At 37.4% G+C, this 144,179-nt stretch overlaps 3 protein-coding genes across 24 annotated transcripts; 2 read left to right on the top strand and 1 right to left on the bottom strand.

Moving 5' to 3' along the window:
* The first annotated feature begins 11,073 nt into the window (after positions 1–11,073).
* Positions 11,074–25,193, top strand: arfgap1 (ADP-ribosylation factor GTPase activating protein 1). 9 transcript variants are annotated; one of them, XM_027001985.2, is made up of 15 exons: positions 11,074–11,307; positions 11,783–11,875; positions 12,449–12,513; positions 12,603–12,712; positions 12,942–13,113; positions 13,257–13,357; positions 15,115–15,201; positions 16,695–16,797; positions 16,923–16,979; positions 17,952–17,984; positions 18,754–18,783; positions 21,082–21,138; positions 22,345–22,404; positions 22,897–22,973; positions 23,381–25,193. In XM_027001985.2, exons 3-15 carry the CDS (start codon positions 12,454–12,456, stop codon positions 23,706–23,708), a joined length of 1,275 nt encoding a protein of 424 aa, XP_026857786.2. In that variant the 5' UTR covers positions 11,074–11,307; positions 11,783–11,875; positions 12,449–12,453; the 3' UTR covers positions 23,709–25,193. The 9 variants fall into 9 exon arrangements, with proteins under 9 accessions (XP_026857786.2, XP_026857789.2, XP_026857787.2 ...); XM_027001988.2 differs by having other exon boundaries at positions 22,903–22,973; XM_027001986.2 differs by having other exon boundaries at positions 11,842–11,875.
* A 946-nt stretch (positions 25,194–26,139) lies between these two features.
* elmo2 (engulfment and cell motility 2) lies at positions 26,140–85,837 on the top strand. Of its 8 annotated transcripts, none has more exons than XM_027002006.2 (23): positions 26,140–26,258; positions 27,988–28,055; positions 38,382–38,484; positions 39,980–40,020; positions 50,364–50,436; positions 50,596–50,646; positions 51,085–51,254; positions 51,507–51,606; positions 58,132–58,283; positions 58,517–58,595; positions 63,134–63,169; positions 64,407–64,457; positions 64,750–64,872; positions 65,150–65,269; positions 70,379–70,483; positions 71,291–71,399; positions 71,481–71,617; positions 73,216–73,379; positions 77,995–78,107; positions 82,148–82,255; positions 82,389–82,471; positions 82,926–83,003; positions 83,695–85,837. In XM_027002006.2, the coding sequence occupies exons 3-23, from the start codon at positions 38,386–38,388 to the stop codon at positions 83,893–83,895; spliced, it is 2,193 nt and encodes a 730-aa protein (XP_026857807.1). In that variant the 5' UTR covers positions 26,140–26,258; positions 27,988–28,055; positions 38,382–38,385; the 3' UTR covers positions 83,896–85,837. The 8 variants fall into 8 exon arrangements, with proteins under 8 accessions (XP_026857807.1, XP_026857811.1, XP_026857812.1 ...); XM_027002010.2 differs by having other exon boundaries at positions 58,132–58,277; XM_027002007.2 differs by lacking the exon at positions 26,140–26,258 and adding an exon at positions 26,302–26,423.
* An 8,946-nt stretch (positions 85,838–94,783) lies between these two features.
* On the bottom strand, positions 94,784–135,513 carry itga7 (integrin, alpha 7). Of its 7 annotated transcripts, none has more exons than XM_027002052.2 (26): positions 135,055–135,513; positions 124,284–124,411; positions 123,674–123,753; positions 122,892–123,147; positions 121,043–121,174; positions 120,445–120,549; positions 117,904–118,111; positions 117,473–117,666; positions 117,301–117,338; positions 114,241–114,368; positions 112,691–112,786; positions 112,075–112,136; positions 111,792–111,961; positions 111,427–111,576; positions 110,845–110,960; positions 110,459–110,642; positions 109,707–109,781; positions 109,428–109,507; positions 108,667–108,744; positions 108,397–108,499; positions 108,088–108,291; positions 106,437–106,559; positions 103,543–103,656; positions 103,323–103,421; positions 99,716–99,841; positions 94,784–95,957 (listed from the first exon to the last, which is right to left on the bottom strand). In XM_027002052.2, exons 1-26 carry the CDS (start codon positions 135,300–135,302, stop codon positions 95,802–95,804), a joined length of 3,453 nt encoding a protein of 1,150 aa, XP_026857853.2. In that variant the 5' UTR covers positions 135,303–135,513; the 3' UTR covers positions 94,784–95,801. The 7 variants fall into 7 exon arrangements, with proteins under 7 accessions (XP_026857853.2, XP_026857851.2, XP_026857850.2 ...); XM_027002050.2 differs by having other exon boundaries at positions 106,437–106,556; positions 117,250–117,338; XM_027002049.2 differs by having other exon boundaries at positions 117,250–117,338.
* Positions 135,514–144,179: the final 8,666 nt, after the last annotated feature.

Consider the following 144,179-nt stretch of genomic DNA (forward strand, 5'->3'; position numbering starts at 1 on the left):
CTACATATACACACAACAAGCCACTGACCATGTCAAGGCATTTGAAATTCATTAAAAAAAACTATTGTGTAGACTTGCAATTCTCAATTTAATCAACATATATCATTTCCCTGAATACAGCAGAATAAAGTTCTCCATTGCTGGATGGTATCTATCTGCAGCACCAATAATCATCTCTGCCACACATAACTCTGTCCAGAGCTTTCCGACCAGAGCAATTCAAATTCCCATAACAAACTAATATAGAATACATTCATTTATTAACATACACCTTTCCAAGATCTTAAGGGTCAGTCCCAATTTCTTTAAAATCCTCAAAAAATACTAACTCCTTTGAGCTTTCATAATTGATTAATTAAAATCCATGTGAAAAGCAGCGACACACACAAGGGGGCATGTTACATTTTAATTTGCCATGAGAGGGAAATGAATGAAACCTCAATTCCTAAAAACCTAAAATAGTCCACTGCAAGCTGCTCTTCATTTAAACAAGGCATTATATTCTCTCATTGTGATTACTACACACAACACTAAAACTCCCCTTGTAATAGAGTGAATGGGCCTTTCCCTCAACAGTAGACAATGGCTTTGATGTTATAAACACCTAATGCATGGACCTATCCGTATTAAAATAGCTATAGCAAATAAAGCCAACACCAACAAATCAATCCTTCCCAAAATGGAGGACCGGTCACTGCTAAATGAGATGTTTGATATAGAAGCACTGAAGCACATTTCACTAAAAAGCACACTGATTCGACACAGTGCTTGCATCACAGTTACTTGTGACTAATCATGTGACTAACGACATTCAAAGCATCAAATGTCACTGATACACATATATCTTGCAAGCTGTAAGATGATGGAAAAGATGGTTGTCTTTTTTACTTAAAAATTGGGAATATAGAACAAAGAAAGCAACAAAGACGAAGAAACATTCAAATGTTTCAGAACATTTCATCTCATTACCATAAATGTAATTTATGCTGGGGAAATGTCCCCACCACCTCCTGAAACGCCTGGTTTTGTACCTACCAATTTTTTTAAACTCTGAAAATAATTTATATATGTTATATTGTAATAATATTAAAATATTTTATAGGTGTGTGCACTTGGTTTAAAAATGAGCTTGGAGAGGGGTAGGGCTGGAACACCAGACCTCACTTTTGAGCCTTTTGGGGGTGTTGTGGGCTTAATTCAGCGAAACACAGACAAAGGGAGGTGGCTACCTGATGATCTCTGTGAAGAGCTCAGAATGTTCTGGTTTTTGGTATGAATTTAGTGGGCTGGGCGCTATGTGAGGCTCTAATGGTTTGGCACATGATATTTGACATCTTATCCTGTGTATAATTGCAATAATATATTTAATACAGCTTGCTTTAGGTAATAAAATGAAGCATATTATCTTCCTAATGACAGAATTAGAAAATATTTGTGCTTATATTTTGTCCCATGATGACAAAATAATAAATGTGGCACAATTTACATTTCGTGAAACAAATCAAAATAAATACAACATAATTGTATTATAAAAATATTTTAAAGCATAGAGCTGATACTTATTGTATTGTTATAGGTTTGATGAACGTGGCTGAATTCAGTGAAAGTGTGTACCCTAGAACTTAAATGATTCGCAAATTTGATGGCAGCTGAATTGAATGCAACACCTTGTCCGCATTCTCGCCCATGCTCTTTACCTCCCAATAATATTTTATACTTTTGCAGTAGTATAAATATTTTTACACTGCTGCACACAATTATTTAGAAAATGCATTTATTGGAGCACTTTACAGTGATTACTAAACATCACTGATGATCATCATTAGATCTTTTATTTTATGAAATATCAAATCAATGGAGCTAGTGAATCTTAGTTTGCTTGGAGTTCAACTTATGACTGCAATAATTTCTGCTAACCACGAGGTGGCCCTCTATCTTGGTGTTGACTTGTTGTCTTAACTTGCCCAGTCTAACTCTCTGGACTGCACACCTACAGACTTTATGCAATTTATCTTAATACAGATTATAGAACAAACTCCACTGTCTTTGCCAGTGGACCAATTGTTATCAGTCTCTGGGAGTTTGCAGAAAGTGTGAATTATCCTCCTTATGGTCTAGATGAATGGCAGAATTAGACAGCCCTTTGGCCATATGGACTTTCTCTGGAATTTGCATATTAATGAATCTGCGAGTCCACCAAATATCAGGGATTTGACCCATCCTTATTTCCTTATCAATAGGAAAAGGGAAGAAACTATTTACAGAAACTGCAAAAGTAAAAGGGGAACCTATGCATACACATTAAGACCAGACAGAAAGATTAAAACATGTGTCATTATTTAAATAACATCCACAAGGAACCTACACCACCACTATTATACATGCTCTCAGTAAAGTCTGTTAAACTGCTAGAGGGATCACTTTACTGAAGCACCTGTTCCAGTACACAGACTGAAATGCATTTGTTTTCTCAGGCAACCCTCAAATCCCAAACAGACAATGAAATTTACACCAACTCTTGTTTTTGGCTTCATCAATAGATGCATACCGTCAGTCACCACTCATGCGAAGATTTAAAATTTTCCTCAAAAGCCATGGATGAACAAATCCTCCTCTTACTGAGAGCATGGAACCCTGCTTTTAGATTGGGTAACTAAGTAATGTACAGCTCATCTAGGACCAAACTGACAAGGGGATTCATGAAAGCCCCATACATATTGTGGACTGGGAACAGTTTCAATAATTCTGCATGCACACACCCATCCTCAAGTGCTTTTTCAGAAGTACCACTGACAACCTCCTGCATCACAACATCGTTGCCTGGTACAGATAGTGCTCCATCTCAAACAGGAAATCACTGCAGGGGGTGGTGAAGACCAGCTCATTATTGGGTGGTGAAGACCAGCATGTTACTGGGTTTCCCATCTGGACGTAGGCTGCAGAGCATCCGGGCCAAGTCCTTTAGACTTACAAATGGTTTCTTCCCACAGGCAGTCAAACTGCTGAGAATATTTTCAGAACAGAACTTCAACATGTCAATTGTAGCAATTGTAGCACTGACTGCTGGAGATATTATATCATGTTCCTCATTCAGCATGTCATGGTGAGAAGGAATGACAAAGCTTTCTTTGACTTTGACTAAAGACCCTCTTGGGCTACATTTTACTGGATAAATATTCAATAGCACCTGATGTTGTGATATATGTTTGGGTGTTTTAAATGTCCAGATTCCAGATCAGACTTCACACTTAATGGTATCCTGAGAATCCAAACTAATATATAATGTTATATAATAAGGATTACTTCCACAAGAACAACAAAATACTTTGTGTCAGAGTTAATATGCATACTTTTTTTGTATTAGAGTTAATATGCATACTTCTAGTATTCTAGTATATAGATTAAAGGTAGTCATAGCCATTTCCTTGATAGCTAGTATTTTTAATAATCCCATGCCTGTGCAATGAACAACCCAAATTCAACTTCCTGTGATTCTGGACATGATAATTATGTACACATGTGATCTAATGTGTTCAAAAGTTTGATTTTAACATAAATCTGTTTGTGAATGTGCCATGTATGTGTGTTAAAACATTCATGATGAAATAGTATAGCAGGACCACTCAACAAAATTCTAAAGTAATTTCTAGAAAATCAGCATAAACATTACAGAAATAATATTTGCAAAGCCAAATTGCTGCTACAGTGCAGTGCAATCAGAGAAGTGTGAATAAGAAAAGAAAAAGAACAGAATGGTATAGAATGCATGGAAGTAATTCCTTTTGATCCATCAGATCAACTAAAATAAGCAAATGTATATCAGAGGAACATGAGTTCTTACAGCTAGAGAAGGGCAAACAAAATACTGTACTCTTAGCTGTGTCTATTTTCTATATTTCAATACATTTTCTGGTGTATATCACTGATCACACAGGAAACGTTTGAGAAATTATTTTGTCCGACTGCCAGTATATATATTTTTTTCTAATCATGTGCATAATCTTGCTTTACATAAATTTGAGCCTGCATGCAGCAAATTTCCTTTCAGGTGTAAACGTATCACTGGAGGGGATGTGGTTTTCTGCAAAACTGCTTTGCTGATTTGTGCTTATTTAAAAACATGGTGCTTACTTCCTGCAACAAAACCTCTACACCCAACCTTAGCTACTTGCTTTCTTTTAAGGTTTAATCTTGGATTTCAAATATTTTTATTGTTAATACATAACCTTAAGTGTAGGTTGTATAGGTGCATTTTACAAATCATTCATTTCAAGATGGCTAATAATTGTAGTGTGAGCCAGACTAATGGTAAGTAATTCGCTGGTGTCTTTCTGCATAACTGTATTGCTTAGCACAAGAGTCACACAAAATTTATTTTAAGAAGATTTTTTGTATTTTAAAGATTGTAACCTAATGGATGATCCAGCTCAACTGTAATGTAGATAAAATGTGATTATCTAGGTTTTAGTGTTTTCTGTGGTTCCAAAGAACTCTGGGCCGTCCTTGGACTGGTCAGTGGAGTGCTCGTCTTTTCTCTGTGCTGGAATATTCTCTGCTGTGTCCAAAAACACTGGACAGGTAAGACATAATAATGTTGAGGAAAATATTAATTTTCACAAAATGTAGGCTAATTCTGACTTTTCTCATGATTAATTTAATTCTTCTTACTTTATCACCAGATTCACGATAAAAGTAGGCTAATCACCTACTTTTGTTTTCTTTTCAACCCTCCTTTATCCTCATAGATTTCCTTTCATTTATAAGTTTTTCAACTTTAAAAAATGAATATATGAAAATCCATTTTGTAATTATAGCCTTCATTTGGTATTTACACACTATTCAAAATGGCACTTGATTACTAACAGTCTGGTGTTGTGTGATATTCTTCCTGTTTCGACTTTACATACTTGTACCCAATGCTTCATTGCCTGACAAAGTAGAAACAGGAGGATTATCCTGCAAATGCAGCAATAACAATCTCTCTAACAACTATATTAGGTGCAGCTGCTTTATGTTATGAACTATACCAATCTGGGCAGGGTTTACAAAAAGCATTGTGACACAGTGGTAGAAAGTATTTCCTTAATTTAAGATGATCTTACCACTTCAGTGCTTTTGGGAAACCTGGCACTGATGCCATACAAAATTCATCAGCAGTCAGTTTTTTACCCCAGGGTAACTGATTATACAAAGGGCACATGGCATGATGCAGATACAATGACAATTATATGATAATGACATGGTTGTTGGTGTTGTGGAGTAGTCCACAACCCTATACATTTTCAGTCAGCAGCAGCTGTGGTCAAAAAAATGACCAAAGATGGATAATATAACTTGTAGTCTTTAACTGAACACCTACAAGAGCTACATAGAGGATATTTTAATAAGGTTGGTATAAATATATAAATACATCCATTCACTGGTATGAAATAATGACTGCCACTTTTGTTTTGTGCTCTTAGTTATAAACAGTATCACAACATAAATTCTAAAAGTAACAAGGCATAAATATCACTTTTTAAATTACAATGCTAACCAGGATCACTGTTATCCTTGTTTTTTTTGTTTTGTTTTGTTTTTTTAAACATTTTTGTGAGATTGCTGTAATGATGGTCAAGAAGGGTCTGTAGCTTCTGTTAGTTTTTATTTCATATCAGCCAATTTTCATTCATTTCATAAGTCAACTTTATGTCTAAAATTTTAAATTATTAATGCTTTTTTTAAAATGAAATTCTCTTAATTCTTTTATTTCTCCTTAGCCAAAGGGAAGGCTTTTCTTCCTCGTTTCAGGAGGAGGTATGTGCTAATGTAAAAATGAATAATATAAAACAGCTATAGACTACTACATGCACTATTCATTCAGTTCTTTGGTTTGTTTTTATTAATCAGTCTAGCAGTAAGTCATTCACTGTTTCCTCACACAAAAAAATTAAAACACCATCATAGATGCAAACAAGAAAAACATAATAAGGTGACTTTTTTTAACAAATGTAATTCTTTGTAAAATGAGCTAGTGTGATCATCTGGGATAATTCCACCAATTAATGGGCAATTCAACAGATAAAATACATTTGCAATGTTAAGTTTATTTTCTCTCACTCAAAAATATATTAGGCTATAAGCAGAATTTTAGCTCATTAAGTAATATTACTGAACTGAAATGGAAGAGATCACACCCTGGCAGTCATTTGACTATATTAGAACATTTATATTTTTTACATTAAATGCAAGAGTTATAGTTCTAGTGCCTCTATAGATACAGTAATTATTTAAATTTATGTTATCTATTATCTATACTTCCAAAATAATTTTATTTATTAATACAAAGATAACCAGAAATACATATGGAATCTACTGGCACAGACCAGTCACTATTCTAGACTCTGGAAAATAAAATATATTTAGTATGCAGCACATCCAATACAATTTGAACAGAACATTTGTGTAAAAATAGTACAGGTCAATTATGTCTTCACAAGTTAGAATTCAATATCTTGCATTAAGCCATTCAAGACCTGCTATAGATAGTGTTTTTTTTTTTTATTTCAATGTTGAAATGCCTCTTTTGTTTCAAAAGAAAATAATGGCAATACCACAAAACTTACATATTTGAAACCTTGACTCAGCTCGCTGTCATCATTGCTGGATGCACTGCAGCAGTTTCTAAACAAACACAGGAACATATTCAGAAATGTTTGTTCAATGTGCCATAGTGTTCAAGTCTAAAATATGCATCCATGTGTTTGTTTGCTCACAATGGTAGAAAAAAGCTTTCCTTTTGTAAGAAAAAAAGCTTTACTGCTGTAGTATAAAATTAGGCGCAATGATAACTTATCTGTGAAAAACAGATAGAATATTTGAGCTACACTACTACAGCATATAGTTTTGTAATTCTACATATTTGTTTTAAATACTCATCAGTAGTGACATCATTATGCTGGGAAAGGAATGTTAACACATTTTACATAAATACAAAACTTCTTTAAACTTCTTTGCTATTCATTTTGTTCTTATTTTTATCACTTGGTACGGTACAAGTCTGAAACGGGATTTGGAGGACAACCCTATCTATGGCAACATCACTTACACACAAGCCAGTAAGTCCATTAGATAGAATGTATGTGGGGGGGAGTGGATAAGTGGTTGTGTTTATGTATATAATAAGAAACTGAATATAAAATCTATTTTGAAATATAAAAGCTTTTTTGTGATTTACTCAACTTCAGAACATCATAAGGATGAAGAATGTCCTTCACAGGTATGATTGACAAAAATACTGTAATATGTCCAACTATAAACTTAGCTAAAAATAATTATAACTATTAATATAAATAATATTCCCTGTTTTTGTGGGTGAGTCCTGTCTAAAGATTTAGAGCAAACCAAGAATTGCGAATGCATGATGCATCATAGATTAAAAAAAAAAAAGAGAGAGATAATCAGATGAAGACAAGTAGATTCCATAGGTCTCTGTCAGCATTAAGCATTATGGTTGCCTGTCTTTGTTTAGACGACCACCAATGGAAGAGAATGTTATGCCAATTTGACCCTGAAAGTTCCTGAATCAGCTTCAAATCGGAATTCTCCAGTTTCACAAATACAGTACTCAGATGTGAAGGCAGTTTCTGATGCCACCGCAGAGCAAGAAGATAACACAATGGACAAGGACACATGCTCACTTTTGTCAGACCTCTATGCATCAGTGGACACAGAACATATTAAAAGGAAGAAAGAGGACAACAATGAGGCCTATGCCAACCACGTCTGAAGGATTTCCCTTTAATTTCAGAACAAATGTGGTCATACTCTGTCTGAAAGAACATGACTGCAACGTCAAATAATAAATATTATGACAAACAACAAAACATACAGTTTTGAGCTGTTAAGCCTGGTTTTTTTTTTTTTTTTTTTTGAGTACTACACTTTCAATTTAAGAAATGATGATCAACTGCAACTTAAACTGAGACCATACTTCAGTACAAGAACTGAACTTGAATTACAGTAGATTAAATTCATTGTACATTTAATTTTTTTTACTTTTTTAATTTTAATCAAATTATTGTTATTGTCAAGAAGACAAAGTTCTGGTTTGGGAGGGTAAATATTCTTTGTATACTCTGCTAAAAGTAGAACCAAAAGGAAATCAATGGCTGAAATTAATTTTTACCATGGATCTCTCCACTGTTCCAAATATTTTACTGTGTGCACAGCACTTCATGGAAGACTGCTTCAAAAACTGTACAGTTCAATGCTGGATATTCTCTTACTCCTGAGGGAAGTTCCATCTTTGTGTGGCCCAATAGGATTTTCAGGCTTACAACTTGTAAGTGTGCACTATTGTTTGTGGATATGTGACATTTAAAGCTACTGTGAGTGCTTAAGTGTGGAGCTACTGGCTGTAGATAAGCCATAGTGCTTAGCTGTAGGCTACTCAGCTAATGAGGTTAAACTGACAACTAACCTTACTGTGTTATAATGGATTTGCTAATTAGTTGCAATGGATTTGTGATTATAGACTGTAATGTTACGTAGCTAGCCAGTTAGTTATTCAGTTAAATAGCTAAGATCCTAATGCCCCTGATATTTTGTATTATGACACATGTATTATGCCTGCAGAGAACTGACTGTGTGGTCATGGAACAGAAAACAGCTTAGAAACCACTGGACTTCTAATGATTTCTAACATTTCAAACACAACAGTGTTTACAGCTGCTCAGAAAGGCCTGTCTGCAGACAGCAGTAAAACATGTAGGGACAGAACCCTCTCTGGCAGATGACCAATCAGAACAGCAGAACAGCTTACTAATCATCAAAGCAGAATCAGGAGAGGTTGCTTAAAGACACAGGGGCTCTAACAGAGTGTTTAAGACAGAGGGTGAAAAGAGGGGTACATTATGAGAAAAAAATGTGTTTCTGGAACATTGAAGCATATAAATCTATTCTCCAAAAATACAATTATGAACTTTGAAAATGAGCATAATAGGTCCCCTTTAACTCAACCACAGGTGGTTTTCATCCCAGTTTAAGGTCAGGGGACTGGGATGGCCATGCAAAAGTTTTATTATATTATCAGAGAAACACTTTTGTATGGATTTGGAAATACATTTTTGGACCATCGTTCTGATCAACATCCAGCCACAACCTAGTTGTAGCTTCTAGGTAGATGCAGCCAGATTTTATTTTGGTACTTGAATGATGGTATGTATTCTGATGAGATTTCCAGGGTCTTTCAAACCAAAACAGCCCCACAACAAACCCACCTTGGACTTTTTGTTGCCAAAAGGTTCTATTTCTGTCTCATCTGAATATGGAACCTGATTTCAGTCAAAATACAGGATACACTTCTTTCAGGCAAGTTCATAAAAGTTTTAAACTTCTTAATTATTGTCCTAAAAGTGGAGATGGCCATTGTCAGGCAAGTAGCCTTACTTAATCATTGATCAATAACAAAGGGGGTTTGGCCTGGGTGTCCACTCATTTTTATACCTCAGTAAAACAGGAAGTCAAATGAGAAACTCTAAGGGTCTGAATCTCTACTCTTCAGATGATGCAATCCACATCTCAATACACAGTTTATGATAAGAAACAAAAATGGTACAGTTAAACAGGTAATAATCTGATACACTTTGTTGCATGATTGAGGCCTATTATTCATTTTAGCATTGATGCATTATGTTTCAGTTTAGCATGCACTGATGTGTTTTCTGTAAGGAAAAACTATTTCAAAACATTTCTTCACTGAGTTTATTTTGTCTGAAAAAATGGCACCTTAATTCTCTCACAAAATCTTATCCCACATATATATTGTCCCCCTCTCTGTATTGCATTATTTTTGGCATGTACTGGTTTGATGTGTAGAGAGTGAATATGGAAAGGTGATAGGATAGTTGCGGGAGGTGATCTGTTGCTAAACATGACAGTGTCTGAAAGGTAGTTTGTAAGGTGAACATAGTGAAGTGGCATGTTGAGGCAGTCCATCAGCCAGTTCACAAGGCCATCACTTACCTGCATCAGTTTGATTTTCTTCTCCATCAGATTGAGCTGAATAGTATAAAACATGCTGTCAACTGCTGTGGGGTCTGATTGGTGATTGTTAGCAGAGGGGGCTGATGAGAAAACTGGTAGTCAAACCTGTTGAAGAACTGCAGTCTCATTTCTCGCTTCCACTCCTACCCCTGCAGATTAATTGTATCCTGTTATTTACCTCATTCCTCTCCAAACAGTTGTTAACTCACTTTCTCTTAGCTCTACTACTTTGCTTTTGTATTTTAGTCTCCCCTCTTTTATTTTTTATCTATCATACTGGTGGCTAGATCATCAATGCCAAGCCTGCAGTTGTAATAGAACACATCCCAGTCTGTGGTCTCAAAACATGCCTGGAGGTTCTTGCAGACTCTTGTGTCCATCCTCGTCACATTAGTGGTTGCAGACTGATATGTTATGCAGGTATAAGTTATCATATGCAAAATGGTATTCGATTACTTATGTGAAAATGTTTCAAGCAACCTTCTGACTACAAGTCAAGTACCTTAACAACTGAGCTACCACTGCCCCTAATATGTTTACCCTCAGCACGTCAATGTCTGGCTTCTATGAGTACAGTCAAAGCCCTCAGATGAATACAATCTCCTGAAAGGCATCAACAGGGAAAAAACCCGTGGTCTTTGGTTTACAAGACAAACACCTTGCCACTTGCCCATCATGCCTATGAGCAAATATTTCATATTTTTGTGCAAGCATTTTATATTTATGCGCAAGTGTTTCATAGGTATGCAAAAATGTCCTGTTTTCTCTGGAAACCTTTTAATCATTCCCCGTGATTTAAAGATGTGACAGCTAGTTCATTCTAAAATGTCGATGCGCTACATTAAGACAACAAATCAATAAACATTTCCACGTTTTGTCTGCAAAAACTACACAAATCATCCTCTAAGGAATAATACTGAAGAAAAAAAGTATTTCTTTCGCTTCGAAGCGAGCTATTTATACGAACGCACCACCCTCTTAGTAATGACGTTGAAGGGTTCTCCCAAAATGCCTTGCATTGCCAACGTAGCAAACCAAACCATCCTTACGTCTGGGAAGTCATGGATCATGGCTTCTTAGGGCCAAAAAGTACTCTATGCTAAGGTTGGAGTGAATGAAAAGCAGTTTAGCACATAAGCAGTAAACCACAGCTGCTGGTCTAGCGAGATTGTGATCAGAACATTTGTTTCACTTCACGATTATCAAATACAAGCTAGTAATATCACAGAGAACGGTCACAGAGAGCTAACTAGCTAGCTTAACGTTGGCATTCCTGGTCAGGTACGTGTATTTTAATATAGCTAGCTAACTAGTCGAGGTCGGGTAGCGAACCTGTTTTCTTTGTATTTTAACATGGCATAATTTATCTGACAGAGCTAGGTTAGGTAACTAACTAGTTACGTGATTATTTTGGTTTGAAATGCTAATGCTTAGTATCTCTAGACTTAAACCTTTCCTTGCCACTGTCAGCTAGCTGGCTTGCTTGCAAAGGTTAGCATATGTTTTGTTTTGTTTTTTCTCTTGCATAGGCCAGTTTGATCAGTGGATGCTATTCTGTTTTTTTTTTTATTTATTTATTTTTTTTTTAATCTCCTGTCTGATGTGAATTGTTAGCTATTTTGAAGTAAGTTAGCTGATGTTTCCTCATGTTTAGATCTCTGGATCAGCTAACCGGAATTGATGTTTCTAGCTTAGTTGGATAATTAGACAGGTTAGATAGCAATGAATTGCATACATTTTTGACATTTTGTTTCAGTCCATAGACAAAACCGGCAACAATAGGATACATTTCTTTGGCTTCGAATTCTTCCACAGGTGGATCGTAGGTACCGAATCTTTTATTGAAGACGTAAGTTAAACCCACGCTCTTTATTCACTATGTCGTACTGCGTAAATCCCTTTATCAATTAATACATATAACACATTAGTTTTTCCATTATACCGAATGACGACGACAGCTTCTTAGCTAACAGTTAGCTAATTGTATTTGCGAGTTTGATACAGATATTAAATGGCATCAAGGAAACCAAGATGTCGTAGCTATGATGCCAGTGGCTAGATAATAATATTGTCAGACATTGAAATCGTGAAGGAAGTACGTAAACTGAAACCCAGGGCTTTGCTGGCTATCTACATTTTTGCTCATGGAAGTCCTTCATGCTTTCTAGCTAGAATTTTCATTAGAAAGTGTTGCATAAGTTTGGAAAAGTACATTCTTTATTGAAGGAGTTAATCATTGTGGGACTTAGCTAATGTGTGTTTGTTGAATCCCTTTTATAATTTTTATCCACTGTTTTTATAAGTAAAATGTTTACCATTTTTAGTAAGAGCGGATACAAAGAGGAGAAAAAAGATTTTACAGAGAGATGTGTTAACCTGCTTCATTTTAGAGAGACATCTGTTCACTCGCTTCACTTTACAGACAAAATGGCCAGTCCTCGGACAAGACGCGTTCTGAAGGAAGTTAGAACCCATAATGGAAATAATGTGTGTTAATTCATTTTATCTGTTACTATTATTACATGCACCTATCATGGAAGCACCTTTGTCAAATGATGATTTCTGCTCTGTTTTAGGTTTGTTTTGAGTGTGGTGCGTTCAATCCCCAATGGGTGAGTGTCACCTACGGGATATGGATTTGCCTGGAATGCTCTGGAAAACACAGGGGTCTTGGGGTCCACCTAAGGCAAGTTTATTTACTCACAAAAACTACTTTGCATTTTAGCCAGTGTAATACGCAAGGTTTCCAAAAAAAACCCCAATGTTTTCAAAGATTCTTCATCAGCTGTGAAAGTACTTCAAAGTGCTTTATATACATGTGTATGTATTTGTGCACCGTCTGTATTGCTTTATTTATTTATTTTTATTTTCATAGTCTGTGAACTTTTATTGATTATCCCCCCATTTATTTATAGCTTTGTGCGATCTGTTTCAATGGACAAATGGAAGGATATAGAACTAGAAAAGATGAAGGTTGGGGGAAATGAAAAATTTCAGTTATTTTTGGAACTCCAGGATGACTATGATTCCAACTGGACCTTACAAGAAAAATACAACAGCAAGGCTGCTGCTCTTTTTAGAGACAAGGTATGTTCTTGTGTAGATGTACTCATTCAGGCAAGGTAGGTACTTGTGTAGCTGTACTCATACAGACAGACCTTCTCATTAAAAAAATATTTCTTATATGTAAAAGCATTGTACAACATTTAGGTCTGAATTTTATGCTTTAGGTGGCTACTCTAGCAGAGGGAAAAGAATGGTCAATTGAAAACTCACCTGCTAAGGACTGGACTCCTTCTGAGCCAAGGACTGGGCTGTCTACTGCTCATCGGCAAGTCAATCATTATATTTACTGGGTAGTGTTTCAGAACTGTTTTTATGCTACAGTACATTTAAAAGAAAACAGTCTAACATTAGCTACTAAAAGCATCAAGAAACTATTTAAATTTACTGGGAACCATAGTTTGGTTTACTCACAGACAAGATTTAAGTAAGCTCATGCAAAGAGATCTCAAGTGAAACTGAACCCATATTTCACACAGACATTGTACTGTCTTCTTGCATAGTTTAATTCTTTCTTTTGTTGACTACAAGAGAGTGCTGGGTCTGGATCAGGTTCAGCAATAAAGCTCGTCTGATTTTTTGTTTTTAAAATGTATCCATGTTCTAGCTGTTTGTGTTATCTTATAAGTTAAGAGGCATAAAGACTGCTGGGTGCCAGCAGTGACATTTGAAAATGGCCGAGTGAAATCACGGTCACTCCACTTTAGTGTTGTTGTTTAGATGTGTCAGTAGTTATGTCACAGGTATGCTAGTATATGTGCTTTCTAGTGGTTAATACCCAGTATCTTAGGAAGGGCACATTCTGTCTCTTGCCCTTCAGTTTTTCAAACTGGTAATCTAGTTATATCTGTACTTGATCTTTTTGAGCCCCATACAGAAAATGAAATCCTAGGTTTAATTAATCAATCAGTTAGTGTGGTGGAAATTATCCTGGACAGGTCAGAGAAACAATGTAATGATTGCAGGGACTGCTGTGCTATGAACTGACTCGGAGGCAAGGGTAAAAAAGAAAAATAAAGTTTATTCAAAGATTCATCCTAAGGGTGTCTCAGTTACACACACAAGGATGTGTAAGGGACAGGCACTTGGCATGTGTAAGGGAGAGGGTCACTTCCACCCTTTCTCAGCTCACCTTTATACTGTTCATGCAAATCAGGAGAGAAAAAGGAATAACTCCCTACTAGGAGTTTTGTCCTTCTGCACCTATTTTTCCAGTACCAGCATCAAGAAAGTGGATGGGTCAGAGAGAGAAGATGAAGTGCCTGTAACATTTTAATTTACCTCACAAACTGTTCAAAAGATTGGAAAATGTATAGTTAAATCATTATCCAAAGTAACCAAAAGTGCACACCAAGAATTTTAAGGTCCTTCACTGACATTGTTTTCTCATGAGAGGAATTGTGAATGGGGGGGAAAAAGATCATAAACTGGTGATTGGCTAGACTTTTATAGTTTGGTAGTTCAGAATTTAAAAGGGTAGTTCCATACAACTAGAACTCTAGTTTGTCCAACTGTGTTAACCATACAACAGTAAGGAAAAACTAAACCCTTGATCAGTTCACTCTGGTATTCAGTATTGCTTGTTATATTGGCAGTTAACTTGGTCTGTTAACTGTAATACCGTTTTGAGTTATATTAGAATTGATTTATTACTAAGATCCATTTTATTACAGCTTATCATTCACTGGTTTTTCATCTAATTATATCCTGTTTTACTAGAACAAAAGCTCTGCCAAAGGTTGGACCATCAACACTGTAAACTAGGCTAATGGGTAATTATTTTTTAAAAATCAGGTTCATCAAGTGCATCTGCCACTGAATGTAGATACCAGTGAATATTTCAGAAGTTTCAAAAACAATTACAGACCATTACATGAGGTGCTGAAAAATGGCTAAAAATGTTGGTCAAATGCTTTAGTTTTGTGTGTACTTTATTTATTTAATTGCTTTGATTACTGCAAAATGTTGAAATATTAAAGTGCATCATAACTGCAAAATTTACCATCATGTGGAAAAATGTTGCAGAAGCACAGCTGGTCTAGGGCAGCATTCTTCAAACACTGACCTGGCATTTGAGGACTGGATCAGTGATGATGTCAACTCTTACCAAAGGTGTGTTTGATGATTTTGTACATAGAATCTATAGGATCCTCCAAGCATGCACTTTAACAGATGAAGTTATGTTCTTTATTACAGTCTACTGCTCTGGAAAAAATTAAGAGACTGCACTCTTTTGTTTTATGAACTGCTGATGATGTTTGTCAAATTCCAAATAAAATTGTTTAGGTGTTGCTTTGCCCCAGGACTCCTATTGGTATAGGATAGAGAACTTGCCCAGACATGAATTGAAATATGTTCCCCCAAAAGAGAAGCAATGTTGTTACATCATAGCTTTGCCCTGCTTTGCCCTGCTCCTATATTTACCTGACACACAGCATTTAGCATACAATTGAGGGTTAAGGGCCTGTGGTGAGACTTGAACTGGCAGCCTTCTGATTACTAGTCAAGTACCGTAACCACTGAGCTAACGCTGCCCATTATCTTTTCCCATTATTTCGCATTATTTTTTGTAGGACATTTCATGCCACAGTTGTTGAGTGATGTTTGAATGAGCTGGCAGTTATCCCAGTGAGTGGAGAGTCATTTTTGCCCTCTGCCAGTCTGTAGCTTTGTTGTCTCTGATGTCTATTGTTTGACCTTGTCCTTATGAGCTGCCAACTTTGAAATTAAGAATGGAAGCTACCTGATGCTCACTATATCCATCTGCTAATAAAGCCAGGATTAAAACCTTCTTTTCCTCATTCAAGACTTTTCTTTTATACACTTTTGGCATAGTCAATAGTTATTTTTATATTCTGATTACTTTTTAGGTACTGCTAGCACTGTTGTTGCCATCCAGCTAGTCCTAATGCAAGGGGATAGTGATGGCCACAGCAGTGATTTTTACACTTTTCCTTGCTAAATAAGATTTGATTTAATTTATTGATTATTCATATTGAGGTTTACCTGAGTTGGAAATCAAGAGATTGGAGTGGAATGGCTGCTCTTAATTTGGAGTGGTCTGTTAATTTTTTCCATCGTAGTATACAAGATTACACATATTCTATAGGTGTACCTATAGGCTGCCAGTCTCTCTCAGTTGTACTAAGAAGGTAGATGATAGTAACTTTTTTTTTTCTTTCCAATGGCCTTTTTCATGAATGAATAATTCGTTTTTGAAACAAATAATTATGGCTGCTTGTTTTCTGTTTTGGGTAAACGGATATATATATATATATATATATATATATATATATATATATATATATATATATACACACACACACACACACACACACGTACACACGTACAAATACTTGCCCTTTGGGTTACAAGGTCCATCATGAAAGAGGCCAATAAAGGTACACACACAGGGTACAATAATCATGCCAGCAGTGGTAAATTAAAACATATAATTGACTGTCTGGCAGCCTATACAATTAACTGTGGCAGCTATAGAGTAAGTGCACCTAATGAAGTGATGACTCAGGCAAAGGATGTGCTAGAGTTTATGATGAAATTGTGAGTTCCTATTTCATAGTAATTGAGTTGATCTACTTCTGCAGTGGAAGTAGCCAAGGAAATCGATATGTGGGCTTTGGTAACACGCCTAATGTTCCAAAGAAGGAAGAAGATTTCATTAACAATGCAATGTCCTCCATCTACTCGGTATGATATCATCCTCTACTTTAGAAAAGGGCTTCTTCTTTAAAATGCTAACTTAAGCACAAAGCTTATTCATCAATAATCAATAGATCATCAATATATTTCTGTTTTGTTTTTTTTTCTATTAGGGCTGGAATAGTTTCACAGTTGGAGCAAGCAAGTTTGCAGCTGTCGCAAAAGACAACGTAAGTGTGACTTTTATTAGTATGTAAACTGATTCATATATACCTGTATTTGACTTACTTTTAGTGGTTGGCCATTATGGGTTTTCCAGAACTGATAGTAATTTTTAGAGAGTGGTATAGCTGATGACCAATATTAGACTGATTACCATGACATAAGCAGAAGTATTAAGCCTGAACATGCCATCGGTTGGGAACTAACAGTAGACCAATTGTTCAGCACACATTAAAAATATATGCTGCACTAATTTGCATTCCTGATTCATAGCTACAAGAAATTGCATTGCCTGTCTTCTCATTGGTTGCTGTCGATATCCCAAAAAAGTAAAATATTGGCTCAGTAAATATACTGGCTGATATATTAGCTGACCATTATTTGCCTATAAAAGCACTACTTAACTATTGAATTTTTTATCTGCCTGGAATTAAAGCTGGAAGGGTATCTTCACAACTAAGCTACCCCTTTAAATAGGCATATTGAAAACAGGTCCTGCATTTAATATTAATATTTTAAAAGAAGAGCGTAAGATTAGGGATGTCATACATTACAAAATTATGAGCACAGATAAAACGAAATTTTAAGTAGCATGTAGGAAAATATTGTGTAATGTTTGCCAGTCATTTTCATGTGTGTACCCACTGGGGTTTATATAATTTATACTGTTATTTTAAAAAAATAAGTAAAGGTTGGGGTAGTGGTAGCTCAGTGGTTAAGGTGCTTGAGTAGTAAGGTTCCCAGTTCAAACCCCACTCCTGCCAAATTGCCACTGTTGGGCCCCTATGCAATGCCCTTACTCCTCAATTTCTTGATGTGTATTCAATCATAATTGGAAGTTGCTTTGGACAAAAGCATCATGTAAATTTAAAATCTTCCATCAAATGTTAATTTATCTTTTGCATATATGAAGCATGAGCATTTCAGTTAAAATGAAAACATTTTTTTGTTCTGTTTGTTTATCTTCTTTCCTGAAACAGACAGCAAAACTTGCCAGCCAAGCATCTTTGAAGGTGAGTTTTACACTAACATAAAAGCATTGAATGCAGTGCATTTCCTCACCTTTCGCAACAATGCAGTTGTTTAGTGATTGTATTATTTAAATGTATAATTGATTTACTTGTCATCTGTATTTTAGTCATGAATAGTAAGCACTTATTATTGATTGTTGTGGCATTTGTCTCTAAACTCTTAGGTAATTGAAGCCATTTCTTGTTCAGATTCATTATAAGAAATCTCAGTAAATGGGTACTGAGATTTATCTCAACATACAATTGTTTGAATACAGTTTGATCATATCAGTCAAAGTGTTTTGTCTTGTTACAGAACACCACTTTAAGGATTGTTTAAATTGATAGTTTTTTGTTTTTTTTTTATATATCCTTGCTAAAAGGGAATGACTCAAATAAGGATCCACAACGTACAGCTTTAGTAACTCTGAAAATCTAATATTGGAGTGTTTGCTAAAATGTACTACAGTCACTCATATAATTTGTACGTTGAAATTATAAGACTTCTGAAGATTAAAGATTGTTCAATGGCTTAAACAGACCTAGAACAAGTATAACAGTTTTATTTTTCCTCAAAACCTATTTAAAATGATGCAGTGTTTTATATAATCTATGGTCTTGAGTATATTGAGGCTTGAAAGGCAAACCTATAACTCTGATTAGTTTATCTTATAAACTAATTGACTAATATTGTAAGACAATATTTCAGTATTTGATGAAGTGTGAATTTTTGTTGCATACTTTACATCCAACTGCTTACTCTGGATAAAAGTTAAGAGGCTATAAGCCACCCCCTGAGCCGGTAAAACTATAAAACTTGCCTGACTCATTTGCTTTGTAATATTGTCTTTGTTTGTTGTAGCTGCTCCATTTGCGTTTACTTGTATCATTAATTGTGCAGTATTTATTTGCGCTTCATTCACAGAGCATTTTGATTCATTATGTTTATTTTGGTGTATCCCTGAATGTGCATGATGTTCCAGGTAATATATCGGTGAATTCTATGGCTGCAAACTGAACATCTGAACGTTGAGTTTTGACCATCATGACTGGTCATGTGATAATGTTTGATGTGTGGGTGTTTCTGAAAATTTGAACTTCTCAAGTTTGAAACCATCCTCTCACTTTTTTTAAAAAATAAGCTGCATCCAATAAGATTTAATGTAAAATGGCTAGTGGAAACTGGTAGGAAACAGCCCTATGCAGACTTATACAATTTTAGTTATAATATAGTGCTAATTAAGACCATATTAAACATTTAACATTTGAGATGCTTATTGTGGAAGGAAACCTTCACAGTCAAGGCACATACATCTACCAAGTTAGTACCAGTTCCAAATACCACATAATGGTGGATGATTTTCTTGATTAATTTGGTTAGTCAGAATTAATGTTTAAATATGATTTTTAAAATGTGATGATCAAGATTATTAAAACAAAAACAAACACACATAATGAAGAAAATGGGCAGCAGTTTGCAGAGCAAAGAGCTCGTAGAAAGCAAAGATATAAATCAAAAATGGATATAGCTACAACTAAATGTTAAAAAAAAATACATTGTATTACACATTTTCTTGTACTTACACAATTTTAAATCTGTTAGGGATATTTAAAATAAGCAATTTCTTTTCAGTACTGACTGCTATATATTGTGCTGGATATTATTTTTGCGCATCCAATGTTCATTCTAATGAAAAACAAAACCTTACTTCAAACTATCCTTTTCAAGCCACATAATGTAAGGACTAAACTAAATGTAATCCTAATTGAGAATTATCCATTGTAGTGAACAAATTTGAGGTGTGGTTTTTTATTTATTTATTTTTGTTATTTTTTTTTTTTTTCCTCCAGTATTACCCAACTATAATCCCAAGTACTGGTACTAGTTCTGCTATTCGGTTTCAGTCAGCACCCAACCTTAGTGAATGCTCTGTTTGTGAGGGTTTTTTCTCCCTCACTTGACCCCATTTAAGACACTACCAGTGTTTTTCAACCTTATCTCTACCATGCAGCAAATGGACAGTTACTTCAGACAATAATTTAGATTCATTTCTCAAAATATTTATAATGGAAGTATAAGGGGAGCTGTTGGCAAATCCCTACAACTGCCCTCCTTTGATTGTGTTGTCACAGGCATTTTCTGTTTTTTTCAGGGAAGTATAATTCCAGGGAAGTCCTACATTTTATTTATTTATTGATTGATTGATTGATTGATTGATTGATTGATTGTATTTATTGTATTTGGTTATCGACTATACCCTAAAGATGCAGTAGATCATGACAAGGGGCAGTAATCATCCAAAAGCAAATGTCAAGAAAATATGCTAAAGCTTATCTTGTGCTGGGGTTCACATTAAATATGGTATGAGATGAGGAGAGAGAGAGAGAGCATTGTTTACTTTATGCCTGAAAACTCAGTATGGCAGTATGAGACCCAACAGATTAAGAAGACACTTGGACATTACACCCCAGCCATGTTAATAAACCACTTGAGCCATGTTATTGTTTTAGCAAAGTGATTGCATATTTTATTATATTTCTCTCTCTCTCTCTCTTTTAGTTAGTTATATTTTGTCTAATTTCTTCTTATTTTTCTCTCCCAATTTAATCATTATGCCTATTTCCTTTTCAAACTCCTTTCGCTGCAGTTTTCCTTATCCAAAGGGGAGCATGATGGAAAACGTTTGAGAACCACTGCAGTAGATAAAGATTAGGTTGAAAAATGCTGGAATATTTAAGCACTCTCATTAGCATGGCTTTGTACCTTATTAATACAGTGGCTGTGATTGGTGGCATTGAGCCCCACATGTATGATGGAAGGATTTGCTTGTCTTTCTGAATGGCTGTTAAGAGTATTGGGTATACATCTTTATACCCATAAAGTTTATATTCTGTTGGATAGAGCACAGGTAAAGATTGTTTAGTAAAGTGATTTTGGTGCAACCATTCACGCCACAATTGCTAAATCACTCATTGTCTCCTGTCTTTGTTCTCTACAAGGAAATGGACCACATCTTGACAAATCCCCTTAAACAATTTCTCATTTTATGTGTGTTCATATCATCTTGAAACATATTCTTCCTTTTCTACTCTTAACTAGGCTGCTGAATTAGGCCAAACATTAAATGAAAATGTAGTCAAACCAACTCAAGAAAAGGTAACTAATGTTTACAGTTGGCACTTCTTTGGTGGTGGGTTGTATGTCAACCTAGTCACAATGCTTGTAGGCCAGAAGGATGTTCTGTTTAGATTTTTTTTAATGCTGTCTTATATTTACATTAGATCAGAAAAGGAAATGTAGAGATAATGTAAATATCTATTGAAACAAACTTTACCATTAAAAATGTTGTATGAAATAATGCATTATACCAGGAGTTCCACGAACATTATTCATTAGAAGTAATTACTAATCTTATTATTTGACTAAAGGTATGTGGAAATGCAATCAAATGATATTGAGCAAATTTTCACACTGCAAAATTGCTTTTCATTCTGTTGCACTCTCTGAATAGTATGGGTGTAATGGTTTGTTCTTGCTTTGGTTTTGGGCCATGGTTTGGTTTCAGAACTCCTTTTTCTTCAAATCAATAGGTACACTAGTCTCTATAATGTGGCCAGTGTTGAGTGTTTTAAAAGGGGTCATTATCTTGGAAATGTTCCAATGGTGATTGAATATGGGCCAAGCTTTAGTTACTAATGTACTGTTTATTTTGTTCTTTTTTTAAAAAATAGCAGTTTCTTTTCTTCCATGGGTAAAAGGTTATGACTTTAAAAGGGAAATGCTTGCATGATAATGATAACTGCAGTAAGTCCAGCTAGTGGAGCTGTCTCTACTATTTGCCTGAAATAATTGCCTTATAATAAACACAGGATTTTGTAATAAGCTGAGTTAAGTAACAACTTTCATAAATGCAGTCCATATCTTGAAATATTTTAGAATCTATTTTCAGCCAGGTATAACAGCTATTCTGAAGGAACATATAGTCTTCAGAGTACTGGCCATAGTTATTTTTGAAATGGCTTTTAAAAAAAACTTTTTTTTTTTTTTTTAAACTCTAAGCTTTTCAATTAAAATATAATTTCTATAGATCTCTAGAATTGTAGACTTAGACTCTCTTTAGGTTTTCAGACTCAACAATTTGATTGACCATTAGATTTTCACTACCTGTTTTACACCAATATGTACTTTCTTACTAGTAAAATAAAAACACTCATCACACGTGTATAGTATAGAAATTGTGTCCAAAACCATTGCTGCAATTCTAAACCGTTACATGCCTTCTGAACATGTATAACTGTTTGCATATGCTGTTGTCCAGACAACTGCTCAAATTCACTATTAACATTGATCTGACTTATTTAGGTAAAAGATGGAAAGTTATTTGATGAAATGGCAGTGAGCATCACAGGTTTTGCCTCTAAGGTATGACATAAGCTGTTGCTGCACTAATCCACTGCTGACTTCCTCTGAGCAAGACACGAGGTGTCCAGGTGTAGTAGCAAATCAGAAGTTACAGACCCAAGTCAATGACTGATGCAAATTAAACAATCGCCTATGTGTTCTCTCAGAGGAGGAGGTTTTGGGCAAACAGTCGCTCTTTTGAAAGTTAATGTGCATTTTTTGTCCATTTCTTTGTGCTGCTATTGTAATTATAATGGTGAGTATATCAAAAATATATAGTTTATAGTGATTTAGTTTGAATGACAATGTTATGAGAAGCTTTTCTCAGATTGATTTAAGCAGCTCTGAAGATTTTGCATTTTTCATTATACACTGTGATGTGTAGTTTTCATTTACATACAAGACAATTATAATCACTAACATCCATCTGAGGAACTACTGTAGTGTGCTGCATTTTTGTGTTTACTTATAAAACACATTTAAAAATACTTAAAATTACTGTGCTATGTCCAGCTGCAGGATACTGGAACAAAAGGCTGGAAGGACATGAGCTCTTTCTTTACTGGGAAACCAGGGGACCCTGCAGATGGGTAATGATGATGGGAGATAATCTTTTGGAAAGTGATGTGTTTTGCAGTAAAAAAAATGAATAACTGGCAGAACCTGTGGTCCTTATTTTGAATAAATAGTTAAATTAATGACCTGTTAAAAACCTTGGTAAAGCACATGTCCCATTGCATAATTAGCCCCATAGTACATATAGAATCAATGCCCTATACACCTCTTACAAGGTCTGCATTAGACATGATTATGGATATTAAAGACCTGCAAATTATTCGTTAATTTCATGGTGCTTCAGTCTCTCCATGAATGTTTTCATTGTATTCAATTTCTGTATATTACAATCATGAAAATTAGACATGAATAAAAAAAAAAAAAAAAAGGATTTTAACAAAAAACTAAAATGAAAAAAGTTAACATTTGTGTCTGCCACTAGGTCTACAGGTGGTGAAGGCTATCAGAACATGGATTCGTCAAGTGGTTATCAAGAGAGTGAGGGTGCCAGTCAGAAGTTCTGGGACACCTTTGGAAGTAAGCCCAAGTCCCCCAGCAGTGACAGCTGGACCATTGCTGACAACTCGGCTGAAAAGAAGAGCTCAGACAGCTGGGATAACTGGGGATCTGAGGCCCAATCTAACAACAAACATAGCACTGGAGATAGCTGGGAAGCCTGGGACAACAACTGGGAAAGTGCTGGAGAGAAGAAAACCAAGAAAAGCCCTACTAAACCTGAGGAGGATTTGTGGGACAATGCTGACTGGTAGAAGGCCCCAGTTTCCAAATGACTTGCAATGGACTAATTGTGGCAATTGCCCCATTACCCTGGAGGTTGGGTATAGTCTGTGTTGTCAGATGTGTTTTTGAGTAACTTTTAGTTTGAAATATATTGCAGAAATTCTAATGTGAATGCTTTCTCCACATATATTATTCAACATTGTTTTTGCTGAGTTCAGGGTGAGATTGTAATTGATGTTGAATTTCCGAACTTATTCTGAGTCAGTTTCTGCACGATACTAATTTAGACTCTGTGTATTTGCTGTGCAACACACTGTATTGATTGAGATCTCTAGGTTTATATTTTGACATATCATGTTGATGCATCCAGACCTTTGATAAGGACCTATGTGTTTTTCAGTAGCATTCCATTATTTTAGCCCTGCACTTATGTTTTAGTTCTGCTTGTTTGCCTTGGAGGGGGACACTTTTGTCAAGTTTCTGCATGAAAAAGCATAAGCCCTTTTCACTGTCACTTTTTTGTTCTTAGTTTATAATGTGAGAGGAGTCATTAAGCAGTAGTTTGTTGCATGTTAAATAGAGAGAATTAGGCTATAATTTTTGCTCAATTTTCCTAAATTCAAGTAATTTACATTTAATAAATGAATAGCATCACATGAGTTCAAAAGAGTGAAAGGCATTTTGATTTTTTTTTTTTCTAATGTTCTTTGATGATCTAGCACATATAGCTAAATTTTCTTAGTTTGAGCATTTCACTGAAAAGGTTCTTATTGCTGTCCATTATATACCTACCACATTCTGGAATCCATGTCTATCTTCTAGGTAGGAGATTTTAATCTTAGTAAATCTTTATTTAATAAACCTTAAAAGATTTACTTCCTCAAGAAGGCTTATTGTAGCATTCTACACATTTTAATTTGTTTCAGATCACAACCCATCATACTTGAGTTCATTGACACTAAACTTCCCCTGCCTTTTTGGGGTGTGGACACTTATATTCCAACAGTCCTGAATGGTCACACAAGCATAAACCTTTTTAAAAATCCACTGCAGAATATATAAATTGATATAATCAAATAAACAGCACAGCATATCCACAGTGTTTTTAATGGGACATGCCCAGATCATTTCCCCTCATAGGGTAGTTTTTTAGTGATGCTTGAATCCAGTGCAGCTTGGCTCTGAATGGCTCCATGCACTCCATTTTTGAATAAGCACTCGGCTTTTGGGTAGTCTTGCCGAATGTCCAAGGCAGTACTCTCTACTAATCCAAGTTATCTTTTCCTGTTTGCAAATAATTATAGGACTGAATCAGTGTTGAGAGATTTCTATTGTGCTTTTCTTTTTTTGAGTCTCAGAAGCACTGTGCTTCTGATGTGTGGTACATCTTCTGTATATACTATATTCTTTTGTTTGAAACCTGTTCCATGCCTTAACACATTTTAATGCTCACACAAAAACAATGTGACCAATGTTGAAAATAAATGAATAAATAGTGTGTGTATATATATGTATATGTGTGTGTTTTTATATATATATATATATATATAAAAAATGTGTGTATATATATACAATGTGTGTGTTAAACATTCATTAAATGATTGGTAGCTGACATTTGTTTACCTTTTCAGTGTTATTTACGAAAAAAAGGTATAATTTTCCATAGTGTTTTATCACGTGATGGTTTATAAAAATGTTTCAGATAACTTCACAATGTTCAGGCATAATATTGAAGAAAAGTATAAATGGTTCTTATACTTCTGAATTGTTGCAGTTAGACTCTTGGAGGTTACTAAACTATTGTGACATCTAGTATGATTGATCGATTGCTCTCTGTGTAAAAGTGCTGACATATATCCTGTTCTCTTTTGACTGATTCAGAACAAACAAGAGATTACTTTCATGTAATACTTAATTTTTTTTAAACGTTTAATGACATTTTCTATTAAGTGACATGTCTCTCTATCCCAATGTGGATAAATATTTTTCCTTTACTCTCAAATCTATATTTGCTTTGACTTTGCATTCTATATGCCATCTATGTCAAGCAAATACAGAGTTGAGGGTAAAGGGGATAATATTTTTCCACGTGTGCCATATCCCTTTTTCCTTACTTGTGAAAAACTGCTGCTTGTTGTGCAGTCAGGTTTTCTGAGGGGGTTTGAATTACATTAATAAATAAATACATATCTAAAACCTTTAAAGTCGTTTTAAAGATATTCTAAAATTAATTTACACTGAATGAATAACACGAGATAATCATTACCTTGGATTCTACAAGAATAATCTCAAAATTAAGAAATGCTTCTTCTTTGCTAATGCGTTATTCCCGGTGCATAAGTGCGTAAAAAACCCTCTTAGCATACTGAAGTGACATTAAAAGCAACCTATAGCAAAGAGCAAATGATAGGCTCCCGCCTATGAGGCGCGTTTTTCCCATAACGCCGCGAAGGAAAATCATCCATCCTTAAAGAACGAGGAGAGGATCATAACGGCGGAAAAGGAATTTCGTAGATTATGCAATAAGACCGCTTTTTTTGGACACCTTATGTCGATAGTCAACTGATAGAACTAGAAAGGTAATTATACATTTTTTTATTTGCAGAAATGAAATCAAAAAGGCCTATATTGTTCTTGAATAGATGGCAGGTCAGCCGAAGCTATTAGAATCCGTTGTTGTCATTTGAGACATATTTTGTATTTCAAGATCGAGATAAATCTAAGACTTGCTGAGCTTCTGAAAGGTACCAATTAGTATACTATAATGCGTTTTAAACGCTCATTTGATAAATTTGTTTCTGCATGTGAAGTCCTAAGCTAACGATAGCTTAAACTGAATCAACGCCAGTGATCTCACGAGTCTCACTAGCTTGAGTCGTCCATTCCAGCAAGACTGTGAGGCTTACCGAATAATGGAATGCATGCGAATACTAGGTTAATATTCTTGCTCAGGTAGCTATGCAGATAAGAACTGTTGTAACTGTCATAATGACTTATTTAATTAGTTTATGAGTATCATTGGATTTTAAAATAAATATTCATACCGCCTAACTGCAGTTTAGTTTAATTGTTAATAATTGGGTATGTTGGCAATAACCTGTAACCTAACATTTCAACGTAAATTAAGCCTGCTTTTCAGATCTTGTACAGAAACTCTTAACCAAACCTTTCAAAGCCTGTATCCTATCTTATCTAAGATATCTGCAATGGATGACTCAACGTGTTGTGCACGTTAACCCATTATTTAAAAGTCAAGGTCAGTTTTTTTCCAAATCTACATAGTCGTTGTCACAAAACAGATTGACAGATGACCGAGCCAAAACCATTGTTTGATTACTGTCATATTCTAACTGAGACAGTAAACCTATGTTATGCATCCTCACTTTTGGACTGATATGAATGAAAAACAAATGAAGTTAGAAATCTGACGAGACATGTTAAAAGTCCTGAAAATTTTAATTTGTAGTGAAAATTATGGTATCCTACCTTAATTTGTCTGTTTCCTGGTGGGGAACTATACCATAATTCAAGAAAATATATTACATTTTTAACATAGATATGTGAAGATATTATTTGATGTTTGCATTTCATCTGTAACGTCGACATAAATGTCAGTTATATTATATACTCATTTTTTTTAATAAAGACCATCTCTTTAATTTGGTTTTCCTTTTTTCCCTTTTTTGTGTAACCTTATTCATTAATTTTGTCCACCATTACTGATCCCAAAAGCCATCAAATTATGTCTGTCATTTAGTATAACAATCAGGCATCACGAACAGTAACAGATTATGCATGGTGAACACAACAATCTTGAATTCCGCAATGATGTATGGATTTACTACAGTTTTACTGTGGAACTCACTGGAGTTATACTGATTGTTTGCAGGCCTGACAGGAAAAGCTATCAAACCCTTATTTCTCTCATTTCTGAGTCATATTGTAACAAATTTATTCTTCCCCAAATGTTACTGGAGTGCCTTTGGAAGCTATGAGATAAGGGCACCTAAGAATTGGTGTACTGCCTAACTGCTTTTTTGTGTGTATGCTGTGATCTCACTGTGCAGTTTCACATACGCTAACTGACTGTTCTGTTAAGTACTTGGGAGTATGAGTAGATGACTATGAGTGGGTGCACACTACAATCTTCATAAAATTCTTTAAGATGTTGTCTGAATTATGTACTCAATACTATGACTATGAAAATCCATCCGTCCATCCATAGCTTTATGGATATTCTGTTCTAGCAAATAAAATGTGTGAGTGAATCTATGACTTCATTAATGCTTCTGTATAATTTTCCTTTAGGGGTGTCAACAATAGATTTAAAGGCTAGGAAAAACTGGAATCGGTCTCATTCAGCAATTTCAATTCAGGTAACTTTAAAACATATCAGGGGGCTTTTGTTGCTAAAATAATGGGGTTGTTTTTAAATTATGTCAGTAGATTTAATTAAGGATTATAATACGAGTATGAGGGAAACGTACCTAATTGTTTTGTTTTTTTTGGGTTTTTTTGAGGGGCGGTGGGGAGGTTGGTGACAGGGATCTGTAGATTTGTGTGCGCAGAAATATTAACTACCCTTCCAGGACCTTTGAGGGGAACTTTATATGTTAATATCAAAAAGGTTCATAGAGGTCATACATTGCATGTGTGTCTTCACCATACTGTGTAGTCATTGCCATCACATGACAGTTACCTGGAAAGGTATTCCATTCCAGCTGTACTTTATGATTTTTAAATAACACACATGGATTCTATAAGTTCATAAAACAATGCAGGAGTTGTAGGCTGATGGGCCATAATTTATATATCATAAATTATCCATATTTGTGTACCGCTAGGATCTTAGATGTGTTGTGTTGTGCCCTGGAGTCTTTTGTTGGAGGGAAGAGTGTAGCATCCCCTCATTCCTAGATCAAATGCAGTGTTATTTGCCCATTTTCTTTTAATGTTGCACACCTTTTAATTTGTTCAATGTGATGCTTATACTGATAGTATTTGTAAGATGCCGTGATCTGCGATAACTTGATATTTGATAGGCATATATATTTTATCAGTATGTTTTCTTGGAATCAAGCCCACAACCCCACCACCTTGCAGGTGAACTTTATCCATAACAGTTGTGCTGTGAGAGGTCAGTAATAAATTGCTGACTGTACTTTTGCTCATGGTTTATTATTTATACTTCTTGTAAAAGAAGCACAAGACATTTTGTTTTCTGTGTATTTAGGTTCAATGATTTCAGTAAACCAAAGCATGACCTGGAAGTGTAACAGTGCATTTACACTGTTCCAGCACATTAATGCTATTCCAGTGTATCTGCATTTGTAAATTGTCTAATTTACTTTCTAATGCCTGATGGTAGCTGTGTGGAAAATCAGAGGTTGCAGCATGTTGAAAAGTTGATGAACTAGAGGAACTTTAAATGAATCTGTCAAACATGACGTAGTTGCGCAGTCAGAGAACAGCAATTGTGTGAACATTATCTCATGTACGAAACATTAGTTTGGCTTATCAAAGTGTCCATGTAGATTTTGAAGAGGAGCTAAGTAGTTCCCAGTTTTCCTTTGCTTTATGATGCTATAGCATTTTAGAAGGAACGAGACAAGAGGCAGAATGCAAATGCAGGAGGTACTTTAATGATCGAGAGAACAAAACACGGGACAAACTGACACTGAGGCAAATATACACATGAACTAAGCAAACGGCAAAACATGGATGATGACGGTGATAGCGACAAGAACTCTAAACATGACCGAACATACTAAAATAACCTACAAACCGGAAGACAAAACCCAGACCCAAGAACCAAGAGCAGAGGCAGGAACAGAGAAACCGAGGGAACAGGACAAGGACCAGGAACAAAACCCACAATGGCAAAAAAGCCAAGAGGGAGAATGAGGAAATGCAACAAGACAACGAATGACGAGGGAAGACTGGAGGCACAAAAGGACGAGGAAAACAAAACGCAAAGCAGACCAGGCCAGGGGCAAAGGGACAGGAACAAAAACAGACAAGGGCACTGGAACGGACACACGGATGAGTACAGGGGCAGAAACAAGGGAGAAACAGGAACGGGCACAGACAATACAACAGGGGCAACATGATGGGCAAAAGCATGTCACTGGATGACAGGCGAAGCAAGTTCTGGGGCAAGGTGAGGAGCAGGAGTCAGGTTAGGACCGTAGAGCCAGTACAGAGACAAGGTAAGGCAGGGACCGGCCACAGGACCAGGGGTGATGCAAGCAGCTGGGACTGGAGACGACATACGACAAGGAAGTTCAGGCAAGACAGAGCAGGAACAGGAGTACTACATGAAGCATAGACAGGGACAGTACGAAAAGGAGGAGCTAGGGATGACTAGGCAGGACAGGAAACAGAACCAGAGGATGTCAAGGAAGCCGATCTGGACACAGAAACCTGAGGGACACAGGCGGGCACAGAAACAGAACCTGGTTAAAGAGTAGAAACGGATGAGGGGACACAAGAAGTAAACAAAGAAGAAGGGACAGGTCCAGGGGCAGGACTACAGACAGACATAGGAGTCGGGGCAGAACTACAGTCATGGATTGTGACAAAACTAGAAGCATGTATGGGACTTGGGGCTAAACAATGGACAGGCACAGGAGTTGGGGCAGATCAAGGGACAGAAGCAAGATGGGGAAAGTAGGACCAGTAGCATGGCTGTAACAGTAGGCAGGCACAGAGACAAGAGAGGAGAGGAGAGGAGAAACATTGGTCTTAGGCATAGCTGTGGAAATGGGAACAGGAACAGAAGCAAAGTCAGAGGTAAGTATTTTCAGCACAACTGAGACAGACACTGGAACAAAATACATAACAGGCATGGCTACGGGTACTAGAACAGGTAATGGGATATTGATACCATTTGGCGCACAGGAGAGCCATGAGGAACAACCAGGAAGAGGAACAGGACGGGCGGCATCTCTCACGCTGGTAACAGGAACTGGATCAGGACAGGTGGCATCCACTATGATGGGAACAGTTACAAGACACGCAGCATCTCTCACGTCGGGAACAGGAACTGGATCAGGACGGGTGGGATCCACTTTGCTGGGAACAGGAACAGGAGCAGGAGCAAGCTGGGTGGAGTCTTCCACGGTAGGAACAGGAACATGAGCAGATTGCGTGGCATCTTCCACGCTGGGAACAGGAACATGAGCAGGTTGGGTGGTGTTTCCCCACCGGAGACAGGAACAGGCAGGGTGTCTAAGAGGGCAGTAGCTACAGAAGGCTGGTTAGGTGAGGTTGCAGCAAATGGTGCTGTTAACAGCTGAAAGAAGCCTTCAGCAGTCCTTGCCTCTTGAGCTCTGAGTATAATGTCAGCCCACTCTTGTGCTCTTCCTCTGAGAAATGTTCTCATGAACAGTACTTTAACTAGCTATGGCAGATTAGGGCAGGTCAGGTTCTGAAGGTATATAAGGCATTGCATAATACATTTCCCAACAGAACTGTCCTCCCCATCATATTCACTATGAGTTGCCATCAGTGAAGGAAGAACCAAAAGCTTTGAGATAATCAAACTCCTCTCTTGGGAGTAAAACAGTGTCTCTTGTAGCGTCACGTGAAGGTGGCTGAGCTGAAGCGGATGGAACATGTCGCAATTCAGTGAGGCCCCCCTGCTGCATTCTTGTTTTAGCGGTCAGTTATTCTATAGCATTTTAGAAGGAACGAGGCGAGAGGCAGAATGCAAATGCAGGAGGCTCTTTAATGATCGAGGGAACAAAACACGGTACAAACAGACACAGGGAAAACACTGAGGCAAATATACACATGAACTAAGCAAACGGCAAAACAAGGATGATGACGGTGATAGTGACCAGAACTCTAAACATGACCGAACATACTAAAATAACCTACAAACTGGAAGACAAAACCCAGGGCTTATATAATCAAGACTGATGAAAGCTAACCATACATGGGTGAACATAATTACAGGTGGGGATACAGACTGGGGATGGAACAGAACGAAAACAAAACAAGGACCGAAAAAGAGGAACAGGTAAAAGCAATCACAGGCATGGAGAAAACAAAACTAAAGACTGGAGCAACAAGGAAGTAAAGGAAAACAGAGACAAAACAGGGAAACCATGGAAACAGGGATGCCAGGAGGGTGACCAGTCGTGACAGATGCCTCTTTGTTGACCTACAGAGCCAGCAGACAGAAAGTTTGGGCAGAGGAAGGTATCAGAAATTGTTCAGAGCTTAGTTGAATTAAAAAGGTAGCTGAAGGATGCTCTAAGGATGACAATGCAGTACTCTTATAGACAACTGTTGCTCTTCCAAAAATGTAAAAAGCACCTGGGAAGAAACGTGGCAAATCACTGATTTTTTGGCAAGACACTGTTTGTCCACGCTCATTTAGTAGCTTGACAGCATTTTCATTGACCAAAAAATCACTAGCCCATTTGTAAATGTATGTGTCAATTAATTTACTAATTATTAATTAATTACTGTGTCTGTGTGCATTTTTCAATCTTGCTAAATTGGACTTTAAACAGCAACTGTGCTAAATTCATAAAATGTTATATCTTGTAGTTTTACCCTGTCCTATAAGAGTGAGTGGAGTACTCCATAATGTAAAAAAATATAACTTTCTTTGACATCAGTATGAGAAACCATCACTTCATATTCCTTGCCTTTAAAGCTGACATGGGAAAGTTCTTATGTGACTGACAGAAGCACCATGGCTCACATATCTAGTATTGTTAAGTTATTTTGTTAAATATAATTATTTAATATTTAATAACAATATTTAATATTGTTATTGAATATTATTAACTGAGCTGCACATTACTCTGCTCCTCTATGTTAAAAGCTATCCTACAGAGATACATCTAGCTAAAGCTAATGGTCATATTTTGAGTGTGTGACGCATTATCTTTGCCATTATTAGAATTTTGCTCTTCAGTTCTGAGATTAATGTCATTCTTGGGATCTTTAGAAGCCACTATTCCATCTTAGGTGTTGCAGTCCCAACTGCCCCTACTGGGTTAACTTGTGTGTTAGCTTTCCACTCTCCACTTCCTCTTTCAGTCCATGGTATTTCTCCAACTTTTTATATTTCTTCCTTATGATGTTTCTATTACTTGGGACTGCCACATATATTAGCACTGCCGGGCTTGTTTGCCACTTCTTTGTTTTTCTGTGTGGACCTGGTCTGAGCATGATTCCATTTGGACTTGGGGGTGTTCAGCCCATATGCTTTGCAAATTTTCCTGTATATGATCCCCATCACTTGGTTGTCTCTCAGTGGATGATTTTCCCACCAGCATCTTGTATCCTGCTACTAAGTGCTGGATTGTCTTCTTTGCATAGTCTGCATTCTCACATGTTATACACCTCATGCTTTAACTGACCTTGCACTTAGAACTTGACTTTGTGCTGCCATTATCAGTGCCTCTCTGTTGTCTTTCAGTGCTGCCTTTTTCATCTATTGGTAGGATTCATTTATGAAAGCCACCTTTGCTATCTGTTAGTTGTACATTCCATGGAGGGTGTTATCCTGCCAAGAAACCATCTCTGCATCTATGGTGACCATGTCGCCGATCTGTTTGAGGCACTCTCACATCAGCTCAACCTTGGATTTATTCATGGATGTATTCATTGCTTGGATTTATTCATGGATGTTTCATGTTTCATCCTGGACTGTGAATTTTAAACTTTATAGGCCCCCTACCCTTCTCTTCTGTTTGGTGGACATGTTGGAATTGAATGCGCATGCAAGCAAACACTCTCTCTCTCTCACACACACACACACAAAACAAACAAACAATAAAAAAAAAACATGAAACATTTTTGAACAATATACTGGTTCTCTACCCTTAAAATATCTGAAATACGCTGATAACATATTTTTTTTTTTTTGGTATGGCTACATGCACATTTCAAGAACTCCCACTGTTTATTTCTTCCTTCTCCAAGTTTCAACAAGCTCTGGAGTATACATGAAATATAGTATGAGGATAACTTTTTAGATGTTTCAGCTAAGTCTGAAAATTCTGGTTTAAATACCATCTATCATAAACATATAGATTCTCATTCTTATTTCAGTACAACTTTTCAAGGCCTGCAAAACTCCATCCCCATAGCTATTAAGATTTAAATGCATTTGTGAGAGCGCAATGAGTGAGAATGAAGATTTCCTACAAAATAGTATGGAAATATGTGAATATTTTCATAACTGTAGATTTCCTAAGGAAGTCAGTTGATGCCTGTGCTCATGTTTTACTTGTTCAATGGATGCACTCACCTATAAACAATCTGCTGTTAAGCCAACAAAAATTCCTTTGGTGCTAAATTGCCATCCTACTAATGAAATAGGCTAATAATGTACTTAAACACTTAAACACAGAATTCTCCAGGATGATTCCAAGCTTTATTGGGGAAGCTTACTTTCCTCAGCTTTCACTGGAGCTTTCACTTTGACAAGGATCCAAATAAAAATGTAAGAAGTACTGTTCACATAAAAGCTAAGACCTTTTAGTCACAGGATCTAATGTTCCTTCTACCTACTGGTTGCTGCTCTTGTAAAACTGCTCAAATTTGTTCTCAGATTCCTTTAAAATGTTTTAAGTCATTTCTCATTTTGCCCTAAATGCTGGTTCTAAAGACTAATCTGGTTTTAATTCCTAGATATGGGGAAATGGAATGAAAGTTTCAGCAGTAATATCAAGAGTTACCAATTGAGGACCAATGGTAAAAGAACTAAGGAAGTGGTAGCTCAGTAGTTATGCTACTTGACTTGTAATCAGAAGGTTGCCAGTTCAAGCGCTGCCACTGTTGGCCCCTGAGCAAGGTCCTTAACCCTCAAGGTGTATTTAGTCATAATTGTAAGTTGCTTTGGATAAAAGTGTCATGTAAATATACCACTAGCCTATGCTTTCCCCAACAGCTATACCTCTTCTCAAATAAAATTAGTATGAATTTGTCATTTATACCTCACTCCTGCATCACTATGTCACCAAATGCTACATGCAGATGGTGACAATGAATATGACTGGCTGTCACTGTTTGAAGAACTTGGCCCTAGTGATTGGCCCACCTAGAGCCAATGGTGTGGAACACACTGTAATGAGGAGTGTAACAGTTGTTCACCAACGCACTCCAACAGCCAGCCCCATCTGGTGGCTGATAGGTGGGCTAGTTTTCCCTTACCTAAGGGGGATATAAATCAAATCAAAATGTATTTATATAGTGCTTTTTACAACAGATGTTGTCACAAAGCAGCTTTACAAATGTCCAAGTCCAAGCCACCAGTGAGCAAACCAAGGGTGATAGTGGCAAGGAAAAACTCCATAGAGCATGAGGAAGAAACCTTGAGTGGAACCAAGACTCAAAGGGGGCCCCATCTTCCTCTGGCTGACAATGGTCACCACAATAATAACAATAAAAACAAAACAAGCAATTAATATCTAGTCCAACTTTCTAGAGGTCCTAGTCTTGTCCCAGAGTGTGCATGTGTCCGAGACCCATCCCGCAGGAGAGCGTCCATTAAGGGCAACAGAGAAGTAGTTGTATAGATTGGTGGGCTACAGGAAAGGACATCAGTCAGCTGAGACAGACAGAGGCTCAGTAACATGATTATACAGACTCATCTCATCCCTGCTGAAAATTCCACTGCAGTATCAAAAAGGGTGTCCAACTGTGCATTTTCTTAAGGTTGGGCTAGATATCACTCCAAATGTCTGCTGGTAGTGTAAATGGATATGTTTTCCTTCTCTGATATGTGACTTCAAATGACTAATGAAACTGGGTAAGCTTTTATATCTGACTTGAAAAAATGCCATGTCACATTTTATAAGGTAATGTGAATGCTCTTTTTCTAGGATATCTCTCTATGTGGGCTGTAAATGTAGTAAAATTAATGTCTGAAATTCAATAGAGTTCTCATATCTTGCTCCTGCCTCACTATGTCACAAAAGTTTTAAAGATACATTTAAACAGAATTCAAAACAGTCCCGTGTATCCTTCTGTGCAGAAAAATAAAAATCCTTATTGGAGGTACTCAAAAAATTGCAAAAATAGAAGTAAAACATTGTCGCATGGACACAGCATATGTGCTTGAATAAATGTAGAGTTGAAAGTGCATCTTCTCTAGCTATGTCATAGCAGTTGTAACGCGCGGTGGCCCGAGTGCCGCAGGGCGCGCCCTGGCAGGACGCACAGACTCCTCCAACTGGGACGAACATTTATTAACATTTAAAGATATAAAGGCACTCACACTTATCACAAACAAGAAACATGAAACGGTTAACGCTAAACAAACACGATACACAGGAATATATCTAAAAAAAACGCGTTACATCTAGACATTATGCCGACAATAACGAACACCCTGCACACTTTAACAGGGTTTTATATACATACTGACGAACAAGGTGCAGGTGTGGTTACAAACAAGACCGTCCTCCCACTACACGTGGCGGGCCGAACCACTCGCAGGAGGCAAGCGTTCCGTGACAGCAGTTATCTTGCTTACTCACAAACTGTTAAAGCCTAGCATTTGGTCAGTGAAATTCCACAAGTGCAAATGTCTGTTAAATATATTAAAATAAAACCAATAGTATTTCAATTGGATGTGCTTAAAAAAATGCTGAACATTGTTCCTACAGTTAAATATCTCATAACTCTTATTAGCTACACAGTTACAGCACAGGCAAGACAGCTAATAGTTAAACACTAAATTAATACTAATTAAAAAAATGAGCTTTAACCTTAAATGTGAAATTATTTACTGTCATATATAAATAAATGTCCACTGTTTTTAGATAATCCACTATCTTGAGCCGATTCAGCCACTGTTGACACATTTGAGTGAACTAATGGTCATTACTTTAAAGTCTAAGCACCAGCTAATATGAAAGTGTCAAACTCATAAATACAGTGAAAGCTGAGTTTCTAACTTGTGATTATTGATAGTTAGATTTTATTATTATTATTATTTTACAAACTCGAGGAATACGGCTTAAGCATTGTTGGTTAGCCCCACCTGCTGTCTTTGGAGTCTCATAAACATCATCCATGTGACGCAGATGGTGGATAACAACACAAAAAGTTGAATTGTAGTTGAATTGTAGGTGATGGAAATTAAGAAAAGGGTGCATCTTTGGCTGTAATAATAAAGTGTACAGTGAGATCCATGCACAAATAGCCTAAAGATCCCAAAATATCCAATAAATGGACAAAATATGTAAACTTTAAAAAGGCACATTGGAAAAGACCATCCACATAGTTCGTTATCTGTAGTGCTCATTTCACTGTGTGATGTGGAAAGCTGGGCTCACATGACTTGATCATAAGAGTGCTGCTTTTCCAAAAAATATGGGCATGTAAAGACACTAAAGAGATGTGTTGAAGAGCTTCTGTGTGCATGGAAGTAAACAGGGTAAGTGCAATTATTTTGCCTATTTTAGTTGACATTAGCTAACATTGGCTAGCCTTCCTAGGTAGCTAGGTTAGTAGCTAACTGAGTGATTTGCTCATCTTGGTGGCCAAGCCATACTAGGCTAAAAACTACTCCATGTAGTTGCATTACGGAGATTTATAAAGTATCTTATGAATGTGAATTCGACGTAGATCGCTTTTACAGCAATACCGGTAACTGAACATTTGCGATTAGCTAGATAGCTATTGTCATTAATAGCTCAGTATGACGTTTGTAATGTTCGTTATTTAGCTAGCTAGCTACATTTGTTATAATAATCCAGCATCTTTCCGAACACAAGTTGACACATTGTAATTTATTTCATTTTTTCCTCCTAACGAAATTAGCACTAGAAATTCACTGGTCAGCCACACAGGATCGAAGGTAATGGTAATGCAAACAAGGCTAGACACATATGATTAACCTACCAAAAAACAGATTACTAAAACAAATGCAGTAGTTAGCTATCTTAGCTAAGACATTGATTATTAGCAAAAGGGAGTACTGCTAACTATTTAGTTACGCTAGGTTAGCTACATGACAAGTTATTAAAATGAGAAATATCAGTAGCTAGCTAGCTAATCAAATGGCCCTGTTATAAATAATTGTTAATAGACAAGATTACTTTTAGTAGTACCTTTTACTTTTAGGATCAATTTTCATTATAATGGCTAACATGACTGGGTCATGTTCGTTACTCTGGTGCAGCTTCTTTTAACTCTGGCTCAAATCGAAAGGGTCGAATTTCACTTTTATGACATACAGTCACACCCACTGTCACTGCAGATTCATGATCTTCATCAAATTCTAAAATATCTGAAGAACGAGTACTGGAAAATTCACAGTCCAAGTCAGTCATAATGGTCTACGGAGTTGTTCACTGTTGTCCACCAGTGACGTCACTCGGTAACGTTCTGGAATGTCCAGAGGCATCGGGTTTTTCCCTTGAATTTGCTTGAATTCGTCATTTTCAAAGAAACAAACATGTTATTTTCATTTTAATTCACATAACCATTTTATTTTATTTTTATTTTTATTTTTGTAGTAACTATGATGATGTGAAATCTTCTGGGAGGTCCATTAGCTAGGTTTTATTATACAGCTGCTAGTCAGTCAACATTCTTTATTATTCTGAACTTTCACATTTAACTGTTTCTGTGTATAGCACTTTTGTGAGATTTTGAAGCTAAAATGTATATACATTTAGTGCTATAGTTGAAGTCCTTGTCTGTTTTCTTTCCTCCCTCTTTTCTAGTGGCATGCCCGAAAGGAGAGCAACTATGCCACCACCTTCGGATATTGTAAAAGTGGCCATTGAATGGCCTGGTGCTAATGCTCAACTCATTGAAATAGACCAGGTTTGAAGAATTTATTTATTGTTTCTAAATGGGTGTCTGGGTGTGGGTGTGTGCGCGCGCTCTTGTGTGTTTCACTAATTCTGTTCTTGTCATATGATTTTAGTGTTTTTAGATTGTTCAGGTAATATAAGGATATTTTTCAAGATCTTCTGAACTTATGCCACATTTACATATGGTATTAACATGCATCTCGAGTGATTGGATCAAAAGTTGTCAAGCAAGATGCTGTTTACACCTGGACTTTTCATGTGTCTCACATGTGTCTGGGTTGACCACATTTTGGATTTTTTGCTACTTGTATAACTTCCACAGGTGGGTCAAAGAGCAACATGTACATTTTTGTTTTACATTAGTAAAGACAGTCCTTGGTTTTCCATTTTGAGCCCTCATCCCAAATTGAAATGAGGTATCTACACGCAGAAGGGCTTCAGCCACAAATGTTGCACATTTGACATTGGTAATTTTTGTTTTTCAACATGGCTAATTAGTAGGTTTAAATTTTCAAGTAGCTGCCTTTCTCAACCATGCTTACATTTTTACACTGGGATGCATTAATATGGATTTGCATTTACAGTACAAATGCAATGTGCCCATGTGTGTCCATGACCACATGGCTTAAGTGATCATAATTTTTCTGAGATGCATATGACTCTTTTCACACTTCTGCTTAGGGCTGACCAATTGAGATGCAAGTTGGCTGGGATGCATCAAGGTTGATTTGCATTTATAGTACAAATGCAGTGTGCCCGTGTGTGTCCATGACCATGTGGCTTAAGTGATCAGAATATACATATAGATATAATTTCTCTGAGATGTATATGACCCTTTTACTTAGGGCTGACTATTTGAGATGCACGTTAATACCTGGTGTAAACAGGGTCAAAGACATGAGCATGTGGCATGACAGGGTTTTAGGGACATTCCAAAAACATTTTAAATAACATTTAAAATGATATTATGAGAAGAAGGTTGTAGTTTTACTAAAACCTAATTACAACAGCATTTTAAGGTTTTAAATAAAGAAATTATCTGATTAAACAGTTGAGATGCTACAGAAACAAAAATCAACTTGAAATGTCTAACTTCTTGAGAAATAAAGAACACTACACACTATACCTATTTTAGAGAATTTGTATAATTTTCTTTTTTTGGTCATACAGAGTGAGGTCTTCTGTGGAGCATTAGCTTTTGCACTAGTGTAATTTACCTAATTTCAACACCTCTTCTGCCTATTCTGCTGTACCTTAAGGTTTAATAAGCATGATCAGTCTAGTTTTACCTTTCTATATTATTCCTGTAATTATAACAAGCCATGGCTGTCCATCTTGTTCTAAATCTAAATTTTTAGTGGCTGCTGACAGTAACTATTGTAGGTTATTAAAATTTTGAACAGGTGCTGAAATTTTCCAGAAACATTTTTGTTTTCATGTTATTTGTTCCTAAAATGGTCTATTACACAGACTCTGTCTGTATGTATTTTTGCTCTGTCTTGCAGAAAAAGCCTCTCTCCTCCATTATAAGAGAAGTTTGTGAGGGGTAAGTCCACATTCTTCCACATATCTCTACATACATCCGATTTTGCATTTTTTAATCTGTTTTCTGTAGATGTACGAAACATTGTTTGTGTGTGTTTGAGACCTACTATCTTAAAAGTGCTGGTAAGGAAGAAGTCAGAAATTAATGCTCACCCATCAAATGTCTATGGGTACTATGGTGGCTTGGTAGTTAGCACATTTGCTTGTCAGGGTCTTGAGTACGGGTCCCTATCTGAGTGGAGTTTCCATGTTCTCCTCGTGTCTGTGTGGATTTCCTCTGGGGTCACTGGTTTCCTCCCACAGTCCAAAAACATTAGGTTAGGTAAAAATTGGCTTCCTTAAATTTGTCCTTGTGTGTGTGTGAGAGAGAGAGAGAGAGAGTGAGTGAGTGAGTGAATGCTTACATGCCCACTGTTAGATGATGCTCTGTCCTCTGTGTTATCCTCTCTCCACTTTGTTTCCTATGTTGACTAATTTATTGGTTTTTTTACCTTTCTGTGCTCTTCTATGTTGTTTCCTCCTACCTCTGGTTCTTGAAATACTGTTTCTCCTAGACTCATAAAGGAGAGCTAACTGCCCATAGATCGTATCCAGACTACACCCTGGAAATCTTTAGTACTTATGTAATAAGTCTAATTTAATTCCACCCATTCTCTCGCTCTCTCTCTCTCTTTCTTTCTTTCTTTCTTTCTTTCTTTCTTTCTTTCTTTCTTCCTGTGTGTGTGGGTCTGTGTAAAACTGGATTACTGCACCTCACTCTTGGCAGGCCTCCCTGCAAGCACAACTAGACACTTGCAGCTGATCCAGAATTCTGCTGCACGACTCATATACAATCTTTCCAAGTTCACACACATCACTGCTGCATTCCCCCCACTGGCTTCCTGTAGTTGCCCACATCAGATTTAAAACCCTGATGCTAGCATTCAAAGCCAAAAATGGTTGTGCTCCTTCCTACCTGTAAGCAGTTGTCTCCCGCCCACATCATATCTTGCAAGGGTGCAAGAAATGAGTCTTGAGGCCTGTCTTCCCAGTCTCCTAATGAAGGGTCATTAAGAGACTGGGAAGACAGGCCTCAAGACTAATTTCAGTACTACTCATTTTGAAGATGGTGGAATGAACTCCCACTACCTGTCTGTACAGAAGAGTCTCTTGCTGTCCTTAAACTAAAGACACACCTCTTGAAGAAGCACTTGAATGATCCATAGACATTTGAATAATCGCCATTCCTTTACTTCTGTACATTAAACATAATAAATGTTTTGTGCCTTCTTTGTTTTCCCTCTGGCAAGGTTCTGGCTCAATGGTATCCTTAGATTCAGGACTATTATACTAGCATAAGTATTTCTTCCAACTAAGTACTATTTTAAGATGAGCATGTGTGAAATCCTGTAAATGAAAATGATACTGTCCAAATACAGCAACTGCTGATGCACCGTCCATGGAAATACCAGATCTCAGGAATTTCAGAGTGTATAATGAACACGTTGTGTAGTCCATCTGTTGACAGTTGATCATGACTAAGCTAACTAGCAACAGCTGTAGGCTCTCCTGACTTAGTGGCAAACTACCTTGAGACAGTATGCTAGCAGATATGAATGCAGTAATAAAGGCAATTCCAACAATCAGTATAATGGAAACTGAAACCTACAACCTGGTATATGTCATTGCAACAGTTCTGCTTGATCTACTGCGATACAAAATACAAGCAAACCGGTCATACTTAGTGATACCAGATATAATATAGTAAACAGCAAACCTCAGTTGGGAAGAACACACTACTAGGAATGGTGAAAACACTGCTCCACTCCCAGGCCTCTAGTAGAAGGCCCAAGTGTGAGGGAAGTTATGACCTCCCACTGGAAGGGTGACAATTTTTTAATTGTCTCATGGACGTGCAGAAAGAGAAGTGTTTAAATTATATACACTCACCAACCACTTGATTAGGCTCACCATTGTGTTTTCAGTGGAGAATAGGAAATGGTATGTGCATTTAAAAAATATGGCACAAACTTTTCCATCCATTATGGGTTATGCCAAAAACAACCAGAGGGCATAATATGACATGAGGTAAAATGTACAAAGTACATGACAAGTCTTGTGTCTGTAAAAAGTATGAGGCCTGGTGGATGAAAAAGCATGTAATGAAGATATTTAATCCTGTATTCACTTCTAGTAGAACGCCATTTACAGTAGTTTGGCATTTGCAGTATTAGTTGTCTATTCTCGTAATGGGGCTTGAACCCAAGTCAGATAGTTGATGACACCAACATTCCACTGGGTGAGTTACCATGCTTTAATGAGAGTGGGCCTATGTGCAAAACAGTTAGATCTTAGAACAGGTAAAACAAGATAAGTAAATACCCAAAGGTGGGGAGTCAAACCCCAGCTGCTTTGTTGCAAGGCAAAGGAGCTCCTGCTAGACTGTGGCAGCCATTAAACAACCTGCGTGTATATCGCACGTCAAAGGAATGGAGGACGAAAAATGGGTGGGAAAAAAAGTTTTTCACGCCAACCATGAAAAAAGGGGAAAACAAAAGGATGCCATGGGAAGAATGGCAGCCCCGATGCACTGGGGAAAACAAAACTCTAAAACTTCCCAAACAAAACCAGAAAACAGGGAGGTGCTTTAATGACTAAGGGAAACCGAGAGAGAGAGAGAGACTTGAGAGGGAAAACTGGAGAAGAGAGGAGCTTGGCTCCTTTAGCATAGACCCAGCACCAAGTGACTGGGTCACTGGGCATATATAGACCTAACACAGCTGTTGGGCATCAAGCCTGATTGGTAATGTGCCTGACTCGAGGCCTCCCCATGGTGGCCGGAGGGGGCGTCAACCTGGCACCAGCCCTTGCAGGACCCCCCCCGGATGGGGCTGCTCCTGATGTCCCAAGGCCAGCCACACGATCCCACTGAAAAGCCCGAATGAGTTCATGGTCCAGGATATAACTGGAGGGAACCCAGGACCGCTCCTCGGGCCCATATCTCTCCCAGTCTACCAAATACTGGACTCCACTTTGGCCCTGCCGGACATCAAAGAGATGTTTGACTGTGTATGCTGGTCCACTATGTGCGGACCAGGCAGGTTGGAGGGGCACACTAAACACAGTACGGACTTAAGACGAGACACGTGGAAAGTTGGGTTGACTCGTAACGACGGGGGAAGGGCAAGGTGATAAGAAACAGGGTTTATGTGGCAAAGAACCTTGAGTGGCCCGATGTAGCGAGGAGCGAATTTGCGATGATAACCACGCAAAGGCAGGTCCTTGGTCGATAGCCAAACCCGCTGTCCTGGCCGATAAGTAGGCGCTGGTTGCCGTCAGCAGCAGATAAAAGAGCCCTGCGTGCCCTTCGCCAGGCTAAGCGCCAGTGCCTGACTGTCAGCATCTTGGTCGGGGAACATGGGCGGAGCATACCTGAATTGGCATTCGAATGGTGAAATGCCTAAGGAGTGCCACAGGGCGTTGTGGGCAAACTCCACCCATAATAGGTGCTCAGACAAAGAGGATGGACAGGAAGAGGCCAGACAGCGGAGGGTGCGCTCCAAGTCCTGGTTAACCCATTCGATCTGACCGTGGGTTGGGGACAGAAGCCAGAGGACAAGCTGGCTTCTGCCCCCAACAACCGACAAAAGGCCCCCCAGAACCGGCTAGCGAATTGAGGCCCATGGTCTGACACAATGTCACTAGATGAAAATGGACAACTTGTGTAAGTAATAGCTGTCTCCTTCTCAGTAATTAGCTGTCTCCTTCTCAGATGGCAGTTTTGGCAGTGCAAAGAAGCGGCCAGCCTTGGAGAACGACTACCAAAATCACCATGTTGCCCCTTGTTGGGGGCAGAGCTGTGATAAAATCAAGCAACAGGTGAGACCAAGGGCACGAAGGGACAGCCCGTGGGTGAAACAGACTAGCGGGCCTTGTCCTGGGGTCCTTGCACTGAGTGCAGGTGTGACAGGAGTTCACAAACACTCGGACGTCTGGTTCCATGCAGGTATGGCCTGCTGTATGTAAGCCAAGTTCTTGTGGTCTGCCTAGACCAGGAAGGGGTGTTTTACTCCCTCCAGCCAGTGCCTCCATTCCTTGAGTGCGAGCTTGACCGTCAGTAATTCGCAGGCGCCTACGTCGTAGTTCCTTTCTGCAGGGGACAGACACAGAGAGAAGTAGGCACAGGGATGCGGTTTTTTTGTCCTCTCCTGATCGCTGGGACAGAACTGCACCAACACCCACCTCAGATGCATCCACCTCAACAATATATGGAAGCTCCGCATCAGGGAGCTGAAAAATAGGAGCCGTGATCAGATGGCGCTTTAGTTCTTCAAATGCCTGCTGGGCTTCGGTGGACCAGCAGAACCAACCAGATGCCTTCCTGGTCAATGCGGTCAGTGAGGCTGCAACTGTGCTAAAGTTCTTAACAAACCTGTGGAAATAACTTGTGAACCCCAGGAAGTGTTGGACCAGACGCATTGAGGTGGGTCTAGGCCAGTTCTCTACAGCCCGTACCTTGGCGGGGTCCATGCATACCTTGTTGTGGGAGACGACATCCCAAAAAGGAGATGGTTTGTGCACGGAATACGGACTTCTCCAGCTAGGCGAAGAGGTGGTTCTCGAGTAGAAGCTGGAAGATGCGCCTAACATGGATAATATGTTCGTCTACTGTTTGGCTGCATATTAAAATGTTGTCCAAGTAGACGAACACATACCTGTCAGGGGCTTCCCTTAGGACCTCGTTGATGTACCATTGGAAGACGGCAGGTGTGTTCATCAACCCAAATGGCATGATGAGACATTCGTAGTGCCCAGAGGGGGTGATGAACACTGTCTTCCACTTGTCTCCCTCTCGGATACTAACCAAATTGTAGGCGCTGCGCAGGTCCAGTTTTGTAAAAATGGAGCCCTGCTGCAGCACCTGAAATGCTGAGGTCATGAGGGGCAATGGGTAGTGGTCCTTGACAGTTATTTTGTTAAGGCCCCGGTAGCCTATACAGGGGCGTAGGTCGTCATCTTTTTTCCGGACAAAGAAAAACCCCACACCAGCTGGGGGAAGTAGATGGCCGGGTGAACCCTAGGGCTAAGGCTTCCTGTATATCTTCATACATTGCCTGACGTTCAGGCCCCAAAAGAGAGAATAAGCGGCCTCTAGGTGGACTGGTGCCCGGGTGGAGGTTTATGGCCATGTCATATGGCCGGTGGGGAGGCAATAGTTTGGCCTTCTGTTTGTTAAATGCTTCCCTCAGGTCCCAGTATTCCTGGGGGACTTGAGACAAGTCCAGACCATAGGGATTATGACCAGCCCCAGACCGAGGCTTGGGTAGTTGTAGACAGGAGGTCTGACATGTCAAACTCCAAGACAGCACTGACTGACTCAGCCAGTCTACATGAGGATTGTGTCACTAAAGCCAGGGGTACCCCAAAATCAGTTGGAAGTCGGGAGCATGGATAACAAACAGTACAATCTATTCGGTGCGTGGGCCGACTTGCAACGTGACTGGACGAGTCTGAAGGCTAATAACCCCTGGCTCAAGGGACCAACCATCAGTGGTGGCAATGTAGGGGTTCATCCAGTGGGACCAGCGGCAGGGCTAACTTGTTGGCTAACGTAGCGTCAAGAAAGTTGCTCACTGCTCCCGAGTCCACAAATGCCTGGAGACGTGTTTCAGACATTCCTCAAGGAATCGTGGTACTGAGGGACAACCCTTGAGCTCGGGGAGGACTGGTTGAGTCTGTCAGAGGTCCTCCCTCGCCTGACGGATGTAGTCTTTTCTCCTGGAGCTCAGGACAAGCTGGGCGAAGATGACCCAAGCTTCTCCAGTACAGACACCTCCCTTCCCACATCCGAGTATCATGCTCACTTTGAGAAAGGCGGGTGTGTCTGAGCTGCATTGGCTGGGCTCTGGACTCTCCCTGCTTGTCAGGCACATGAACAGGACTAAGGGTGTGCAGAGCTCTGCGAGAGCCTCGACTGACCTCTGGTCCCCGTGCTCTGCGCCTTACCCGTATGCGATTGTCAATTCGCAACACCAGATCGATCAGGTCGTCGAGAGAGGTAAACTCCTTGCTGAGGCCCTGGTGCAAAGCAGCCATCAGCGCTGTGGGGTTCCATCCACCTTCGGCCGCCATAGTGAGAAAATCAATGGCGTAATCAGCCACCGCTCTTTTTCCCTGACGTATATTGAGGAGACGGGAGGCCGTCTCCCCTCCAGCGACTGGATGGTCAAAAGTCCACTTTAGGGTATCAGTGAACTCTGCCGCAGTGGAACATACATCAGTTTGGTGCTCCCAGACCAGGGTGGCCCATGCCAGAGCCCAACCAGTCAGAAGGGAGATGATGTACGCCACCTTCGCATGCTCTGTGGGGAACTGAGAGGGCTGTTGCTCAAAAGCCAGTGAGTATTGGAGGAGTATATTTCACTTCAAAGGAATGGAGGATGAAAAACAGGTGGGAAAAAAAAACAACACCACCATGCTGAGCATGGAAAAAAGGGAAAAAAACAAAGGATGCCACGGGAAGAATGGCAGCCCCGATGCACTGGGGAAAACAAAACTCTAAAACTTCCCAAACAAAACCAGAAAACAGGGAGCTGCTTTAGTGACTAAGGGAAGCTGAGAGAGAGAGACAGACTTGAGAGGGAAAACTGGAGAAGAGAGGGGGAGTGTAAAAACACCAGCACCCTCGAAGAGCAGAAGGGAGGTGTAGCACAAGTGCTCACAGACATCAATACGCAGAGTTACTGGCTAGGCGCTAGGCGCTTGGCTCCACACTTTAGCAATGACCCAGCACTGAGCAACTGGGTCACTGGGCTTATATAGACCTAGCACAGCTGATGGGCATAAAGCCTGATTGGTAGAGTGCCTGACTTGAGGCGTCCCCCTGGTGGCCGGAGGGGATCTCGACCTGGCACCAACCAGTTATTGTAGAAGTCTCATGTGAATTGTACCCTTTGTCTAAATTTATTTAAGGAAACCTTTTACCGTTATTATTTTTAATAGTTGTATTTGACATTACAACCTTTTCACATGATCCAAGGGTTAAAAAAACTATTTTATGATTCATGGGTGTTATTTTGAATTTCTGGTTTCTCCATTCATATTTTAGTAGTTATACCTCTAGGTGAATTATATACTTGTGTGCAATTGCAGTATGATGGTTTTTTCCATGTATGCGTCTTCAATTTACCATCCTCACAGTTATTGGCTCCACCGCATTCATTATCATTCTTCATTTTTCAACTGTTTCCTATTGTGTTTCTAATGTGCCTGTGTAATTAAATGCCAGCATTTCCCCATGTATTTCCAGAACTGTGGGTGTGTTCCTACATGTCTGGTTTTGCCTTTTATTTTCATTTCAAGAATGTGGAGGTCTTTGACTTGGAGGACCTCCTCTATGAGTTGGAACCTGAGGCCATGTACCAGCCATGGGCATTGTGTGCATTTAATAAAGCCTCTTTGCCATTCTGTTTCCTGCCCTCTCCTGTTTTTATGTCTGGCTACCTCTAGCTAGTGATGCTGACCATGGCACACAGACTGTATTTGATTATCCATATTATTTCAGCAACTCTCCATCCCTTTTTTACTCATTTATAAAACCTCCAACTACACTGCAATTTCTAATACACTTATATCAGTGAAAAAAACTCACTACCTCCACTCTACCATGCCACAACTATTGCAGATGAACTTTACATTTATGGAATTTGGCAGACACTCTTATCCAGAGTGATTTACATATTTATCAGTATGGCAGTACTTACACTTTCAGTACTTCCATCCATTCATCATATGGAGCGACCTGTGGCATATGGGGGAGGAGGAAAGCTGATACATTGTGTGTAATAACTGATCAAATACAGTTTGGAATTTTATATATATATATATATATATATATATATATATAGAAAGCACCTATAATATAAACGTGCCTATTTAATAAAACAGCAACTATAGGTTGGGGTTCCTGTAACGTATATGAAGGGACGAGGCGAGAGGTAGAATGCAGATGGAGGTTTTTTTCATAAATGAGGGAAACTAAACAAGGGAGGTAAATAAAACGGAGACATGGGGAAAACACTATGGTAAAGTAATACACGAACTAAGCAAACAAAACAAGGAAGATAACAACAACTCCACACATGACCAAACTTACGAAAATAACTGACAACATGGGGATCCAAACACAGGGCTTAAATAAGTAAGACAATTAAGCACTAACCAGACACAGGTGAACATATGAACAGGGAAAACCAAAACAAAGACTGGAATTAAGGAACAGACAAGGGGTAGAGAAAACGAAATCAAGAAACAGAACAAGGAAGTAAAGGAAAACAGACATGACAGGGAAACTATGAAAACATGGACACTAGGAGGGTGGCCAATCATGATAGTTCACAAATTGCTTTTTTAGCTTCAGCCTCATATTATTTAATATTATTCAGTAATTCAACAAGAGAAGTGACAGTTGTGGGCTGAAAACGAGACCTGAATTTTGGGTTGTGCACTATTGTAGCAATGCAAAAACACTGATCAAGATGTACACTGGAAAGTCTGTTCCTGTTCTGGCTTTTGTTAATGTTCATTGTTAAAAACGCTGGTTCACAGATACAAATGGAGGGAGATATTGTAAGAAGCAGCATTGCAGTCACTTTTGCATGTCTGAACTGGGTAACCATGTTTATCCAGAAGGCATTCACACTAACACTCTTGTTTTGCTCTTTGACAAAATCTGATTTGGATGTTTCCAAGATTTCCAGTTGAAGAGATGATTCCTCCAGAGATAGAAGTAGCCTTTTGGCCTCAGCAGTCCACTGTCCATCTGCATAAATGGAAAATGGCTGTTGTGGAATCAAGAGGATTTCACTTGAGAGTCTGAGACTCTTGAATTGCCGCTTGAAATTCTCTATCACTCTCGTCATGAATACTCACATCAGGGAATCTTCCCACATTTTCTTTCTCTTGCAGTGTTGCTGCAGCTTTGGAAAGTGCAAATCTTTTGGAAAGATTTCTTGCCTGCACATCTTGTTCAAACATGGCTAGGTTTAAGATAAAAACTTCAGTTATGTCAGCAATGGTATGGTTCTTGCCTTGTAGTGAAGCTGATTTTGATGACACATGATGTCACATAAAAAAGGCACATATGCCATTTCTTTGTTGCTGTTCTCAAAAAATTCTGAAAATCTCTGGCCTTTTGGCTTTTCATGTTGCCAAGAAAATAAGAAAGCTACTCTTGTAATTCATACACTCTCTCTAACATTTAGCCCTTGCTAATCTGCTGCACATCATTATGCAACAACAGATCATGATGTTATTCTGCCATTTCCTCCACTAGAGCTCTGAAGAGGCAATGCAGCAAACTAGAACTGTTGTGAATGACGTTCACAAGCTTCACAGTATCCATGATGCCTTTTATTTTCCCACACAGTATGGAGCATAACAATTTTATTTCCATAGATCTGGGTCAGTTCATTAAAAGTGGTTTCACCTGTAATGCACCTGTGTAAGGGAATAAAACCAAGCAGCTCTTCCCTAAAAGCTCTGCTGTCAAAAATCTCATAAAAACATGTAGCTGTTCCATGTCCATCCTATTACAAGATGTGTCAGTGGTGAGTGACTTTCTTTAAATCAGAGAGCAGCATAGACAGGCAGTCCTCCCCCAAAACGTCTAGTATTTTCACTGCAATATTGTTGGATAACAGTACTTGTCTCAGCAACTCTATGGCTGTTTACTGTTTTTTTGTTGTGACTTAAAACCTTTTCATCCATATCAGTTGCACGTCTTTCTCAACTCAGAAAGGATTTTTAGTCTTTGCTAATTTCTAAGACACATGCAGAGAAGCGGCTGTTGCATTATCTTGGGCAGATGTAGTTTTATGGATGCAGTAACAAAATGACTATAGACATATATCAGATTTGCAGTCTTTAGTTTTTCACTCTCATTTTTTGGGAAGTTGTCATTAAAGTTACTGTTGCATGTTTCAAAGTCCCATTGAGCATTTAATACTATTTGAGAACATAGCAAACAAGTCGACTTAGCACTTCAGAGTTGAATTGTCTGGACACGATTTTGTTGTGCAAGAATGATTAACATTTGCTATGTTCCACAGAATTAGGTTAATTGTCTCCTACCTTCTCAGTTAGCTATGTTGCTATCTTTTTAAAAAGATTTGTTAATTTAATGCTTTACATTCATGCAGCCTACTGCCTTTCCTGCATTACAAAGATCTTCCAGGTCTATGACTTTGGTGTCAGCTGGCTACAAAAAAAATGTTTAGGATTTAAAACACTCACTATCTGACTACCTGTCTAATGAACTATTTATTTGTTTAATAATTTCATTATTTTTGTATTTTTCTTTTTCAGTTGGTCGCTATCTGGTTCCGAGCAATTTGCCCTCCGTTATGCTGATGGACCACAGCTTTATATTACTGAACAGGTAAAATCCACATGCGTTCTTATGTGTACACCCACTGCTCACAGTGTTTGCTCTGAGTATAGATTTGTATCTAGTTTCTAGTTTTGTATCTAATATTTAGTTAAGAAATGTCCATATAGTATGTTATCACAAGTCAACATACTTACCTTCTGTTTTCAGAGTCGTGGAGAAATCAAGAATGGGACCATACTACGATTAGCCATCTCTCCAGTATATCTTCATCTTGCCTATCCCTAGATTAGATATCAAGCTGAAAACAGCCATTAAGAATGAATGATGATACTTATCATATATTACAGTATAGAATTTGCAGTTCCATAAATAGAGAATATCATATTATTGTGATGTGGTGTCTGTCATTTCTTGGCCTTTGGTGCCTCACTGCATCATATTCACTCAAATTGCATAACTGAACTGTATATTAGTCAGGACTTAGCATTACATACAACCTTTACTTTGAATAAATAACCAGGGCAGATACATAAATCAAGGTGATGTATTTTTATATGAAATGTTTTATCATACTTATTGTAATATTAGGTTGGTGGTTGGTGGTTTAAAAACTACTTAACTACAAAAACACTGATACAAATATCTTATGAACAGTGAAGTAGATCATCATATTGATCTCTTTGTTGCGTGGTCCAGACAAGAGCAGCTAGGCAGCTCCTGGACCGGATCCAGTCCCATGGTATTGATGCTCGCCTTGAAGCTTTGAAGGAGCTGGCTAAGCTCTCAGCTGACCCAACTTTTGCCACAGAATTCATTAACATGGAGGGCATTGGGACCCTGGCACGGCTGGTTGAAAGTGGCACACAGTGAGTAAAACACAGCTAAGGTTCCTGAGCATAAAGAATTTAGGAGTAAATTGAATAGAATTTATTTTGGGTTTTTGTTTTGTTTGTTTACTTTTATTTATTATATATGCAAAGCTTTGCTCATGTGTATATAAATAGTGATTTTTATACTGTTCATGTTTGATTTTATGGGTAGTGCCCTTTGGTAATATTTCTTTTTGAGATTCCATTTGTTTTATATCTTTGTGATAACCAATCTGTTTTCATTCTTAGTTTTGGAGAGATGTTAGCCTTCACCCTCACAGCATTTCTTGAGCTGATGGACCATGGCATTGTTTCCTGGGACCTAATCTCCTTGTCCTTTATCAAACAGGCATGTAGAAAATATCTTTCACTATCATTGAAAAGGTTACAGAAATACAGTTTTCACACATTGATTCTTTTGCTAATGATGAACTGAGAGTGTTTTTATAGATAGATAGATAGATAGATAGATAGATAGATAGATAGATAGATAGATAGATAGATAGATAGATAGATAGATAAGATATAAGCACTTCTTTATATGTCAGACTAGACTAAGGAAGAACTAGATCATCGCAGGAAAAAATATACACTGCTTGGCCAAAAAAAAGGTCACACACACTAATATTTCATTGGACTGCCTTTAGCTTTGGTTACGGCACGCATTCGCTGTGGCATCATTTCCACATGCTTCTGAAATGTCACAACATTTATTTCTGTCCAGAGTTGCATTAATGTTTGGACCACTGGGCAAAGTCTTCTCCAGCACATCCCAAAGATTCTCAATGGGGTTCAGGTCTGGACTCTGTGGTGGCCAATCCAAAAATGTGAAAAAGATGTCTCATGCTCCCTGAACCACTCTTGCACAATTTGAGCCCGATGAATCCTGGCATTGTCATTTTGGAATATGCCCGTGCCATCAGGGAAGAAAAAATCCATTGATGGAATAACCTGTTCTTCAGTATATTCAGGTAGTCAGCTGACCTCATTCTTTGGGCACATAACATTGCTGAACCTAGACCTGACCAACTGCAGCAACCCCAGATCATAACACTGGCCCCACAGGCTTGTACGGTAGGCACTAGGCATGATGGGTGCATCACTTCAACCGCCTCTCTTCTTACCCTGATGCGCCCATCACTCTGGAACAGGGTAAATCTGGACTCCTCAGACCATATGACCTTCTCCCATTGCTCCAGAGTCCAATCTTTATGCTCCCTTTAAAATTGAAGCCATTTTTGTCGGTTAGCTTCACTGACAAGTGGTTTTCTTAAGGCTACACAGCTGTTTAGTTCCAATCCTTTGAGTTCCCTTCGCATTGTGCCTGTGAAAATGCTCTTACTTTCACTATTAAACATATCCCTGAGTTCTACTGTTGTTTTTCTGTGATTTGATTTCACCACACCTTTAAGTGATCGCCGATCACGATCATTCAAGTTTTTTTTTCTGGCCACATTCCTTCCACGAAGATGATGTTTTCCTACTGTCCTTCCACTTTTTAATAATGTGTTGGACAGTTCTTAACCCGATTTTAGTAGTTTCAGTGTAATGTGGGAGGCTGAGCAAGATGCGAAGAGGAGCTGTGATACACACGATGACATTTATTTACATCACTGAAGACAGGGTAGCACTACAGCTATCGTGAGATCAAACACTGACAATCCCAACAATTACACCCAGGACATATATACGCTCACATTAACACAACGAGGAACAGGTGCGAAACACATGGGGGCGTGGCCACATGGACGAACACACACACACACAGGTAGACGTTTGGGGAGAGGGGTCGTACCGTGACATTCAGCAATGTCCTTAGATGTTTTTTCTGCTTGATGCAAGCCAATAATTTGACCTTTCTGAAACAGATTAACATCTTTTCCACAACCACAGGATGTGTCTTTCGACATGGTTGTTTAACAAATGGGAAGCTACTCACTGCATCAGTTAGGGTTAAATAACTTGTTGCCAGCTAAAACATAATCACCCATGCAGTAATTATCCAATGGGAGGCTCTTACCTATTTGCTTAGTTAAATCCAGTTGGTGACCTTTTTTTTGGCCAGTGTCACGAATGGCCACCCTCCTCATGTCCCTGATGTCACAGTTTCCCTGTCTTCCTGCAGTCCCTTGTTCCATGCCTTAGTTTTGTTTTCTCCGCCCCCGTCTGTTCCTCTATTCCACTCCTTGTTTTAGCTTCCGCTGTTCCCGTGTTCACCTGTATCTGTTTAGTGTCTGATTGTCTTGCTTATTTAAGCCCTGTGTCTTTGTCTTCTGGTTGTGGGTTATTATGGTAGTTGGTTATTATCAGGTTTGCCTTATGCCTTATGCCTTATGCCTTATGCCTTATGCCTTATGCCTTATGCCTTATGCCTTATGCCTTATGCCTTATGCCTTATGCCTTATGCCTGTCGTCCTTGTTGCTTTTCTGTGTACTCCAGCCGTGTGTTATATTACCCTCAGCACCCCTTAGCCTCTGTTTGTTTTACCATTCGTGTTTCCTCATTTAATAAACTGCCTCCTGTATTTTGCCTTCTACCTCTCTCCTTGTTCCTGTTGGAAGTGTAACAGCCAGGCAGTGTATAAAGGTTGTCTGTTTAGCTCCAGGTTTTGTAGCATGCTGTCTCTTTAGAAACTAGCAGGTTGCTCATTCATTTTACAACATTCAAATGTTTTTTTGAGATTTAAGAATATCTAACAGTAAAAAAAAAATGTAATAGTAAATTAAACATAATAGGAATATCTAACTTTTTGCCCCCTCTGTAAAATGTGTACAATGTTTCTTGCACATGCTGTCCACTGGTCACATTCATAATTCACATTGTGCTGTAGTGGGTAGTGCATAAATGCATAATTAATATAATCTGTTTGGAAATGTAAGATTAATGCAATAAGTAATAATAATGGGTAAAAAAAAGTAAGTTATAATTATAATAAGTATTAAAATAATACATTCTAATTAACTAATAAGCAATTGGGTTTAATTAGTAATTAATTATAAGTAATTGGAAAATTTACAAATCCTGTTATAGGATATATAGGTTTGCCTCAAATGTTCACTAGATTGCAATGAGATCACAATAAGATAACTGATTTGCAAAGAGGCAGCATAGTGAATGCAGCAGGCAGCAACCATACCTGATTTCGCTGCCCACTCCTTCAATTAATGACAATCTCTTTCACACTGCACCTCCATCATCTCTTCTTTGGCATTCCTTGTGTCCATTGATCTTTCCCCTGAAATTCAAGGTTAAACCCATGCCCCTAAACAGGGGTTCACATTGAACTTTACACCATTCCACCACAGAAGGGGGGTGGTAGCTCAGTGGTTAAGATGCCTGACTTGTAATTGGAAGGTTGCCATTTCAAGCCCCACCACTGCCAATTTGCCACTATTGGGCCCCTGAGCAAGACCCATAACCCTCAATTGCTCAAGTTGTACTCAGACATAATTGTAAGTTGCTTTGGATAAAAATGTCAGATAAATGCTCTTTTGACCATGGTTAAAATACCCTATGGCTTCATGATAACTTCCCACTCCTGACACCATCTATAGATAGGGCAACAACAACACCTGATTCAAACAAGGGTCTTTAAACATGTTCTCTGACCAACAGACCAAAGAGCCAGCTCACTGACAAGACAGCTAGAACATAGTTTTTGCAAGCCACAGGACCCAAGATTGAGGTCAGCGTGGTCCATGCCCTCTGCCTTCAGTGCACGTAAAGGGTGCAAATTGTCTTTTGGCACTTTATTTTTTTCTGCATCTAAAAATAAATTCCTTTCTTACCCTTCCACCGGGCAGTCATACTCTGCACGGAATTTTAATAATTTCTAGCCTTGTGATATTCTGAGTAAAATAATTGTTGTCATTCCTAGGACCTGTTCAAGCCTAGGGAACACTGTAGAGAAGGTGGTTCATTTGAGCCTTTACAGCTGTAACTCTTAGTCCCTGCTGAGATGGGAACTATTGGACGAGAGACTGACTGAGGAGCACGGGTGACCCTTTTCCTGGAAGACATACATTTTCTTTACCGTTTCCCTCATCCTTGATGATCCCTGTATGTGGACTCATTAGAGATGAGACCAACAGAATACTATCATTAGCAAACTTAATCAGTTTAACAGAGTCACCATTAGAAGTAGTCAATAGTGCATAGAAAGTAGAGAAAAGAAAAGAGTACAAAGCCCTGCTGAGCACTTGTACTCAGGCAGATAGGGTCTGAAACTTGAGCACCCATCCTGACATACTGTTTCCAGTTGGACAGGAAGTCCCATCAGGGATCTAGTAGCAAACATTAGGAGGGAAACTGACTTTGTCTAGGAGAACGTAGGGGAAGAATGTATTGAAGGCAAAGACAAAATCATCAAACAGCACACAGGCTATCCAGCGCTAGATGTAGTGTAAAGCCAAATTGATGTCATTATCAGCTCTAAAAGAATCAAAGCACTTAATTAGTACTTAATTAGATCTTAAGGAAACTGGTCTGTAGTCATTCAGGCAGGAGATTTTCTGATTTTTAGGAAGTGCTATGTTGGTATCCCAGGTCTCCAAACAAGCAAGTACATCACACTGAGTTAGAGACTTTATTGAAGAGATTAATGAGAATGAGGGAAAGATGTTCAGCACAGAAACTGTCTTAAATTGGGTGATGGTGATAGGCGGTGGAGAGAGGGATGTATGTGCTGAGGAGGTGAGACTGAGAATGGGTGATGTGTGATGAGTCTGAATACCAGGGGTTACAAGCTGACTGTAGTTAGACTGGAGAGATGGAGAGAGCTAGATGTCATTTTGTTTTTCAGACCTTGAGTAAAAGGTATTTGCTGCTTTTGGTGCAAGGTGTCTGCAGTTACATTTGGTGTTTTTGGCTTGTAGTTTATAATTGTGTGCATTGTATTTACTGTGTTAAGGTTAGCTAGCTAGCTAATAGTACCTGGATTCTTTTAAAATATGTGGTGGATATAAATGTAAGATGCCAACCTTTTAATTGAATTGATACCATGAAAACTATAATGTGAATGCCTAAATACTAACTTATACAAACGAATGATTTTCTAAGAACCATCTTGTAAATTATTCAATTCAATCTTTGCTATGCACATTAAGTTAAACCCTAAATTAGGCTACCTAAATATGTGTCAATATATGGTCAATTTAGCTATCTACAGAGAATTCAGTAATTAACAATGACTACTATATTAATTCTTGTCAACTTTAGCATGGTTAAATCTTTAGGTGAAGTTGTGTGCATTAACTTAGCAGCATGTAATATCTATTAAATGCAGTCATAAAATCACAAAATTGCCAGATGTCCAAACCAAAAACCTTTTTATTTGCTTTATCAGAAGCCCTTGTTACCTGTAAGTTATGGTAGCTAGCTGCCACAAACTGTCCTTTGTGCTGAAGTATATTTTAAATATTTTTAAGATCCCTAGTAACATTAGCTCGCTAGCTAACCTCTTTCCTGAATCACAGTAAATAAAACTGTGACTATCACCTCATATTTTTTCAGCTGTAGTCTGAATGGAAAGAGGACAGTGTTTCTGATTGTGTCTAACGTAGACTGAAAGTCAATTATCAATATATGATATCGCTAAAATAGACCCACTCCCACTATGCATTTCCATTGAAGGTTGGTAGGTCTGCTTCACTTAAAACATGTATGTTGCTCAGTAGTTTCTGAAGCATCTGTGAGAGAGGAACTTGGAACATATGCAACATATGTTTTGTTGCCTTTCTCCAGTACATACTCAGTAGTCATTAGTGGAAAAGACCTATCTTTTTCTTTTAAAGATTGTGAGACATCTTTTCTGTAACATGCAGTGACTATGCTACTTTAGTTAGTGTCAGCTATCTTACAACTGACTCTACCTCTCTAAAATACCTCTGTAAAACATTTTTAAAAATGTAAAAAGATTATACTTTGGCATGGTTTGAGGAACAGCTGACAAAGTGTAATAGATTGCTGAGACTGAGTTGTTAAATGAAACTGGGATATGTGAGTCTTTGAGTTGAGGGAACTGAATGTGCATACATTCTCCTGATGTGGACAAGAAAATTGCACATATAGTTATGTACATGGCATGTAATGTTTCAATATGTACCCTATTTTGTCACCATACTTTGTACTAATCATCTTTGTTAGATTGCCTTAATCTATTGTTCCAGTTTAACTATGACAAAAGACCTGCATTAAGATTTTATATCCTAAGACTTTTTTTAAAATGAAATGGACAGTTAGTAGTACTGTTGACACACACTGTTTAAGACCTTTGTTCTCAGTCTGTCACAAACCAGATAGCTAAATGTTGCACTACAAACAAATGAGTGAAGATTCATAACTTAAGGGACATAACTTAAGATCATGCATTGTCATTCATGACATAAATATCAAGCCACATGCTGTCTACTAATTATATTTATTGTGAGGTTCTATGTGAAATTTGATGGAAGTTATAACAAGATGAGTAGCAATGATGGAAGAACCAGCAAAACATCCTAAAACCATGACCACTCCTCTGCCTGTTTAACAGTTTATTCATTAGTTTGAAGTGATTTATTATACTGCTATGTAGCCTTATTGTAATATGATTCTGGAACACAAGTCTATGTCTCTGAAGTAGCAAACTTTGTTTAGTGCTATTTGTAAATATTAAAAAAACAGTGAAGAGGATATTTGATCCCAGGATCATCCGGAAAATTTAAATCTAAGTCCCTTTGTGCCATTTATGAAGATTAATACTCAAGGATATGGTACCTTGGAGTGTTCCCACAAAGACCTATATATTTGTATTCAAAGACATAACATTTGCATCAATGAATGACTGATGAACACTGATATTTTTGATACTAAGTGATAGTGCCTGTGTGACAGATTGCAGGCTATGTGAACCAGCCCATGGTGGATGTGTCCATTCTGCAGCGCTCGCTGGCTATTTTAGAGAGCATGGTTCTGAACAGTCACAGCTTGTACCACCGGGTGGCCCAGGAGATCACCGTGGGACAGCTCATCGGACACCTGCAAGTGTGAGAACATACACTCAAACACACACGCAAGCACAAGTAGATCAACAAATGTCCATATTCTTTCTTTCTCTCACACATGCATTTCCACAGCTTTCAGTATGACTACTTCAGGCATTATTTCAAGATCTCCTAAAAAGATACTCAAGTGAAATACACATTCATCTCTGAAGCATTTGAGCAGCCAAAGAGCAAGATACCTCTAACTGTGTCTGTCTGTGCCATTGTGATTTCAGGTCTAATCAGGAAATCCAAACCTATGCCATTGCCCTTATAAATGCTCTGTTCCTTAAAGCACCAGAAGACAGGCGGCAGGTACACAAACACACACACACACACACACACACACACACACACACACACACACACACACACACACACACACAAATATGCATATGTAAACAGAAAGTTGTGGGAGAATCATCTGAGCCATTTTTTTCCCATATTTTTTATATAACTCATTATTCACTCCTTATTTATCTACAAAACTTTAAATACATGTTCAGTGTCCTAAGAATAGTGTCTTTGTAAGTGGGTATTAATAATAGGCTACAAAAAAAACAACAAACCAAAAGACAGCTTCCTTATAAATGTAAATGTGTTATGAGGAAATAATTTAGGCTGCAGCATCAACAAGTTATTTTTGGTGAGGGGTACAGCACAGTAACTAGTACATTTGATCAGTATATATATATATTTTTTGTATTTTTGCATTATTGACATGTAACCAAGGGCAGTCTCCGGATACCAAACTTTCATATTTGCTTAGTTATTTTATTTTGATATGTTATGGCACATATAGTTGAGTAAATAGTGATACATACAGCAGGCATTTGAGTACATTTGAATAAGTGAATAAGCTTTATAAATATTACAGTCTCACAGTGCAAAAAAATCTATGTGAATAAGCTTTGTGATTTATAGTATCACAGACTCACAGTTTAAATTAACCTTAATAATCAGAGATTAAGGGCTAATTGTAGCCAAAACCAAGGGCAAATACAAAGAGATTTGCTGATTAGACAAACAAGAAGGGTCTGGAGCACACTGATACATTTTCTACGTTTAATTATTTAATTGTAAAAGAGACTAACATTTCAACACTACTGTATCTTCATACTTTGGCATTTATTTTAGGTCTGAGTATGTTTTGATGATTTTCATTTAAAAAAATATTGAAACATTAATGGAACAATTTTTGTTCTTTTAATGTGAATCTAAAAAAGCAATAGCTTTGGTATATTGTTTCACTAGTCATAAAATCGAACAATGAGCAGTCAAAAATTTAACTAGTGGTAAGTATTTAATTTAATCCATATTAAACTTCTTACCACTTCAACTGGAAACCATGTGCATGTTGGCAGTTCTATTGATTGCACACATGGTCATATAAGCAAAGACAATCACAGTGAAGCACAATATCAGTGTGTTTGTAAATTCAGCTGACACTGCTCTAAAATGGGAAATAGTGTTCTATTTCTTAATGGAACAAACAGGTCAGCATTTGGTTTTGATTAATTAAAATGGAAGAATGAAATTAAAATGTAAGTCCTGTGAATGTGTATTATGCACTACAAAATCAGAGTAGAAGAGTTTGTCTGTGTGTGTGTGTGTGTGTGTGTATATATATATATATATATATATATATATATATATATATATATATATATATATATATGTTCAAAATTGTAGTGAAGTATGCAAGGTTTCCAGAGAAACAGGACGTTTCAAGAGTGTAGGATCAGTTCTTTTTCTTTGAGCTTCCTAATCTCATTGCTGCCATAGCAACAACTGTTACAGAAAGGCAATATAAAAAGATATGTCATTAATGCAATATCCTTTAGTATTAAAATGCCTTGCCACTGGAAACAACATATCCTTAATTCTGATGGTCCGAATGTGTTCAACAAACTGATCAACAAATCTTGGTTTCTCTGATATGAAGCTTATTACATCTCTTGTAAGTACTACAGTAAACAACTCTCACAGTAGCATGAGGAGCAATGGGTGATGACAATTGATCCTTTTGTGCCAGTTATTTTAGTGGCTGTGTTAATCTTTACATTTCATTGTAACAATGGACAGCGTAATGGCATCCCTCCCACCCAAAGAGCAGCAGCAATTTTCCTTTCCTGGCCACAGATGGTTGTAGATAGAGAAAACAATTTACTATTGTGCTACTCGGGAGATTATATACATTTTTATATTACATTAGGCTGGACAAAGTGCCATAAGAAAATTTTTGAACCCTTTAGAATACTATGCATTTCTGCATACATTTAACTATAAAACTATAACCTTTTTAAAATGTATTTTTGTTGAGCAAAATTATTCAACATTTAATTTAATTGGAAGAAGTATGTGAACCTCTAAGAATCTCTTACCCATAAGTTCATTTAAAGCGGCAATTAAAATCAGAATCAGGATTTACATACAATTTGGATTTGGTCTTGGTTACAGTAGCTCACACCACACAGTTGCTTATACACACTATTACAAAAGACATATGTCTACCACACAAAACACACAGTCATATCTGTAAACCTTGCACATGCATCCAGCTTCAACTGTTACAAGTGCTGAGGGCAGCAGAAGATGTAGTTCTGGAATAAGTAAATCAGGTGTTTCAACTAATGGGATCGGAATCAGGTGTGCATTTAACAGGCCCTCCATTTTTTCAAGAACATAAACCTGGGCCTTCATTATCAAAGTATTGTTTTCATCATGTCTGTCACATTGGATAATGTCTACCTCAGACATTTTGATACAGGAGCAAGACACGAGTGGGGATAAACAAAATAAGTGAGATTCAGAGCAGAGGAGTGGCTGAGGATGGTGATTTATGGTGATTCGAGGGTGCGTATGTCCATCTTGGCTGGTATTGGCTGGGGCGTGACACGACCATAGGGCAAACACAAAACAGGAACATACATGGCAAAGAGAAAGCCACTACTTTCAAAAAAAAAAAAAAAAAAAAACCCACTGCTGCCCTTCTTATGCTTGTTCAGGATCATGTGAGGATGAGCCCTTGGGAAGAAATATTCTGTGGAAAGATGGGCAATATAGAACTTTTCAGTGTTAATGAGAAATTTCAGGTTTGGTGAACACCAAACACTGCATTCCCTTTTAAGTGAAATAAGTGAAAAAGCATTTTGTTTTCTGTTTTATTTGCCTGGGCTCTCTTTATCTAGTTTTATGACTTGGATGAAGATTTGATCACATTTCAGGTTACATTTAGACATAAATACAGAAAAGTCTAAAGGCTTCACAGACTTTCTAGTGGCTTTGTATATGATGATTACATATAATGTTATGCCTTTGAAAATAAGTTAGAATAATAGGCTTGTTGGAATTAAACCTGGTAAAATTGTTAACAGGTATCTTAGCTAAACCATTTAAAAGAGAAACAGGAAACCTTAACATCTAAATTATTGTAGGTTAAATAGCGCCCATTCAAACAGAGAACGGAGTGGAAGGTGATTGCCATCTTCAGTTGGCCCTGAGGACACTGGATGTTCTGAGCATGCCATGGGGCTAAGTTTGGGGCTATACATACAATGCTATAATGTACAAGTGAACTAGTTAGTCTACCTGTGTTCGCTGCTTAGATACCAGAATTCAGTCAGTAATGTTGGAGCTTATAAAGTTTTCTGACTCTCCTGGCAGAAACCCTTCCTGAAGCCAGAACTGAGACATAAGGACATAGGTGATGTCAAATATCACATAGGTACTGTTGTGGCAAATATTTGTAGGAGTAATCATGCAGATACAAAATGTTATTAGAATTTACTTAATGTTACGATTCTAATGTAGTCCACATACTGGGTTCTATAACATACTGTCTTCACTGATCTATAATCTTTATTCTAGCTAGATGAGTGGTGGTCTTAACCATCTTTACAAAATATTCTGAACCAACATTCCAATTTTAGAAAATGGCCTATCATTGAAAAATACAAATGGCCAACAAACAAGATATCAGCAGTTCTGTGTATTTTTGTAAAAGCGTGTCTGATTCCCTAAGAGAAAACATTTTGACTATATGTAAATCAGCCAGTGTTCACAAGGTTGTATTGATGTGACAAGAAAATTTGGATAATAAAACATTTTGGTACTTTTATTATTTAATTTGAAGATTAGATCAAGAAAAACAAAAGTAAGCTTTTTTTTAAAATCCACATTAACAAAACCAACAATGTTTTTGTTTTTCATTTTTCAATGTTACATTTGATGTTATAATTTGTTTTGCGTTTTCTTTTTTTTTTATGCTCTGTTGTACTCTGTCCATTGAATTTCTGCATAGTACACTGTTAAGTTGCACTTTCATTTATTTCTTAATGACCAGGCCCAATTGTGGTATTCGCTCTAGGCTTAACCTCAGCAAACATTTAATTAATATGGTTTTTCTTAAAATCATGCCATAATCTTTGTTCTCCTGAGAGTAATTATAAGCATACCTCAATATTCACAACCTTTAATTAAAAATAGTGGACATCTATAACTAGGCTATCATTTGAATCTTAGCAATATTCAACCGGATTTCTCGTCTTGAGTGCTGTACTGTGATTGGCTGTATTTGTCCTCTGCTTTTCTAAGACAAACAGCTTTAAGCTAGGCTGTCATTTGGCATGATAACTGCAAGATACTCTGCCTGTATCCTTCTAGCTCTACTTTGCCTGTATTCTTCTAGCTCTTACTGTGTGCTTTTTCTCTCATGACATGTTTTGTTTTATGGTATGTGCTTTTGTATCCCATTGCTTATATGTAAGCGAGTGCATTTTCTGTCACTATCACTGTTCCACCTACACCACACCTCACCTCCCCACCCTCCTTCAAAACTCTACACCCAATAGGAGGAGCATACTAACCCACTGGACCAGTGCCTTACTGTGAGTATTCAGCACATCAACAGGACTCATTACCTCATTCCATTTTAAACTTCCATTTTAAAAACTCTTAAAATATTAGAATTACAGACAAGTAGAACAAAAGTTTATTGTTTTTTAATCTAAGGTATTACACTAAGATATTAAATGTAAGAAATTGTAGGCATTTATGAGAACATTTGGAAGTAAATTTGAATGTCAGGTCTTCTTACAGAATGTGCCTTGCTTTGTAAATACAGACCTTCTAATTTGTTACATTGGAGTGTAAACTGATTTACATTGAGGACGTTCACAAATCCACCATGTGTAATCAATACAATGTGTCCATGGCTGCAATGAATGGATTATATGGTGATTTTGCATGTCCATACAAAGCTGCTTTTTTTGGGGGGGGGTCAGCTAAACTGTTTTGTAATGTTTTGTATAACACTTGAATTGTTGGTCAATATCTGTACAATTTATAGTATCAGTTTTGAGCAAATGTGGTTAGTTAGTTTGTTGGTTACTTTGTTTGATACGGTTTTGTATTTGTATTTGGGACCAAATTACAGAGAGTTCGTATGTATGGTTAACATAGTTTAAAGAAAAATGAAAAAAAAAACAAAACCTTTTTATAAATGTAAGAATATTTCCCATTTTATGTTGTGTTTTTATCACATTTGGCAATACTACTGATGGTACGACACACAAATGTCATTTAGTGATATTCATTTCCCAGTTTACTATAATGCAGTCAAATGGATCAGTGCAAATTAACATGCTTTCACATGCACATTTCGACTGACTCCATCTGTAGCACACATATAAATAATCTGTATAATATTCTATAGTCACAAGTTTAAGAGAAGCATCCTGCGTCTGAGGTTCTAATTTTATCTGTGCTGTTCATAAGCCAAGTTTGGAAGGATTCCTCTTATATCAACCTCTTTGGTGTCTGCATTACAGAGTTTAGCAGTTAATGTATTTTACTGAGTGTTTTGCTTCACTTGACAGCATAGTATAAAGATGCAGAGCCAGTTCTCAGTGTATGGGAGTAAGCAAGCCTTCAATTCTGCCTAATCAGGACCCTCTCTTAAAGGCATGTCAACAGCAATCAAATTTCAGCTCCTAAAGTACTACTTAAGCAATGTCATGATAGATGACATTGTGATAGATGATGATAGATGACACAGTGTGTATCAGTAAAGCACAACTAACTATTGCACTTTTTAAAAATTGTGTATGTGTCTGTGTTTTTCAGGAAATGGCCACCACACTGGCACAGAAACATCTTCGATCCATCATCCTCAATGCAAGTGTCATAGATGTTTATGTATAGTAGCTCTTAGTAGACGTTTTTTCTGTTTTACATTTACATCTATTTAAAAAACTGTATATGCCAGAGCACTATTAAAAGATTATGGTTAAAACATTTCAAAATGCTTAATCTGTCTAAGCATGTTTACAGTAAGTACTCAACAGAATTATTTGACAAGTCTTGAAAAATGCTGTCAGTCATCTGATGAAATAAGCCCTAAATGTGAGTAAGGTGATTTCAAATAAAAAATTAAGAAAATGATAATTTTTTGATGCTCTTTTTACAGCATGTAATTCGTGGCAATCGACCAATCAAAGCTGAAATGGCACACCAGCTATATGTGCTGCAAGTTTTAACCTTCAACCTCTTAGAAGAGCGCATGATGACTAAAATGGATCCCACTGATCAAGTAATAGTTCTGATTTTTCAGAATTGTTTTAAAGCTAATAATTTGCAACTGACTTGCAAAAAGGTGGTTTAACCTTATATATTATTATTATTATTATTATTATTATTATTATTATTATTATTATTATTATTAGGAACTTATGCATCATTATTATATTGGTAGTAGTAGTAGGCATCACTTAATTTTTAATTGACTAGACTGTAAAATGCACTAATGAGTAATATCCAATGTTACTTTCTATTAAGTAAATGACATCATCCTTCTAACCCTTGGATAGTCACAGAGAGACATCGTCTTTGAGCTTCGCAGGATTGCCTTTGATGGGGAGAATGATCCTATTGGCACAGAAAAGAGAAAGGCCATGTATACAAAGGACTACAAGATGCTAGGCTTCATTGTGAGTGCCCTCATGACCCTCTAATGGTCTTTTAAATTTTATTTCAAATTCCAGCCCTTATGACGGGGTTTCTAGCCTTGCATCTGGAGGTCTGACATCCTTCATAATGTAATTTCAGTCCTCATCCAGGAGTATACAACTTTTATAACCACATCATTACATTAATTCACTAGAACTATTATTTGTAATAGATAAATTAATTACAAATTAATTAAAAGAGTATTTGTAATTACCACATTATAGTTTTTTGCCTATCTGTAAAGCTAATTCCAATGTTTTCAAATAAAATTTTAATTTAGCTGTAGGAGTCTCATGATAAATTTTTTTATATCTTACAAAACAGATCATGAGATCATTGTCCAGTGTCTCAACCTGGCAACTTTACTGTCTACATTTAGAAAATTGTGTCCAGTTACATAATAATTGTAACATTACAGTGAAGACACTATTAGCTAAAGACGGTTCTAGTTAAAATGTTCACCCAGGTCCTATTAGCCACTAAATTACAAAGATGTATTACCATGTTGTTCACTTGAAAGGATGTGATGTACCATTTCCACCTCCTGTGACAGGGAAATGCAGTTGGATTTTAGGAATCAAAACTATTTACAAAAACGTTTGAAAATAGCTATTTACAATTTTTTATGATGCCACACACTGAAGCAAATCACATCAGGAACTGATAGACAGGAACTTTGCATGACCTGAACATATACACATATGTTTTCATCCTCCTCTTCTTCATTAACCACAGTGCAGTTTTCTTTCCTCGGTTGCTTTCAATCTGGGTTCCACAGCAGGTGTGTCTGTGATTGCTAGTCAATACCATGTCTCTGCCCATGCTTCTGCACTCGTCACTGGTGACTCCTCTGTTTGTTTTGGGTTCTCTGCCAGCCAAGTAGCATCCTCCTGCTTCCCCCAGTCTGCAACATTGATGGCACACCAATCCCCAGAATTTTTGCCTGAAGCATTTTTTTCCTTTCTTGCAGTTCTCTATATACAGTATGTAGCTGTTAATACTGCAATATTATGAAGTGCAGAAACAGCTTCCTGCCTCATTTTCATGCATTTCTGTGACACTGTAGTACTTAATCAGCACAGCTGAGAGGTCAGTCTTACCTGTGTACCTGTTATACCTGCACTGGTTTGTGGCACCTGAACCATTTTAGTTTTTGACATGATGCTGAACTGTCTCACCAGACATCTAGACTTTTTTGGATGGTTGAGCAAATTGCTACCACCCTAGAGCAGTGAACAGTACTTGATGTCTTGCTGCTTTGTTGGGCAGGATATTCATCTTTGTCTGTGGGTGGCCAGCACAATTCTTCCTTACTGTCCCAACACTCCTGATCTCTTCATGTGCTGGTCCTGGAACAATGTAACACTTGTGTAAAATATGGTAACAAGTACCCAAGGGAGGCACACGTAGCAGGTCCATCACAGCATCATAACTGAGACATGAATGGTACTGCCCTTTCCCCTGATAAATGCTGAAGTAAATTTTGTTAATAATTAAGAACAAACAACTTGTAGCCCAATTTTTGGGCTTACCTTTCATGTATTGTTTATGCCAGTGTGACTTTTGGAAGCTACCATGCATTTGTCCACTGCCAGGTTCTGATGTGGGTAGTGGTCTAACTTACATGCTGTCAGGATCTGTTCCAGAAGAGGCTTGACCTTGAAGACCCTGTCTTAATAATTCACCCCTTCAGTGCATCACTCTTCATCAGGGTCACTCATGAAGCTTCAAAACTATCCCCTGACATGGCAGTTGGAGAAAAGGAATGCCTCTGTAGCCTGTCAGTTTTCCAGAGATCTCTTGGTCTTGAGGCCTTTGGAAGGCCACAGTAAATTACTAGGCTAAGGTAATAATAAGTCTTCAGGGAAACATGAAAACATCTTGCTTTGGTGCAGTCTCTTCTCTGTATATGTGTTTGTATGGCTGCAGAGAGTACTCTATCATCATCTAGAAATTACTGGAAAATTCCCTTAGAAGTGTATTGCTGCAATAAATCAAGATGCACACCAGGAGCCCAGGCTACAGTAGCAGAAGATGCAGGTTGATAGGTTTTTCTCTTGTATTGAACAGCTGATGAGGCATGAGAACACAAAGGTAAGGGAAGACACCGACAAAAACAGAATGGGCAAGACGCGGAGAAGGGACAGGACCCAGACGAGACACAGGAACAGACAGGCCAGAAATTGGAGCCAAACATGGGGCACGACAAGGAGCAGGCACTGGAGCAGAAGAGACCGGAGACACAGAAACCAGAGACTCAGCAGGAGCAGACAATGGAACAGAAACAGAAACCAGGGGAACAGGAGCAGATGTAACAGAACAAGAACCAGGAACAGAAACAGGCTAGACAGAAAAAGACACAAGAGACAGGGCACACTCAGGCACAAGACTTGGAGTCAGGGCAGGTGATGTACAGGGGCAATAGAAGCAGAAGCAGGTCACTAGATGACAGGCAAAGCTGGTACCAGGGCAAGGTGAGGAGCAGGACACAGGAACTGAAACACAAGCACACTACCAGCAATAGGTGAGACCTTTAAAATGGAGCGTTTAACTAAATAGGGGGCAGAGAAATACTAAACCAATGCCAACTGCAGCTGGACAATGTAACTAGGAAGAAAACAGAAAACCCAAAAGATAGCTGGAAACTGAAACAAGTGATAAAGAGGCGCCAGCATGGGACCTGTGATACGACGGACGGGACAATCCTGACAGAGCCCCCCCTCCAATGTGCAAAACTCCAGAAAAGCAGAATTTAAAAAACAAAAGGAAAACAGTAAACTAGGATAGGAACAGAGGCAGAAGTTCAGGCAAGAGAGAGCAGGAAATGGAGCAGGACCAGGAGCAACAAATGAAGCAGAGACAGGACCAAAAAGAGCCAGGGATGATGAGGTGTGACATGAAACAGAACCAGAGGACATTGAGGAAGCTGATCTGGACACAGAAACCTGAATGACACAAGCAGGCACAGAGCCAGGAGCGGTTACAGGAACAAATACAGAGAGCACTAAACACTTAGAAGTAGACAAGGGAGCTGAGCATGAACAAGGTACTGGGGCAACCACAGAAACAGATCCAGGTGCAGTACATGAACCAGAAACCTGGGTAACTGTGGGAGGAGACACAGGAACTGAACCTGAGGAAAGAAGGAGTTGAACATGGGGCAAGGTAAGGAACTGGCACTGGAGTGTGAGCAGCATCAGAAGATAAACCTTGTGGAGTGGACAAAATGAGTAGACAGGAGGACAGGCCTGGGGTGAGGTGTGGGGACAGTCTGGGCGGTGGTCTCCAAGTCGGGATCAAGTGTCTGACAGTGCAGCAGCTACTGTTAGGGGATCTGGATAAACGACCGCTGCAGACGGCGGTTCCTGGGGTGTGGCAGCAATCAGTGGAAGATTTGGCTGGTCCAGAGACGCAGCTGTGGTCTGCGGCATGTCCAGGAGATCCAGAGGTGCATCTGCGGCCAGCGATGGCAGTTCTGGGAGGTCCAGAGTTGTGGCTGTGGCCAGCAACGGGTCCAGGAAATCCGGAGGCATGGCTATGGCGGGTCTGCAGTTACAGGAAGAGACCTGGTACAGGAAACAGGAACAGCAATAGGCAGAGTGGCTTCCATCACACTGGGAAGAGGCTGTTTGGTGTCTCCTACACCGGGAACAGAAACATGAGCAGGCTGGGTGGTGTCTTCCATGCTGGGAACAGGAAGTGGCAGCATGGAGTCTTCCACACCGGTAACAGGAAGAGGCTGTGGCGTCCTTCACACCAGTAACAAGAACTGGCTAGGCGGTATCCTCCACACCAGAGACAGGGACTGGCATGGGTTCTGAAGGGCAGGCTGGTCCATAGACATGGCTGCTGCAGACACCAGATCTGGGGGAGCAGATGATGCAGACGATTGATCCTAGAGTGCATCTGCTGCAAACAGTGCGTCAGGAGGCATTGTGTTGGTCAGCTGCAGGTCACGAGGCATAGCTACCGCTGATGGTAGATCCTGTGCTGCTGCAGCCATGGCCTGAGCCTCTCTAAGTGCGCCGGAGGCGGCCTGAGCATTCCCGAGCATGGGGAAGCTTGGAGGTTGTTGCTATGATACCCAAGAAAATCATGTTAATAGCAGCTGGAAGAAGCCGTCCACAGTTGTTGCCTCCTGAGTTCTTGAATTTGAGAATTAGGTCAACCCACTGTGGTGCTTTTCCCCTGAGAAATGTTCGCATGAACAGTACCTTTGCATTGCATAATAAGTATCCCAACTGAATTGTCCTCCCCATCATACTCACTAGTTGCCATCAATGCCATCAATGAAGGAACAACCAAAGAAGAGCTTTAGGATAATCCAACTCCTCTCCTGGGACTAAGCCAGTGTCCCCTGTATCATCGAATGAAGTCTGAACTGATGAGGATAGAACATGTTGCAATTCGTGGAGGCCCTCCTGCTGCATTCTTGCTTTTGTTCATTTATTCTCTAACGTTTAGCAGGGATGAGGCAATAGCCAGCATACAAGTGCAAGAGGCTGGATGCAAGTGCAAGGTTTGTTTTTTTTTTATAAAAGGAGGCTAACATGAACAGGAGGCTAATATGAAGGTTAAAACAGATGCATAGAACTATAGCAAACCAAAACATGAATCATACAAAAGGACAAAGGCTGATTAGCAAAACATCAGCTGCACAGAAGTAGATAGGATTCAGGAATTAACCAGTAAGTGATAGAGACGACAAACAACAGCTTTACTAAATCAAAACACAACCAAACAAACCAAAATAACTAGCAACAGGGGAAACAAAACACAGCTTAAATACATGATCTAATGGACACTAAACAAGCTACAGGTGCAAATCATCAGGGGCGAAGAAAATGAAACTACGGAATGGAATCACAACGAGGATGTAAAGGAAAACAGACACAACAGGGAAAACATGAAAACTTGAACGCCAGAAGGGTGGCCAATCATGACAGTATTATTGTTGTAGCCTGCACACTATTCATTAACTGTATGAGGATGGACCTCATTCTTGTTTAGTGCTAGAGAAATATTTTGTGGTTTCTGACCTAGAAATTTTTATTTATCTGTTTTTTTGTTTTGGTTTTTTTTTGTTCCAGAACCATGTTAATCCTGCACTCGACTTCACTCAGACTCCTCCAGGAATGCTGGCTCTAGATAACATGCTGTACCTGGCGAAACTGCACCAAGACACCTACATCCGCGTAAGCATATTATGTAATAAGGAACTTTTATTTTAGTGTATTTCATAAATATTTTCTTACTATTTAAATGCCTTACTATTAAATGCCTTAAATGTAAATGTATTTGATTTGATTTCATCTTTCATGTTTCTACATTTTAATTTATAATCCGCTAATATATCAGGAATCACTTACTCCTTAAACATTAAGTACTCTCAGTTGGGGATAACATGACTAACTGTATCAAGTAACAGCTAAATATATCAGCTAATGCTATCTCTTTCCAAGATAAAGGAATTAGAAGATCATAATGGTCACTTGGATCATAACAGCTCAAAATATTAGCCACAGATTAGGTATTGATTATGTATTATGGCTTTAATGTCGCCTTGGAGGTTATCTCACATGTATGTTGACTAGCAGAGTAATTGGCTGTAAAAATGAACACCTCACTCTGCTTTACATGATGGAAGTCAGTGTTGTGGGTTGTATAAGACAATTTCCATAGAACATGACAGTTAGACTGATAGGAAATAATGCAAAAATACAGGTAATCAAACAGCATTTCTGAAACATTTTTTTAATTGCAAATGGATTTACATTATGCCAATCAACTGAAATCAAGGCTAGTCTCTCCTACCCTATGTTTGAGACAAGTAGAGAGCATGTAAAGCACTTTCAAATTAGCATTGTTTTAAACTTTTCTAATCATAACTCTATTTCAATTAACTGGTGTGTGTGTGTGTGTGTGTGTGTGTGTGTGTGTGTGTGTGTGTGTGTGTGTGTGTGTGTGTGTGTGTGTGTGCGCGCACATGTGTGTTCTCCCAGATTGTACTGGAAAACAGCAGTCGTGAAGACAAACATGAGTGTCCATTCGGTCGCTGTGCCATTGAGCTGACCCGCATGTTGTGTGAGATTCTACAGGTTGGAGAACTTCGTAAGTGCCACCCATATGCTATTTATTTCAACTGCACTTTGGTAATCTTGATATGAACTAAGACCTTTTATATCTCTGCAGCAAATGAGGGTTGTAACGACTACCATCCCATGTTCTTTACACATGACCGGGCCTGGGAAGAGTTCTTTTGTGTTTGCATACAATTACTAAATAAGACCTGGAAAGAAATGAGAGCTACCACAGAGGACTTCAACAAGGTGTGTGTTTGTATTTTGGGGTGTGTGTCTTTTGACAATAAAATGATACTGGCTGACAAATAGGCACAAAAAGCATGTGGAAAAAAACAATAGGCATTAAGGAAAAAAAAGAAAAGAACCATGTGCCTAAAATATTTGGTAACAATATAAAAACATGATCTTTGCAAATTTGGACCACACCTTTAATTAACTGATAATGGCTTATGAAGTGAATAAAAAAATGCAGAAAGTGAAGTTCAGAACTTCTTCTATGCCATCAAAGGCCAGTCCCCATTTTCTGAAACTTCAAGTGGAGGCTAGAAGTAATGGAGAAAACAGAGGAGTAGGGTGTTAAAACATTCAGTCGCAGTGAGTAATCTAAGAGGGAGGAATTTCAAGCATGGGTTCTCTCTCAAACTTCAGTTGTTATATAACTCTGTTCTGTGAGTACAGACCATCTTTAATTAATTGTGCCTTGATGCACAGTTTTACTTTTAATTTAGAAGGAAGATGTCAGAACTTAATTCAATATAATATTCAATAGAATCTAATGTTAACAGTAGCTCCTGCTGAGCTTTTTTCAGATCAAACGTGTTTGATTATGGTGTTGATAAAGGAGGACCCAAAGTGAAGTTTCATCCAGGAAACAAAAGGGACTAACACTGTAAGGTGGGCAATAAGGCAGTGTCCCTGAAGTAAAATATGAATGATGGTCAGTGTGTTCCAGGAAAGAGGGAAGTGGGAGTTTGATGCATCATAATGAGTCAGCAAGATCAGCAGATGCTGATGTGGTTAAGCTAAAAAACCTGAAACATTTCAGGCAGCTCCAGTGTGGTTAGCATTAGCATGTTGACATATGGTAATGAATCACACAAAAACCATGTATGGTTGGTAAATGGCTGACTTAAGAGACATATCGTCTGGGTGGTCAAAAAGTGGTGTTTTAAGAACCATCTTAACCAACCAGATACCAGTACAAAGTAAATTTTTCAGTAATCAAAATTCATTGTGGATTTCAAGGTAGTTGGCACCAAAACTAGCTAAATGTTTATCAGTTTGGCGTTATTATTACCATTCTCTTCTGGATATTCTGGCACTTGACAGTGATGCTATTGGTTGCTATAGACTATATAAAGGAAGATTCTAAGAAGCCTAATTCTAACAAAGCTATAAGGCAACAGTCAATCAAAACATATTCCCTAAAAATTTGAGTGTCGCAAAACTAAAATTCCAGTTAAGCTGGATTTGACAGTACAAATGTTAAAAATCATCTTTTTCTAAATGTGAAGCAAATTCAAACTGTAGTTTGTTTGGGTTTGTTTGTTTCTTTTTATTAAATATTTGGCAGTGTAGTGTCATTCAAATAATTTTGCATTTGAACACCATTATCTAAAGTCAGCTAAAAGAACACATCTGAAGTTTCAAAAGGAGATGAGGGTTCGGCAAGAGCATGGTTGGCTACACAGTGTAACTCAGTTTATGAGTGTATCAAAGTTAACTTAATATTAACCAAAAAACATGTGTGGCTAAGTGTGGCTGGGTGACGCTGGATGTGTGCATGCATACATGTAGATGGGCCAATGTGAGTGCTCTAATGCAGACTACATATCTATGTTCAGGTCATGCAGGTGGTGCGGGAGCAGATCACCAGAGCTCTAGCTATGAAACCTTCATCTCTTGAGCAGCTAAAGAGCAAACTGCGCAGCCTCAATTACTCTGAGATCCTACGGTTGCGCCAGTCAGAGCGGATGAGCCAGGATGATTTCCAGTCAGCACCAATAATGTGAGTATCGAACTCAATTTACAAGAAAGCTGTTATTAAGGCAACTACTGACTGGGACTGTAAATCTACACTCTTTAGATAATTCCACCCATATTGATACCCAGTGATGAGCCAGTATGTTTCTGTTCTTCATACAAACAGAAGGAAATAAAAATAAATGTTTCTTCAATTTACATATTTGTTGGTACTATGTCTATGAGTACTGGGGATTCAAATCATACTTTAGCCCTCTCCTTTTGCAAAATCAGGTTACCACTCACAGAGAGTATCTTTCAGTACTGGTGCCAAGAACTGGTTATGTTCTTTTGCACTGTGAAACAGCACCATATCCCCAGGGATTATACTGGAATTGGAAACCTTATTTATTTAATGGCTGCCAATGCACCTCAGCACTTCACAGCCAAATATGAAGTGTCTGGGATGATAATCATAACCTCCAAACAAAAATAAGAACCTCTAAGATCATGGTACACTCCTGGAAAAGAATGTTCCTTTCAGGAGAGATGAGCAACCCTGCTCTTCGTTGGGCAGTTTAAGTATCTTGGGATTTTGACAGAGTTGTGGTTTCTGAATTGGTATGTGGTGGTGAAGCAAGAACTTTGCCCTAGGATGGAGGCCTCCGTGTTCCAGAGAATCTACATACCCATCCTCACCTATGGTCATGAGATATGGGTCATGACTGAAAGAATAATAAGACTCCAAATACAAGTGGCAGCAATTAGGATTTTCACAGGGTTGCTGGACTCTCACTGCGTGATAGGTTGTGGAGCCTAGCAATCCAGGAAGGCCTTGGTGTAGAGCCGCTGCTTCTCAAGATTGAGAGGAGCCAGTTGAAATGGTTTGGGTATTATAAAGATGTCTTTAGAATGGCTTTGCATCAATATTGCATAAAGCATTTAGACTAATTTCTGAGAAAGGGGCTATTTAGATGGGATTCATTTTCCAAACATATGTGCATAAAGTAATTTTACCACAGAACTCTAATGTTTATGACCAATTGAATTGGTATAAGAAATCTTGGTATAAATTACAGCGACGGGAGTGGCTACTTTGTGTATTTCCACTTCACAAAAATTAGGTTTTGGTTAATAGGGCAAGATACTAAAAACTACCTATACTACTTAAAGCTAATAAAATCTTTGCTCCTCTGAGAAAGCCTTTGGCCTGTCCTCTGTATTTTAATGTTTTGTATTGAACTTTTGGAGTAGTTCATTGATTTGAGTGAGCAGCTTGCTTTGATCTATGTATTTATAATGCAAGTCAGTTCTTCCTCAAGCACGTCCATGTGAAACCTCCTTTTTCACTGGAATATTTACTGACATGGTAAATTGAACAGAAATAAAATAACCTTATTATTACTGAGCATTTTATAACGAGAAAAAAAGTTCCAGAATCTTTACTGACAAAGGAACATGCATTGTGTAAAAATGACTGACATGGCACATTCAGATGGGACTTGAATCACTGATGAATGCTGTGAAATCTCCTTTTTCACTTGAATATTTACTGACATGGTAATTTGAACAGTTATAAAATAACCTTAATATTACTGAGCATGTTATAATAAGAAAAAGGTGCCAGAATCTTTACTGACACAAGAACCTGTACTGTGTAAAAATGACTGACATGACACATTCAGATGGGACTTGTATCACTGTTGAATGCTGTTAAGAATGTCATTTGATTAAATTTCATTAATTACACTTACACTTCTGGTTTGCTTCCAGAGTATATGATTTGTGCTCACGCTCTGTTTCCATCTTCTACATTTTAGTTACTTTTGGCTTTATATTGTGTTTTTGTTTGTTTGTTTGTTTGCTTCTTATAAGTTTTCAATAGACGTTTTCACTATATTCTGAGAAATGGTACATTCCTGAATCTAGCTATGCCACCTACCATATCACCATCTTCCACCAGCTTCCTAGACTGTCACCAACTTTCACAGAAAGTTACCAAACTACATGAGAGGATTTCCACACTACATTCTATAAAAGATGATGTAGTGTCTGAACTCTCCACTGGTTATGCCTGCTCAACTGACCAATGCAACTGAAACTGGGGTAACCACAGTTCCTTGGAATGTGGATATCACTGTGTCAAATTAGCTAGAATTAGCTAGGAACTGTATCAAAGCTAAATCTATCCTTTACTCCCAGGGCTGATAATAGCAATATGTGGATTGTTTATTAGGGTATGAAGAACAAAAACAGAAAAGAAGTCTTCCACACTCCTGATGGAAAGCAATGCCCCGCTTGTCCCCCTCTGCAATAAGAAATGAAGTTTGAGAAAAGATTTGAGGTTTTGTCTTCTGGATTTGACTCTGCAGCATTGTCTAGCTCACCAGGGGACAGTCATGTAGCCTCCTCTGATTTGGTGCATCAACACTTGACTGGCCTCACCCAAAAACAGTGGACACTATTGAGCTATCAGTCTGATTTAACAAGACAGTCCCACTGTAGAGATAATCGTCATGCATGCCAATTCTAGGGACATCCCCAAACAACAGTCAGAAATACTGAAGGAAAACTCTAACTACCTGATAGATATACTCGACTTCTCTCCTACCAAACTCTTCATCTAGGCACCTAAACCTACATTGGGACGAGGGACTGGCCACTTTAGCCAGCTGTTGCCATTAAACAACTGACTCACCTCAAAATGTGCATTTCACATGTTGAACTTTGTAGATAACTTTTTCATCTTCTGGGAATGTGGTGAGCTATTTTAAAGAGGATGGCTTCACAACATTGCTTATCTGCTTATGACACACACAAACAACGGCACTGTCCACCACAAGAGTCCCCAGTCACCAGATTGGCAAACATTCTGAGAAACAAAACTGATGAAGTGAATTTCTTATCAAATTCTGCTCGCAGAGTAGCATAGAACAACATGCATACCCTCCTCCCTCCTCCACTGAGAAATAACACACAGCCTGGAACCTGGAATCCATGCTATTTGGCAGAATAATATCCCTGGTGTATGTAATAGCCATTGGCATGGCTACAAGAGACAGAATAACAAGCTTAACCTATTACCCGTAAATTAAGCAGAGACTCTAAAGCTTGGGGGGAAAAAACAGCACCAATTCACTAAAAGCTGCTGTACTCAATGTAAGGTCATTAATAAGCAAGTCTTTTATAATTGATCAGTTCAATGATAAATATGAACTAGATTTTGTTCTCGGAAATCTGTCTTTGTGAAAGTTGCAGCTCCCCCCATTTATAGCTTTTTGCGGGCTTCTAGAGTTAGTGTGCTAGAGCTATCTATTCACCTCACATTAGGCTAGATGTAAAATTATTTTAAATATATTCATATTTGAATATCTTGAAACTAAAGGGTTCATCCCAAGGAATCACATACAACGAATATCTGGTGATGGTTTATTCTACAGTCAATATCGTGGAGATGCCAGCACACGTCTCCAAAGTACTTCACGCACGCATCTTTTTTTGTCCACACATTAGTTGCTGCCACCCTGTTATTCTTGTTTTTAACACTCATGGGTGTTGACCTCTAGATATGCTCAGCTACCTAGAAGGCAGGGCCTATCTGTTCTAGTTTCAACAGCAAAAAACCAACACATGCCTCTGTATCAACTCATCTCTACTGTAACAATCTTTCTGGCCTACCTATATCTCTGGCTTCCAGAATGTAAAATGTTCCATATTGAGATGTTAGCATGCACAATAATAACTGAGCACATTTCTGCACTGGCTACCTGTGTCTTTCAGAATTTATTTTACAGTACTCTTAATGACCTTCAAATATATCTATGCTCACGCCCCTCTGTACCTCATTGATTTGATTATTAGGTATGCTCCCACAGGAGCTCATATGCACTACCCAATTAAAGAGAGGCAAAGCTTCTTCCTATGGCCCTAAACTGTGGAATTCCCTGCCTAGAGCTCTTGACAATCTAGGCACATTCAAGAGGATAGCCAAAACCTGTCCAGCCTAACATAATCCCTGCATTTTCCTGATTTCTAGAAATTTCAAGGAAAGAATGGAACCATCATCCCTCACTTTCTGTCTGAAAGTCATGATCAGCTTTATTGATCAGGAGGCTTTATTTTACTAGGCAAAACTAAATATGCGTTTAGAAGGTTTTCTTTTACAGTGATACCTTGGTGAAATAAATAGGTTGACAAGGTTGGGCTTCTAGTGTGTCTTATGTCAAAAAGAGTAGAGACAATGGCCCATAAAGTCTCACTTCATCTTAGGAATGCTGCCAGTTACATTCTCTTTGGAGTTTTGGCCACTGAAATTATTGCACAGCTTGCATTTTGTTTGCAATATAGCGTAGCTCTCTGCTTATAGAAATACTTATTCCGTAGATTGTGTCAAGACTCTTTAGATAATTGAGCCTTTGCCATGAAAAACCATATCCTTTTACTGTTCTTCTGCATTCTATAAAATAAATACAATATAAAGCATTATGGCAAGTTTTATTTTGAAATGAAAAGCATATTTATTATGTAATTTAATGTAAAAGTTGTACAAAATCAAAACTAAAATAACTTATTACAAAAAGGCTCAGTAATCACTCCTTTAGTCTCTATATGAGTTCTGCCTTAACATCTATGTGGTATGTGTGTGTTTTCCTGTTGACCAGAGAGCTCCGAGAACGTATCCAGCCAGAGATCCTGGAGCTGATTAAACAGCAGAGACTGAACCGCCTATGTGAAGGAAGCTGCTTTCGTAAACTGGGTAATCGACGGAGACAAGGTGACTCCTTCTACTCACATTGTCAGTCAGACCTAACACTTCAGGTAAACTGATTTCCTATAGCAGCTCCTAATGTCTTACAGCAAATATGAAAACTCTTCATTCTTTCTTTGCAATAAAGTTTTCTCATTCATAAATGTGGATTGCTGGCACATTTAACCACTTGCAAGATATATGGCGCTAGTGCAGTTTTTCTTCATTTGCATATGGCATTCATAATAGACTTTTAATAGAATTTTCCACGTAGAAATGACAGAAATTTCAAGGTAATAATCCAATGTGGACCGGGTCATCTTTTCCCACATGCAAATATCAACAAAATTCTGCACATGCAACCATTTAGCTAATTGACAAATTTATTTAAGAGGAACATTTTTGTTTTTTTGGAGTGAGTGACACCTCTTTAGCCTTTATGTGACCTCCTTATACTTTTCGTGACTCTGTCACACAAACACCAGTCTGTCGCACAAAGCACTTATCAGTCGTTTGTTTTCCACAAAGGTCTCCTGTGAGCAAACTTAGTTTTGCCAAAGAATTTGAAAAAAGAAAATAACAGTAAAAAACTATTTTTAAAAATTCAACATTTCAGAATCATAATATGGTTTATTTCCCAGGTATGTTAGACATGACAAATTCGTCTTGGTGAATGCACACATTAAAGACCAAACAGTAATTGGCACACAAAAAAGAGACTACAAAAATTGTCTATAAACTTTATTTAAATAAAAATGAGATAGCTTAAAATAGATTTAAAATGGAGATGTTCTAGGAGTATAAACAGCATTTATATGGACAGAATGTAATGAATGTTTTTTGCAGAATATACTTTATGCTACCATATGAAGTTTGCCTTTGTGTATTGAGTTGGTTTTGGAGCATTATGACACAAATTAAATTTTGTGCAGAACAATGTGAAGAAATGGAGCCGTGTGCTACTGTGATAGAAGGATGCGAGGTTATAACATAAAGCACCAGGTTTTGACTGCTGTTAGGGGGCACAGCTCTGGAAAAGCTAGAGGATGTCTGTCCTTGTGTATTCTTGTGCTGGCCATGATAGCCTTGAATCAGCTTCCTAAAGGGAGGGGATGGAAGAGGTGGTGTTCATAGTGTGATTGGTTGACTGAGATCTTGCGAACAAGTGCAGAAGTGTGTCATCAGACCCTGTAGCAGATTTAATTTCTTAAGCTGCCATAGAAGGAACATCTCTACTGTACTGATGGAGACTGTGCTGACTTCCCATCCTAGGTTCCTGGATATAGTTTTGCCCAGTTACTCGACTGACTCCACAGAGCCACTGATGTTGAGGGCAAGTGGGGAGGGGATATGCTATCTAAAGTATACAACCATCTTGACAGTCTTTATGGTGTTGAAAATGAGTTGGTTGGAAACGTATCAGAACTCCAGCTTCTTGACTTCCTTTCTGTAGGCAGATTACCAGACCAGCTACAATGGTGTCAACTGCAAACTAGGATTTTCATAGGTGGTTCTTGTCATCTGTATAAAGATCAAAGAGAAAGAATGAGAACAGGCAACCTTGGGGTGCACCAGTTCTGAGGGTCAGTTGGCCTGATATGTGTTTGTGTAGCTGCACCTGCTGTCTCCTCTCTGTCAGGAAATTTCTGATCCACTGATAGATGGGATCTGAGACACAGCTGGGTGTGTGACCCACAGGCACTCTAGAGCAATGGTGATAAAAACCCAGATGAAGTCCCAGAACAGAACAAACATAGCTATTCAGACTGTTGAGATGCTGTAGCATGAAGTGCAGGGCCAGGTTGACTAAGCAGGGCCACAGGTCTGTTTGTACACAAATAACAGACGGTCTGAAAAAAGAACTGTGATGTCTGTGAAGACTAGCACCAGTTGAACACAGCAGTACTTTAGGGTGGATGGTAAGACTAGCTCTGGCCCTGGAGCCTTCCCCACCTGCTGGCCTCTGAAGAGCCACACTGACCATTATTTGGAAGTCTATTAGAAATACTTTTGTGCAGTCTGTAACTCTTACACTAAGTATTTGATAAGTAAGCACTGTAAAATTATTTTATAATAATCTGAATGCTGAAAAACATTTCAATGTATGTGGTTTATTGCTGGAATATTCCTTTAATTGATAGTTATTGACTTCTAACAACTGAAAGTCCAAAGCTGAAATGTCCTGGAGTGCAGAATTCGCATTTCCTGACATCATATTTCAAATTTGTCTATTTAGACAAACTATGACAGTTTGTGTATAAGTCAGTATGTATAAGTCATACTGGTATCTATTAGATTAATGAGTTGCATCCATAAATAGTGAAAAAGTAAAAAAAAAAAAAAAAAGTAACTTCATTTTCAGACTGCTTAGTATTACAAGATGTGATTTGATGTGATTGACAATCCTAGGAATAGTTGAATAACTGCTAATTTTATTCAGTTGATTAATGTGAACAAACTATATATTTTTGAAAAGCACTTCTAATTGCAGTTGTTTGGACCGCAAAGGATCATTTGAGTACAAATTTTGTTGCCAAGTGACTATCTAGGAAATATACTGGATTTTCTAGTATAGCATTCCCTTGAAACTTGACTTTTTCATAGAGAGTTTATATATGACCATACCATTCAAGTTTCATGTGGATTGAGGAAGCCTGTGAAATGTGTACTAAAAGCTGATTGGCCAATGGCATCTGCCATTTTGGAGATATAGAATCCCTGTTGTAGTTCGTACAGGCATATAGATGTTGTGTACCAAGTTTCACATTGATTGGACAATTTGTGTATGTGTGACAGTTTCTTGCCTGTTATAGCACTCCCTATTAAAGCAGGTGTGCCAAGATAGTTGACTTGTCCCATATCCACTTGGGATACATGTCTGTAAAGTCTGGTGTTATTGCATTGAAGCGTTCATGAGTTGGAGCTATTTATGTTCAGTTTTAGCAGTGGAATCTCCATGCCTACACAGTGTAGAAAGCAGATTTTTTTTGATAATTATTAAACTCCAGACTCTTGTGAATGTTTGGATACCAGTTTTGTATGTTTGGTGAAAATACTAGCAAAACTTTGTGCTCAAAAATGTATGTGATTTTGCATATTATTCAGATTATCTCAACATCTAAGTGGGCGGAGCTTATGAGTTCTTGAGGCTTTTTTGTAGCGTGGAAGACTAGTAATGACTGCAAAAAATAATTTTGTCTGTATAACGTACAGTGTATAATGTACAGTGTTATAGACTGGAATGCATTTGTGTGCACTGTAGCGCCACCCATATTCCAGTCTGGCTGGCATCTTGTGCCTGAATAATGGAAGGGACTACTACCTGTTGACCAAGTTTCATGTCTGTAGGATTTACGGTTTGGTCTGCAAAATGCGTTTTAAAGCAGAAAAAGAATAATAAATATAGCCGCAAGCAGCAATTCCAGGTCCAAGCACAGTCTGGCCAGTCTGACATGAAGCAACATTGACATGGAAACCACCCACCATGGACACATGACTTTGTCCACTATTTCATGAAGATGCCGTGAAAAAGCTGGTTTAGGTTAGGTGACAAAGAGAGATTGGAAATTTGATTAAGGAGCTTGCTAAGTTAATAAAAATTTATAGACATAGACAAATACATGTATATATTAGGATATCCCCTCTCTCCATCCAGTCATCAAAAGCTGGTGACTGAGTTTTTGATGATGATGTAAAATTAAAATGTTCAGTGCTGCTCTATTGTTTCTTGCACCACACTGCACACACAGCACCTGGAATCCAATCTGGCTGGCATCTTACGCTTGAGTAGCAGGAGGGACTACTACCTATTGACCACGTTTCATGTCTGTAGGACTTATGATCTGCACAATTTATTTTAAGGGAGAAAAAGAATAATAATAACAAGAAGAAAATCCTAAAAAAAACCAAAAGAGGTCCAAGATAGTGGTTGGACCTTAAAATTCATAATAATTCAAATAGGGTTCCTGCACCTTTGATGCTTGGACACTTAATAATTCAGTAATAATTAAATATTAATAATGATTTGTTTGTATTGATTTAATTTAACTTTTTTTTCTCTTCCACAGAAAAGTTTTGGTTTTGCCGTCTATCTTTGAACCATAAGGTTCTGCACTATGGTGACCTTGACGAATCTCCACAGGGTGAGGTGCCCTTTGAGCTGCTCACAGACAAAAGTGAGTGTATTATAAAAGATATGGTTCAGGTGTCTTTTGTCTTTTATGTACCTTAACATGCTTATTTGTTGCTTATTTTTATAGATGGCTAAACCATTTTTGATTGTTTGGTTCTATTTTCAACCTCTTACAGTTCCCGTGTCCGATATTAAATCGGTGGTGACGGGTAAAGACTGTCCACATATGAAGGAGAAAAGTGCACTTAAACAGAACAAGGTACAGGAGACAAACCATCATAGCTCTCTTTTTACAATAGCACACTGTGTTGTGATTATTACCAATAACTCCACACATCTGTATCATGTATCAGTATTAAGTATCGTATCATAGATGTCAAACTTTTGTGGGGGAAATAAAAAAGCTGCATTATCTATACATACAATAATTATATATTTGAAGATTATTCTTAGAATGGCAGCAGACCTAACCCCTTACATATAAAAAGGTGTACCTGAATAGTTTTATTTAAAATGTTATACTTTTGTTGAAAATGATGTAATGTATGCATGTATTCATTCAAAATATTTAGCTAATTGATGGGTAATCAGAATTCAGTTATGTTCAAAATTTATTTTAAAATGCTAACATCTCTCCAGAAAAACATGATATACAATAGTGACTTATTTGTGTGTTTGTTTTAATTAACTTGCTGCTGGTGTGTGTTGTTTAGGAGGTACTAGAATTGGCATTCTCCATTCTCTATGATCCTGACGAGGCTCTTAACTTTGTGGCACCAAGTAAATATGAGGTTTGTTCACCTGTCAGTACTGTTAAATGGATATATAATTGGGTTTTCTGTGGTCTCTACTGTTCACTTCACAAATGTTCATATTACATTGAATAATTCTGCATAAACTATTCACAATATTGATTCTTATAGCAAAAGCATTTTTTAGAACAAAGTTTCCCTTTATTCATTAAAAAAGCATGTCCACAGAAATTCAGTTTTTAATTAGTATACTGTCTGGGGACAAGGCAATGTATTCCTACAATGTAATATTATGTCTCTATTTTTAAAAATAATTGTATAATCTTTACAGCTGCTTTGTGAATATAATTAGATTATTTCGATTATTCTACTTTATAGCTTGTTTTGGTTTACATTTCATTATTTGCATCTATGAATTTCTTTCTGAAAGTGAGGCCACATAATGAAGCATGAACCACTAGAACAGAGCATTAGCACTGGAACAGAGACTGTCAAGCAATGCATAATACATAGGTCAGCTAAATTCATAGAACACTACTGAAGCACAGTGCTAGAGTCAGTAATGTCATAATTTTATATATGTACAATATGTGTGTACTGTAATTTTATAATATATATTTTATAATATATGACAGTCTACATGCGACAGAATGGTTGTATGTTCTAAATGATGAGTATTATTTATTTTAGTTTATTTTCTGTTAATTCCTGCCATTTTTCTGTTGAACAGTATTGTATCTGGACAGATGGACTGTGTGCACTGTTGGGGAGGGAGATGGGGAGTGACCTTACACGAAGCGACCTTGACACCCTGATTAGTATGGAGATGAAGCTCCGCCTACTTGACCTTGAGAATATCACTATTCCTGAGGCTCCCCCTCCTGTGCCCAAAGAGCCCAGCAGTTATAACTTTACATACAACTATGGATAAACAGTATGCCTGTCTCCATGTATGTCAATTGATGAGATTCTGAGTTACCCTGTGGTCCGATGTGTGTGTGCGTGTGTGTGAGTATGCATGCTTAGTTTTAGACTGTATGTGAGAGCATGAGTGTGCGCTACCTGGAAGACAGAAAAGGGAATTATTCTAAACTTTTAAATATCTCAAAAGCAGACCTGTGTGAAAGAAATGGGGATTGCTGTAAACTTTTTCAAATGTTTCCAAGTCTGAAAAGTATTAGTGACTTCTACCAACTGATGGAAGTATGCAAACATTTCATTTCCCATATTGTTAATTCTCAAAGACTTTTTCTAGACATTACAATAAATCTTGCTATATGGCACCATATGAAAATTATGGGCATTTGCTAGTAATTCATATTTATATATCCACTTCAGGAGGTGCTGACATCAATTTATTTAGAATTTTTGCATTTAAGCATAAAGATGCACAACAATAATAGCCAGGCATTCTTGTATAGCTACAAGCATGCCCACCCATTTGGACACAGTCCAATCATCATAAGGGTACCAAATGTTGGCTAAAGGGTGATATTGAACTAACATCAGTATGGTGACGTATAATCAATTACTGAAACCAATGTGGCATGACTATTTTTGTGTGACTATTTTTGCTTTGCTTTGCAAAATTAAAATGGTAAATTGTTTAATTAACAAATTCATTTTAACGTTTATGTCTATTGAAAAATAGAAAGTTGTGGTCTGTCAGCATATCTAATCTACTGATGTTTGTTACTAAGAATAGAGGTATATTTTTGTAAGTGATGTGATGTCTGACAGATATGACAGGAAACTATAGGATATATGCCTACCAGCCACTTTATTAGTAACACCAACCTTGTACATGAACTAACTGGCCACTTTATACACTTATTTTAAAGATTAATTTGATAAGTTACAGACTATAAGCCATATACTGGTGTACACAACTCATCAACCACCCTCTCCCCCATACGCCACAGGTCAGTTTCTTACCACAGGTCTGAGGCTGGGCAGATATTTGGGTTGTGGACCATTCTCAACACAGCATTAGCACTGACATGGTAGTGGCAAAACTGTGGGTGTTAAGCTGGTACAATATATCAAGCAGAGCAGTCTGGGTTTTTGAATGCATCAGGATCATTGCTGGGTTGTGAGCAGTCTGCCTCCAACCATCCTATGGTCAAATATTTAACACTGAAGAAGGGTTTAGAGGCCTGATATACCGTTTTGGCTCATGGAATTCAGAAGCCAGTCCAGGTTTAGTAGCACTGAACAATTATCCTAACTGATTAGACTACTCACTCAAAGTCAGGGAAACAAGGATTGAGTATCAGAAGATGCCTAACAAAGTTAATGGGTAACAGATGGTAAGAGACAGATGATATTAAAACATTTACATACAAGATAGGTGTTTCTAATGAAGAGGCTGATGACTGTATTGTTGTGGAAACAATTAATATAGAAAATAATATGATAATTAATATATAAATGTAAATATAAAATTAAAAGTAAAAGACCTTACCGAAGTAAATACTAAAAGGTTTTATGTCCAGTTTGAGTTGAGGTATTACCTGTAGGTACAAACTGTTTGTCACATGTATATTACAGACATTACATTAAAGATGTATATTGATTTAGGTTTCATTTATAATGCCTAATTCAATATTAGTAGTTTGGTATTGTTTAATCTGTATTTTCCACATCCATCTTGATCAGTTGCTCATCTTGGGTTTATTTGGGCAAAGTATCTTTTTGTCTAATTCTGTTAACTGCAGAGAATAGTTTTTTATCACTGAAGAAATAGAGCAGAGCTGTAACTGCTATATCATTGTCTCAGATTCTTTTAACAATTATTGTATTTAGGCTTGTAGTCATAGTGATTGACATGTTAGTGGAGATGTAAGAACATTTGAAACTGAAGTGTGTGTGTGTGGGTGTATATATATATATATATATATATATATATATATATATATATATATGCACACACATTTCTTTGTGTATATTTTGTGATGATTTTTTAAGACAGTTATATTGGGTTTGTGTGATTAAATACAAATTTACTGTTTAAAATATTTTAGAATTTCATATTTCTTCATTGAGTTCAATTAATATTCCAACAGTGCGAATGGAGGTATATTTAACTTTTTGCCTTGAAACCAAAGTAACGGAAGTAACATTCACAGTATTTCAGCTTGGCCTTGTTACACGTAATGAGTATGCTTTGAAATAATTTTTCTGAGACAAGTGTGGACACAGACATGATTGACTCTTTTTATTTCTGAACATATTTAATTACTGTTCATGGCAATATGGCTTTTTCTAAATGGAATGCATTTTTTCATGTCATTTTAAATCCATGAGTGAAATCGAAGTACATATTACATTTTATTCTTCATACACAGTAAAAGTTCCACAAAGAAAAGGAAAGCACTCTATCACCAGTTCCATTCCTGGACTTTGATGGAATCCACCTTATTTATAATTGTGTATGAATTTTTTTTTCTTACACAATTGTTTGCATTTTCAGAAGGTTGTGAAAACATGCCAAGTAGGAATAATTTTTATGATGCTTCAGACAGATTTCATTCACATTAAAAAAAAAAGGTTCATTTGAAAGGAAAATCAAAATGAAAAATTATTAATGAATAAAATTAGCAGCCAACAGTACATGTCTCTGTCATGATTGGCCACCCTCCTAGTGTCCCTGTCTCGTGTCTATGTTTTGCGTTACTTTCTTGTGGTTCGGTTCCTTAGTTTCGTTTTCCTCGCCTGTCATGTCCTGTACCTCATTCTAGCCTTGTTATGTTCAGTAATTAAGACCTGTTCGCCATGTTTCAGGGCTGGTCATTGTTAATCCATGCCTTTTTTGTGCCACTGTGTTACTTAAAGCCTCCGTGTGTGTGTGTGTGTGTGTGTGTGTATTAGCCTTTATATGTTTGTAATTCCTAGTTGTTCGTGTTTCCTAGCCTTGTGTTTATTCTAACCTTCGTTTATTCCTAGCCTCTTTGTTTTAGCCAGCTTCCCTTCTATCCTCGTGTGTTGTTTCCTTTTGGTTAATCATGAATTCCAGGACTCTTCGTGTTGGCTCTATGACCCTGGAATGTTACAACGATTACGATTCAGGATTTACCCATAATAAAACTCGTTTTTCTCAGCCTATGCGTCCGCCTCCTAACCGCTCGACGTTATAGAATGACCAGCCTACTAAGGACGCAGCAAGAGAGCGAGACTCTGGTATGTGGTTATTCCCCTAGGACTCCGGCTGTTTCTACACGGTCTGAGTCTACCACGTCTCAGCGACACCAAGCCAGAGACAGCAAATATTTTCAGTGAGACCAATTTTTACACTACATGAAGCATCTAAAAAGCCCATGACTGCTGTTATTGGTACACTTTTAGGTCAAACCCATATTTCTTACATTTCTTACCTTGCTTGTACCATGAACATTCTATTATCTTATTTTAGTGCTTTTACCACTATTCTATATTTTTGTTAATATAGCCAGTAAAAACAAATGTTACACATAATGTAGTACCTAGGCAAAGAGCATATTATGAATAATGCGGTTTGTATGAAATAAGGTAATTTAATGTTTCTCTGGAACTTGATCCTGGAACTTGAAGCCTGACGTCATCAAGCTTGTTCTCCAGTGAGTGGATGTTGGCTAGCAAGATGCTTAACCCAGAACATACATCCAAGGCATTGCTATGGCACACAGGTTAAAAGCAGTTACACATGGACAGTGGTTGGCTGACGCATTGGAAATCACAATTCAGTCTTTTAATATTTTAAAAGAAAACTCACTTAACTGTGAGTTTTCACACAGTTTAATCTAAACCTTTCCAGCTTCAGTAATGAAATAAATTAAGTTTTTCTTTTTTCCATGTATTGAATGGTCTTTACTTATTGTCAGGAATGACTGCCCTCCTGGCGTCCCTGCTTCCATGGTTTCCCGGTCGTGTCTGTTTCCCTGCGTCCCTGTTCCTTGGTTTCGTTTTCGCCGTCGCTCGTCTGCTCCTTCGTTCCGGTCCGTGTTTTGGTTCTCCCTGTTGCTATGTTCACCTGAATCTGTTTACTGCCTAATTGTTCTGGTTATTTGTACCCTGTGTTTGGACTTCTAGTTTGCCATTTATTTTGGTAAGTCTGGTTTGTTCGTCGTGTCACTATTACGCCTGCTATTATTGTCGTCACCCTTGCCTTGTCATTTTCCTCGTTCGTGTGTTACCTCGCCTCTGTGTTTTCTCCTTTGCCTCTGTTGATTTTGCCCTCCGTGATTGTTTCCTTCATTTAATAAACCACACTTATCAATATTATAAATGATTAGTTCTATATTATGATTAAGCCCACCTTTATTAGAGAAATAAAATACATTTTTCATTATAAGTCGACAGTTATTTTTTAAAAAAAGGACATATACAATATTTTGGGGTAAAAAATACTTTAAATACAGCACCACTCTCCAGATGATTAGGACAGCTTGTGTCTCCGTTAGATCTAGATTTTGAATTGAACAATATTTGTCTTGCAAATGTAATTTAAAAATAGATAATCTCATCTATTTTTTTTAATAGTTTGCGGTTTTGATTTTTCCCCCTTACTGTCAGCTGGGGTAGGTTGAATTAAGGCCTATCAGCCATATGTGGACCACAAAAGGGCCATTATACATTAACAGAACACAAGAACACAGCAGTCCATTACTTTTCCAATCTGGCTCGCTTCTGGTGGAAGTTTGAATACGTTATCATACAGATCTGGCTGTTCCGATATGGGCCAGATTTGGACTATCATTCACCTTCTAGTTCACAGCTGCACATCTGCACTCAGTAGGCGTAACCACAGTGAAGCTCACCAATTGTGATATCACATATACATCCTCCCTGCTGACTTGCTGTATTACCTCACACCTGGTGTTCCACTGCTAATCTTTTACAATTACGCACTGCTTTGGACTATCTCTGGATGTTGTCTCTCGTCCCTGTAGTGTTTGTTTTATAGTTGGTTGTTGTTTGCTATGGCTAGCCTTAGCAAAGTTGTCATATTTTCTGCCATTTTGTTTTTTTTCTAAATGCTTTATCAAGTTGTATTGAAGGAAGCAGGTGCCATATCTCCTCTTGATAGTGTGGCAGAGCAGAGATTGCAGTCTGATTTGATGCTGCTACAATCATTGATTTTAAAGTATTTCCACATTACTGAAATGTACTGGAACTCCTTGAATCTGATGTGCCAATTAAATTGATAAGATTGCACTGATGTAGCAGTGGTTATATTGGGGCATTTTTACAAATATGACTACAAGTACATTAAGACAATATCAGGCAAATAGCCAATACTGGTATCAGTGTATTCCTAATAAAAATCAAATAACCTGGGAAAACAGTACCTTCCTTATATATGATCAAAGACACTGGCACTTAGGGAAGTATCAGGGGCAGTTGGCGATGGATGTGCTCCAACTCCAAAATTCTTACATTTACGTGCTCCTTGGAAAGTTCCATATAGTATGAGCACATATATTATGGAACAGAATAAGGTTATTTTACCAACATAAATTTTTATACACAGCAGTAAGCAATTTTCACACATAAAACAACAACTCAATCTATAACTAGCTAATTAAGGTATAATGTTAGAATATAATATTACCTAGTATCTATGTAGCAACAAGTTATTTTTAAATGCATAATAGCTAGCTAGAGAAATTTCAATTTTAACAAGGGTAAAGTAGCTACTGTTATATCTGTTATATTTTGTTAGTTAATGTTAGATTTAAATGGATAACTAGCTAGGTAGCTAATGTTAACTGAGCATAGCTTGACTGAACTGAAGGCTGAATATTCTAGGACAGCCAGTGGATGTTTATGGTAATTAGTCATGCAACTTGCCAGGGGACCTATTATACTCATTTTCAATTTTCAGTTTTGTTTTGAGGGTCTAACAGAATAGATTTACATGCTTCAATATTGCAACAGCAAATTATTTTTCTCATAGTGTACATCTTTCACCATCTGTATGAAAAGCTCTGCGAGAGCTCCTGTGATTTTAAGACCCCCAGGCTGTCCTTAGAAATAGTGTAAATTATTTGTTAGGTTCAGCCATGACAATAAATTATCTTCAGTTTATGACTCAAGAAGGTTTCGACTGAAAATCAGTCTCTTGGCATTTCTCTTGGCAAACTCGTTTTGTGTCTTTAATCATCCTCCACACTTGAACACTGTTCAACATCTAGTAAACATAAATAAATAAATAAATAAATAAATAAATACATACATTAAACATTTTTAGTGGAGCATTTAATGACACTCAAGGTCACCTTACACAAAATAAATAATAAATCATATACATATAATAAGCAAAACAAAATGTTAGTGGACTTGGTCCTATAAAATAAAACAAGTAACAATTAATAGCAAGTTTAAAAGGTTTTTTATAGCAGTTTTAAATTCTGCAATTGAGTCAAGTATGGAAAAGTGAGAGAGGAGCGAACTCCAAAGTTTGGGATAAAGCTCTGGCACCCGTGGTGCTAAAGTTAATGGCAGAATGTGTCGGTAAACCTGCTGAGGATGACTGCAGAGTGAGTCTGAAGAAGATCTGTGAATAGACATGGGAAAGATTATGAAGAATTTTAAATGTTAATAAGATTTTAAATTTAATCCATTGTGACACACAGAGCCAGTGTAATTGAATTAGCAAAGGTGTAACATGGTCAGTATATTTAGAACTAGATTTGTATATCAGTAAGTAAGTTTATTAGGGATGCCTACCAGGATCACATTGCAATAGTCAATGCATGATATGACGAATGTATTGACTAAGACTTCAGTAGTGTTGTGTTAAAACAGGATGTAGTCTTGACATATTTCACAGCTGAAAAAAGGAAATCTTGGGGACATTGGTTGTATGACTGGAAAAAGAGAGAGTACTGTCCAATATAACACCAAGGCTCTAGGCATGTGTAGAAACAGGTATGATGGGTCCAGCAATGCAAAATGAACAAATATTAGGTTTTGAAACTGTGGATTTAGAACCACGAGGAGTAGCTCAGTCTTACAGCTATTGAGTTTTAAATAGCTGCTTGTCATTCATATACGTATAACACAGAGACAAGGAGTGAGGGTAATTACTTGTTTTTTTGTGTTTTATTCTTTTGTCTCTGCTACAGAAGTAGCATAAATGTATGTATAAATGTCTTTTTTGCGACATGCCTTTTTTTGCTGATTTTTCCATTAACGCAAGTAAGAGGACTGTAATAAAACTTTAATCTTACTGTCTTATGCATCAAAATGCAGTTAACATCCATTATAGTGTGCATGCACATGCATGTAACACCACTTCTGGGAGGCAGCAGGAATTGATTAAAGTAGTAGCATTAGCTTGCCATCCATTAACATAATATTGTGCATTTGTGTGATTACCATTGACAAAATATAATGTATCACTAAATATATAAATAAATAATATTCAAGCACTCTTGGGGGCTCTGCAGTTGCCATAAATGCCCTAAGCAGGTGCTTAGCTTGCTTATGTGTCAGGTCAGCACTGTATATATTTATACATTTATTATTTGTCTTAGCATTTAAGTGCAAACGTGTTACCTGGAAATTTTAGAAAGCAGTTACCATTCATATGCGCAGTCTTAGCCTTACAAAAAAGCCAAATCTTTTCAAGGCAAGAAAAATAAAAGTATGTTCAACTGATAACCAGATTTAGTCTCAGCAGTAATATTATCCAGAACTGCATTGGTTAAGAACATCCACTAAATGCTTTAAATGTAAATTTCTATTAGCACTGTATTAAAGTAATTCCTTAATAACATTAAAGTATTTGTATATTTAGTCAGCCAGTGTATGATGAAACAAGCTCATAATGATTTTCAGAAATTTAATTATATCCATATAAGCAGAAACTGTCATTAATATTCATGACCATGATAAGGTAGACAATTAGTGTCAGCATCTGAGTCATGTGAAAGCCAAATACTATTATGTTTATAGATACTACACTACTGAATATGTCTTGCTTGAAAGTAACTGTTATAACATCAGAAGTTCAAAATTCAAAGCGTCAAAACATGACTATGATGGCTTTCTTTCAAACCAACTCAGGTCCAACCTCAGGCATCACATAGAAATTGCACTTTATTTCCTTCCTTTTTGACTATGTGCCATAATTTCTCTTGTCAGCAGAGGTTAAATCATCCTGTGAAACACAACCCATTCTCTGCAAAGTACTGAGAGGATGCTTTGACCTTTCCCAACAAAGTTGTATATATATGTTTGTAGAACAACAGATGTTCGTCCTTGGGCTCTTGTGGTGCAGTTGAATGATATTAATAAAGTGTCAATATGCTAGATGATCTGGCATAAGGTTTTTTTCCAAGCGACAGCAAATAACTTCTGTAAGAATGTTGGACCAAGGCCCTCATTTGGTAAATACTGTGTATGTAGTGCTGCTATATGGTTGGTGTTGTGAAAGAAAAACGTCCCTTCAGGCAGGTAGCTGATAGATACAATGTACACTTGATCAGAAGTTGAATGAACAATAGGACATTTGTCACATTATTCTTGGGACCTCCTTGTCTTGTTTTTTTTTTTTTACAGCACCATAATTATTAGACAAAATATGTTTCTTATGCTTCTGCTTCCTTTTTCAAACATGTTAGTCTCAATAATCTGAAGCAGTTGATTATCCAACAGACCAGGGAGAGACATACAATACAGATTTATATACAATACATACTGCATACAATACAGGCAAGTACACGCAGATGGTAAGCACAAAGATGATAAGACCCAAGAACAGGATGATGTAGCCAAAGCTACCTGGGCAATTCTGAATCAAGAACGAAATGTCAAACATCTGATGGGGGAACTGGCTCACTATAATGTACTCCTTGCTTTGTAGAAGCATGCTGAAAAATTCAAAGGTATTGCATGCCTGGTTGTAGTTGAGAGAAGAATATTCAACAATGATTTTTGCTCCTCAGTGTGGACTGAATTGTGTTATATGGAAATGACAAAAGGAGGAATGGAACATGTCCAACATGGCTAATGTGTGTTTTGAAGAAACTGATGATTTACCTCAATATCAGCTTCACTGCAGTTTGAACCTCAAACAAAATATTTCTGGATGTGGACTATATTTGTAGCTTATTGCATATAAACCAGCCTTATATGACAGTCATAACAAGAAAAGAAACAGGAGTACCTGCATCAGCAAAATGGGATTCTAGAAAATTTTCAAAAAGAAAGTAAAACCAACTGATTCCAGCTGCCAAATGCAATAGTTCATTGATATTATTTATCTTGATATATCTCATATGTCTTTTTATTTGTTAACCAAATGTAAAACAGTATAGTGAGCCAGGAATAAACAACTAATTATGGGTCATGATCTAATGGGAAGCAAGGTCTATCATGCATCTAATATAAGATTTTCCAGCAAAATACATGCCACAGATCTTTCTTGGTAACGTATTGAGGGAATTCGAGACTTGCCAGTGCTTTAGATTTCTGTTTTTTTAATACATTAAGGCAGGGGGTTTCCACAAAATAATTTACCATGCATTCAACAGATCCATTTTGAATTTTATTTTTTTTTTTATCCATTGCAAGATAATCAAGCATCCTTTACTTTATAGTAAGTCTTTTCTAAGTCATGCATTGAGGTACTAGGATTTGTAATGAAACTAAAACACCAAAAACTCAGACTATTCCACTACAAAGACAACTTCAGCATGTGAGCGTTGTCAACAACAGTTTTGATGTTCATTAGGCTTCTTTTGAGATTACAGGACAGTTTGTACTAATTAGCATAAACATCAGTAACATAAACTTATGATTAATGTATGTATAAATGTTAAATCTGCTCACCTAAACTCCATCTGAGGCAACTTCTAATTCATACTTAAAACTGTATTGAGAATAAAGAGGAATATAATAGAACTGCTGAGAAGAAAAACAAACACAAAAAAACAATAACTACACAAAGTTGATGAACTGAGTGCCATGGCAATCCTAGTGCTAGCTCTGAGTTTATAATATCCTGTGTTTTATTGGATTATTTGTTTATATTCAAAGCATTTGTTGTTTCCATGTTCAAATGGCCTGCCAGTCACAGCAAAATGTTCCTTGGACATAACTGGGTCCCATCTAAAAGGATATTGTGTAGACTAGTGTTTTTACAAACCAGATAGTCCACGTTTTTCTGTCTTTAGCTCAAAGCTTAACCAAGCAAACAAGAGCACTGAATCCTTGTTCATATGCATTGGGGGGTTGGGATAGATTGCAGCAGTGAAATGTTTACATGATGCAGAACATCCAAATAATAGGTACACCTCAATTTTTTACTTAGAATTTTAGTATGCTTTGTATTAAGGCACTTTCATCAGAAATTACACCTAAAATACAACAGAACCAATAAACACTTAAGCATTAATTTTTGAGGTTCACATTGCTATAAGAGTTTAAAAAAGAATTGCAATGCATTTTTGGTTAAATACATAAATTCTAAGAAGAAAAACTAACATTCAGAAGTATAGAACTGTAGTCTGATGAATGTCAGATTTTCTTCTTAGAATACTGAATGTGTAAAGTTTCTCAAATACACATTTGTTTTCAGTACACCATGTATGTCAAGGCGAAGGCATTCAGTTTCTAAACTTTTTGGACATTGGTATTTATACAATGTTTAATATTTCATATTGTCACAGATTGCTTGGGCCCCCCCCCCCCCCCCCCATGAGTCACATGGTCTGACTCACCTCGGAGGCAGACAGCCTCTGGGGTGCTCCTAGAGCAGCTGGTGGAAGAAGGACCATTAGGGGATGTAGCACGTCTGGAGCCGGGGCAGACGTGCACCCCCGCATGTCCGTTGAGGCCAAGGACACATTTGGGGCTGATAGCGGGAGCTACGTCACAGTATCTTATGTTTCTGTGTGTAGGCGCTTCTATTTGTATGTATTTGTGCGTCTTATGTGTTTTCAGGCGCAACGTCACTAGAAGCATACCAGACTGTCCTGAGAGAGGCAGGGAAGCTGCCTTTCTCCCTCCTGCCAAGAGATCTACCTTGGTGGCGGCACCTGGCTTGCCTTGTATTGGGTGGGCACCGGGCATTGCCATGTTGTGTTTTGTGTGGGTGCACGGCGGCCTGGGGTTTGCTGTCCTGGAATTGGATGCGTCAAGAGCCTCGCCCCTTGGGAGGGGGTTATGTCATGGAATGCTTTCCCCCCCCCACGAGTCACATGGTATGGCCTGCTGCGTGCAGGGGACTTTACGTTTGTTGCCATGCCGTCTATGATGGCACGCACCTGCACGGGGTTAACGTTGAGTGTATGTCTATTTATTTAAATCACTGTCAGTGTGGGCCTCATTGTTGGTCATTGTTAGCATCATTGTTGAATGTTAGTGTCAATGAGTGTGTAGCTACTGTTAATGTAACCCAGCATTTATGTCATTTTATGTTGTCGTTGTTACTGTTTATACTGTTTGTGTAATCCTGTCTATTAGTGCTATTATGTGTGAATGCCATGAGTGTCCTTTATGTTTTATGTTATTAAATGTTTCACATCGTTTAAGGTGTCTGTGTCCTGCTCAATGCCCTGTGACACTCGGGCCGTGACACATATTATAATTCTTATACCATCTTATAGCATTTATTGCTAAATGACAAATAACTGATCTGCTGAAGTCCTTTTTGTATGAACTGGTATTTGTTTCCTTTTCCTTAACTGAAAACTGAAAATTTGAATATGTAAATTAATAGTTAAATATCTGTAGTGTCTTAAAATGCTATGTAAAGCGCCTTGGTAATGCAACATGTTTTGTGTACCCTGGAAGTTTTTTGTGCCAAGTCTACTGTGGTTGGAATCAAAGAAAGAAGGTACTTTCAGTACATCAAGATGAGCCATCACTCCAATGGGTTACCCATTCCTTCTTGTGTAAAATTATGGATTTCTTGTCTTGGAATTGAGAGCGTTCTTGCCGTGGGATCTTCACAGCATGGTACTGAGGCACTTTATCTTTATAATGGGCCCTCTGGAAGAAACCACACTGAGAGAAAGAAAAAGAAAGGGAAGGAAAAAAAATAGTGTGTACATTAAAAAGAAAAAATGAGGGAAACAGAAAAGAGGGTGAAGAGAGGCAGAGAAAAGGTGCAGATAGATAAGAACATTACATTTAATTTACTGCTTAAGCAGCAATAAAGACACAGCTTTCTAAAATAGTAATCCTGGAACAAAAGCAAAACAGTTTTAGAAGTGGCATGTCACAGTCGCTAGTATCCATGAATGCATACTTATTTGATTGAAGCTGGTTGTAACATTCTGGATTTTTTTTAACATTGTACATATCTCTTTTTTATAATTTGAAGAATAAATGTGATGTAAATGTATTTGCCAAACAATATAATGTAAATAGAATCAAATTCTGATGTGACATTAACTTAATCGAATGCATTTTGCCTTCATCTGCAGACAGCGATGCCTTTAGCCCTAACCACAATCCTAAACCTATCTAAGAATATTAAGCATCCTTAAGTGTGGTCCTTAAGATTTTTCTTTCCTCTCTATTATAGGCACATATATACAGACATTTATAAATGGTCATCAAGGTAATCATGGGTAGGGTTATCTCATGTGACTTCTTACACATGCCAATAATCTGACTACAGAAACACCTCATCATCTGTTCATTAAAGTATGCATAAAATTTGTGTGATTTTTGTGGACTTGTTTAACCACAGCTGGAGGATGTATATTTTTTAGTAGTGAATTCAGCAAGGATAGTGATATTTCTAAATCAGAATCAGCGTTTAATAGACAAAGGCTACATATACATTAAAAGCAACATGGTTCAATTCCAATTATTTGTTAAAATCATTTTTTGCAGGTCTTATCGGTTTACATTCATAATTGCATGTGACCTATATCTGTCGGTAATGTGAATGCATCTGTCCTCTAAAGCAGCACGCATGCACACATTGATAAACTTACACTAGTCATGTGTGTATCCAATATCGAAAAGTGTCATATTTGTGAAATTACTCATTTTACTAAAACCTAGGCACACTAAGTAGCTCAGATAAGCATCAGATTTTACTCTCCAAGACAGCAAACATCTTATCAGATATAATCAAGTTGAAAAAGCAGAAAAAAAGATAGCTTTTGCTGGTTTCTTAGCCATCTCACCAATTACTATTTATAGGTCCTTGCTCTGAGTTCTTACAGGAGTTTGTTGATTTCCTATCATATTTGGTTATCTTTATTGATAAAATAATAATCCTAGGAGATTATTATTCATTTAATTTTCATTTTGACATAGCACCAGAACCACAGAGAACAACATTCCTATCTATCCTAACCCCCAGTGTTTTCACACAAACCTACTCATTACTAATCATATGCTTGACTTAATTTTGACTTTTGGTGTCAGTGTAAGCCATGTCTCCATGTATGTTTTGCAAGTGATAAAAAGAAATTGCATTCTAAAAAAATATATGCATTTTGCTCATGGGCAGCTCATTTTCATGACTTTTATGGTATAAAATGTGTTACATAATGACACAATAACAATGATTTCCTGAAAAATACATAAGTAAACTTTTGCTTTACTGAATAATAACTGACACGTTTTTCATCAAGTAGTTAATGTACATCACAAATGCATGTTTCTTTCTTTTTCTTACATTTCTGGCCACAGTTAATAACATAACAATGCCCTAGAAATTAACCATTTTCTCATAGGCTGACAAGAAAAAATCCTTTTCATATTCTATAGCCCACATTTATATGGCCATATGCATCATATACATTTTTACTTATTATATTTATGAATGCATTACTCTGAAAGGTCTTTCTCTGATTTCCCAAATACAGATATCATGTTACTATCTAGAATTAAACTAAGAAAGCTACCACTCTGCTCCTATCCTCCTTTCCAAACTGTGGTTTGGTTCATTGGTTCATAATGGAAGAGGTGTTTGGTGATAACCATGTCACATAACACTAAAATCTATGCCTAACTGCAAATTTGTTTTACTATAGCATATCATCATATCCCCCAAAGATAGTAATTTTATTCAAAACCTTCCAGATTTATCAATTGCTTTAATCTCTCCAGCTAAATATGATAATATTTAATATGACAGAATACTTTAGGTAAAGAGACTGCAGTAAGAAAAAAAGAAGATTGGTACAATGAGTATATTCAGATGCTCATCAAAACTATGTGAAAGCTAGAATGTAAGTGGCAGAAATAGCCAGTCTGCTCAGAAGGTATATTTTAATAGACTACAGAAGGACACTTCCTTCTGCATTCAATTAGGAAGCACATAATTCAATTAAAATGCAAATAATTTATGTATTTGAAAGCAGCAAGCATAATCCCAGATTAATAGTCTGTGCAATACCTAAACTCATGGGCATGAGTTTTGGGTAATTAGCTGCTATTCTGTGTCATCCTCTCAAGTTTTCTTCATTTAGCTATTTGGTGTGTTGTTCAGTCTTGCGTGGTGTTGAATACACTATATTCAGCATGAAGCAGTATATTCTATACATTCAATACATTTTTAGAAGCAATCCATTCTAGTATACATTATGGAATTTATAAATGTTTGGTAATGCATATGCTGTATATGTTTTATGAAATTAACACCAGACTTTTTGGAAGCGTTTCATGCTAGTAATGCTGGAGAAATGTCACATGTATTTAGTACATGTTATAAGAATCTGAAAAAAGTACACATGGGACTGCAAAAATACAATTAAAGAACCCTTTAATGCTATTTACACATCTACCTTGTGTTTATTAGCATACATATCAGAAGAAATCCTCATTTATTATACTTTGCTGTTATGATAAAAGATAATCTCATTAAGAACAAACGTTTGGTCTGAATTATCATTATTGAGTGTGAAAGAACACTGTGCCAATGACTTGATGACTAGTAAGCAGTCATGAAAGGTATTAAATCTTTTGATAATACCTAAAGAACCTTTTGCAAAGGTTTCATCTAGTTTTTTTTTAATATATTTTATGCATTTTGTTTTCTTTATTTTTAAAGTTCATTTGATTCTTTGGCTTTTTGCCATGTGCCTAAGCAAACCAATTCACAGGTTCAAAGGTTCACAAACAGAGCCTCAAATTAGGAAATCAGATGCAGTCTTTTGAAGCTAGAGTGCGGCTTTACCGCTTCAGCAGAGGGGACGGAGTCAACAGGATGAATGGCAGGGGCCTATTGGAGCGCGACGGCCTGCTTCTCAGCTTCAGAAGGCTGAAGCTGGAGGTGAGCACGATAATATTCTGTCTCATATTCCGGATGCCTCTCTGTACGCTTGAAAAAGCCACACTGCCTCAGCATCCAGGAAAATATCCAGTGTAATTGAAAAGGAATACACAGCATAAGAAAGAAGGAAAATGCAGACAGTAAGGAGAACAAAAGGGGGAAAGTGATGTACAGATGACAAAAAAACTGTAATTATAGAAACACTAAAGACATTAGATGAAAATTAAAATGGAAATGCTTGAGAGAAAAATAATGTTAAAGTGTAGAAGGCATGGGAAGGAAGGGATGCCTGGGAAATCTATGCTGCCAAATATCTCCTACTTAAAGCACACACATACCCATCTACCCTATAAAATATAACCTTAACCACAGATACAAAAAATGTCTTTAATATAATAACATGCTTTTTTGGTGTGTTTTATGTAATAATGAATTGAGCAGGGAACAATCTTTTGTAGTACCCCATTGTCAACACTGTTCATTAAAAGAAATAAGACCAGGGAAAGGAACTTAAGTGATATCCTACCTTCCAAAGGATGCAGACCAACAATGCTAAGACCAGGATGCCAGCCAGGAACGCAATGAGAATGATCCACCAAGGGATTGAGTACTGGTCTGAGGGTCCATGTTCGGGATAGATCATCACTGATACCTGAGGGCACATTTCACACATTTCAATGGCATAAATCCACTCACTCATTAGGTATACCAGTATATATTTGGTAGTAATTTTAATATAGATTAAAATAAGGGTGGTTAAGCAATACTGATAATACAGTTATCTTGTGAGAACCATACCCAAAGAATTCAGGCTTAAAAAAATCCTAAAAACCTTTCCTTAGGAGGCAAAAGGAGTTACACAATAAAAGGTATTGAGGAAATGCACTATTATATAACATGAAACATATTGAGGAAGCGCATAATTTTCTAAACTGTCTTGTTACTTTGACATTGATTATGGTCTGAACCCATTAGGTTTATTTTGCCTTCAAAACACTTTGATTATTGTCACGGAATGCTCCCACTGGTCACGTGGTATGGCCCGCCACATGCAGTGGGAGTTCTTTGTTGAATGTGTCTCATTTGTAACCATGCCTATGTTATTAAGCACACACCCACATCAATTTAGTCTTGTCATGTTTGTATGTATTTAAACCCTTGTTAGTGTGTGCATTATAGTCAGTCATTGATCCTGTTCATGTTCATGTTTGATCCTTTGTTCACCTCATCAGTGCCCATGTTTGTGTTCACTACTTGTGTTCTATATGAGTGCTGGTGTGGTAAATGTGTATCAATAAACCTCTGTCTCCATCGAGACCTTGCTCTGCTCCTTGCCCTGTTGCACTCATTACAATTATTGATCTGGCACATGGGCTTTTATTTAACAATAATTTGTTACTTCACAATTGCAGTGTGCCAGGCAGGCAAATATTCTCGTCAAAATAGCAGAATAGCCGCATCCAATTTTTGCAGTTAATGCATTGCAGAACATGCTTTATTGATGTTTATACTCAATAAAATCAGTAGACTATGCAGGTCAAAACATTTTTTTTAATATGAAAAATTCCATTCTCATTTTTAAAAAAGCAACTGTGATGGTTTTGCTTTGCTATGTAGAACTGTCTTCCCTTCCTCCAGTCATTTTTCTAAAACAAACTGATTTTGCAAATCCTTAAATTCAAGATAGGCTTTTTTTTTCATTCTCCAACCTTCTGTGGCAGTTTAGGGATTAACTCTCTCTATTCTAATACAGATGTAGTGTTTTCAAGTCACCTGATTACATAATCAATTAAAAACCCCTAAGAGCACATTCAGATTTATGCACATTTTTGAATGATTTGTACTTGTTCAATTTAACACTAGTTATCTGAAATTTTACACATAGCAGAAGGATCATTCAGGATTCAAATTAAAGTAGACACTTGAGCCAAGACATCAATTCACATCTAAGCTTATTTTTCCATCATTTAGGTTCTATTTGAGCTCATTCGATACAGAAGAAAATATCAAAAAAACATTTTTTATTTTTGGGGTTTATAATGTGTATTTGGATGCTGGAGATTCATTTTCAGTCATGCTCTACATGTGCTGATTCACCAGGGACTTATCAAATAAAGTAAATTTTGAGCATATACATAGAATTATTCAGGAGCTACACAGTGTTTTCCACTAGGTGTCTTATACATCTTCAAAGTGCACACAAAGTCATCAGTCACTATATATCAAATGTGCAAGATTTTTTTTTGTGTGCCAAAAACACAACAATGTTCGACAACTTACTAAAAGACAATATTAGCTTCATTATAGCTTCATTGTTAAAGGCTAAACAATACTAGCTTCATTGCAATTAGCTTCATTGCTATTAGGCTAAAAGAATATAGGTTATGCTGGGTAAAATATTCTTTCTCATTTGTACTAACAATTTTTAGCAGGATAAAAAATTTGTCCAGCAGTGAATGGAAACATCCAGTGATTTGCTATGCAAATATCATACCTACTCCATACTAGAAGCCACTGAACTGTCTCTCATCTTCCAGCTCATAACTGCACCCAAACAACTCCACACAAACTTCAGCTAAAATAAGCCTCTTCCTTTCCATGATGTTCAAAGGTATTGGTGATCAAATGATTAACTAAAAACAATATCCATGACTGCATTAGATTTGCCAAACAGTTTCACATGCATGCACTACACTTGATCTGATTATGATGCACAAGCAATGTTTTGCTGTGTGCATGCATGTGAAGTTTGTATGTTTTTGTCTAAGCGTCCTCTATTTGTGGAAACAGCTGCCAATCTGTTTCCACAAATGCGTGTGTTTGTACAAAAACGTGAGCAAGCCAATAAAGAACTTTACCTTATATACTTTTTAAACATGTCTTGCAGTTGCTTTGATGGTAATTTAATGTTCTATGACAAAATCTGAAGTTATCTTACACCGGAAGCATTAAAAAGCCATTTAAGAGCACATGCATGATTGTTGTGGAAATTTACCAAAAAAACATGGTGTATTCAGCATGGGATTTCTGGCAAACGGTTGCACATAGACAACTGAAAATTGGTAAGCAGGTACTTTTTATTAGTGCTAAGTAATTCTGTATTGATAGATGTACTGTATTTTAAGAATATTCAATGCCATCAAGTGATTTATTTGATTATGCCAGATAGAGGGTGCAAGTGCAGTAGGAGATTAAAGGGGCATCCTATTGTATAAATAGCTCTGGGGAAAGTCAGTAGAGTATTAGCAAATGACAGCATCCCTGCTTGTTACACTTCCATGCTGACTGCACTATTGTCGCAGATAAGCCAAGTAGTGGCTGGTGGTGTTATCCTTTTGAGAACTCTCACCAGGTTGTGGGTATTAATAGGCTGAGCCCTATTTGGACCTCTGCTGTGGTAAATGAAAGAGAACTGTAGTGCTGCCAAACCTTTCTATTGGATCAGTTAGAAAAGTGGCTTGGAATATCTGAGGTGTCTTAACTGATTTAAATATTACTGCATAAACCATCCCCAACTTCTTCTCTTTGGTAATAAATCTTATTCTTATTATTAAATGTTTGGAATATTTGCAGTGTAGGTAATGTGTTATTTTGGGGGGCCTTATCTAGCTATGCATTGTTCTCATGCCCTATTATTTTTTCTGCATGGCTTGTGTATGTTAATACCTACTTATTTTATTTCTTTGCTTTGTTTTATGTTGTCTTGCTTTAAATTTATGCATGAAGAACTTTGGGTCTAAGAAAAGCATGTTACAAGTATAAATTACTATTATTATTATTGTTTATGTGGTTTTATATATCATTATTGCAGCACCTTCTATTTATAAACATAAATCACAATTTTATGGCTTCCTTAAGTTGCATATATGTATATCAGATTTGGTTACAATATACAAAAGCATTATTTCCCACTTCCTGTTTCGTGTCTTCATGATCAACCATAATCCCACATTATGAACAAATACTTCTGGATATTAAAAATCCATTTGATAATTTTTGTAAGTCTGTCTCATCTAAAGATTGTTGGAGAAATACTGAAAAAACAGTTTCACATAAACAAATCACACTTAAGTCTATTATGTGTGTGTGTGTGTGTGTGTGTGTGTGTGTGTGTGACAGAGAGTATACTTTACCTGTGCAGCAGCATCCCTCAGCACAAGATGTTTAAGACTTGACTTTACAGTGATGTTGGCTCTAACCAACAGCTCCAGCACACTGACAAAGGAGAACTCCTAAGAGAGAGAGAGAGAGAGAGATACAAACATTTGGGTGATGTCTACTATTTTGTGGTGTAGCTGGTCAAACGTAGAACAGTGATTAGACAATGATAAGTAAAAGGAGCTGAATTATTACCTCTATGAAAGTACTGTTCCATAAGCGGGCTTTGACCTTAAATATGCTTGTCCCAGTGAAGCTGTGTAGTGGACACTGGAAAAGCACACAACGTGTAGAGCCCAGGAGGCAGTCCTGTAAAAAAAGTGGTCCATCACAGCCCAAAAATATTTTACTCTGGAATGCCTCGCAATACTTACTGTTTGACCTTGCTGAATATTTTTAGCCTTGTGGCTGTGATAAGTGGCTGCTGCTAAAATTGATGTCAGCAGTTTATTTTAAGACAGACTAAAATGTGATTACATCTTGATAGCTATCACTTGTAGTTGCTATGACAAAATAAAAACAAGGTCTCTGTGTCTGACTGTAATTAGCAACTAAACTTGACAAATCACAAATGAGAAATATTCTTTTTATTTAGGTTAATTATAGGTTACCTAGTGGATTATATATTATACACGCTTAAGAGTGAAGCATTATTTCTTTTGCTTGAATCATGTGTCATGATTAGTCACTCCCATATTCCGTGTTCCGTGTTTTTCTGTTTTGTGTATTTTAGTTCCATTCCATAGTTTCGTTTTCTCCTACCCTCGTTTAATTTTCCACACCTGTCCCTCGTTTCTAGTCTTGTTAAGTTCATGTATTTAAACCCTGTCTTGACCCCAGTGTTTTGCTGTTCATTGATGGTTGAATGTATATTTTATTCTAATGGTTATATTTCTTTGTACTCCATGCCTTTGTGTTATCCTAGCTTCTGTGTTTGCTAGTCCGTTATAGCCTGCTTAACCTGTGTGCTTCTGTGTGGTTAGTTCTCGTCACTGTTTAGTTACTCAAGTATTCTAGTACTTGACTCATTTGTCATGTATCCCCATGCTGTCTGTGTCGGCTCTTTGACCCTGGACTGCCTTAATGATTCTGTTTCTGGATTTGGCCCTATTAAATCTCGCTCTTCTCCGCACGCGTCCACCTCCTTACTGCTCAATGTTACAGAACGAACAGCCCAACAAGGTTGCAGTGGGAGAGTGAGACTCTAGGAGGTGGTTGTTCTGCTGGGACGAAACTCCGGCTGTTTCCAAACAGTCCAAGTTCGTTACGTCTCGGCATCATCAAACCAGAGACAGAAAATCCCCTGGTGCTGCAGGTACACGTGTATCTCGTCGTTCCCGGAAAAAGCAGGATCACGTTTATTTTGCTGATGATGTGATCTGAGGTAAGCGCCATGAAGCTGCCCGTCTTGACTAATGCTGCAGGGAGGAGTGGCCTGCAGCGCAAGAGGTGAATAGGCAGAGTGATTGCACAGACAATCCATGGTTTGGTACTCGATCGCACTAAAGCGCAACTTCAAGCTCCTTATCACTCGCGTGAGCTTTGGGAGCTGCTGAGAGGGTTCTGAGTCTGTTCCTCCAGGGTCACCCCACCAGTGCTCGTGGCTATCCCACAAGTCGCTCGTCCTGGTCCTGTTCCCAGCGTGAGAGATACCGCCCATCCTCAGCCGGTTCCTGTTCCCGGCGTGAGAGAAGCCGTCCGTCCTGAGCCGGTTCCTGTGGCTAAGCCTCTAGACCAGCCTCCAAGCCTGCCGCTGAGCACTGTAGCTGCGCCTCTGGACCTCCCAGACCCACCGCCTCTGATGACCGCTGCCGTGCCCCAATGGTTCCTGTTCTTGGAGTGGAAGTCACTCCACGAGCCCCTCTGCCTCTTGCCATGCCTATCCCCATGCCTCATGCCAGACTTGTTCCAGCGGTTGCTCCTCGAAACCCTCCAGCTGCCTCTGCCCCTGGTATGCCTCCTGTTTCTCCACTGTTGCCTGCTCCTACTGCCCTGTTTTTGCCTTCTCTGTTGCTTGGTTTTGTTTTTGCTCAAGTTGTGTTCTGTCCCTGTGCCCGTTGCTCCTCATGTCCCGTGTTTGATTCCTGTTTCTGGCCTGTCTGCTCCTGTGTCTTGTCTGGGTCCTGTCCCTGCTCCGCATCTTGCCCGTTTTGCTGCTATCGGTGTAGCGTCCTAGTCCTGATTTTGTTTTTGATTTTGATGGTCCCTGTATTTGTGCACCACGGTGTTGCGTACTTTGGGGTGGGGTACTGTCTTGATTAGTCCCTCCCAGATTCCATGTTCCATGTTTTTTCCGTCTTGTGTACCTTTTAGTTTAGTTTTCTCCTACCCTCGTTTAATTTTCCACACCTGCCCCTTGTTTCTAGTCTTAAGTTCATTTATTTAAACCCTGTCTTGATCCCAGTGTTTTGCTGTTCATTGATGGTTGAATGTATGTTTATTCTAATAGTTGTTTCTTTGTACTCATGCCTTTGTCATCCTAGCCTCCATGTTTGCTAGTCTGTTATAGCCTGCTCTACCTTTGTGCTTCTGTGCATTTAGTTCTTGTCGCTGTTACTAGAGTATTCTATCCCTTGTCTCGTTTGTCATGTATCCCCGTGCTCTCCATGTCAGCTCCTTGACCCTGGACTGTCTTAACAACTCTGATTTTGGATTTGCCCCTATTAAATCTTCTCTGCACATGTCCGCCTCCTTACCACTCAATGTTACAATAAGAAACATGTATATCTTTGCAAATTCAAATGTAACTTTTTATAACAGGCTTCATGTGGGTACCCATGTGCCATTAATAAACCTAATTTTTCAAAAATGTTGAGGGAAATTGATGACCTTACACTCCCCTTGACCAAGTGACATTAAGTACAATATTTCCAGGTGTGATGCTGTAAAAGCTATAATGGAAAATGGTAAGAGGAGTGCAAAAAAATTGAGTGAGAGAGAATCAAACATTAAACCAAACAATTAAAAATTTGTTGTAATAAACAATGCTGAATTCTTACACTCACAGAAGTAAATTATATACTCTGATTCCGCAGAGTAGTGTGTAACTTGATGTACACACTACTGTAAGTTGTGACTTTGCTTCTTACCAATTTCAGAGACTTCCTTTTGTCAGATGCAGCCACAGCTGGAGTAATGTTGTCCACTACCTTGCTTTTGGTAATGGATTTTCCTTCCTCCTCTGCATGAGAGCGGGTCTTTCTCCTGGCCTCCTCAAAAGAAACAAACATAAATCACTTCAGCTGGGTCCATCCATGATTAATTTAGGACTCTTCATAATTGTATATGATTTCAATTCATGGACAAATTTGATGTTTGCAGTTTTGCACTGCTTATTGGGATTGTTAAATTGACTGCTACAATTGGTTAATAGGGTGTCACTTTTTGTACCATCTCTATTCCACCTATAGCACCCTGTAAGAGGAGAGAATCTATTACATATCATTTTACTTCAAAAGGCCCTGTTAATTAGCTAAAACTGCAGTCCTATAGATAATTGTACAAATGTTTCTCTTCCTATACCTGTCACTAAGCCAACTAAACATTTTATGCTGTTTAAAATATAGATGTAGTAACTATAGATATATATAGTTATAGTATAGTTTATGTCTGTATTGATTGTTCTTTAATGCAGTTGCCTTTATGAACAGGAATATCCAGTCTAAGAAAACTAACTTAACTGCTACATTACAGCTGTCATGTAAAGAGCTTTGTGCGTTCTCTTGGGGAATGTCTGTAATCTCTGTAATCAATTAAATGTGCTACACTATCCATGTAGAGTCATATTTGATGGCTTTGGCAAGTAGAAAAAATCAGTAAGCTTCAATCCTCACTGTAAACATATGTTTTCTTATGTGTAGTGTGTTTAAAAGATGACGAACGCATATACTGATTTTTTTGGGGGGCGGGGGGGTATTAAGTCATGTAATTTAATTTGCAAGTGAAATAAAGCCTTATGAAAATTCTATATAGTTTTTTAAAAAACTTCATTAAAATATGTGACTTATGATTTTTAAATAAAATATTTAATTTATAATACTGACACTTATAAATTGGAAACACAATTAAAATTCAAAATACATGCACCAGGAGCTATGCTGCAGCTAGGCTTCTCAGTGGCTCCTAGCTGTATTAATTTGTCTATGATCCTAGTGGTACTGTAGCTCAATATGGATGATGAACAACCCTACAGATATAGCTGTATAATCAAGAAGAGTAAAATTTAATGTTGCCAGTACTTATAACTGCCCCTGTCACAAAAAAAGAAATTTGATAGTTGAAAAAATGGCTTGCACTTTACATTACAAAATTAGTAGCCTACGCATTTACAGCATTTAGAAGCCTACAGAAAATTAGCACACTATTTGTTCAGGTTAGTATCAGGTTAGTATCATCTCAGAATCTTTAGCCTCAGTTTAGTGTTATATATAGGCAACACAAACTTGTGTTGCACAAGAGCCCTGGTTTTGTTTCTATTTATGCCACTGGTGTTTTCAAAACATGATACTCTGTTTGCTCACTGAATGCTGCAGGGTGAAATGCTGATGGGTGTGATGATGAACAAATAGAAATGCCATGAAATGTAGTACTAAAGCAAGGCAGCAGCCATTTTTGCATTTGTTATTTTTTGCATCATTAACCTTTTTAATATAACATAATTTATATGCATATGCAAGGCAAGAGTGTGAAATTAGCATTGCAATACATTCAAATTAATTTAGTGTGGTTTAATCTCTTTACCTTGAGAAGTGCTGAATTTAGTTCACTGGGGTGCAGACCACGTGGATTAAGAGCTGAATTATGGGTGCAGTGGGTGTGTGGCTGACCCTCAATATGTAAGCTCGAAGGATACAGCAGCCATTTCCCATTAGCCAACTCATGAGGCCACATGATGTTCAAGAAGGCAGAGCCAAGAGTTTGAACAGACTGCCCAGTGTTGGAGACCTGGATAGAAACAATATGTATAGAAATAATAGGTTATTATGTGAATGGTAAATTCAAATGATAGGCAAGATTGACACCATATTAGTATGGACCTTTTGATCTTACCGTGAATTCATACTGAACTTCACTACCCACGTCATCCAGAGTCTCCATGGCACTTTCTCCTTTCACTGTTCCACTGAAGAATAACTGATGAGGTTGTGCCAGACTGAAGCCCACACAATAAAAATAATTATCATATTCTAAGGGTCACAGTGACAGATAAAACATTATATTTGATGGATGAAGCTAGATCTTTTTATAGACAAATTCAAAGTTATTTTGATCACAGCAAATTAGTAAAGATGAACTGGTAGGTAAACATCATGTGCTTACCCACTGACTGCCAGAGGTAGCTCAATCACCACTCTTGCAAATGCTGTGACTGTGGTCATACCAGGCTGCTCACTTATTCTGTGTGTGAGAGAACCATTTATGTTAAAAACAATGGACTGCAATCCCAACATACTTTATAGTTTAAAAAAATCTGATTTTATAATAGCTATCTGGTTACTTAAATGAAAAAAAAAATATTGCACCAAGCACCAGTAATTTATTTGTTTTTGTACCAAGCACCAGTAATTTATTTGAACATTTTGGACATCAAAAATTAAAATGGGGTTCAGCTTTGTTTATGTGGGTTACTATGAAGCATCCATGGTGTTGCAACTCATCAGCTTTTTTATATTAGATTTGACTTGTTTAATTTTTCCAGTGTGACCAGTAAAAATATCCTGAAGTAATGTATCAAAACAAAAGAGGATGGTTTTGAAATTGACTCACAGCAGTCTCCCTGTGGCTTTTCAGTTTACTTGACACCAACTGCCTAGTGGTTGTCAAATTGTGGTACCACTGGTAGTATAGAGAGCACCTCATAACTTCCTAGATGACACTGAAGTTTTGTTGATAGTTTGTTGTGGTGTAACATGGTTTTTAAACCTAACCAGTTTACCTCCTGCATGTAATAAAATCACTCATAAATAATGCTGAGTTCTAATAATTTTTTGCACAAATGTTTTGTACTAACTTTGAAAAGGGCCTTTAAAATGGTTGGTTGTAAGCCAAAGAGTTTTTAAAGTCAAAGTGAAAAAACTTACGTTGACATCAAGAGGTATACTGATAAAGATGTAGTTTCAATTGTGATCCCTGAAGTGCTTAAGATAATGTAGAATTTCAGCTAAAAGATAATAAGAAATGTTAGCTAAAGAAAAATGTTAAACAACATACAGAGTCTACTGCAAAAGTCCAATATTGTATCTTCTTCTAACTGTTGTAGGTTGAATGTAGGTATCTATGATCAGAAAAGCCTGAAACCTTAATGTGTATATTATGCCAAAATCCAATATAAAATGTGTGAAACATTTATGTTAGTGTACCACAGTGTCTCTTTTGAGAGGATTTCCCAGCTCACACTCCACCTGGGAGCCATTTTGATTGGCTTGACACACAACCTGCAAAAAATACACACAAAATGGTTATCATGACAAAGTACATGTGACATCCCCCATGACAACAGGTCTTATCTTTCTTTGCTAGATATCATCATCATAATTTACACAAATTACAAATTACATAAATAAGAGGTATATTCACTGTACTGTGGGTAATGTCAGAAGATAATATAATTTCACAGGTTTAGAATATACTGATGAAAGCAGGAAACATTTTCACATTTTTTAAACCCTTTTTTGAATAGGTTTGAGCTATAAGATTCCAACAATAACATGAGCTACAAGATTCCAGCAATAACATGTAAGAGAAAATCAAGGAACTTTAAAGTTTGCAATGTAGAATTGTTGGCTCACTGAACTGCTGAGCACCAGTCCATTTCAAGCACTATGTTCCCTTTCTTGAGGAGGGAGAGATCATGTTGTCTGTAATTGGTATGCATCCATTGTTTAACATTTTGTCTTTGGTATTTTTAAGTCTTTAAGCAACTCTACTGATGAAATCAGAAAAATGTAAGCACTTTCTGTTTTTACTAAAACACCTTATTATTTGATCAGTGTAAAAAACATAAAAAACAATGCAACACAAAACATAGTAAGAAATGTCTATAATATTGTCTACTGGGAATTTGCTATACAATATCATGTTCCCTGTTATTTCTGGAATGTTACAATGTTACCTGCTGTCCTCTGAAGCCAGAGTAGGATAGGGTGTTTGGCAGAGTAACAAACAACTGAGCAGCATGTGCATCATCACCATCCTCTTGTGGGTTCTCAGGGTCAGATGGTATGTTAGTGACTATGACCTCCAGCATTATTGATTTTTGATCTGACAGTGAGAACACTGGAACTCCTTCCTCATCTCTGTGTACATAAACAAAGGAGACATGGAGAATGTGAAGTAGCTGTGAGAAAGCCATAAAAAGCTCTCTTTTCCAAAACCAGAGATAAGCAGATAAAATACATTGACCAAATACACAGAAGAAGGAATAAGCCAAACATTTATTGAAACATCTAAAACTGGTCAGAATAGTGGGCTTTTTTACACAAGGAAAAAGAGACTTACAGTGGCAAAGGGGTAAAGGGAACCGAAATAGGGGCTCTTATGCCAAACTGGTAGCTAAGCTTCAGGTTACTCTGGCAAATCTTATCATCACCACAACCTTCTCTAAGGAAATTAACCTGGTGAAAAAGAAGGGAGACAAAAAACAGGAATGTTAAAGCTACTTTAACAAACATTTTGGATACACTATCCTGATATGCATCACTAAATAGTTGTGTGTTTTTAGAGAAAGTTTTGGATATAGGGTGTGGGCTTTAAGGCAATATGGACTCTTACTTTGGCTAAGTGTGTCAAAAGTTAGGAAAAACTACAAAATTGGTTACGGTAGCTTTAACCAAATGCATATAGTAGAATAAACAAATTTCAAGTGTAAACAGCAATACTATGGCACCAGTGGCTTAAGTTAAATGTGATTTTGGTGCAAAAAAACCCCCCAAAAAACTGCTTCCAACTGCTATGAGAGCCATTTTTACACATACTGAATGCAAAGAATTAGTTTGCAGACCAATAATTCTCTCTAAAACCAGTCCTATTAAAAATATGAGCTTTTTTTCACCCTTAAAATGTCAGGAGAGGAATCCATACCTCAGAATAAAATGTATTTGAAGAGCTAATGCCCAGTACAGGACTCAGCCAACCCAAGTGTTTATCACTGACATGGCTGTGATGTTGGGTCCTCTTTATTGTGTGTGTGATTGCAAGAGAAATGGGACGCAGCTTGTCCCTAATGTTCTCCTGCAAGTGAAGAGTATAAATATGAAGGTACATTAAGGAAAATCAGACATGATTGGTCAATTATTTTACCAGTACTGTTCAGAAATAAAGGCACTGATGCTTAGCTTTAGCTTATGGCCCCGGCACTGTTAGCCTTTAAACAAGCTTCAACCTTCCAGTGAAATGGTAAAGATATGATGAGGATTTGACATTTGGCTATCTATCTGGCTTCATACCTGTAGCACAAAGGTGGAAGTTTGGCAGGCTGGATGCTTTTGACCCATCAGTTCTATCTCTTCAGAATGAACATACTCTGGTTCAGATGCAGTCCGTCCAAGGAATTGAACTCTGTGGGGCAGACCCAACTTCCTTCGCTCTGTGTCTGCTTCAAAATGCACATTGAGTGCTGAAATAAAAGTTAGAGGGAAATGTGCAAGAAAATATTGTGTTAAGTTGTTTTCTCTTTCTTCAGTTTTTAAGACATACCAAAAGTCATGTACATCAGGATTTTAAACTTACTGATATGTGGTGTGTAGGAGTCTATGTGAGCTGTGTAGGTGTAGCAAGCCTTGATCTCCACACTATCAATCAAAAAACATGCACATGAGCAATCTGTATATTAATAAAGGGAATCTCAAAATTCATACTTTGACCTCCTAAACTGACCACTGAGTAAAAAGCTGTAAATATACCCTTCATTTTTATTAAAAAATAATAAACTCTAGAAAAGCACAAGATAGTATGCAAATATGATCACACACACTGGGTGTGAAAGAGATTAAGGGACATGTAGTAAAAAGTCATTTAAAAAACATTATTGTAATTGGATAAATTAGAGACAAATTATAGTTCCTGTTTTGCATTTTATTCCAAGGGCATATAGTGTCAGCACAAATAACATTATATCAGAATGCTTAAGAGGCACCTCGGTGGATATTCAGTGTATGCCCTCTGTACTTTATAGATCAGTCAAGTGATTCATTTGTGTGTCAACCAAACAGGTCTATAGTCTTTTCCTATTAATAACTGAATGAAAACAGAATTTCATTCAGAGTAATTGTACTATGTAGTCTGAGGTAAAGAAAATATATGCAATTTGTTCTTTAAACTGTAAAGAAAATTAATTTAAACATACCACATGCCTTCTCTCCCCTTGCAGTTGTGCAATGCCAGGTCAATATCCTGAGGTTCCATGGAAATGTCCCGGATGACATGGACCACTGGTCTTGATCTAAAAGTCACACAGTAAACGAATTAGAGAATCGGTTAACAACAAGTTACCAAACAATTTCAATTTACAAAAAGATCACTGATTATGATAATTGGATTCAAATTAGTTTTTAAATGTGTATAATTTATACAATTGCTTGTGTAACACACTATAAACAGCATAATTGGAAGAACAAAAATTCACACATGCTGTAGGATACAGAAAGCTTGGGTAGCTGTTTACACCCGATGTAGGATACAGAAAATGTAAGATACAGAAAGCTTGGGTAACTGAGTTTCTAAATGGATTTGTGCTTTCATTTATTGTTTATTTGACTGTTATATCAAGATCACATTTTATATCTAAACCACAAGTGGCAATCATCAAGTTAACATGGAACTGAGAATGGTACTGTTTTCCACAAGGCCATTTCAACTATATTTGACATGTTTCTTCAAGTTATTAATTGTTAGTAATTGTGGTGACAATGTATAGTTTCTTAGAGTCCCTAAATGTACTTATTATTTAAGGTTTGGAAAGCCTGTCAAATTCAATCAGAAGCCTGTCAAATTCCTACTGGAAACTTAATGATTAATAAAGGCCATGCTTTTGGAATTACCAAGTCATCTGTAGGAACCCTCCTACCAGGTGTTCCACAGAAAAATCATGCAAAATATTAATTCAGTCACATCAGCAGTTGCTGAGAAACAGTGATTAGCATGTTATAGCATCCCCCATTGATGTCAGTGCCCCAATTTTGGTAGCCTACCTCAGTCATGTGATGTATGTATATATCAAATTTGGTGTTGCTGCACAGGAGGATTCCTGAAATTTGGCCTCAGTTCCTCTTTAGTAGCTACTGTATCAACTACTGTCCCCACATTGTGGGCGAATAGTTGTAGAAATGAAAATTAATTCTATAACTTTTGTATGGCTTAGTTTGACCATCTGACTCAAATTTGACTGAATGAAATTTGCAGGAGAATGTTTAAGAAAACTAGTTCAAAATCTAAGTGAACTGAATTTAACTGAAGTTCTTGAAGCTTTTTTGTTTTATTTTAGCCAAAGAATATTTTAGGATCTTATGATGTAGAAGATTTGGTCAAAATCTAGGGCCAATACAATGTAGTGACTCCTTCAGGTTGATTGGGCTTCTGTCACTTGCTTGAGTATCATGAAGGAGTACAACCTATGCACTAAGTTGCATGTGTCTTAAGATTGGTCTGCATAAGAAAAATAATTGGAGAGAAACTTCAACAACTGTATTACAGTTTCAGTAGCTTCAATGATTAACCCCTAATTAAAGCCCTTTTTCTATTATTAATTAATATTTTAAAAATATAGTTGTTTTATGCTTTGTCTCACAACCCCTTCAGAGTGTGCCATTATTCAAGTTTAGGTCAGGATTCAGAGGTTAAGAAACTTGAAACAGTTAAGATTTTGTCAGGGAGGGTGCACTAGTAGATATTATTTACCTGTAAATAACCACCTGGTCACTGAGGGACCCCACAGCTAGATCAGGGTAAAGGTTTCCATCAATATCTAGACCTCCTGATATGGAATAGCCAAAACGTGACACACCTGCATTTAAACCATCAAGAACCTATGGAGGAACAACAGTACATGGACAGGTGAGTGACAATACAGAAGGTATATTTTATAGGATTTTTCTGATCAATGTACCATTATTTACTTCATCTACATGGTTTCAAATCTTACAAATTGGCATAAAGGTAAAAGTATGTGACATGGCTTTTTTCAGTTATGACCACTCATATGCATTTTTTTCATGAAGTCTTTTTTTAAGTGCAGGTAGGATTCTGTGAATAATAATAATAATAATAATAATAATAATAATAATAATAATAATAGTAAATACAGGTACATTTACATATACTGTTATTGTTGGTACATTCTCAAGTTTTCATTTATAGTTAATTCCCAAACTATATGTTATATGTATTCAAATCATAACACTTTTGTGTCCACTTCAGATTATCTTAAGTGTTGGGGCAGATGTCTGAACAGTTATATTAATTAGTTAGACTCAACATCAACCCAGCTCACATATCAGAACTATCAGGTATTCTTAGTTTCAGCCTGTTTATTTTGTCTTTGCTATCAGCCAGCAGTTAGTAGGCACATATATTAGAAAGCTATCACAGATTTTATTGGAAACATTTTTAGAAACACCTTGTAGGTTTTCGGTTAGAGACTATTACACCTGTGTGGCCATACCTAATTTATTAGCCATCCACCATCTTCATCAAAGGTCAGTTCCTGAGTAGAGGACTACTTTTAATCCAACATCTAAATTAGTGTCACTGCAGTGTTGACAATGCTCTACCACTCAAATAATTTCTGGTCAGCAATGATTCTATGGTCAGAAACTAACCAGTGATGGACAAGGTAGAGGGTGGCCAAACAATTCTGCATGCCAACAGACGGTCTATGATTTGTAATTGTTTATCCAAATTCATCGACAATTTAACCTAGAAAGGTCCCATAAACAAGATAAGTGTTTTTAATTAAATAAGTGATGTTTTGTAGGAGGAAGAACAGCACGTAATTCTGATATGTGCAGTTTTTGAAGAAAATAAACATTAAAATAAAACCAAAGAAAAAAATTGAAATCAGAGCAATGGTAGTCTAAAATTGATATCCTGAGTATGGTTTTGCTGTATAATGGATACAGTGCCCATTGATTGTGGCTTATTATAGTAAATGAAAGTGTAATGGCAGAAAAAAAGAGCAAAGGTTAAAACCAAGACTGTACACTGACAACATGACTGTACATTACAGCCTTGAACAGAAATATTGGCACTCTTGCAGTTTTTCCTGATATTGCACCACTTCTTCTGTAAAACTGTTGAAATAAAAATGCCTTATTCTTTACATGTGCATTTCCTTTGTTTGCAATGGAACAATACAAAACAGCTGAGCAAAAAACAGCTGAATCTGATCTTATTTGACTCAGAACTCTAAAACTGGACTGGACAATATTGTTGGCACCCCTCAGAAATAATAAAAGATAGTTGAATTTCAAGAAGGTAAACTTCGATTACTTTGTAATTAAACACATCTTTGGAGATGTGAGCAAAACAGAAATCAGTTTTAACCAGTTTAAAGAGAAAAGCTGTGCTGTGTCAGTGTGCATCACTTCAAGTATGTAGAAACAAAGAAGAGGAAAGAATTGTCTGAAGATCATTTCCAGAGAGCTTAATGTTCCTGTGCCCATTGTACAGTGAGAGGTAGTTATCATGCAGCAGTGGTTCTCCATTTGCACAATAACAGTAGCAACATAATTTGCTAATGTTAACCCATTGTTTATCTTACTATAGTTACAGAAAAAAAAATCAAATGGTACTATAGTACAAAGAGTCTCAAGAGCATAAAGTAGTGCTGCTCAGAACTAACATTGTAGGGTCTGTGAGGCATTATCCATGATAGCTAGACATTTGTTTAGTGTCCTTCATTCTGCAACAGCCTCCTGGTGGTCCAGATGGACTCTTATGACTAAGCCAGACTTCTTGATTATTTTTTTAAATTTTAGCAGTGCTAGTTGTAATGCTCTTGCTCCAACAGCCAATAGCGTACAACACTGGCAATTACAGACTGGTAGAAAGCCCAGAGCATAGACATATACACATTGTGACCTCAATTTGGGTTTCTTGAAAGGTGCTATACAAATAATTGCACACATTGCATGCACCTGCATGGGGTTTAACCTCTTGCATTTCTTTGTCTATTTAAACCTCTGTTAGTGTGTGTACTGTGTTGGTTGTTGTTAGTCTGCTGCTGTATGTTAAAATTTGTATGTAGTCAGTGTTAAACATTATTGTAGTTTGTGTTTAGTTAACTGTGTATATTATGTCTGTCGTTAATGTTGTGTATGAGTGTCACCGTTATTCATATTTTTTGTTAATAAATGTATCACTTTATCGAGGGAGCATGTGCATCCTGCTCCACGCCCTTTGGCAATTGGGCCAGCAGAATCATTACTGTATGGTTTTTCGCTCATATGTGGCCTCAACAATATCCTCCATATTCACTAAACTGTCCACTGTATGCTAACACAGAGGGACTCAACTGTCCTTGGCAGTGCTTTTCCATACTATACATAATACTATAATATGTGAATGTACTGGAACAAAAAGCATGAGTGATAGAGAAATTGTGAAAATATATTTGGATACAACATGCAAAAATACATATGAATAATTTTTTTTTCTTTTCTTTTTTTTACATGTGGCATTGTCCATACCATTTCTTAAATATATTAAGTTCTGAGTCAACAAAGAAAGTACTGTAATATTATTATTATTGATAAAAAATATATATTTAGTGCAATTCAAGTTAATCAGAAGGATAACTGCAAGGGTTCTTATATTTCTGGCCATGATCATATTTGTTCCCAGTTAGTAAAATCAACTGTTTTGACTTCTGTCCCAGTATTGATGGAGAGCACTGTAGAGATCACCAACTTGAGAGGGCTTGGTGTTTATGCCAGTAGCAGAACCTCTAAATATAAATACTTTGCCAGCTCCGTCAAATGGGGCCCCAATAGCAACATCTGTTTAAAATACATATAACAAACTGTTAGCAGGACAACAGTAGGATTAATAAATAGGTCAATAAATAAATAAATATTCTGGACAGACTGAAATACTTCACAAATCAGTAGAGCATGTATAATGTTCACCTTACCTCCATAACCATCTTGATCCAAATCTCCAATACTGCTTACTGTCATACCAAACATAGAGTCATAGGTGCCATTAAGGCGAATTGGCCGAGCCTTCTCCCAGTGGCTGGCTGGGTTTAAAAAGATGTACACAGCACCTCCAATCTCGGCTTTACGATCAAAAAAGTTTGGTGCACCCACTATTAGATCAGTCCAACTGTGGGACACAGTGAAAGGGTGGTCTATTCAACATACAGCAGGAAGTAATAAAACAAACCAATTTTTCATATAATCTTATGTTCTATATAGGAAATTGTATATAGTAAATTAGCAATATCTGATGTATTTGCTGATTAATATGTTTAAAAGCAACATCAGCATAATTCATATATAATTTTATAATATATAATCTCCATTATTAACATGACTGTAATTATCTTTTAGAATATCTCACCCATCCTGATTAAGGTCTGCAGTGGTCACTGAATAGCCAAAGGAGGAGGCCAGTTCTTCCCCCCATAGTATATGTTCTGGTACTAGTCGATATATGTTGTCTTTCTTCAGCAAAACTACAGCTCCAGTGTGATTTGCTCTTGGTGCCCCAGCCACAAATGTCAGTTCCCCCCTATTCATTATTCCTTTTGCTGAATCAACAGAGAAGCCTGTGCCAGAATTCGGAGGGGCAGGGGGAAGTGGATTTCAAAAGATTAATGTTGACCTAGCCTGTCATTTTATTCTTATAGTGATAAAATGTGTCTAATGATTGGGCACTGATTTTATGTCAAATGTATGTAATGATCATGCATGACCATGCAAGCTTTATTTTATAAGGTGACAGGTGTGATGCAGGGACTAACGTATTATGTTCTAAAAAAAAATAAAAATAAAAAAATAAAAATTATATATATATATATATATATATATATATATATATATACATGAGAAGTTTAAACTTTAATATTTCTTCAGTTATATAAAATATTGTCCTTCTGATGTTTAATGATAATAGATAAGGGATGGAAAATGGGGCAAAATCATTGAAATATCACTGAACAAAAACAACATGACTGAACATGCAGTGGTTATTACTGAACAAAGACAAGGAAACTTTTGTTAATTCAGGGTTCATCATGCAGCTGTGAGAGACAACAGGTGCTCAGGCAGTCAAAAATATTTTAGCGTGGCTAATGATGAATAACTTGTTCCCAATCTCCAACAGAATGTTTTAGATAGAGGTCCTTCATTAGCTGTGCAAGCAAACTGCTTTTTAATTAGTATTAGGAGGAGCCAGTTTATGTATGAAAAAGTAGATGTTTAAATCAAACATTCATTCCATGGAGTTCTAAAGTTCCAAGAGTATTAGTAGTAATAGGAGCCAGTTTAATTTTAATACTAATGGGCACTGCTTTAATGACATATCTGTTTGTAATACCAGTTGTTGCTATGGCAGCAATAAAATTAGGAAACGCAAAGAAAAAGAACTCATTTATACTCTTGGTTCTTTAGAACCTCATGGAGGAATGTCATGATTTGTTATGATCTAATAATTCAGAAGCATATGGCTTGCACAGCTGATGAAAGACCACTATCTAAAACATTCCATTTCTCTGGAAACTGTGTACTATAGTACAGTTTTGAATATCTCTAATATCTTTGGATTTCTCTCTCTCTCTCTCTCTCTCTCTCTCTCTCTCTCTCTCTCTCTCTCTCTCTCTCTTTATATATATATATATATATATATATATATATATATATATATATATATATATATATATATATATATTTATAAATACCACCCTCAGAACTGAAAAACTCCTAGCAACAGTCCTGAACCTATTACACTCATACCAGCACAACACCTGCTGCCATGCCATTACCATGTCAGTCAATATCAGTTTTTGACCACAGCACCAATGTTGGCTGGATATTTTTAGGAGGCACTCTCTGTCTAACAGTAACTCATCAGCAGTGGTGCTGTTTGTAACAGGGGGGCTGACAAACTGAATAGCAGACCAATTATGTGCTACAGCCTGAAAGTTTCTGCAAAATACTTAATAAAGTGGGTCAGTAAGTGTATGTGCAAGGTTCCTAATAAATTGTGTATGTATGTATAAAATATATTGAGATTTATTCATGTAGTCTATTGACAGTTTTGAAAACAACATATTTACATGTGTGACACAGTTTATTACAGGGAATTGGCGGTGTGTGCACACTGGTTTATTTTCATTTAGCGAGGCATTTGCTGAAGATGTTGATGCAGAAGGATGGACTTCTGCATTGTGATGGCATGATTTATAAACTAAGTATGGTAATATATCAGATTTTTAAAATGATTAGTAGTAGTAGTATGGAATCAATACCTATTTGATCAATGCAACTATCAGAATTGGAAATGTTACTGTTTGTTTAAAGGAAAAGGTATTATGGGTACAAAGAACTCATTCAGCTACCTGATTCTGTGTGTAGTATGACTCCTTAATCTTAGATTTATTGCTTGGCGTTATCAGAAATATCATTTTAAAACCACCAAGAGACAGACAGTTTCATTCAGCAATATACATGCAAAGGTCAGACTACACTCTGAACACTGATACTACACACTACAAATAGCACAAAAGCACCTGTGTATGCCTACTGCGGTTCCTTAACTTCTCCAGTTTAGAGAGACATTAAATCCAAGTGTTACAATGAACAATTATGGATAAAGATTTCTGGGTCTTATTTTATAAATACTTGCATTTACTTTATCAAATAATGTGCCTCCTAAAGTGTTTGGCTTCATTTTAAGCATATATTATATTAACACTTGAATTGAAGTATTAGTTGTCTCTCTTTAAAGGAGAAGTTAGACTATAAAAAAATTGCAAATTCTACACAAACTCCAGAAGAACTATCATTAGAATCACATTCAAGTTTACAGACTGACAGGAATATACAGCACAAATGGAATGCATGTGTCCAATTTACAGAACACACACTTTTGCCTACAAACCTAGGTAGCTATTCTGAGCTACATCCTCAAACATGGGCTGGCTGGATGGCTCCAAAGTTTTGTACACCAATGCATCCTCAATGGGACTGGCCATGAACAAGAGCCCTGAAGCCCATGGGTAGGAGTGGGGGTGGTTGTGGGGTGGCGTGATGACAAACAGAAAAAGAAAAAAGGGGCATGTGTGAGAAAGACTGTGTTCTGAAAATGGTTTGGATTGCTTAAGAACAAGCAAGTGTTCCCAACAACCACCAGTACTAGCCAAAAGGACAACATGACACCACTGCAAACTGAACCATCCGCTCCTACCTTTAAATGTCATTTGTGAATTTGTTGACTAAAGTTTTTAAAAATCACATGAGAAATTGTTCATGTACAATAAAATAAAAATAAAAATCTTTAGAGTCTACCATAATAAGACATAAATTGTCTTTAAACTGCAAATATAAAAGAATTGAACAGGTAATGTCTCTGTGATTTATAATACTTATCATTTACAGAGTGGTTTTAGATAATGAGATGTAAATCGGGTTCAGTTTGTGGTTCTTGTAGTCCTTTCCCTGTGCCCGTTACAAAGGAGTGGGGCTCAGGTGGGTCATACCCAGGTAGCTGTGGTATGGCACAGGAATCAACGAAGCATTTAGTTGTTTTTCATCGGCAACCTCATAAGGTCCATCGTCATAAAAACCCAAGTCCAACAGGGTCTGGTTGAGCAGCTGAACTCGCAACTCTCCTGGGAGAATGTGAGGTGAGGACCAGAGACGAGACAAATGTATTCACAAACAAGTATACCACCCCCTGCCCCCCCAAACACACACACACACACACACACACACACACAGAAATACACTTATACACACATTCAACACTTATATACTCACAAAACACAGATGCAGAAATGTACATGTATACCTTGACAAGCATACCCTCACAACACACACTCACAAACACACCAAGACAGACACATATGCACATACACAAATACATTTGTATACATGTACATATGTATACATATATACAAATTCGTAAATGTACACATGGCAAACTGCATTGTGATTCACACTCCTTATTCTTTTTCAGCTTCAGCTCCTCCTGCGCATGCGCGCACACACACACACACACACACACACACACACACACACACACACACACACACACACACACACATATATTCATTATATCTTCTTACTCTTCTTCCCTCTACTAGGTAAAGATTGATCCTTGGTTGACTTTTTATGACCCAATAAATCAAACCCTCCCCTTTCACCGTATTGTGTTTTTTACCCTACTGCCATACCTCGCCATGGCACCCTTAACAAGTGTTTATCACTTCTCACTTTTAGTTAATGTTTTGTTGATGTTGTTGTTGTTTAATTGGATAAACCTTTGTTTTTTTTTTTCAGGCAAAGGCTTTTAAATACCACTGTACAGTCATGGCCAAAATTTTGCTTTACTGCCTCAGTTTTATTGTCAGATGGTATATGGTATAGTGAAGTACAATTATAAGCATTTCATAAGTTTTTTAAAACTTTTTATTGACAAATACATGCAGTTTAAACAAAGACGTAATATTTACACTTTTGACCCTTCTTTTTTAAGACTTCTTCAATTTGCCTTGGCATGCTGGATATCAGCTTCTGGGTAAAATCAAGTCAAGGGCAATCCATTCTTGCCTAATCAGTGCTTGGAGTTGATCGCAGTTTCTGTATTTGTGTTTGTCCACCCTCTTTTTGAGGGTTGACCACAGGTTCTCAATGGGATTGAGATCTTGGGAGTTTCCTGGCCATGGATAAAAAATTCCAATGTTTTGTTCATCAGGCTATCTGGTTATCACTTTGCTTAGTGACATGGTGCGCCGTCATTGTTCTTCACCAAATTGCTCCTGGACCGTTGGGAGAAGTTGCTCTTTGAGGATGTTTTGATACCATTCCTTATTCATGGCAGTGTTCTTAGGCAAACCTTTAAGCACACCCACTCCTTTGGATTGAGAGCTTGCTCAGGAATGGCAGAAAGCAGGTGTGAGTGCATCTGCACGCACAGTGAGGCGAAGGCTTTTGGAGGAAGGCTTGGTGTCAATAATCTTGAGTCCATTCATGTCCCCTCTCATCCAAGGGAGTGGGTATGAAACATATGAAATGCATATAATTGTACTTCACTATACCATATAAACATGACAAAAGGATCTAAAAAAACTGAGGCAGTAAACTTTATGAAAACCAAAATTGGTGTCAGTCTCAAAACGTTTGGCCACGACTGTAGAGTCACTGATAAAAATAATAATATTAAAATCAAATACTCAACTAAATCAGTTATTTATACCATTTTTCCTTGGCAGTGACTTCCCTCTGTACAGAGAAAAATCTTACCTTTACACTTGACATCTCTAACCTACAGAAGAAAAAAATATTTTCCAACAAACAATATGATTTAGACTTGAAAATCTGCTATACCTTTCCAGTTGTATGTTCCTGGAGCTCCAAACAGGATGTAGTTGTTGTCAGGTGTGAAGCTAGCAGCCAAGCCCTGCTGACAGAAGCCAAACTGCTCATGGCCTTGTGGCCGTCCTTCGCAAAACTTCCACTCTCCTCCATCCAAGTCATCCCTCTCCGTCAAGTCCTCACTCAGCATATAACAGCGTCCAATTGGATCCCGAGTTTCAGATGGCAGACTGACTCGTTGTCTTAGCTCATACAGGTGGGCACACGTCTGTAGGATCATTGAAAGCTTTATGGTAGGTGATATGAGAATTATTATTAAACTATGGTGATCTTTTATGATCTTTTTTGCACCACCTTAATATAGTAATGTCAAATGGAAACAACATTAGTGGAATTATGGCACAAATGTCATAGACCATTCAAGAAATAAGGTATTTATTTATCAAGAAAGAAGGTAAATGTTTATTTTACATATATAAAAATATTTGTAAAAAATATTTTACATATATAAACACATATTGTAAAAAGTTATCAATATGTTGCAAGATGACTAATACAAACCTTTGAGGAGGTTTAGTTCCGAAACCTCTCCTCGATTTCTTACATGCAAAAATTTTTCAGGATGCTAATAACTTCAACACAATTAAAAGCTACAGAGGGAAAACCTACAGAATGGGCATGAAGTTGTGTGGAATCACTTTGATGTTGCCTAGGTGTTTTGCACATTACTGTACATATTAGGCCCAAATCTGTATGAACACAATCCTGAAAGTATGAACAGCCTGTAGACTTACCACCACTTTTCCTCCAATCCCCTGGCTCTTCACTGTAACACCCAGCCACTGGTTGTCTTTGCTCTCCTTGTCCAGCCTTACTATAGAAACCAAAAGAGCTTTCAGGATGGCTAACATAGCACCACTTTTAATAAATCTCAAGTTCTCAGCTATAATTACCACAGCTAGGGCAGTAAACATTGCTCATAGGCATTGGTGGAAGAAATGTATGTGTGCAAAATAAAAATCATGCATTTCATAATGCATAAACTCAACAATAAATATCTTATTTTAATCCCAGAATAGTGTCTCATCAGAGTAACAGTAATAGATAAATAAGATTGTTTACTTACAGTGACAAAACATATCCTTTTCATCTTATGACAAGTATCACATTAAGGTCTGGAGTTTACATTTACAGCATTTATTCAAAGGAACTTACAATTATGACTGAGTACAACTTGAGGGATAAGGGCCTTGCTTAGTGGTGGGGCTTGAACCAACAACTTTCTGATTATAAGGCAAGTACCTTAACCACTGAGCCAGTAGGGTAGAATTAGAGAGTATTTTCACAATCCTATTCCCCACTCCTGTTCATAGACCCAGTCATTGTTTTAGGTCTGCCTCTCACCATCTCCATCAATGTCCACTCGCTCACAGTCATATTCCTCTGCTGTAATTGGACAGCGATACAAAGCACCAGGATGACTGTTCCGCAGGGTACCAAGGCCTCTGGCCCGGGGCGCCCCTACCAGGACCCTAAAGGAACAGCACAGAAAGATAGAGAGGGTTCAGGGCTACTTATGCTGTGATCCAAGAAAGTTTTTTATAATGCTGGCACTGTTCATTATTAAGACTGTTAACACCTGAGTGCCTTAATCACTAGGTCTTTTACATTCTTTACATGCATCCATTCTTGCTCTCATTAATAAGCATTGTACATCAAACATGTTTTGCTATATTACATACTCTCAAAGATTGCTTTAAATATGGAATGAACAAATATTTGATATATAACAGATTATGCATCATAAAATATTAGACTACTTTCTTGAGCCACAAAAACAGCAAAGGATAAATAAGCATTTCCCCATTTTATGGCATGGCTGTTGATATTTTTAGGTGGTGACACTGTTCCTTGTCCTGTTTGGGCATGGTGGTCCAGGAGGGCTATTTTAAAAACCCACTGTTAGTAATAATATAGTTCCAACTCTTTCAGATTACACAGCATGGGACAGAAGAAAAAAGAAAGAGGGATTGTTAAAGGAAATGTATATTGTGAATGAGTTGTGTGCCTAATTTACGAAAAAGCAGTTAACAGTTGTCCAAACATAAGAAGTTTAACATAAGGGTTGACAAGTCACCCACCCATGTTGCTAGCGTTATTTTGAAACAGGCTATCCTGGTTACATAAAGGTGGTACTTGTACTAATACATGCCCCTATGTCTACTATTGTGAGATAACTGTTAAAATTGCAACAGGCAAACAGGGAAATGGTGGGAACTTCCACTGTTTCTTGAACATAGCTCTCATTCAAGATGATTTTTTAAAGAATCATTTTGTTTATTATTTGTTTTCATAATCAAATTCTAATAAAAACTTCATAAACTGACTCAGCATTTAACCTATATGAAAGACCTAAATGTATCACAATGAAACACTACAGAGGTATTATTCTGAAAAATTCCAGTGAGTAACTATAATGTACTGTAGTAGAGATGTTGACATACTAAAAATTGTAGTGTATGACAAAAGGTTTACAGAGTACTATTGTGTCCATCTGTTTTTTTGAGCACAGCTAACATTCTGTTTTTAGTATGAGCCACAAATTTAATAATATCAGAATTAAAGTTGATGTATTGAACCATGGCATTTAAAAAAGAGGTCACGGTTCAAATTCTTTATGTGTTTAATTTTGGTTTTAATATCCCATTTGTTTATGGATTCTACAATTGTAGGTGCTAACTGTTTGCCCCATAAATAAAGTTTAGCTGGACCCTTTCAGAAAAACATGCCGCCTAAATGAGATATTGTTAATTGTTATGAAAAGCTTGAGTACAAAACTGAATGTATAAAATGATTAGCCAAATGAGAGGCAAGAGGCAAACGACAGGCAAGAGTGTGAGTGAGGCCTGCAATAAAGACTGCAATAAATTGAGGGATATCCAATAACCATAGATGACAGTCCAATGTCAGGCACCCACTAGAAAAACATGCAACAGAGAAATGGAATGGAATGTTAAATAATGACGAGAAACACAGTGCAACAACCAACAATACCCACTAAAACATGGAGGAATTCAACAGGTTTCCAACTGAATGAATGAAGTTACATTTATATACATTAAGTAGATTAACTAATAAGGGGATATCGAGAAACAACTGAAGATGATAAAGGGTGGGAGAACAGCACACAAGATGAGGACAGACAGAAACAAAAGTAAAACAAAGAAATACATGGCACAGGTAAACAGATGCACTGACTTAAAAATCAACTTTAATCTACTTAAGATAAGAAGAATTCCTTTGGTGCTCATGCATCATCCTACAAATAAAACAATGGCTAATATTCTTAAACACCTCAAAAGTCTCTAGAATGATGTAGATCCCGTTTTAAAGATCCCCCACTAATCTCCTACAGGTGAGGCAAAAACATCAAATGCATGCTTGCCAAGAGTAAAATAAGTGACCAGTCAAATAATAACAGTGGTATTTTAGCCTGCAACTGTTCTAGATATGCTATGTAAAATTTAACACAGCCACAAAAATAACTAGCAAGAAAGGATCGATTATTATTATCACACTTTCCATCTTATTGCAGCAGTTGCCTATTGTATTCCTTGCAAAAGATGTAATTATCTTTATACTCAAGATTCCAAGAGAAGGCTTGCTGATCATTGAGGCCATCAGAAGGATTTGTCATTTCCAGTGACAAGGCATTTTAAAGCTAATGGACATTGCATCAACAAGAAATCTGTTTGTATTACCAGTTGTTGTGGCAGCAATGAAGTTAGGAAACTCCACAAAAAAGAACTGATCTACACTCTCAGAATTTTAAAACCCCATGGAATGAACATATAGTGGTTTCATGTCCTACAACTTCAGAAGCACTTTGATTGCACAGCCGATGAAGCACTTCTGTCCCAAATATCCAGTTTCTCTGGAAACTTTATCTACTTCACTGCATATTTGACTACCATAAGTCAGAGTGACACAAGTCACTTTGAGTTTCTTCAGGGGAAGCATCTCTTTCAACAGCTGGCTTCGACAGACCTTTGACAGACCTGAAACAACAGCTGTTGTGCAGCTATGTTGTTTCAGCCCTGTCCTGGCTCTTAACAGTGCTAAAAAGATAGGGTGATAAAGAAGACAGCTGTATGCCCCTTATGCCCCTCCCCCAATACTGAGTACAGTTCACTTAGCTTGTCTCTTTTTAATTTTTTTTGTACCAACCAGACCTTTACTGAATGTATAGATGTTGTTTTTTGCTGTTAATCTCTCTCTCTTCCCACCTCCCCAAATCAAATAAAATCAAATGTGCTTTATTGGCATGACAACATAAAATACCTATGTTGCCAAAGCAATACAGTATTTGTAAATGTATTATTAATATCCAAATGAACAGGTTTTAATAGAGGATAGAGAGTAAAAAAAATAAAGTAAAAAACAAAATAATACAGGTGAACATCAGCATAAACCATAATGGAATACAATGAAGTAAACAATAAGGGTAACTAAGAAAAGGGCATTAGATTTCAAAGTCTAAAGAATTGTGAGTGTAAATGTAAATATCTATCTCTCTGATCACTTCTTAACCAATCAGAATGTGAAGTCAGAACTAACTGTTGTATAAGCATATATATCTAACAATGCCAAACTATTATTTCTGTTCTTTAGTCTTGTTTTTTGAGTATAGGTGTTAACTATATCTGACAATCTCTGTCAGGCTCCCTCCCCCATGTGCAACAATATCTATGTCCTTAGCCCTTTCCTCCTCCCATCTTCCGTTTATCATTTCCAGGCAATATTAAATTAATTGTTTCTATCCAATAAAGGTTTAATCTACTTTATCAGTGTGTGTCTCTGTACAACAATAAGTCAAAGGCAACAATAAAGGCAACAATCAGCTAGACGAGCATTTCTAACATCAAGTGGTCACAAAGAGTACTGATGTACTGTACTGATCTGCTTTTGCAGAGAGAGAATGGTAGATTATTGTCAGAGCTGTCAATGTACACAATGAATGCAAACAGTAAGAAAGTCCTGAATCCAAAAGACCCTACATACACACCTCACTGAGATGTGCCTTAACCCAGTGGTACCGGACCACACCATCCAACCAGCCAAGTGCCTCTTGGAAGCACTGCATGAGGCTCTAAAAAACCAACAGATCCACCACCCACATGCAGCTCTCATGATAATGGGGGACTTTAGCACTGCAAATCTTAAACAGGTAATGAGACATTTTCAACCAGCACATTATTGGCCCCACCAGTACTTAGAGATCACAGTTATACAGTATTTAAAGTTGGCTGCAAAATTTCATCTACTGCTGGGAAATTGAACCATGCCATCATCTTACTCATGCTTGTATACAAACAAAGGTTGAAACACAGAGCTCCAGCTCAGAGAAAGGATACATGCTGGACTGACCAATATGTGGCCACTCTGAAAGACAGACATGTTCTGGTGCAGTTCTGATAACATCAGCATATTTATGGAAGCGTTCTCGGATTTTATCAGGAAACTGGTGGAGGATACAATCCCCAAAGTCACCATCAGAATGTTTCCCAACGAGAAGCTGATGGTGGACAAAACCATCCAGGATTGAGGAATGTAACAAACTACACAATTCTCTCTCCAGCAAGGTGAATGCTTGCAACTCTAGCAAACAAGCTGAACAACTTTCTTTAAGGCTATGTCTAGAAGCACTAACAACATTAATGGTGCTAACAGAGCCCAAAAGAGAGGAAAATGTTTTCACCATCACGGAGCATGATGTGAGGAAGGATTTCAGGAGAGTGAATACCAGGAAGACAGCAGAGTCAGATGGCATTGCTGGTCAAATTTTAAAAGTATGCATCAACCAGCTAGCACCAGTGTACACAGTCAAATTCAATCTCTCTCTCTCTCTCTTAAAGTCTATAGACCCCATGTATTTTAAATAGTTCTTTATATGTTTCAAGTAAATGGTATTGAAAACAACTCATCTTTTTTCAGACAGAAATATAATTTATTCTAATCATTCTAATAGTCGCATCTGTTGATGAAATAAATAAAAAGAATGAACAACAAAGAACTCACATACATTGTATATACCAAACAATATTCTGAACCAAAAATAACTTTTAGGGTTAACTAGAAAGATAAGAATAAAATGTATATACTCTTAAACATTTAGACAAACATTGATAAAGGTCAACAAATCATATAAAACTATGACTGATTGCTAGCCAGAAAATCACTGGCTCAATCCTTTTATTATCTACAAAATGGAAAACATTAGCAGTTAATACTTTGCTGACAATTCCACATGTCAATCTTCACACATTCATGTGTAAAATGTTAAGCACTAGTGGAATGATTTTACTTAATGTATTTATATTCTACCTTAGTGTATTTGTGTTCTCACTTAATGCAGTTGTGTTCTGAAGAAGGTCATGAAATGTCATGAAATGTCATTTGTGACTTCACAAATTTTAGCAGATATGTATGCTATCTGAGTTGGCAGTGTTTCTTTAAAATGGGTTTTTGAATTCCTTTCAGTTTGGATTTTGAAAAAAAATTACAATAACAGTATACTCTAGTGGCTACCACTAAAGTGCATAATGACACAATTTATGCTCTTGGAAAACACAAGCTCTTTACAGATTTATCCAAGGCCTTTTACACTTAATCACATGTTATTGCTTCAGTTGGTCTGTCTGATTAAGCGTTAAAGATGTTTTAGGACTTATTTAACTGATTTCTATCTGAGAAAGTTATTGTTGATGCTGGGGTGTCAAAGTTTTATTATGAGGACTCATATAAAGATAAGATTGCAGGGAGTAACTGTGGTGTAGAATTGTAGTGGCAGCAATGAAGTTAGGAAACTCAAAGAAAAAGAACCGATCTACACTGTTGAAACTTTACACCATGGAATGAATGAATTAAACATCTGCTTTTTCTAATACAAATTGGTTCCACCTCCTAGAACCTCAGAACTTTGCTTGCACAGCTGATGAAAGACTTTTGTCTGAAACATCCTGTTTTTCTCAAAACCTTGTGTACTTCACTGCAATTTTTACCACCTCTACATATAAGTTTTAAAATGTTAACATGCTCTTTTATGCAGATAATACCTACTACTGTTCTGCTTTATTGCCAGCAGAAGCTCACTCACATTCAAAGAAAGAATTTAATACTAGAATAAAAAATTAAAAATAAATTTTTTTAAATAAAAATATTTCATTCTCAATTCTGCACTCTTTGGATTTTATTTGACATTCACTATTAAGACATAATCCAAGGCAAACATTCAGTTATATGAAATGTGAGCTTTATGACATGATGGGTTGGACACCACTTGGACGACAAATGCAAAGACAAATATATAGAAAAGTATTATTCATCAGCTTCCTTTACATTTTTTGTCTGTGTTTTCATTAACAAATAAGACTTGATTAACTAGAGCAAATTTATCAGTACAAACCAGTTATCTTTAAATTATATTAATTTAAGTAATTAACTGTTACAGTTTCAAATGTTTGTAATATGCTCTTATTCTATTATTCAATTTGATGTACTGATAGTTTGGCCTAAATTTGGTATGGCAGCGTTTTTTGACTAAACTGTAGAAACTTTTGATGTTAGAACAATTCATTTTTTGACAGATTTTAAGATAACTGGTTTGTATTATGTATGGTCTTGCTATTAATTGATAGGTGGTCCATCTCCCTCCTTTGTTATAATGTTCTTTTAATTGCCCTGTGGTGTTGTGTTCCACTTTCGATGCCCATACTCACTTGTAAGAGACATTTTAATCTCAATGTGACTACTCTCACTAAAGATTGTATACAAATAATATGGATTAAATAAAAATAACATGGCTTGATTAAAAAATAATATATGGCTAGAAGAACAGAGAAGTTGTAGTTCAAGCAAGATATCTGTTTACAAAATGGTATAAGTGGAATAAAGAAAACTAGCCTGAGGAAAGAGGTCTGAAAATAGCCCCTGAGAGGTTAAATCCTGGATTTATCTACAAGCTGAATGCCATCCTTGGACATGCAGGACTAAAACCCTTGAAAGTCACAAGAATTGCCTGTGAAACATGCTAGGCGGTAAGACAACAGAAAGGATACATTAGCTATAGAGAAAGTTAGATATTAGATGTAGAAAAATGTCAGTGGACATTTGGTGGGCCAAATTACACCTAGGTCAATAAAAGGTAACCACTGTTTGTTGGTATGTAATGTTACTGCGCAGGCTATGTAGTGGTTAAACCTCTACCTAATCAAATGCACAAAAAACAGAAGGGGCCTTGTACGAGAACTGATTTTAAAATGAAACTACTGTTACCATGGCTTACAACAACTTTAACTGGTAGGACCGTAACCAAACAATCAGTTGGGACCCTAAAAAGATGCTTGTAAAATAAATTCAATGTTCCTTAAATCTGATAATGTTTAATATTCTTTATCATTTCGATCCCTGTCCAAAACTCTGAAATGAATAGAGATACAGCTCAGAACCCTGAGGTGATTCTTTTTAACCATTAGTCACTAGATAGCATTCAATGCTCAAGTTGCCTCGGTAACCCCCTTCGTCCTCAATAAAATATCTGAGTGAAACAAACAGACTCGCGATTAAATCTGCATTGTGGAAAGTCACAAATTACTATTACAGTTGCATTAATTGTTCATATATATATTATTTTTATTTACCCATATAGAAAGCATTCAAGAGAAGGCAATCCCATTTGGCATTATGACACGCCCATGTGGTGCTACACCCCTCCCATTTGGAGTGGGTCCCGCCTGCAGGAATACATACATAGAACAAGTCTAGCATTTAATCCTGATTGTTGGGAATGTTGAATTTAATAAATAAATAAGTAGCCTATAAAGGCAAAGGAAACAAGGAAACAACTGTGTATTATTCAGGCTTTTGAAAATAGGAAGCCTACTTCACTAAGCAGTGAAGCAGCAGAGCACCAAGTCTGCTAAAATTAATACTAGCATTAACGTTGTGCTAGCATTAATGTTATGAACGAAGCAAGCATAACTCTACATATCCAGGCAGCAAAGCCTGATGCAACTGGGCCTACATCTCTCTTCCTAATGATCTACATTTATAGCATTTGTCAAGCACTCTTATCCACAGCCTATCAAATATTTATCAATATAACACCATGTGTACTCACACACACTCTGGAACTCAAACTCATGACCTTGGTGCTGCTAGCTGTTGTGTTTTTGTCTGCTAGTAGCATCACACTCTCCACAAAGGTCATGCCCTGCAGTTCCACTCATTTAGGACTGCTGGCTACAGACTTGACCTCATTCGAAAAAGAGGTATCCTCTCTATCTGGGGCAAAGTTTGCATCAGTGACATCAGGTGGTATTAACCCAATGTGGAAGATATTTTGTCATGTTTTCTTGAATTTCAAGGGGGATTGCTATCCGTAAGAGGTTCCTTGAAGTGTTCACCTTTGCATGAATGGGAATTATCATATATATATATATATATATATATATATATATATATATATATATATATATATATATATATATATATAATATTCAGAATTATTACTAACTGTAAAAAAAATGTTATTAGGAGTAGGACTGCTTGATTATTGAAAGCAGCTACTAGGCTCTGAACTTGCCAAGGATGTTGTCTTATTTGTTCTGGTTGCACTACACAGACAGAAACAGTTAAACTTAATGTAATCAAGCGTAACATTTAACACCATTCTTTCTGGCTGTTGATTAACAGACCAGGCTTTGACTCTTGTTTAAAACACCTTTTTTAAAGAGTGTTTTATTTACATTTTGTCTTAAGTCAGAATCATCAATGACCAATTATGCCATTATCAGTTAGGAATCTACTAGTACATACTGTTTTAACCTGTTTTAATATTTTTTAACCTTGGCAAGTGAAGACTTCAGATTGTGTCAAACCGTCAAACAGCTATCACTATTCACCATTTTTTCAATTGCACAAAACAACTGATGAATTAAAAATATTAACTTTACTACAGGCTAAAATTTCCAAAGCTTCTAAATACATCTTTTTACTCCTCTCTGAACTAAAAATATAAACCCAGAAAAAAATCCAGCATCAAAAGTAATGGTACACTAGTAGTAGTCGCCTACATCAAGCTTACCAACAAACTGATAAATTAATTTATTCATAAATTAATTATTAAGATAAATTAACGTAAATCATAAAGAGTTTAACGTATTAAAATGTGAACCTTACAGATTACCATGTTACAAATTAATTTTAAAAATTAATTGGAAGCATTTAGATATTTGAGGGACAAATTCTTCTACCTACCCTTTTAGAAATCTGGAATTTCACCTGTTTTTGCAACAGAGCAATATGGGATAGGAGCTCTTCTAACAGTATAAATAAACCACACACATAGACATACACACTGCAAGACCTTGCTCAATGGCATCTCACCATACAGGCCACATCAATACTGCTTCACATATGCCAGGCCCTCTAGCCCTTTTGAGAGAAGCATTTTGTAGCAGTGCCATATGAAACACTACTACATTTGTCACTTAGTGATAATAAAAAAAAAGTCGGGTGTCTGTGTGTGAGAAAGAGAGAGCGCGCGAGAGAGAGAGAGACAGACAGACGGCAAGCAAGAGATATGGAGCAGTCCTCCATAGGAATTTCAGAAGCTTTAAAAAAAGCCGATCTAAAAATGAAAATTATGTTGTACCCGCTACATGACGTACATGAGGGGTTTATTTTAGACTGGGCTGGAAATAAACCAAAGTCTCACTCCTTTGTTCTGTCTATTGCATAAAATCCAACTGATAACTAATGAAAAACAACACCAGAACCATGAGATACTGTAACCCTTTCATAAAGAAAAGCACAAGATACAGATGAGTCAGGCAGATCTGATGACCTCTGCCTAGCTTTAGGCTACATATTTCTGGTTAAAGGAAGATACAAAAGGGGGAAAAAAAAGCCTGACACTAACCTGTGAACATTACGTCATATGTTGCACACTTTTCTAAAGTTCTCATTCTTTAATGCTAAGTCCACAAAGGAAATCTTAAATGAGATCTGCACAGTAAAAGTGGAGATTACTCAGTGTCCAAGCAGCCTTGACCAGCTGTACTGTAATCATTGTCCCTTTTGAGGAATCAGAGAGGAGGCACACATGCATGAAATCTCTAGTATAAGTAAACTAAATACAGTTGTTGCATTTTCTTCATTACTGTGTGTTTTAATGAGCCATGATCTACAGAGGTTGCTTTAGGATTTAAAACTACAGTTATCTGCAAACCTTCTGCAAATTCTACAACCCCAAAATAAGTCTAGGTGTTGTCGTGTTATCTTATGATTATGTACAGTTTAGTTGAATCTCTACTCTAATACCTTTAGTCTTTCTTTGATACCAATATTTTTGTTTGATTTTGACTTTATGAATTTGATTCATTCTTGATTTTGCAAATAAAGTAAAGCAAACCTGACATAGTTTTGGCATCTGCTTAAACCAAAAACAAAAAAAGATCATTTTCTAGACAAATGATAGCTACTGATACAAGAGGTTGACTAATTCTTACATCATCTTTTATTCATGGTCTGGATGAGGCTGTAGGTTTCATTTGTTCCAGCAACACTAACACTAATCAATGACGTGAGCTTTATGACAGAAGTTGCTTTTAATGCACAAACGCATACACCTTTGATCCCTCCCTAATACTCATCTTCTTTTCCTCTCTTCCTATGGTGCTGATATATAGGGTACTTTGAAATTCTGAACTATACCAAATACTAATGGGTGATAAAATAGCAGATTTTTATACATACTTTATGTCCATCGACATCAACACTCAAAACACTATTGTACTTGTATGCTTATAGATTAAAATAACAATAGTAGAAATATAGCTAGGCTTCTCAAATATGTATCAGTCACACTGTAACACAAGCACACACTAACACACATACACAATACATATCCATAATGAATTGGGTTCATCCAGTGCACTTTGCTCAATCACTTTAAGTGATTCAATACCAATAGCTGACACAAGGGAAAATGCTGAGCAGACAATCAAGAGTATCCATTCCATCAGTTTGCATATATAGCATTTCTATGCTGTATAAACATATAAGGACACAAAAGCACACGTTAGAGATATATTTTTAGGGTGTATTTACTTACCAACTCCTTAGCTCTGGTGAGAGCTGCTGATGAAGAGCCACAGAGAACCCAAAGAAACTGCCCTTCTCTCCTTCCTTGTTCAGAGTATCTGTAGTATCTAGGTTAAATCCTGAGACTAGGGCAGAGAAAGCCAGCAGCACCAAGACCAGTCCAGCCCCATGGCCCATAATCAGAGACACACGACTTCTGTGTGTGTGTTGGAGATCCATAGCATAGTACGGACGTCCACTAAGCAAAGGTTCCCACATCCTGATATGGATTCCCTGTGTGGTCCTGAAGACTTACTGGTACAGCAAATAAAACCAAAACAAGTGTCCTGATTTCTCAGTCCTGCACTTTACTTCTTATCAGCATGTGAGAATACGACAGTGGCTGTGGTAATGACTATACTTGTTTGCTAATGCATGTGTGTATGAGAGTCTGAGGGGCAGAGCATGCAGTACACCCCCCTGGGTTTTTGCCCTCGTTCTGAGGCGGAGACACACAGAGGACAAGTGCTTTGAATAGCTTACTTACTCCTCCCCCCTTCTCTTTCCCTCTTCCTTGTCCTCCCTCCCTCTCACCCACTCACTCTCAGTCCCTCCCTCCATGTTTCTTTTTCTTTTAGCTGACAACAACACACAATGGACTACTGCCAGAATACCAGAAAAGGTTGTCAGGATACTTGGAGACTGCTGAAAAGAAAAAATAAAAAAATAAAGGGATGCCAAGAAGCAGAGGCTTTTGCCTGTACTTATATAGGAGTGAGTGGACAAAAAGGAGAAAAAGAGTCTGACAAAAACAAGAAAGCAATGAGGAACTGGTGAAAAGAAGAAGATTTTCTAAAAGATACTAAAACATGGGCGGAGCTTTAATGTAGGATTCACTGATATGAAATTAACCGTAGAAACAGTCACCACTCTAAATTGCACACTGACTCAGAAGATGAGATCACATAGCATAGTGGCAAGAATATATAACCAGTACTGAAGATAAGGGCCGAATGAAAGAAACAGATATAACTGAGAAAATTAGACTACAGTAATACAGTAGTTAGCATGAATACAATGGAAATGAACAAAATAACAAAAGGGCACTTCTTTTTTTATAAACTTGTATTAGTTTAAACAAGAATTAACACAAAACACAAAGAAGAAAAAATATACAAACAACAAAATCACTCAGTTCACCAAACATAAGTGTTCTTAATTTCTAAAATGTTACAGTTACCACATGGGTCAGTTATAGTATGTGGATGGATGTGTACAATTTTTGCCTTTCATAAATATTATACAAATAATAGCAGATATATTTAGATAATAATTTAAAAAAAGGTTTCCATACTTTATAAAAGGCATCTGATCCCTCTCACAAAAGGGTCATGCTCCATTATTAATCTGTGCTATGCCATAATTGAAGGAACCTTATCTGGAATCCGATGAAGGGATATATTTTTTCCTGACACAAAAAGTTAAGGTTTTATAGAGCTTTTGCCTGTGTATGTCAACAATATATTTACTGGGGAGCCCAATGACAAGAAAAAGTGAATCAAACTTTAGTTTCACCCCCAATGTTGTCTGTATTTCATGTAAAATGTCTAATATCTCTGTGGTCTGGATCGTAATCAGAGACAGTGGGTGAAGCTTCCTTTGCCTATTTTGCATTTAAGACACAAAGAGACACCAGCTTTGAATTTGGACAAACGAAGAGAGGAAATATATACTCTGAGTAATCATAAACTGTAAAGTTGTATCTGCAATTTCCTTCGGGATCAATAAAGTCTTATCTTATAGCTCTTGTTCAATTATATATTAAAATTTTGTCTTGCACTATCCCAGATGTCTTCCCACATCTCTTCTGTAATTTCTACTACAAGCTACCCCTCCTACGTTAGTCAGTGCCTTCATACCAAGACATGAGTAAGACTACAAGATGCCATAGATACAAAAGCCATATTAGTCACACCCTAAATGACAATCATCTTTTGTGGAAATGATGAGGAATGTTTTATAGGGAATAACAACTGCACTATTCCGAACATTTTTCATCTCTTCTATATGCAGTGGTCTACTACATACAATTGGAGATTTGCAAATCCGCCTGCATCATGGAGAGATTGACCACAGCTGCTTGGGGCTTGACCAACTTTTTGCAGGCGTCATTTATGCAGCTGTCATTTAGGGCCTCTAAAGACAACAGTGTTTTTTTCCATAGGGATGGAATTAATGTTCCACAAGAATTCTACAAGGAACATTCTTGTAACATAAAGGGGTCTACTGTAACATAAAGGGGTAAACACACATAAACAAAGAGTATACCTTGATCTGGCTTTAACTCAGTCTGAATTTCAAAAATAATTCATCTTCCACTTATGCATTTTAATAAATTAGTTATTTCAGAAAAAGGTGTTTCTAATGGATCTTATTCCTGGAGAACATCTTTAAAACCTGGATATTTGACATTATATTAATAGGGAAAAAAGAAGCTCAATCACCTGAAATAAATGGGATCTCATGAAGGTTAAAAGAGGAAGATTCTAATGTTATAACAGTGATAGCAGTGTTAGCAGATAACAGTGATAACTCTATGATCATAAAGGTGTCTTGTATTTAGTCATAGTGGTATAAGCCATGGCTGGGATGAACAAGCTCTCATCACAGCTTTCCACCAAGGGCTAATTGATGATGTAAAAACTGATGAGTCTTGTTAACTGGATGGGTTAACCTCCTTGGTCACATAATTTGCCAGACTACTACATGAGCGCAACTCCACGTCACTGCTCATGCCTGCCCTGCTGGTTTCCCTGAGCCCATAGAAGTGGGCAGAGCCCACCATTCTCCTGAGGATCATCAAAGTGTCAAAGAGGGCTGTGCAGTAGTCTCTGTCTATACTGTGAGGGCTTGAGCTACCTCTGCTCTGGGTGCACCAAACATCCGAGTGCAGCTCTGTCTTCTCCAAGTCTCCTTATCAGTGAATCAGTCTCCTCATCTTACACTCATACTTTCAATGTGTCTGTTACACTATACTAGGGACATGATTCTGCTCAGATTTCATCACTAAGGGTCTGTGGGCTGATTCATCGACTCCCACCTGGCCCTCCACATTCCACTACAGTCCTGCCAACCTCCTTCACATTTCCACCATGACTGGCAGTCCAATAACTTCAGGGAGGGGCCAGGAGAACAATCAACCTCTCCAGCTCCATGTTGGTCCAGATCACTAAGAGCTCATCACCTTGCATGTAATAGACACTCCTCATCTGATGATTCTGGGAAAGAGGGCTAGGTCACTGGTCTAAGTTTCCCCCCTGGGGTTAGTACTCTAAAAACTCCTTGGTCCACATGGCCATCGGATTTACCACTTTCACTCGGTTTCCAGCCACCTCTCTTCTCCTCATCAACGGAGAGGCAAGATGACCCTGCAGTCAACAAATTGTTGGTGTCTTTCAACCCACAAACCTCCACATCTAATATTACATAACCATTAATGGGCTTCTGTTCTCCTTTTTTGTCTTCACCCATGATGCTGAGAAGTAATTGTGTTGGTTTCCATTTAACATTCAGTTTCTTTTGCAGGTCTTATGTGAAGAACATTGCTGTGCTTCCCAGGTCCATAAAGGCATTTGTTTCCACATATTTGTCACTCTTGTTTGCCTTAATCTTGACACATACATTCATGCATTCTGGATCTTGTGAGGCTACAGGACTTTTATGTGATTGAAACTTGAGCACACAATACATCATCTCCATGAGCACCATCATTCTTTTCAGGTGAGACAGAACTTTTTTTCTTTTATGATGTGTAGAATGTCAGGATTCTTAAATCCATATTCTTTAAATTCACTTTTTCTTTTGCAGAACTTACCAAGGCCTGAACCTAAGCACCAAAATCATGTCCTTTGACTTCAAGAACCATGTTCTTTGTGTGGCCGATTTTTTTTTTGCTGCATGATGCTAGGGTGTGACATTGCTGACAGTCCAAATGTGGCTTCTCAAAGGCACTTCTTGATTTGCTTGAGTTTACTGGCTGTACCCATGCTCCTTGAAGCCTTCTGTTTTCAGTAGAAACAATAGTTGCAAAACTGCTCCCACATGCCTCTCTTTGTAGGATGTCTTTGCAGGATGTCCTTTTAATCAATTTTTCCAGTTGTAGAGCAAGTGTCTGGTATATTACCAAAGAGGTGGTCTGTTATAGCTTGCCATTATAGCTTGGCAGTCTAATTCACTCTTCTACCTCCTCTCTGTTTGACATTGTAAGCTTCACCAGCATTCTTTAATTTTGTAGGGTAATGTGGACCCCGCCATTTGTAGCTTCTATACAGTTGTGACATCCAGCCAAAACCATTGTGTTTGCCATCATAAGACTTAATCTGTGGCCATTTGAGGGCTTTATTAATATATATGTTGGTGATCCAAAATTCATCCCCATAGATCTTATGAAGCAGCTTCTTTGCTTCATTGTAGCCTCTACTAGGTGGTATGTAAGTGTAGCTGCGAACAGGCAGTTCAGGTAACTCTAAAGGTAAATTGGCCCAAGATGTGCAATTTGTGTTGATTATTGTCTCTCTTCAGTTTTACTGAGTCCTTGAGCGCTTGAGGTGGTAGCTAGATGGTTAAGGTATTTGCTTTGTAACTGGAAGGTTGCTGGTTCAAGCCCCACTACTGCCAAGTTGCCATTGTTGGAGCCCTGAGCAAGGCCCTTAAGTTGTATTCGGTTATAATTGTAAGCTGTTTTGGATAAATGTGTATGCATGACCTTCCATCTGTTACATCCTCAAAAATTCAATTTCATCAGCCATCTTATAAATTGTAAATGCTCAAGTGGCATGCAAATGTTTAAACGCACTTTGTTTCAAAGTTACTTTTCTTAATAAACATAAAAGGCTGATATAATGCCTACAACTCCACACTGATTCCAATTTCTTCATCCATCGACTGTAACCTTCTCCATAATAAATTAGATTCAACTGTCAAGGTGTAGTACCCATCGACTGGTGGCTGACCAAACAGCACAAACAGAATAATGCACTCCAGCAGAATTGAAGTTGGATCACTGATTTACTCCCGGAGAAGGATTGGTAGGTCACTGACTTATTGCCAGGGAATGTTACAGTCCACTTGGATGAAGAATTCATGGAGGTCTGGCTATCTGTGAGGTTCTGACGCATGCACTACATTCCGGAAACACGGTGCAAATTCAGAAAACGCCTGCAAATGGAAAGCCAAAGTGGTCTAAATTCGCCTCAAACAAAAAAGTGTTGGCCAGTTGAAGTACTCTAAAACAGTGTTTTTTATGCCACTTTCACATCCCTCTAACAGCGTTAAAAGCGCCGCTTTATAGTAAGATAATGAGCTCCACTTTCATGTTTCAACAGTCAATAGAACTTTCTTTGCCCAATCACTCATGAACAAAGTCAGACCAGACCAGTTCACTACAAATCGTATTGGCTGATAAACCAGTGCTCAAGTTTGTTTATTTTTGGGATTCACATATGTGTTAATTCATACAGTTATTAGCAAGCTAGGTTAGCTAGCTAGCTAGACGTTTAGTAGACCTAGCAGCAGTGACCATTGTTAGATACTTGGGACGTCATACATTAAATGGCCAATTTAAATGGGCAAGTATTTAAAATATGCAATTGTCTAATTTTTTAGCTAGCTAGCAAAATTTCCTACAGCTGGAAGATGGTGAAGAACTTCATTTTGCATTGTAGATGGACACAGAATGACCGCACTCGACAATCCGGGACCCGGTGTAATTCAATCAGCATTAAATGAGTTAATCGCTGAGTTTGTTAAACTGAGACATAAAATCTAAATGATTAATTGTTAATAAGAATTATTTTTGGTTCCATGGCACTTTGGGAGGACTTCATTTAAATCTGATGTTATCACCAATGGTATAAAAAAATGTAGTTATGAGCCAATTAAAGATAAGACAGGAGCATGCAGTAATTAGTAACATATTAGTGAAACAAACAGACTCCTCATGGTAATAAAATTGTTTATTTCATTTAAATCAGCTCATGAGCATGTCCATGTGTCATGCAGTTCAAATTTACTTATATAGTACTTTTCATTACAGATGTCATCACAAACCAGCTGTACAGATATCAGAGTCCAATTACAAGACAACATTAGTAAAGGAAAAAATTCCTTTCAGAGTTAGGGTTACAGAAACCTTGAGAGCAACCAAAACTCAGAAGTGGATCCCATCCTCTAGTAGACCCCAAATATCACAAGCAATACAAAAAAGCAATCTGAGTTAGGAGCCAATTTAAGAAAAGATGGGAGCATAGAGTAATTAGTAACATATTAGGAAAGAAAGACAGACAAACATAGTCATTAAACAGAAATCTTAAGATTAATCAGAAGAGACCACTGAGTATTGTGTAAAAATGATTGTCCATCACAGCTATGTCAAAGGGTGAAACTACTGCTATAGTTGGAGTGTACAGAGGACACAGTCACCAAATCAGACAGAATAAAGCTGCTGATGATGATCTAATTACTAAACCCTCCAGCCAAGGCTTTGACTCTCTTCAGGACAGTGAGAGATCATACAGGTGAGGCCATTTTGTTTTCAAGCACAGCAGGAGTGGCACTGGCACATGCTGGTGACTCCACTGTGGTAGGGATTAACCTGACCAAGAACATATATGTGAACAGCACACAGAATAGGAGAAAAACAGAAAAACAAAATGAGGGCACACCAAACATTCTTCAAAAAAAAAAAAGTAATGTTTTTTATAACTCTTTATAACTTCACACCCCCCTCTCTTAATTCCGGCAGCAAACACAACGAAACCATATGCTCTTATACATTAGCCCATGATTGTCCATAATCAGTAAACATGTGCCTTTATTTCCATCAAGTGTGTTCTGGAATTAAAGTTGTCATTCCTTCATAACAAAATTATCTTAGCAACTTAGCAAGCTAGCTAAATAGCCTTACATTAAGTATCTTAAGCAAAACTTCCATGTTCAGTCTTTCAAGATGAGATATTTAGCTAATAATTGCCTATTATTTTTATTTTAACAAATTACAGGACATTGTTCACATTATTTATTTTAACATGGCATGATGAACAATATTTTAATACTCAAATATGTATTGCTTAATTTTTCATTTTATTATTAATTATATATTTTTCATTTAAAACTGCTGTTATTGTGGTGACCGTTGTCAGCCAGAGGAGGATTTGAACAAACGCAAATTATGCTATGAATGATAACCTGATAGTCTTGTGACACGCATACATAATTGACTTCCAAATTATTGAGTTTGGGAGAAAAACCTTGCCTGAAACTCCATCCTTATTTCTCCCTACATAAACATCCTAACTCCACATTTTCTGGGGAGTTTGAAGAATCTTGCACTCTGACTCCTCTTGTAATTATAGTTATTGCCTCCCAGGAGGCCCCCTAGAACTCCAGCACAAAATTCTCCCTCCCTTAATCAATCACCTCTGTTCCAGTGCTTATAAAAGGAGTGGTCTGCACTAACACAAGACAAGCTAAAAGCACAAAGGCACACAGAGTTGAAAATGTAAATTAACTTTAGTTTTAAATAGAACAGAACTGTGCAACATTCATTATTACTGAGGAGGGTTTTGGGGGGGTGGGGGGGGCAGTTTATTTTTACTCTACAATTGTTAGTTATTTTTACTGGGCAAAGTGTTCTAATTGACAGGATGATTATAGCCAACATAAATATTTGTTCTCAGACTCCAAAAACGACATAGTTATGTCTTATGTCTTATTTAAACAAATTAAAATTCAAGATGGAGATTTCTTAGACTAATTAATATATGTCTAACTTGTTATTTAAACGTGAACTACTAGTCAAAAGTTTGTACACACCTTTCCTTTATTTAACTTTATTTTATTTTGCATTATCTACATTATATATATATATATATATATATATATATATATATATATATATATATATATATATATATATATATAGTGTGTATATAAAGTGTGTGTGTTTGAAAGCATATATTCAGTAAGGTTTGTCCAAAGCTTTGACTGGTACTGTACTCATTTCTATGTTTGTTTCTCATTGAAGTATGACATGAGAATTGAAAACTTTGGCCTCATGGGGGCACTCTTTGTAAGTAAATTGGATTCCTGATAGCAATATGAGCAATGTCATGGGATATGACAAAACTCTGTCACTTAAAAACTCATGATTCTGTAGCCTACTTGAATTTAAAAAAAAAACAACAGAAAATTGTTAACTAAATTATAAGAGTATATGTACCGTTAATCTGTTGTAACTGGTAAATTCTAATTTATTTAGACTTTTTAAAATCTGTTGTATTCTGGGTTAAATTACATTAAGCACATGGGCTAATTGTTGCCAAATTAATATCCGATGTGCTGAAGTAGTTGGGGAAAAGAAGAGATGAGGCATTGCCTAATAATGTACACAGTCACAATAATCACAATGGCCTAATAATGCATACAGTCACAATGATTGCAATGACCTAATAATGTATACATCACAATGATTACAATGACCTTTTTGGGTAGAAATATTCAAATGTTTAGTGCTTTTGAAGTGTACGCTACTAAAATTAAAGTGAAAATATCAAAATGGTCTAAACCATCTAGGCTGTTCTAATGATTAGTTGTACACAGCAGTATAACTGAGTTAGAACCGAGAAAAAGAAAGTGAGGGTGATTATTCACACAAATATAGCTGTAAGATGTGCTGGAAGATGTGCTGGAGAATGCACAGTATTTAAGTTACATTATATACAAGTAAACATAGGTGAATGAGAGAAAGAACAAGAAATCCATAATGTTATTAACTGTAATTTTAAGCCAGGACATGCTGTGATTGGTATTTTGGTAATTACAGTGCTCTGTATTTGTAAGTTGACAAAATTGGCTGCCAAAAACACATCTGCAAAATACCTTACGCCCAAAGCACTTGCAACATTCATGCATTTTCTTGCACACTCAGCACTTAGTCTTTTTCTTGTAAACATGCACACACTCTTACAATACATTATTATTTGAAAGATTGAGGCAGAAAAATACATTTTGATATATACAAGAATTTAGGTATCACATATTTAGGTATTGCATATTTATGCTTTATCAGGTTTACTAGGTTTACACCCAGCATATGCC

The sequence above is a fragment of the Electrophorus electricus genome, chromosome 20 (genome assembly GCF_013358815.1).
Source record: "Electrophorus electricus isolate fEleEle1 chromosome 20, fEleEle1.pri, whole genome shotgun sequence".
Lineage (NCBI taxonomy): Eukaryota > Metazoa > Chordata > Actinopteri > Gymnotiformes > Gymnotidae > Electrophorus > Electrophorus electricus.

Bases quoted from the DNA above. Each gene is read 5' to 3' on its own strand.
- itga7 (XM_027002049.2), bottom strand. From the start codon at position 135,302: ATGTGGGAACCTTTGCTTAGTGGACGTCCGTACTATGCTATGGATCTC. The intron at 112,137-112,690 runs GTATGTTTAAAT...TTTGATTGATAG, and splicing joins AAGGGGAGAGAAGGCATGTG to TGTGGAGATCAAGGCTTGCT. The intron at 108,745-109,427 runs GTAAGTTTTTTC...TCTCACACACAG, and splicing joins GTATACCTCTTGATGTCAAC to AATAAGTGAGCAGCCTGGTA.
- arfgap1 (XM_027001985.2), top strand. From the start codon at position 12,454: ATGGCCAGTCCTCGGACAAGACGCGTTCTGAAGGAAGTTAGAACCCAT. The intron at 12,514-12,602 runs GTGTGTTAATTC...GCTCTGTTTTAG, and splicing joins GAACCCATAATGGAAATAAT to GTTTGTTTTGAGTGTGGTGC. The intron at 21,139-22,344 runs GTAACTAATGTT...TGACTTATTTAG, and splicing joins TCAAACCAACTCAAGAAAAG to GTAAAAGATGGAAAGTTATT.
- elmo2 (XM_027002006.2), top strand. From the start codon at position 38,386: ATGCCCGAAAGGAGAGCAACTATGCCACCACCTTCGGATATTGTAAAA. The intron at 64,873-65,149 runs GTAATAGTTCTG...ACCCTTGGATAG, and splicing joins AAATGGATCCCACTGATCAA to TCACAGAGAGACATCGTCTT. The intron at 65,270-70,378 runs GTGAGTGCCCTC...TTTTTGTTCCAG, and splicing joins ACAAGATGCTAGGCTTCATT to AACCATGTTAATCCTGCACT.